Source organism: Nomascus leucogenys, chromosome 14 (assembly GCF_006542625.1).
Source record: "Nomascus leucogenys isolate Asia chromosome 14, Asia_NLE_v1, whole genome shotgun sequence".
Lineage (NCBI taxonomy): Eukaryota > Metazoa > Chordata > Mammalia > Primates > Hylobatidae > Nomascus > Nomascus leucogenys.
In genome coordinates this window covers 69,990,524-70,113,041 of record NC_044394.1, presented here as the reverse complement: position 1 = coordinate 70,113,041, position 122,518 = coordinate 69,990,524, and the positions used below count along the sequence as shown (strand labels likewise).

Below are 122,518 nucleotides of genomic sequence, written 5' to 3'. Positions count from 1 at the left end.
GCAAAAAGCAGCGGAGCCTCTTCTTGGATTCTCAGTGCTACTTCAAGGAGATGGAGTCCCAAGGGCCAGGGTTATCTGGGAGGTGGATATAGCCCTGAGCCATTAGGGCAGGTCGGCTTTACTTCACCCTTTCATTTAAACTGCAAGTGAAAAGTCACACGACTGCCATTTCCACAGCAAAAAATCATAAAAAGTCAAATCATCACTTCTATCTTGGTTTCATCCTCAATCTGTTTTAGTTTGAAATTACCTTATTGCCTCCCTCCTCACTGATGTAGGACAGTGTTCAACATCTTAAAACTCACGCATCCTGATTTAACATTTTCATGTTGTTTAATATTTCAAAATAATGTAACAAACTAAAACCTAATTTTAGACAGTCTTTAAGGCACACTACCTTCATATTCCTTTGTATTTAAATCCCCTGCTCTCTTAACAGGTTCTGGATAAAAGCAGTCTCCAAGTCCCAAATGAGTTGTGCTACCAGTTTTAAAAGTAACTTGCTTGGCTCAGTGCAGAACAGATCATTTGATTTAACACAGAAGGGAAATAAAAAGGCGTATTAAATGTCAGGCAGATTTGCTTCATCAGGTCCAGCGGTCACTACACCCCTATTGTACTATAGGTCTATGCTTCCCTGGTTTCCTTCCCATTGATGTATCCACGGGCCCTGAGGTTGGCAGGGAGCTTGAGGAAGCAAAGGATGGGGGCAGGGAGGAGGGTCACCTGCCCACTGCAGCTCTTACCCATGTGAGGAGTAGGTTTCACTAGTCTATTAGTTTTGTTGAAGGGCTTCTGCAGGGGTTGTGAGGCAAGAGCTTGTGAAGGGGCCATTGTTGTGGGAACAGACACCACGGGTACTTGTGGCAGAACTTAGATTTTCCTGGGAGTAAATTCTGTCATGACCTTTACTCCTCTTGGACACTCTTACTTTTTGAGCATCTTAAATCACAGAGCTCTGAAAAACGTTCTTGGGCTTGATCCCCAGCAGTCCTGAATTCTAAAAGTCCACAGCTGGACAGTTTTTTTGTTTTTTTTTTTTTTTTGAGATAGGTTCTCACTGTGTTGCTCAGGCTGGTCTTGAACTCAAGCAATCCTCCAGCCTCAGCCTCCCGAAGTCCTGGGCTTACAGGCGTGAGCCACTGTGCCTGGCCTGGACAGCATTTTTTTTTTTTTTTTTTTTTTTTTGAGACGGAGTCTCGCTCGCCCTATCGCCCGGGCTGGAGTGCAGTGGCGCAATCTCGGCTCACTGCAAGCTCCACCTCCCGGGTTCACGCCATTCTCCTGCCTCGGCCTCTCCGAGTAGCTGGGACTACAGGCGCCCGCCACCACGCCCGGCTGATTTTTTGTATTTTTTTTAGTAGAGACGGGGTTTCACCGTGGTCTCGATCTCCTGACCTTGTGATCCGCCCGCCTCGGCCTCCCAAAGTGCTGGGATTACAAGCGTGAGCCACTGCGCCCGGCCGACAGCATTTTTTAATAGGCTATTTCCTAGGCCAGGATTAAGACTTGTTCACTGCCTAGATTTTGTGTAATCTGATTATCCCATGTCCTAGCAAATTGCCTTACAGCACCCAAATCAAATACGCCCATTTTTTTGGTAAAATGCCACTCTACCATTAATGTTGAATCTAAATGGTTCTATAAAACCTGCCTTATACATCCATGCTCCTAGTGATTTAATTTCATAGCATATCTTACTTTTTGACCATGACCAGCAGTAAAAAATTTACATCACGATTTGCTACACCTAATGTATATATCTATGCACAGATCTATACTGCAATGCAAAAATGCACCATCACAAAACTGTATGTGATGTGCTTAGATGTTCTAATGCATTTCATTAAAAAATTCCAATCACCCACAAAAACTGATTTCAAACCCTGCAGTTTGAAAGACAAATGCTACCCTATCTTAGAGAATATGGGTACATAACCAGTGACAGTACAATCTGACATCTTTTCCTCTAAGCCTAGTGCTTGGTATAGTGTTTACATAGCAGCTAAATGGTTTTTTTTTTCTTTTTGCTTTGAGGTTGCTGAAAGGGGAGTCTGCTTTACTGTGGTTACGTTAGGACTTCTCGAAGTTCTGTTTCTTAGGCGGTCATATGCCCTACTTGTAGTAGCAACATGACTAAGGTCTCAAAATCAATGAATACTTTGCAGAGTTGGTGGCATTCGTTAAGCATTTACTAAGAAGCACCTACGTGCCAGATTTGAGTTTGATTCTAGACATGTAGAATCTTTTGAGTGCCATCCAACCTCTTGAATACTTTGATGGCTATAAAACAATCCTCAAATGTTGAACCAAACTAGAAGTCTAGTTTCTGACTGCTACACATTGGTAATGTAACTCTGTGGCAACACTGAGCAAGTTTATTCCACATAGAGTAAGATTCCCTTTCCCCTTCCCATTCCATGAGAGTCCTTAATCCCATTTGCTTTTTTTTTTTCTTGGAGACAAGGGTTGCTCTGTCAACCAGGCTGGAATGCAGTGGTGCAATCACGGCTACTGCAGCCTCAGCTTCCCAGGCTCAAGCAATCCCCCCATCTGTCTCCAGAGTAGCTGGGATTACAGGCATGCACCACTACACCCAAATAATTATTAAAATCTTTTGTAGGGAGGGGGGTCTCACTGTTACCCAGGCTCGTCTCAAAACTCCTGGGCTCAGGTAATCCATGTTGGCACCCAAAGTGCTGGGATTACAGACATAAGCCACCGCACTCAGCCCCATTTGCTCTTCCGAAATTCTGGTTTCTCCGAGACAGGGTCTTGCTCTGTTGCCCAGGCTGGAGTGCAGCGGTGCAATCATGGCTCACTGCAACCTCCCTCTCCTAGGCTCAAACAATCCTCCCATCTCACCCTCCCAATTAGCTGGGACACAGATGCATACCACTGGTCTGGCTTTTTATTTTTTTGTAGATCCGGTGTCTCACTATGTTGCCCAGGCTGGTCTCGAACTCCTGGACCTAAGTGATCCTCCCGCCTCTGCCTCCCAAAGTGCTGGGATTACAGGTGTGAGTCACCACACCCAGCCAAAAAGAACATTTTACTGAGAGTAGAGGCTAAAGACTATGATAAAATAAGCATTTACAGAGAATGCAGACTCATCCTATGAGGCCTTAATTTTTCTCTATGTTCAAGGCAGTTAATTGCTCAGAGTATGGGTTTGGAGGATCTGTACCACAAACTTAAAACTACTAAGCTAACAAATCACTCATTTTGAAAGTCTACTACAAATTCATGGACCATCTACCCAGATGGATTTTCTCCTATCAACTCTAGCTGCAGAGCAACACGGTGATTCAGAATTGGTGCCCGGATAGGAAGAGGAATACCATGAATCTAAGGACTGTATTGAATAGTAAGGCTAACAAGAGTCAGGCATCTGCAGGTGCTGATGAACTAGAGACAGGAAGGGACCGAGTTAACCTTTCAGGTGGCCAGGCTCTCCTTGGAAGCTGTAAACCAAGACTGAAGCCTAATTTACTCTCCCTGTCCTGCAAATCTGCTTTGATATGGAGCAATAACCATGGATGCTTAAGTAGCTAGCTACTATATCGTTTTTTTTTTTTTTTTTGTTTGTTTTTTTTTTGTCCCTCAATTAAATGCCTTAAGACCTGACATTCCAAGAGAAAACACAAACCATACTTTGGTTCCTAAGGATGTATGACTGGGTCCTGGCCTTCAGAGGATGGCAGACAGATGGGAACACAAGTATAAGTAGACTAGAGCATCCCATAATTGTCAACTCTGGCAAGGTAAAGATGAAGCTGCTCATGTGGACAACTCATGGGGTACCTAAGTAAATCTGGGAGCCAGGTATGTTCAAAGTGGTCAGTGGTAGAAGCCCTCATGAAGGCAGGAATGCTGCAAACCTCCACTTACTGCCTTCCAGGACCATTTAAGTCATAGTGGTAAGAGCTGCTAGAAGTAGTCATTACCAACTTGATTACCAGCAATACACAATGATGTCAAGAAGACATTCCACATCCTTCTGTCATCACTAGCTCTCATTTCAACCACTAAAATAGGTACCAGCTATAGACAAAAAAAAAAGGGAGACATGAAACGTTCATGGCTGTTCAAGTTAGAAAACTATGGCAGCGGCTATATTAACAAATGCAAATGTGTACACTAATTACAACATTTATTTACAGTCATTTTCACCAGTTGTGCAGCCTAAACTGCCATTATCTTGTTTAGTCATTCCTAAGATGCATTACTTCTGACATCAAAATATCCTGAAATTGGGAAACTACTGACCCAACCCCAACTGTGATAGAACTGCATGAACACCTTTCTAAGATGAAGGACCAGCATCACAGCAGCAATCAGGCCAACAAAGGCAGAAGTCCAGCAGCAGGAGAGGGCAATCGCACAATGACAGCATCGTGAGGTCAGCTCACCGACACTGTAGGTGTGCAGGCTTATCCTGATGACAAGAGCCATGGACCTCACCACGTGTCTGAAAACTGCAATGTTGCTACTTAAATGCTAAGCCTTTAATGGTGCATTAATAGATTGTTATTAAGTAGCAAATTAGCAGCTTAAATCTACATAAGTCAGCTGTGTACTGACTGTACCTCACAGTAACAAATTCACCAAATCTGTATCTTGTCTTCTTTGTAACAATGTTAAATATTCGCATATCTCAGTTCTCAGGTGTGATTCCAGTAGCTATGGTGAGGCAATTGCTGCTCCTGAATCTCCACCTTCATTTGCCTTCACTGGTGTCGCTGTCGCTGTCACTGCTGCTGTCAGTATCACTGTCACTGGTCAATGCAGTTAGGTTACCTAGGGCTTCCCTGTTAAGAAAAGAAAATGGAGGATTACACTGCAATTCAACTGGGTGCTGGGGTTCTCGGTGTCTCTGACACTCACCTATAGCCTGTCAGTTTTGAAATCAGAAAAAGGGACCCTGCAGCTGCATCAGACTATATTAGAAACAAAAATGTTCTAACAGTCAAATCTATAGGCTTTCCTGACTTGCATGACAAATGAAATAGTCATTAAATTACTACATTCTGACTTTTTGCAAGGAAATAGAAGGGATAGAAAGCTATGAACATTTTGAATGGGCAGATGGACGAAAGGTCTCCATTTTACAAACTTTGCTTCATGGTGCCCACTTACTTTTGTTCCTGGTTGATTGCAAAATCACTCATTACTCTCTGGGTGAGGCCCTCACAAATAGGTAAGCTGAAGGCACTTGCCAGCTTTACTACTTCAATGGCCTGGGAAGGGCTGTTAGACACTTTTGCACTGTCCATAAGCTCATTCAGCAACTCACTTCTGTAAAAGAAAGGCAAAGTGTGAACTTTCTCCAACCCCTTCAGTAAAATATTTATAGGCAAGATCCAGTGTAAGTTCAGTAATAGAATTCCCAACAGTATTTCTGGAGACAAAATTAGATGAAGTCTAACATTTATTTTTATTTGTTTCCAGTGAGGTTAGAAAGTCTACAGGGCCAAAGGGATTATCAACATTCATTCAATATGACTTCATGATGATCTATTCAATGTAGCCCCAATGTATGATGATCCATGAGCACAGATAAAAAACTGCTTGCCTCAGGATACCCTGGATAGTAGGGAGTTGACGGTATGCTTGCCTAACAGCAGAGTGCCCAAATGTAGTGGCTAAGGCTGGTGAAGAAATTCCAAATGTGGCTACTTCCAGGCTGTACCCAAAGAGAGCTGGTTGATTTCAACTTACCTAGGAATCTTATTATGCTTCCTGAAAAGCCCCAACATTTTCCTGCTCAAGAAAGGAAGAAGATTATGAATACTATTAGAAAAACAAGGCAATCAGATACTATAGCTGTCTTCCCTCTGAAATCAGAGACTAAATGCCCTTTTCTTAACTATACTGTAAGCTCCCAAAGACACACATCTGTGGGCTCTACTAGCTCCCAGCCCTGTGTGTACATGACAATCACCGCAGGTGCTTAAACTCCCCAAACGAATCTACACTGCAATTTTCACAGGTAAATCTGATATGCTGCCAATGTCGAGATTTGCTGGTATAGGTTGAATATTCCTAATCCAAAAATGCTCCAAAATCTAAAACCCCATACACTTTTGGTCTCAAGCATTTTGGAAAAGGGATCACCACTGTCCTTCTAAGGAGGGAATCCATCCTGTGCACAGCTGGAAAAGAGGCATAGAACAGAACCATGCTGTCTCCCTCTCTTAAAGTACGGCAGGGGTTCAGTCTGTCTTAGAATTCTGTTATGAAGTGCAGGCTCAGATTGAGGCAACAGTCTCATGTAAGTGCTCCCCATCAGCCTGCCACACGCAGGACAAAGGAGAAACACATACATTCAGCTCCCATGACTCAGCTGAGGTCCGTACCCCTGCGCCAATCATCACAGCCTGGTCGTATCAAGTGTGTGCCAAACTGCCTGCGCTAACAACCAAATGCAAATGTCATACGTCTCTGTCACTAGCAGTATAGTTGCTAGAGAGACGTGTGTGAGCCACACCTCAAAAACAAGCCTTCATCATCTTTTCCTGGAGATAGTTGACTAGCAATCAGATGTTCAAATAAAGTTACTTTCTTGTACAAGGAGCCATGCACAAGCACCCCCCACTTATGACTCTCAGAACACACATTTATATACAAAACAAAATACAGGAAAACCACCTGTCACTACCTCTACAAAAGATCCTTTTGCTCATTTTTGGAAACATGAATATGCATAAGGTTCCCATTCACAAACACTAAAAATTAGTATGTGAATGAAGTGCTGATAAAAACATAACCAGAACACAGTGGCACCAACCAAGGATGGGTTGTGGTCAAGGCCAAGTTTAGTTAATGTGCGTAAATGCCAGCTTCCAGAAGTCTAAGTACACAGCCCACATTTTAAGCTGGAGAGTGGGATGGGAGAAGCATCCAAAAATACTTCAATAACCCAAATGACCAAAACATTTTCAAAACTACGTTTCTTTGATCATATATTTCTTTGATCTTTAGTCAAGTGGAGTAATGAGGTTGAGCAACTGACTTGTCCATAGACACAGAAAGTAGAAAGATAATTCTCAGCCTATGGTTTCAGAGAACTATGCCTTATCTCAACTATATCATGCATATTGTCTTCTTCCAAAAGTTTGCTTTTTAGTTGGTATTTGCAAGTTCCCGAATCAAATACTTGTCATATGGCCAAATGAAAGAACCTCTACCAGCGTGGGTCAATGTTTTAGATCCAAATACAAAAGCTTCTAAGTGTATACTTGTGGTACTGTACTCACCAGGCTTCCTGAGTTCTCCCAGCCCTTAAAAAGAGGATAGCTATACAGTTGAGAGAGGTGGCTGGCCAATCCTGAGCAGTCTGTCTGATGGGTTGGCTTTCATACGCAGATTTGATATCAGCAGCACAGTCAGCAAATGCCACCTGAAGCTGAGAAGCTTTAGGAGTCAGCAGAACTGCCTAACTGATTTTATGAGAATTTCAGTTCAGGAGACTTAACACAGGATCCTTAAAATCTGAGCAATGCATTTTACCATTTGAATATATTATGTGTATAGCACACAAGTAATTTAATAAAAAAAGGACCCTGTCCTAAGTATTTTGATTAGCCACAACTTTCAAATTCAGCTATGCATTTCCTTTGTAGATGGAGATTTTTTAAAAAGCAAGCTGAAGACAGAAGCTAATTTCATGTTGCTTGTTTTGGAACTACAGGAAAAAGGGCAACTTTAAGAACAGATTTCTGCTAAGGGCAAGATATGTTTAGATGTATCATCACTCAAATATGGGTTTGGGTGGCAGAACTCTCCAAAATGGCAGGTGAAACCGGGGAAGCTAGCCTTAAGAAGACCTCAGTATGGGAGGATATACTGGCTGGTGAGTTACAGGCCTACCTCTGGTGGGTGCTTGTCCCTTGCCATGAGCATCAGGATCTCTTCTCTCAGCTCGCTGCGGAAAGCATGACCATATTCTTTACTATCTTGAAACAAGAAAGGAATAAGGAGTGATCATTGTTATGTAAAACCAACACTCTCTTGTTCACTGTCAACCTATTTTTTGGTGGGTAAAAATAAGTTGCTGTTATTTATTCTAGGCTTATCCCAGGATTCCAGAAACCCACCAGGATTCACAGTGGAACAAATGTAAAAGCCAATGCCTGGGCCTTGTTCCAGTGACGTGTTCATCACGGCATGTGCACTACATGGGAGCGGCCACCAGCTCCACGTGGTAAGACGTTGTTTTATAGCACTTGGGAATTTTTGATATACTTTTATTACTCATTAGAGCAGTCATGTGAAGCAGGAGGGCAGGACTAGAGCCTACTGACTTTATAGTACAGTAGTCACCTAGTGAAAGATACAGAGTATCTATTTCATTTTGCAGCCAAGTTATACACATAAGACACACACGCGCGTGATTCGTGATGCTCATGGCTATTACTTGGAAACATAATCATCACTGACTGTGGTTAGCAAAGTGAGGCAACACTGGCACAGAGGAATCACACAGGCTTTCGGGTCAAAAACCTTTATTCAGATTTAGGGTCTGCCACGTCATTAGCATTTATTTTCTTTGGGTCATATCTCACAACAGGTGCACAAAACTCAGCTCATTCCTATGTCACGAAGGGATTAAGTCATTTTCAACAAATTTTTCTCCTGATAGCCAACATGCAACATGAGCACATGACCTTGAAGTAGATCTCAACACATTCAGTTCAGTCAAAATGGAAGTTTTCATCCCTAACAGTAATGTTAGCACATTCCTTATCAAAATAGAGGATACTGAGGTGAGATGCACCTGGGCACATAAAAAGTAAAACTAACCTTTCCAAATTTTAGGAATCACTTCTAGCCGATTGGCCACATCCAATGCTTGGAGAAGATGTATCAATGTTTGGGAGTGGGGAAAGTAAACCTGATTAAGAGAAACACATTTTTAAAGCATTAATCTGCAGAAACCCAATTCATCTAGAATGATAAATAATAAGTAATAAATGAACTATCTTACTGAAGGTATCAGGTCCTCATACCACTTCAAGGTGACATCGATTTGTTCCATTAGACAAATCAAATCGAAGAACTTGGAACTGTGACGAAAGCAAAAAGTATGTTTAGTATAAAGTCCCTATGTCTAACAAAAGGGGAAATAAGGATTTAAATTACAGCATATTATATGTTACAAAGAATTTCAAAATACTTACAATTTGAAGTTAAATGAGCCAATTATTTGGTTTAAGAGCTGACAGTATGTGCTGACTTCTCAATTAAACACCCTACCCTCAACTGGTCATTTCTAACTGTTTCCTCTATACTCTTAGGTCATAGTGAATAGATACTGAATTTCAAATTCATTTTAAAAACATTCAACGTGAAACAAGGATTTGGATACACAGAAAACAATTCTCACACATCTGTTAACATGCTGCCTTCTTAAATTCATGTTCTTATCTGCCTAAAAGCAAACCCATTTAGGGAGTATCTCTGGGTTCCAGAATCTTGATCTTTGAATACAAAAGCAAGGGAGGTGAGAGGAAATCTTCAGGGCTCACCATGCTATAACAACTTGAAAATGTAAAATGAGAGTGGGTAGAGGAAAAAGATATGTGGATTTCACAGTGTTGCAGAAAAAAAAAAAGAAAACCCTTAAAGGACACAAACTAGTCTTTCAAATCTGGCAGTTTTACCACTGCTTTAATTCCTAAGTGCTCAATTAACATGTCCTATTTGATCATTGGCATGCTGCCTGAAACCAGAGGTGAGATATGAAGGGACGTCAACAGCCTCCCACTTGCAGAATCTGGTAACTCATGAAAAAGGATACGTTTCCAACACACTTACTAATAGAAATTACGATGATGTTCAAGTCCAATGAATTTCCAGTTGTCTCCGGTATTTAAAAGGCCATGTATTTGGTAGGCAAGTTCTAGATCTCTGAGAGATGAGCACTGAAAATTTGCAAGTAGTAAGTATCACTCTGATACCGTCAGCCAGTGGTTCACAAATAAATAAAAACAGTAGAGCACCTTGTGAAAATACTTAATGTTGACTCAACGTATTATTGGTTGACAGCAAATAAGTTACAAGAAATGGGGGAGAGACAAATCCCAAGTTCTGTGAAATTTATTACAGTATTATTTTAATTTAGCAATTATACCATTAGAAATTAATCCTATAACAACACCTGATCAAGTGCACAAAAGACACCTGTAGTGCAGAGTCTGGACTAGTAAAAATCTCCATGAAGTAACTCCAAAATCTACTCACAGGAAAGTTAAGTTATAGTTCTTACTATGAAATACTGATTGCTGTCAATAAATAAAACACCCTGAAAGTATGCCTGGATATACATACACTTGAGTACCCACGGTAAAAACCTTGCGAGGATCCACACTAAATACTAGGTTGGTGAAAAGTAATTGTGGTTTTTGCCATTGAAAGTAGCAGCTTTTGTAATTGCGGTTTTTGCCATGGAAAGTAATGGCAAAGGCCACAATTACTTTTGCACCAATCTAATAGTAAAGCAATTAAATTACCCTTAGGGAACAGGGTTCATCCTAAAACTGCTTGAAATTTTTCCTATGATAAGCATGATTAAATAAACTAAAATAAAAACCATTATCAATTTTAACTTACTAACAGGCAAATCTGAAATATTATGAAAATTCATAATATTCAGGGGCATGAAAAATGTCAATGTAAACAATAAACAAAGGGTAGGGATAGTATGAGATTGAAAAGTACAGATTTTAGGCCAGGCGTGTTGGCTCAGGCCTGTAATCCCAGCACTTTGGGAGGTGGTCAGGAGTTCAAGACCAGTCTGGTCAACATGGTGAAACTCCATCTCTACCAAAAAAAAATACAAAAATTAGCCAGGCATGATGGCGCACACCTGTAGTCCCAGCTATTCAGGAGGCTGAGGCAGGAGAATTGCTTGAACCCAGGAGGCAGAGGTTGCGGTGAGCCACTGTACTCCAGCGTGGGTGACACAGTGAACCTCCATTTCAAAGAAAAATTATAGATTTTAGAGAAAAAAGAAAAAACAGAAGCAAAGACATGAACACAAGAGTTAGAAAGTGAACAGAACCAGGGAGAACCCTCCAGTTACAGATTAATTTAGGAAATAGATAGCGAATTAATAAAGAAATGATACTTACTATGCTCATGGCTGACTGAAAAAACTTATCTGAAAATCAAAGTTCACAAGAGCTTTGGTTACAATGGATAAAATATATTTTCAAGTCAGTAACATTAACAAAAATCCTGCCAACAAAACTGGTAACATCAAGATAAAGCTAAGAACGTAAAAACTTAAGAAAGGCAGGAACGTGCCACAGACATTTTGGCTTTCTCAGAAAGATCATGGCAAATATTACTAAGCTATATATACCTACTATGTACTCAAATTTATTTAAAAATAAAATAAAAAAATACTTCTAAGCTATAGGGATCACAAGGCCTCTAACTGGCACTCAGGGAAACCGGCCCTCTGTCTTTAGAGGAGGAAAACGCAAGTGATTGCTATACATACCATCATCCGGGTCCTTTGGAGAAAATCTCTTTCCCATTAATTCATTCATTATATCATAAATGATGAAGGATGATTTCTTTGAAGGGTTTCCTGCAGAACAAGAAAGCAAATGTGTTTAATCCACTTCCTTTACCACCACCAAACTCACAGTACCTAATACAAAGGGACACATTTCTCCTTCCTCCACCTCCAGCCTGGGTCCTCGCATAGAGCTGGGTGGAGGCCAATGCTTGCTAAAGGAAACACTATACCCTGCAGAGAGCAATTCTCTGTAAAATCTGGAATAATCACAGGTCTCTGTTCATGTGCTCCACTGAGACTTTCCCCTTCCTTTAGTCTCTTCATATGAAGCCTGACTTACTGGAGTAGGCGGCAGACAGTAACACACACTCCCTCACCAAACCAGCATACTTGGAAAAACAAAAATTTTTTTGTTTTTGAGATGGAGTCTTGCACTATTGCCCTGGCTGGAGTGTGATGGCACAATCTTGGCTCACTGCAACCTCCGCCTCCCGGGTTCAAGTGATTCTTCTGCCTCAGCCTCCCGAGCAGCTGGGATTAAGGCCCCCGCCACCACGCCTGGCTAATTTTTTGTATTTTTAGTAGACACGGGGTTTCCCCATGTTGGTCAGGCTGGTCTTGAACTCCTGACCTCGTGATCTGCCCGCCTCGGCCTCCCAAAGTGCTGGGACTACAGGCATGAGTCACTGCACCCGGCCAAAAATGGTTTTTGCTAGTAATCATTTGTGTTCCCTTTAAATATAATCAGAATGAGGTCAAGAAAAAGTAAACTAGAATTAATGGACAAGGCAGTTCTTAAAAATAACATGAGCTGAGCACTAATACGTCAGAAAATCATCTGCAATATTCCCAGTCAAATATTTCTCTACGCTCCTTTCCCTACCTGTGCTGTATGTCGTGGTAGTAGAGCTGTAATGACAGTACAGATAGAGTTTCACAATTTACTCAAGCATGCTTCCCTTTGCTAACAGTCTTAATTTTATTAGTTACATAATATTCTCTTTTCAATGTATTGTTTCTAGGTTATTTTAGGCTCTCTCTTTTGGGTAAATCCCTAGAAACTATTATTACTATTGAGACAGCGTCTTGCTCTGTCACCTAGGCTGGAGTGCAGGGGGACAAACGCAGGTTACTGCAGCTTCAACCTCCTGGCCACAAGCAATCCTCTTGCCTCATACTCTTGAATAGCAGGGACTACAGGGATGCGCCACCATGCCCAGATACTTTTTTCATGTTTAGTAGACATGGAGGTCTATGTTGTCCAGGTTGGTTTCAAACTCCTGGGCTCAAGCAATCCTCCTGTCTCGGCTTCCTAAATTGCTGGGATTACAGGCGTAAGCCAAAATTACTGTTGCAGACAGGCAATTTATATACATAAGACAAACCAACACAGCTCCCCCAGATCCCCCATCCCCCAGTCCTGGCTGTTACTTATGAAATGTAAGTACATCTGACTTTGATTAGCAATTGAACCAGTGATGAGAGTTATAGAGGAAAGGAACATACTTTGGGGTCAGAAATACTAGCTCCATCACAATCTCACCAAGGTTGAACAAAATTTTAGGGGACACAATTATTGAAACTGTTTACCTGTTTCCAAGGTATAGTCAATTAACTGGTTCCTTTTCCTAAAGATAAAATTTGCCTATACAGGTGAGGATATGGATTTCACAAAGTTAGTCCTCCAAACCAGAGAGAATCAAGTTCCCTTCTGTAATTTTTATAGTCTATCCACAAGAAAGAATGACTAGAACTGTCAATTCTGAACTCAAGGGTTATTTCTTAGGCTGGGGATAATGGATAAGACCCAAAAGATTTTGAGTGCCTCATATGTGCCTTCCAAGCACAGTAGCAGACACGGTGTGGAACTCATTTAACTACCACACCCTGCTGCTATTCCTCAGGTAGGTATCCAGTCACTTTGACATAGCTGGTAATAAATGGTAGAGTGGACATCTCAGCTCAGGTGTGTCTCTCTTCAAAGTCCATCTACAGAGCAGAGCTCCCACTGGAACTGACCTAAAAGTGGACAACGAATGGAGCCTTGAGGTCCTCCCAAAACGCTTCACAATAAGTTTACCTTTCCTCTGGAGCAGCAACGTCCACAAACTTTTGGCAAAGATGGAAATGTTCTGAATCTGCATCACTGAACATGGTAGCCACTAGACACATGGCTACTGAGCAATAATGTGACAAAATAATTTATTATTTTACTTTAATTTTAATTAACTGGCCACATGTGGCTAGTGGCTACGGTATTAAATAGCATAGCTCCAGAGAACGAAAGGAACTTCAACCAAAATACATTCTACCCAATTCCTGTTTGTACGACATCACTGCCACTACAATCCATAACCCTCACCCCTCCAGCTCAAGTTTTAGACCACAAACAAGATTGCTACCCTCAAGAATAATTTTAGGTAGTAAGACCCTGTCCAATAAAAAAAAAAAATCAGCTGGGCATGCTGGTGGGCATCTGTAATCCTAACTACTCAGGAGGCTGAGGAGGGAGGACTGTTTGAGCCTAGGAGTTCAAGGCTGCAATGAGCAAGATCCTGTCTCTAAAAAAAAAGCCACAACTTTCTGCTCAGGCGGTACAGGTTAATTTACAAATTCTCTTTTCTTAATTCATATGCAGAGAAGATAACCTACAACAATTAATCACATACATTCAAGAAAGCTGGTCAATTTTCTACATAAATTAACACAATTTAAGGCTATACATACCACGTTGATCAAACAGCTGAATAATATGGTGATATGTTGCCAGCGAGGGTTCTCAAATTACCAGGTAGATAGAAAAAATAAACAATGAGGTAAAAACACAGCAATCCAAAATATAGTTTACTGAGACACACTGAATTAAAAACATATTGTTAATATTTAAGCAAAATATGCATTTCTATTCCTTTGAACAAAGATATTTTCCAACTCATTAATGTAAAGGTGAAAAACTATCATGAAGACTGTATCACTTTTTGAAAGTCCAAATACTTACTAGTCACATTCTTCACTGAGAACAGTAAAACACATTGAAGTGAATTGATTCCCAAAGCAACTTTCAATAAAGTAATTAATGAAAAATATACAATACACTAGCACACACTTAGGTTCAAATACCTAATTATGCTGGGAAAATGTCATGAATTTAAAACTAGCTAACTCAAAGCAATCACTTCTCCTCAGATTCAACAGATCCACAAACAAAGTACCTAAAATACTAATGAACATTAAGATGATGAAGGCACTCCCACTATAATAAGTACATGTAATTAAATGTGCCAAACGTGGAAAGAAAACTTCCAACATATTATGTAAGCAGAAGGATAATTTAAAGCTCTTTGCTTATGTAGCCCTGAAACCTCTGGCTGGCACAGTCTCTGTCCTCAGAGTACTCAAGGGCACATCCTCACCTATTCCAATGGCTTTCATTTCACGTAAAATCTGTAAGGCCGGCGATCTTGCAAGCACATGAAATCTTCGGAGACATTTCAGAATGGTATTAAAAGTCTGCAGATTTGGTTTCACCTTCTGTGCAACCATGTGTCTTAGCAGCTCCTAGTTGAATAAAAAACAACAAGTATCTTTCGTGCCTGGGTCATCTGTCCAATAATCTATGTTTCATACAAAATAAAGAATTTAGCTTTCTTACTTATGTTTAAAGCAGGTTAGTAACTATATCCCTATTTTAAGAACTGTTTATTGATTAGCAGGTTCCATGATTCTGCCTTTTAAAGGAGCCTGCTAATTCAAACACCCACCCCACTTGACAGAGGTGGTCAACTGTCTTCAGTCTTCTACCTAGGAGAGTTTTCCAAGAAAAGACGCAAAAATAATAGACTAGTATGATATAAAAAAGTGGTTTTTTTTTTTTTTTTTTTTGAGACAGAGTTTCGCTCTTCTTGCCCAGGCTGGAGTGCAGTGGCGTGATCTTGGCTCACTACAACCTCTGCCTCGTGGGATGAGGCGATTCTCCTGCCTCAGCCTCCTGAGTAGCTGCAACTACAGGCGTGCAACACTATGCCTGGCTAATTTTTGTATTTTTGTAGTAGAGCCGGGGTTTCACCATGTTAGTCAGGCTGGTCACAAACTCCTGACCTAAGGTAATCCACCCGCCTCAGCCTCAAAGTGCTGGGATTATAGGCATGAGCCACCATGCCCAGCCGTTTCTAAAGTTACTAGGCAAGAATCAACCCAGTGATTTCAACTTTTTGAACTTATACCTGATAGGATTTGACAACAAATATGCATTACTTTGTAACAGAAAAACTACTATGAAAAATAAACGAATAAAATGGTCCAGAATTCTAGCTGTATACTCTGGGTCAAGTAACTTTTTCTTCTTATATGCCAGACACAGCTGAGTTCCAGGGCTGCAGAAAGGGTAGTGAACAGGTAACTGCTACACAGTGACTGCCATACACATGCTCATCAATGCTGTCTCCAGCCCATGTACTTTTTTTTTTTTTTGAGACGGAGTCTTGCTCTGTTGCCCAGGCTGGAGTGCAATGGTGCAATCTCTGCTCACAGCAACCTCCACCTCCCGGGTTCAATCGATTCTCTTGCCTCAGCTTCCCAAGTAGCTGGGATTACAGGTGTGCACCACCACGCCCAGCTAATTGTTTGTATTTTTAGTAGAGACGGGTTTCACCATGTTGGCCAGGCTGGTCTCAAACTCCTGGTCTCAGGTGATCTGCCCACCTCAGCCTCCCAAAGTGCTGGTATTACAAGTTTGAGCCACCACACCTGGCCAGCCCATGTATTTCTGGTAGAGAGTATTTAAGCCCTATTAAAAAATAAACTGAGGATTCCTCCTTACCAGTATTTTACTCCATTTTTCCTCAAATTTCTCATTTATCACGAATACTGTTGCTTCAATCATTGCATTAAATGTGTATACATCAGCTGTAAAAGAATAAAATGATAAAATTTTGGGTTGAAGATTAATCCCTAAATGGCTGAGTTTAAGGCAAAGCAGTCATTCCTGTGTGTCCCTTGGTTAATCACATGTCCACAAAACTGCAAAACTACTCTCCTCTCTGGATCTCTACTCTTGCTTCAATCACCTATGCCTCAGGAAAAGGCAAAGTGTAGGCCAATGACTGAGGCAAAATCCAAAGCCTTCACACAGACAATTAAGAGAAAGAAGGAAACGGAGAAAGGGACGAAGGGGAGTTCTCAAACTCACCACGGAGTCTGTTGTTTAGTAACTCAGTGTACAAGTTTAATGCCTGCTCACAAGCTCGGTGCTGGAAAAGGAAAAATTAAGCATCATCAAATTCATTTACTTAAGAAGTCCTTGCACATTTCTGTCCCAGAGTTTGGTAATATAGCTCAGGCTCAATAGATCAGGCTCCTGTTCTCATGAAGCTCATACTCTAGTGCAGTGGGGTTTTCTATCCACTGGTAATGCCTGAACATATTTTTATTTGTCACAACTGAAAGTGGGGGAGGAGTGTACTACTCACATCCAGTGGGTAGAAGCCAGGGAGCTACTAACATCCTACAATGCACAGGACAGACCCCACAACAAATTACCTGACCCAAAATGTTAGTGGTTCTGAGGCTGAAACACCCTGATCGGTGGAAATGAAAGACAAAAATAAATAAAACAAATGTACCTTCACCATTCCTCGGATCATTGTGCAGTAGGAATGGGCATTTTTCTCTGGCATTAGAGAAAAGATTCTCTCAGCGTTGTTTTTTGCTCTAGACACAAGAGAGTAAATGTGAACCCGGGCAACAGGAAATACCAATGAGAGCTACCACCATTTACTGACGGTTTATTATGTTCTAGGCAATGTGACAAGTACTTTACATACATCATCTCAATTCTTACAGGGCGTTATGGTTATTATCATTTTGAAAATGGGGAAAATCAAGACTTAACGATCTTAATGTGTTGTCAGGGCTTTGCAGGTTAAGTGGCAGAATTAGAATTGAAAATGAAAAGTTTATAAACAAGTATATAAATATCTATGCTATTAAAAACAAGATGCAACTGTATGACAAAGTCCCTAGTAAAGTTTCCTCACCTTTCTTCAATCTTCAGATACTACTTCCCAGAGGCAAAATGGTTTCTTTTGGATCCTTCTGGTCATATTCTAGCATATGTACTTTTAACTCTTCTCTCACTCCATAACCTCCGCCTCCCAGGTTTAAGTGATTCTCCTGCCTCCACCTCCCGAGTAGCTGGAATTACAGGCACGTGCCACCACGCCTAGCTAATTGTTGTATTTTTAGTAGAGATGAGGTTTCACCATGTTGGTCAGGCTGGTCTCAAACCCCTGACCTCAAGTGATCCACCTGCCTTGGCCTCCCACGGCGCCAGGATTATAGGCATGAGGCACTGCGTCCAGCTTACCCCAAGGAATTTAATCTTTCATCCTATCAAATTCATCACTTCAATAACAATTTTAGATAATCATGGTAGCTTTCCCTCTCCAGACATTCACATGAAATATATTCCTTTTAGACACCCAGCAAATCTTCAATATAATTATTACCTTTCATTCGAACTGCTGTGTATGTCCACATGTTGGTCAGTGGTCTTAATTTAGCAGTACACTCTAGTGTCTATGATATTTTTAGTAAACAAAAGTATTAAATCTTTCAGAATTAGAGGTATATATTCCAAGGTAGCACTGTTAATGAAACTACCAAAGGAACCACACCATATGAAAGTTATGCTGAGTTAAACAGATGAGGGGGAAAAAAAAGGGTCAACCTCTCAACAGATTCTTGTGTTGTTGAATGGAGATAAAGACCTTATTGAAAAACGGTCTAAATGTGTATGAATACAAATAGTGAAATTTATATTGCACAATAAAAATCAATTATTTTAGAACATCACAAGAAAACATCTTCACGGGGTGATGGGGCATATTCCATGCACTGTAAGACACTGTAATTCAAGGTTCTAATTACGTGTGACATACTGCCATGTAACTCCAAACTGACGACCAGCTTTCCTCCTAGATGTCTCATCATTTTCCTCTTCCTGAAATGAATAATCATCAAGAGAAATAAAAGTTAAGGCAATGGAATGCATTTCTCAGTCAGACTACTCAAAATCAGAAAGGCAAAGGGAACTCAGAAAAATAAAGGAAACACAGATCCAGCAGAAGGCAAAGAGGAAGCCCAATAACGCTTACACCTAGACAGTTTATTTCTTAAGTGCAAATCAGATGAAAAGCCAAGTTGACTCTCAAAGCAACAAGTGACAGAGTGGAGACAAGATGAAGCCAGTTCCCTGTTTGTCCTGGTCCTCAGATAGAAAGAGGAAAACCAAACAACACAGCATATTTGCTCAGAGACTACATCTGGCTTGATCCATACAAACTGTCATAATTAGGGTGAAAGCAAGATAAACAACATATAGTTAATGCCTAACACTCACCCAAGCAAACTAAGACTTTTTTTTTTTTTTGAGACAAGAGTCTCGCTCTGTCACCCAGGTTGGAATGCAGTGGTGCGGTCTCGGCTCACTGCAACCTCCACCTCCTGGGTTCAAGCAATTCTCCTGCCTCAGCCTCCAGAGTAGCTGGGACTACAGGCGCGTGCCACCACGCCCAGCTAATTTTTTGTATTTTTTTTAGTAGGGACGGGGTTTCACCATGTTAGCCAGGATGGTCTCAATCTCCTGACCTCATGATCCACCCACCTCGGCCTCCCAAAGTGCTGGGATTACAAGTGTGAGCCACTGCACCCGGCAAGACTTCTTACAAGACTAAATCTTGTCTTTATTTATAAACCAAGGTCTGGGATGAGGCTGACGTAGAGCAATACAGGCTTGGTTGGCATTGCAGAGGTCAGTGCTGGCTCTGTAGCCTGCTGCCTCAAGAGCTGGGGCTAGAGAGGCAGAGGGCCAACCAGAGCAGGGCTTCACGAAGTGATGCTCCGGAAAGCAAGGTGTAACTGCAACCTACTGCCTATGCACTTTTAAAAATGTAAGGTTCTCTACATAAATAATCCACATTTGGCCAGGTGCAGTGGTCAGTAATCCCAAAACTTTAGGAGGCTGAAGGATCGCTTGAGCCCCAGAGTTGACACCATCCTGGGCAATACAGCAAGACCCTATGTCTACCCACCCTCCCCACCCAAAAAACACTAGCCAGGCATGGTGGCCCACACTTGTGGTCCCAGCTACTTGGGAGAATGAGGAAGGAGGAACACTTGAGCCCAGGAGTTAAAGGCTGCAGTAAGCTATGATAGCATCACTGCACTCCACCCTAGGTGATAGAGTGAGACCCTGTCTCTGAGGGGGAAACAAGAAATCCACATTTAGTTGGGCAAAGAGTATAAAAGATAGAAACAAAGAAAAACACCAATAATCCCATCACCGAGAAACACTTTTTAAATGATTTTTTTCTTATGCATTTGTAAAAACATTTTTACAAAAATGGAATATATACTGCTGATAGCCTGTTTCCCACTTATTGGATGAATGCTTCCATACCCAAACAAATCTACTCTAATGTGTTCAACGGCCACACAACTTTTATCATAATTTGATCATCTACTGTTGGACATCTAGATTGTTTTCAACATTTTTGCAAATATAAATACCTCCTTATGAAAAATGTCACATGAGCATCTCTATTTGATCCAAAGGATTTGAGACCTAGTTCTAGAAGTAAAATTCACGAGTCGAGAGAGAGGCTATGACTCAGCTTACAGGCGGCCCCCAGCACACTACTGTTCTGACTCCAGCCCAGTGTTCTCTCCTCTAAGTCCACGTATCAATTTTTGAGGGGGCCCAGGCCATGGAGTCTTTCCCTGGCCAGAATACATCATGTTATTACTCTAAGTGACACAGGCCAGCCCAAACATTTCTGATCAACGCTTTGCCTTAATATGAAGTAGGTGAGGACAGCATATTGTTAAAAAGTAAACTAGGACAGAAGTAACTGTTTAAAATCTCTCTTCCTCCTGTACCACTTTTTATCAAGGCTATAGTACCACACATCTCAGTACAAATCTCTACTACCCTGACACATGGCAAAACAACTCATCTTATTTTTAAAAGCAATTTCTTCAAAAACAAGCTTAAGGAAAAAAAAAAAATCAAGGCCAACAGTTATTACCAATGCTTCTGACTGTTCAGTTTGTTGAAAATGATAATCAGTTGAGGGCTCCTGGTCACCATAGTAACACAATAAATCCAAGAGACTATTTGTTGTTTCAAGAGACACAGTGGTTCCTGTGGGCAAGAGACAGAAAGAGAAAGAAACCTTGAAACAACGAAGAACTAAAGCCTGTTAGGTTAAAATGCGTCATTTTTTTATATTAGCGGTGGTCTTCATGGCTACATACTTAATGTTGTCCACTACTTTACGCACTCAACATCAACTTAACCACCTGGAGTGACGTAGACAGGGACATAACCCCTATTAACCACGTAATTTGACGTAGAAGACTGGAACACAAGATGAAGTTTGGACCTGTGCTCACTTATTTTATGTACTCATTATCCTCAAACTACTTCATGGTTTTAATTATCATCACCAAACTGAACACACTGCAAACTATCCCCACTTAGTTCCCCCAGCCCAGGTGCATTTGAACAAACGCAAGCAGAATTATTCCATTTGGATCCAGATACTCACTAAAAACTTACCTAGAAATACTAGCATAATTGTCTAACTATAGTAGTCTCTTAAAAATTGTTCAAAACATTATGTTCTCATCTTGACACTCATTAAAAAGGCTAAAAAGGGAGCAGGAGGAAGAGAAGTATGAGATATAATCTGCTGTCTTATAAGAAAAGTAAATGTATCTTTTTGTTTTGAGATAGGGTCTCATTCTGTCACCCAGGCTGGAGTGCAAGGACATCATAGCTTACTACAACCTTGAACTCCTGGGCTCAAGTGATCCTCTCACCTCAGCCTCCCGAGCAGCTGCGACTACAGGTATGTGCCACTGCACCTGGCTAATTTTTAAATTTTTTGTAGCAATGAGTTCTATGTTGCCGAGGCTGGTCTTGAACTCCTGGGCTCAAGCAATCCTCCTGTTTTGGCCTCCCAAAGTGCTGGGATTACAGGTGTAAGCCACCATGCCCAGCCAATAAATTATCTTCCTAAACAAAATACATTGATAAATTTAAAATGCCCATCAGGAAATGTAAAAGTCCAGAAGAGAAAGCAGGGCACTGGGTACAGGCTATGGAGAAGCAACTGGTTCACAACATCTCAAAGCTATGAGACTCTGGAAAAATTACCTAATAATTACCATCATAAGATTACTATGAAACACACCAATGAATAAGGTATTGTAGAATTAAGTATGTGAAATGGCTAGCACAGTGTTTTGCACTTATTAGGGGCCTGACAATGAAATGTTCTAGGATCCTTTCCCTGGTATGTTAGCTCACTTTGTTACTGAGCTATGGGTCTGACACCTGTCTTTACTGAAGGACTGCACAAACCTATCCAATAAAGGGGGTAAAACTAGAAAAAGACAAGCCTTAGCACTAAGAACTTGAATGCAGACTCACACCAGATGCCAATCATATTAACAAGCAGAGGGAAGTGCCTCACTAAATTATAATCTATTGCCATCACTCAGACATACATCTGATGCTGTACCAATCTACACACCAAAATTCTCAAACATAGCTTTCTGCAAATGTTTCTTGTGTTCAAGTGTATAATGATTCAGTCCAGTTTCCACCACTTCCATGTTTATTCTAAATCACCGAATAGCACTCTAGATTCTAAAAACTTAATGCCAGCTGCTTCTGATGTTGCTATATGTACATCTTCATGGTGACTTAGCAGCTGTGCTATTTACATGTGTAGCTCCGGAAGTTTACATCCAGCTCCAATTCAGAGAACCACACAATTTTAGAGCTAGAAGCTTTGAGAAATTAAGTAACTTTTTGAACGCTAAGAACAATTAGTGACACAGATGGCACCAGCATCAAAGCCCCTGATCCTAGTTGAGTGTGCTTTTCTTTTTACATATTTCTTTCTTGTGTGTTGTGGCCCAATCTTCCAAACATCCTTAAAGAGTCCAGGAAAGCTGAGCACGGTGGCTCACGCCTGTAATCCCAGTACTTACGGAGGCCGAGGTGGGTGGATCACGAGGTCAGGAGATCAAGACCATCCTGGCTAACATGGTGAAACCCCGCCTCTACCGAAAACACAAAAAAGTTAGCTGGGCGTGGTGGCGGGTGCATGTAGTCCCAGCTACTCAGGAGGCTGAGCAGGGAGAATGGCGTGAACCTGGGAGGCGTAGCTTGCAGTGAGCCGAGACTGCGCCACTGCACTCCAGCCTGGGCGACAGAGCAAGACTCCATCTCAAAAAAAAGAATAAGGGTACAGGAAATCTGGGAGCACTGTGCACCTACCTAACGTTAAAAACAGAAGCTAAGGTAGAAGGGTGATACAATTTCTCTACCAGTGCTACAATAAACCAACAAAGCTGCCATTCTACTTCGCCTGTAATTCTTAAATAACTCTTAAGCTAAAAATGAAATAAACTATTAAAAATATAAAGCACGCAGCCATCAAAGCAGAGTAAGTACAGCAGGACCTGTAACTTTTACTCAAAATATCTGAATCATATAACTGGGGCCCACTTCAAAGCCCATGTTATTAGAGGGGCTTTAATCGAACTCAGTCACCTGCTTGCAAAAGCTGATCAAACATGTCCACAGAGGCTTTGACTTTTCTGAGCTCGATTCGTTCCTTCAGGGCGGCTTCACTTACGTCTTTGATCTGAGGTTCAAAGTACTCAGGCATTAAACACTAGGAAAACAAGATGACTAAAGTTACTACAAACAGGTAAAGGTGAGGAAAGGATAACCGATTAGGACAAGATTTTTATCACCAACATACCAAAGTAAAACTTCACTGCTCCAATTCACGTTTCCTGCACCAGATACTATTGATCATTGTAACATGATAGTCTTCACAGGGAATGGAACTAAACCCTTCATCTCTAATGCTGTGTATCCTCTAAACATTTAATACTACCCAAGGTATGCGATTTTACCTCATTCACTAACTTATTCAAGTACTTTCTGAATGCCTACTACTTTACCCCCAGACATTAAGCTTGGCACTGGGGATACAGAGACGAAAGGCATTCTCTACCTTTGGGGTACTCACAATCTAATGGAAAAAGCAGATAACCAACAAATGATTATTCCACCACTGCCACTGTCTTAGTTCAGGATTTTAATATTTTGACTTACACAATCACACTGGCTTCCTCATCTATCTACAAGTTCTACTATGAAAACAAGAAGTGTGTGTTTCCCTCTGAGCTTTGGGAAGCAGAGAGATGTGGGGGTATGGGAGCAGTTTAGATATGATGAGTCTGAGATTAGTACTTCCACCAACAAACTCAGGAGGGCAGGGGCACATCTGTTTTGCTCACCACTATATGGACAAGCACTAAGCACAATACCCACTACACTGCATAAATCCTCACTCCAAAACTACAGAACAAAAAGGGAGCTGGAAATACAATGTGGAGTTCAAAGTAAAGGGATCTAGGCTAGATACACAAAAGAGTACCAAATGGATTATGAGGGTCACTGAAACAGAAGAGTATACACAATAAAAAGAGAAAATGAGCATAACAATCTAAGAAAGATACCCATGCTTTAGAAGCGGATTAAGGCCGGACACGGTGGCTCACACCTGTAATCCCAGGACTTTGGGAGGCCAAGGCAAGGTGGATCACGAGGTCAGGAGTTCAAGACCAGCCTGGCCAAGATGGTAAACCCCGTCTGTAATAAAACTACAAAAATTAGCCAGGTGCGGTGGCAGGCACCTCTAATCCCAGCTACTCAGGAGGCTGAGGCAGGAGAATTGCTTGAACTCGGGCGGCAGAGGTTGCAGTGAGTCAAGATCGCGCCACTGCACTCCAGCCTGGGCAACAGAGTGAGACTCCATCTCAAACAAAAACAAACAAAAAAGAGCGGATCAAGGGCAAGCAGCAGTGGCTTACACCTGCAATCCCAGAGATTTCAGAGGCCGAGGAGGGTGTTTGCTTGAGCCCAGAAATTTGAGACCAGCCTGGGCTGTGCAGTGAGACAAGACCCTGTTCTCTACAAAAACTAAAAATTAAAAAAAATTGGCCAGGCATGGTGGCACACCCCTGTAGTCCAAGCTACTTGTGAGGCTGAGGCAAGAAGATCACTTGAGCCCAGGGGTTCCAGGCTGCAGTGAGCTATGATTGCACCACTGCACTCCAGCCTGGGTGACAGCATGATGCCCTGTTTCAAGAAAAAAAAAAAAAAAAAAGGAAGAGAAAGATGTGTATAGAGAGGTAGTGAAGGAAATTTCAGTCATAGAATTAAAGATCTAAGAGCATGGTGTCACAAAAATCAAATGGGGAAAATATTAAGATGAGCAAATAAATACAGAAAGAATTTTAAAAAGTTAGTCTTGTGATCAAAGCTAACTCCACATTTTAAAAGGCTTATCATCCAAATATTGAGGGTATTCAAATGGCTACTGAAATATTAGCCATGAAAGCCTGGTTTAATTTACATTTAAAATAGTATTATGTAAATAATGTAACTACCTCTCCTTACCGGTATATGAGGTTCAGCTATGTCCTTCTGAAAATATTTGGGGTATGAATTAATAATAAACTTGGCCACATTCTCCCCAGATTTCTTTGCCAGTGAAAATGAACGCTATATAAAGAAAAAGATTTAAATACATGTAATTTAAACTCAAGCAAGATTATAGTTACACTCTCAGCAAGAATTTCTCCCCCCTCACAAAAAAAAATGCAACAACACACAGAATCCCAATTAGAAATTATAGACTATCCCATCTTTTCTACTGTGATATAATTTCAGTTAGCATCTTATACACAGCTTGAAATATACAAAAAGCAAGCCATTTAAACTGAGTGGCTCACTCCAGTGTGAAAAAGCCCTAAGCATTAGAAACCAAAACCAAAAATCCTCTCCCCATTGATGATATGTACATCTTTTTGAAAAAAGCAGTAAAGGGTTCACAAGGTCTATCCATTTCTCAGCATTTGTAAACCTTTCCCAGGTTATTACAACTAAATTATTTATGTACTGTTGTATACAAACCAGCGAGATAAAATACTGGAAAATTATACGAAAATACTCACAGATTCCAAAGAGGATGCTGGTATAAGGTAAGGATCATCTTGAAACACATAAGGCACAGCTGTGGTATCCTGTGGAAAAGACATAATACAATTTCTATATTTATTTTGAAGACAGCTCACTGTAACTTTTAGCTCCTGGGCTCAAGGGATTCTCCTGCCTCAGCCTCCCAAGTAGCCTGGGCTACAGGTGTGTGCTACCACAGCTGGCCATTTCACAAAATATTTGTAGAGAGGGTGTCGTGCTGTGTCACCCAAGCTGGTCTCAAACTCCTGGCCTCAAGCAGTTCTCTCACTTCTGTCTTACAAAGGGCTAGGATTATAGACGTGAGCCACTGCATCCAGCCCACAAGTCTTTGAGCTAAATTTTTAAGAGGACCTTGTGAGTTTTGATAAACAAAAATTCCGTAAGTTGTAATTATGTATGTAACCTAAATGCGCAAATGTGTGTGGGCATATATACATGAATACATAGAGAAGGAAGACAAAAGACAAACACCTGCACTGTACTCTCAGCTCTACAAGACTTGCCTTTAATTATGCAAAGCAAACAATGGCTTAAGCCTCCCTCCCCATGGCTGATTTTAATATTTAAGTTTGCTATCACTGGGGACTGTTTTAAACTCTAGGTAAGAATCATCTGAATTAACTAGTCCTAACAGCAGAATCCCAGAATAGGATTTCCTCCAAAGCAAGGTCACTATCCACCCACGCTCAACTTCACCAAGAGTCCCTCCTCCAAATGGAAGATATCACAGTGCCCTTTCAGGAGTGAACAACAGAAGCTTCTCCCACGTCCTGTTACCCATTAAAATTGCTCCCTAAACCCGAGCATAATCAACTCTCCAATACCACCAGGGGCCCCACTGAGAAATGTCCCAGAATTGCCTTCTCTATACTCTTCTGTGTCTGAGTGCCTTACTTGGGCCTTTATTCCAAAGCAAAAACTTATCCTATATCCTTAACGCTGTTTTACTGACCTGGACTCCTCAGGGAGGGGGCGCAGAAGCTTCCCTGCAGCTCTCAAGGGAAAGCTGCTCATACCTGGAACCTGGAGGCAGTATTTTATTTTGGACCTAGCTTTCTGCTACCCCTTTCAAAATCCCCTTTCCCTTGAGCCTCACCTTAGGAGCCCTGTTGTGAACTTCAGTTTTTATTTGAATTATACTAATGGAAAGCCAATGTTGAATTCTTAAGAGTTATATGATCCAGGGTCACTACAGCTGCTGAACTGAGAGCAGTGTGTAGGGAGGTGCAGTGGGAGATGACAGAGACTGCTGCAATTAATCCAGACTTGTAAGACGACAATAACCAAGGTGATTGGTAGTGGTATCAGGCATCTAAAATTTTGATATTGTGCAGAAAAGAGTTAACAGACCTGAAACCACTATCCTTAGGAACATCTGCTTCCAAGCCTGGCCCTTGGCTGCCATCTGGGAATCTGGATATCGGAAGGGTTCCCACCATTCCTAGAACTGCTAAGAATGGTTCACTGTGCCTAACCTGTTTGTACAACGTGTTTTGTGCCAAACACCTGCTTTCCTTCTGGGAGTGTGGAAACTTGGTATAATATATGCCAGCCAGTGGGTGGTCTACATGGCCAGCCTCCCCTAAAAACTCTGGGCACTGGGTCTCTAATGAGCTTTGGTAGACACTTTGCATGTGTTGTCACAAGTCACTGATGGAGGAATTAAGCATGTCCTGTGTTGAATCTTCTGGAGAGGTCTTTTGGAAGCTTGTGACTGATTTCTTCTGGTCTTTATCCAATGAGCCTTTTGTCTCTTTGCTGACTTTGCTTTGTATCTTCTTGCTGTCATATCTCTTAGCCTGGGAGTGGTCACGGAGACCTCACACATACATATCTTTTGAAGGGATAAACAAAGGCTTTGCTAACATGATTCCCAGGATTTTGGCCTGAGCAGCTGTAAGAATGGAGTTGCCATTAATGAGATGGCAAAGAAATATGTGAGGAATGTTTGGAGGGAAAGGGGTTTGGTTTTGGATATGTTAAGCTCTTTATCACACTCTCAAGTGGAAAGGTTTCCCATTCTCCACATAGCTGTCTTTTCTAAAATGTCTGCTTAAAATTCCTTTCCCCCCATCCTGGCTAACACAGTGAAACTCAGTCTCTACTAAAAATCCAAAAATTAGCTAGGCGTGGTTAGGGGGCGCCTGTAGTCCCAGCTACTCAGGAGGCTGAGGCAGGAGAATGGCGTGAACCCAGGAGGCGGAGCTTGCAGTGAGCTGAGATCGCGCCACTGCACTCCAGCCTGGGTGACAGAGGGAGACTCCGTCTCTATATAAAAAAAAAAAAAAAAAAAGAATTCCTTTCCCAGTCTCGGTGATATAACCCCTTCTCAGTGCTACCTCAGTCTTCCCCTCTAGAACTACACAGTAACTGTGTCTAATTCTATATCCAGCACAGTGCTTGATAAGCATCATAAGGGCACAAAATATTGTTGCTGAATGAATGGATAAACAAATAACTCTTGGATTTTAAGGGCCAGATAAGTCACAATTCTACACATAATTTCTATAACTTCTTTGATTTGAAGGTGGCCCTGGGCCATTCTCATTGAAATGCTGAGAATATCTCAGAGGTCCATTTCTATGTTTACATTTCAGGTGCCTATTTATGGATAAGTGAGCTACTGAAAATCTCAATGCTTTGCAAGTAGGGAGATGTAGTAAAGTCCTTTTTCAGAAACTGGTAGAGTACACCAGTGCACATTAGACCCAACACTATCTTTGGTAGCTCCATCTTTATTTTATTTTATATTTAATTTTATTTTTGTGGCGAGGGGGGAAAGGGTCTCACTCTGTGGAGTACAGTGGTGCGATCCTGGCTCACCGCAACCTCCACCTCCACCTCCCAGGATCAAGTGAGCCTCACCTCAGCCTCCCAAGTAGCTGGGATTACAGGTGCATACTACCATGCTCAGCTAATTTTTGTGTTTTTTGTAGAGACAGGGTTTCACCACGTTGCCCAGACTGATCTCAAAGTCTGGAGCTCACAGGATCCACCCGCCTTGACCTCCCAAACTGCTGGGATTACAGGCATGAGCCACTATGCCCGGCCTAGTAGTTCCATTTTTAGATGTAGTTTAATATCTACAATATAAGAACAATTCTGCATACTTGTAATAATCGACTTAAGGAGGATCAATATCCATACAGATACTGTGGCAGAAAGAAAGACTTAATTATTTTAGACTTTTCCCCACAGATGAAATTAAAAGTTTTCGGTTAATAAAAAATACAACCAAGCAGAAAGTTCCATTTCTGATGCATTTACCAAAGTTTCAGTGTATCTACCAGACTACAAACTCTATTCTTGAGTTGCCAACAAAGCAAATTTCATGTCAATGAAATCAACAATACAGTAGTAGCAGTAACAAAATACAACGTACCAAGCATTTCCTTTGTCCCAGACTCTGTCCTAAATCTTATGTATACTTAATTCATTTGTTAATAATTCCCACTGCAACCTTGAGGTTTGGTGCTATAATTAACCCCCAATTTATAAGTCAGGAAACAGAAGTATCAAGAGGTAAAGTAACTTGCCTAAGATCATAAAGCTAGTTGCTTGGCTATTAAACCAGTAGGCTCCAGGACCCAGATTATTAATCATTACATGATTGTCAGCATGACAGGTACATTATTTCTCCAAGTTGGTATACTACAGCCAAATCATCCCCTAAGAACATACATTTCAACAAGCCCTTCCAGGGATTAAAGATCACTGGTATGGTAGAAAAACACTGCATTTCGAGATAAAAGGTGTGGAATTAAGCCTTTAATTAAGGTTTTAACATCCTAACCAGCCACTGGCCACTTTCAAAACCTTAGCTTCCTCATTTGCCAAATGAAGGGATTTGATAATTTTATTTTAAAGTTTTTTTTTTTTTTTTTTGAGACAGAGTCTCACTAACTCACCCAGGCTGGAGTGCAGTGGCAGGACCTTGGGTCATTGCAACCTCTGCCTCCCGGGTTCAAGAGATTCTCTTGCCTCAGCCTCCTGAATAGGTAGCACTACAGGTACCACCATGCCTCATAATTTTTGTTTTTGTTGTTTTGGTAGAGACGAGGTTTCACCATGTTCACCAGGCTGGTCTCGAACTCCTGACCTCAAGCAATCCGCCTCCCTCGGTCTCCCAAAGTGATGGGATTAGTGATGGGATTACAGATGTGAGTCACTGCGCCCGGCCAATAATTTTATTCTTTAAAAAAAAAAAAAAAAAAAATGGCCAGGCACCATGGCTCACGCCTGTAATCTCAGCACTTTGGGAGGCCAAGACAGGCGGATCACGAGGTCAGGAGATCAAGACCATCCTGGCAAACACAGCGAAACCCCGTCTCTACTAAAAATACAAAAAAAATAGCCAGGTGTGGTGGCGGGCGCCTGTAGTCCCAGCTACTCTGGAGGCTGAGACAGGAGAATGGCGTGAACCTGGGAGGCAGAGCTTGCAGTGAGCCAAGATTGTGCCACTGCACTTCAGCCTGGGTGAAACAGCAAGACTCCATCTCAAAAAAAAAAAAAAAAAAAAATGTTTGGCGCAGTGGCTCACAACTGTAATCCCAGCACTTTGGGAGGCCAAGGCGGGCGGATCACCTGAGGTCAGGAGTTCGAGACCAGTCTGACCAACATGGAGAAACCCCTTCTCTACTAAAAATACAATATTAGTTGGGCGTGGTGGCACATGCCTGTAATCCCAGCTACTTGGGAGGCTGAGGCAGAACTGCTTGAATCCAGGAGGGGGAGGTTGCGGTGAGCCGAGATCGCACCATTGCACCGCAGCCTAGGCAACAAGAGCGAAACTCTGTCTCAAACAAAACAAAACAAAACAAACAAACAAAAAACAGATGGGGGTCTTGCTACGTTGCCCAAGCTGGTTTTGAACTCCTGACATCACGTCAAGTGATCTTCCTACTTTGGCCTCCAAAAGTGTTGGGATTACATTCATGAGCTGGATTAGACAATTTTAAAGAAACTTTCTAGATCCACAACAGTATAATTCTGAGTAATGACGAGGTATAAGTATTAAATGTGTTATTAGCCGAGTTAAAAAGTGTGTTATTAGCCAAGTTTTAGGTTTAAAAAAAAAAAAAAAAACCAAAATCCTACTTACCCTGTTTACTGTGGATGCAAGTGCCTGAAGAACGGCTACTTTATCCCTAAAAAAAAGAACCACAAGTTAATCCTCATCAGAGCTCTTCATAGCCACAAACTGAACAAGTGATTCTACTCTCAGTGTACTGGCCAATAACAAAGTGCAGATCTCATCTGAAGCTGGTTCTTATGTCACAAGGTCACTAGAATAAATTAGAAATTAAGAAAACTGCCGGTTCTTTCCCCTAGTTGGTACATGTTCCTCTCTTTGCCTGTCCTCTCTGGCCTGGTGCATAATGCCATAACCCAGGGCTAGTGATTTCCATCCCGCCCTCATAAAACTATCTGGCCTACTTCCTCTATCCACTTTCCTATGGATTCTTACTGCAGCTTTCGGGACTACTGTTGCCTTTACTATCGTAATTGGTAGCTCTTGATTCAGTTATAGGAGAATAAACCACAGGCTTCACTCTGGACCTATTGCATCAAAGCCTCCCAAGATCCATGGAGGACTGTCACACACACTCTTACTGAATTCCCAGATAATTCTGATGCAACCTCCTGGTTTAGAACCTCTCAACCATACATAACCTTATGGTAAGAATTGCAGGCCAGCTGTCCACTGCATCTGAGTAGAGACCTTCACTGAACTATTAGAAAAGGCTTCACCGGAATAAATGACAGACAAGATAATTTGATCTCAAATATATTTTTGCTCCTATGTTAGATTTAATGTGTTTCCTTTCCAAAAGGGAATTATACCAAGAGCATTTTTCTAAATAAAGTTTAACATAACATTCTTAAGACTATAAGTCATCTGAGGAAAACAAAAGTACAGGAAATTTTATATTTCGTCAAAACTAATTCCCTGATGTATATAATATCCACTAAATTTTCTATCCACGTTTAGAAGTCACATTTATGTAATTTCAGCAAGCGTGATAACGACACATTCTCACATCTCTCAGCATTCCTTCAGCAGATCTTTTATTGCCCTATTTAAGTCTTATCAAGTTACCATACTTTCCTAACATATTGAACAAATGGCAGTGAAAAAATGATGACATTCAGATTACTCACTAATTCTCTTTCTTAAAACAGTTACTTTATAAAGTTATCACACATTATCTTAAAAAAATAAACTAGAACATTACACGTTAACCTAAAGTGTCTAGTGTCATCTTGTGACCCCTCTCCACGATGAATTTGGTATTTGTATTTCCAGAACTTTTAAAGGTATTTTTACACATAAACATCTCCCTAAAAAACGTATACACACTGTCATTCTGCATGTGTCTGCATAAGTTTGACTGCACTATCCATTTTATTAAATATAGAGCTAATTAATTCCTTTCAATGTAAAAAGTTACTGTATGATAACCTTTTAAAATTATCCATTCACTTTTCAATGGGCATTCAGGCTGTTTCAACCTGTTACTATTCCCAAGTAATAAAGAACAGTCTTGTCCATGTATATATGCAAATGTTCCTCCAAAGTGGCTAACCAGTAAGGTACGCACATTTCCGATTCTGATTCTGCCAAATTTCCCTCCAAAGACTTGTTCCAATTTACTGTCCCATAAACAAACGTATTTCTTCAAATCTTCTCTCTGCCAATATGGTAAGTTTTAATTTGCACTTCTTTTATGATCCCAGTTACCTATGCATTGACATAACTGGGCTCCCTGGCCTCCCTAAAATAATCACACAATTCAGATTAATAAAGTTTTTTAAAAAGCCTTTTTAAATGAACCCGAGTCGTTTTTTTTTTTTTTTGAGATGGAGTCTTGCTCTGTCGCCCAGGCCAGGCTGGAGTGCAGTGACGCGATCTCGGCTCACTGCAAGCTCCGCCTCCTGGGTTCAGGCCATTCTCCTGCTTCAGCCTCCAGACTAGCTGGGACTACAGGCGCCCCCCCACCACACCCGGATGGTCTCGATCTCCTGACCTCATGATCTGCCCGTCTCGGCCTCCCAAAGTGCTGGGATTACAGGCGTAAGCCACCGTGCCCGGCGAACCTGAGTCTTTAGGTCACATAATTTTAAGACCTAGCTTTTTGAGGGGCCATTAAATGCATTCAATAGTACTACACTGTAACAAGCACTTTTGCGAAGTTTTAGTTCCTGCATATTCAACAAATGTTGAATAAATGAGATGAGGCAATTTGTTCAAGGATATATCCAGTGAAAACAAAAAGCTAAATTTTGCTGTCCACACCATTTACTTTATTTTACCCCATTAGAGATAATAAAGACAGTAACTGTCTGCTCTTCCAACCATATGAGAGAACTTCCTTAAAAAAAAATTATTCTAATGATGATGTTCATGTATAACCATGTATTATTAACCACGTAAATAGTAACCCACACTAATTCAAAATCTCTTTCAATTGTTCTTTTAAGTAAATCTCATTGCTCATTCACTCACTATTCTCCACCTTTCTATTTTTTGTCCTTTAAACTCCTAGCTTCTCCCCGCTCAGCTACTCTCTTCAAGAATGCTCTCCTATTGCTCTTCCTGTCACTGTCTCCTTACCTAACCCTTATACTTCTCTCATAGTAAGAACTCAACCATTTGCTGAATGAACATGATAGAATACTTACCAAGTTTTCTTTTTTGGAATTACTACTTCTTCAATCCCTAATGTAAAAAATAAAACATGAATCAGTTTCCTAGTACTATAATGGAATCCAACGTGTTGATATAAAAATAGAATTCAATATATTTTAAAATATACCTGTTATATCAGTTCCTTCAACCTTTGAGAGGGTTGCACTACCAGAATAAAATCTGCAAAAAAACCAAAGCCTTAAAGCTAATAGTCATTAATGAAGTACCCAGCTCACCTCCACCTATGTGTACTTTGAGCCCAAATTTTCCAATTATCACGGATTAAACTGGATAACTCATGTCAATGAATGCTGAGAAGACAGTCTGTACAGCATGTTCAATATCATTAACGAATGGATACAGGATATGGACAAGACTATCAAAACTTTTTTTTTTTTTTTTTTAGAGACCGGGTCTTGCTCCATTGCCCAGCCTTTAGTGCAGTGGTGCAATTATAGCTCACTGAACCCTTGAACTCCTGGGCTCAAGCGACCCTCCTGCTTCAGCCTCCTGAGTAACTAGGACTACAGGCATATGTCACCATGCCCGGCTAGTCAAAATTTTTGGAAGCAAGCAATCTCATTACATAAATGGCAGAGGGGGAGGAAAGTTTTTAATAGCACTTGAACAATCTGGTTTGAAATGCAAGAACTTTCAACTTCAGGAACCCAAAACACTATGACATTAAAAAGAACAATTCAGTGAGCTCTTGCTTCTATACAGATACTGCCCTGATCAGAAAGGACTACCTCACTTAAAGCTATTACAACATAGGGAAGATCACCCATGGCTTCTCATTCCACTTCTTTCAACAATCAAGAACGTACCGAATACATAAGTCCTGATTTAGACTTGGAATTGCTGATATTTTCTATCTTCAGAGGTTCAATATGAAATCCTTTTTAAACCAAAATATAGAATCATTGGCCCATGACTGAGTTTTTAAGTGTTCTGTTTAAGTGTTCTGATCACACTAAAAACACAGTCAACACACCACACAGATAACGTGCACGGTTAGTATTATCTTGTGTTTCCCCTTACTAAATGGCATCAGTAACATTCAGAAAATTGTCAAGATGTGATTGCATAGAAAGATACTTCCTCCAGCAGTATCTGGTTTCAGGTATCATTTTAAAACAAGAATACCCCTCTATGTTAAGGACATTTCAGAAAGAGATCAACTCTTTCAAGTCACACTATTTGTTTCTCATGACCTTAAAACAGAGATCACAGCTATTTTAAGAACGGATGCTGAGGGAGAGATTCTACTTCAGGCAAACAAAATGAGTAGAAAAATGCTAATGATGGCTACCAGGAAACGGAGGACTGGACTGGCATTGAATGGCAGCACAAAGGTTTCTGCAGTATCAGATGAAGTGGTTTCTGTTTCTTGAGGGGAACTAAGGGAGAATACATATAAAAAACATATTGTAAATTACATATCCCACTTCTACCTCACAAACTTTTCGGATGGTTATTACCAACTCCAGTCTGCAGATGGGGAAATCTGTCTACTATCATCCAATTAAGTGAATGGCAAACACTAAAAATAAAATTAGGCTTTTAGCAAGTTTCCACTACAAATTACTGCCTCTCATATTCCCACAATGCCATTGTTTCTACTGAGTGAAAAAAAAAAAATTACACAAATAGGTCATACATGTTCCAAGCTATAACTATCACAGATCAAAGGGCATGGTCACATCTTTCAGACTTTTCTGCTTTTATGAAAACCTGATAACTTCTTTAGCCAAAGTCCCCACGGTGGCGACCAGAGACTGCCTTTTATTTGGGAAGATCTTGTACGTTCTCCTCGCTCCTCCTGATTGGGTTAAAATGAGTAATGGCGGATAATTTTTAATTTGGTGTAGTGTTGCTAATAGCCACACTCACTGGAACGCAAGCTTCACGAGAGCAGGGTCCTAGCTTTGCGGATGGTGTTAACTACAGAATATTGCAAGCAACCAGTAAGTATTTCTCTAACGAACAAACGCGTCGCGAACCCTATTTCAAAGGGCCACCTCCGCGTACCTGGTCTTAAGGGCACGCGGCCGTAAGGGCGCGCATGAGCAAACCACTTCTTCGTGCCTACTTCCACAGCCAGCTGGGAAACACAGGACTAAGGTGACTCCGCGGTCTTCTTCGCGGATACCCTGAGCGTCTCTTACCTGCAGCTGCGTGCCTGTTCACACAGACGCGCCCGCCGACCCGTCAGCGGCTGGCCAAGCCTGCTGCGGAGCCGCAACCAGCGAACAGCAGCTACGGCCGCCATCTTTGACTTCTCTGCAGAGCATGTTGGGAAAGCGTTCCTCGACCTTCAGGAAGGTGGGGCGAAGTGGGCGGGGAGCAGGGAACAGCTCCGCTATTGGCTGAAGCGGAAGAAGACGGAAGCAATCATAAAATGGGAGGTTGCAAGCTCATGGTTTGAAGGACTTTGTCACGGAAGCTAAAAGCTCTATACACCCGATTTGCCTCGGAGGAATTTTCCTAAATGATTATTTTGATGTCTTATGTATCTTTGATTGTTTTCAAAACAAAAGAGCGAGCAGAGAGTCGTAAAACTATTTGTTCCCCCCCCATGCAGAAGTGATCTTATCCACGTAAAGTCGTTCCTGCGACCGCTTCCGCGCGCAAGCGCACTTTGAATCGCGTGGTGACTTCGGGCTTGAGGGTGAATTAAGAATAGTCAGGTGGTGAGTGAACGTCTCTCTGGGTGGCGGAATTCAAAACGGACCTAGAGGATGTTGATCTCCAAGAACATGCCCTGGCGGCGGCTGCAGGGCATTTCCTTCGGGATGTATTCGGCTGAAGAGCTCAAGTAAGGAGTTGGTCGGGTAGCGTGCCCAGCCTGGCTCTTGAGGTCGGCGCCCTAAACTACGATTCCCAGAAGCCCTTGCGCCCAGTCTATCGTTTGAGTCCATGCTTGTGTGGCGCTTGTCCTGCTGGGAGCCGTAGTTCTGGGAACGTTCCTGGGCCGGCGTGGACTGCCTAGATAAGAGTCCGGTGGGGCTGGGGGAAAGAGTTTGCGCTGGGGGTGGGGGAATATAAGGGTGGGGAGGGTCCTGGTCTGCAGCGTTATCATCTGCCAGTCTCCTTGTTAACTAACAAGCATTTGTGGAATTAATCATAATGTACCTGACATGGTTAATTAGGCACGTAGTAAGTTTCCTCTTGTTTGTAAAATGATTGTCCTTCAAGTGTCAGTTCAGGCTTTAACTTCTCTTTGCTAGGACCCCACTATATTCTGGGTCTGGTTGTTAAACCAAGGGAACTCTCTTTAGTCTTCATTTTGATCAAGGTAGCATTTGACATTCTCCAATGCACTCTCTTGAAACTTTCCTTTCTTCCAGAACCTTATTTGTCTTCAAGTTCTCCTATTTTTATGACAAATACTTCTACCTCCCTCTCTTCCTCCCCACAAACATTTATTGAGCATCCAGTTTTTTCCAGGCACCAAGCTAGGCGTTAATGACACATTGGTGAGCAAGGTCTGTCCCTCGTTTTACTCCTTAAATGTTGATGTTCTTCAAGATTCTATTCTGGTAATGTTTTCTTCATGGTAAATATTGCCCCTAGACGATCTCACCACTTTCATGATTTATAGTCTCAAATTTAAATCCCCAGCGCAAATTTATTTCCCTGATTTTCAGACCCATTTGTTCAGCTGTCTGTACATCTTTAATTGAATTTTACACAGAGATCGTAAATGCATATCAAAAACTCAACATGGCCAGGCACGGTGGCTCACGCCTGTAATCCCAGCACTTTGGGAGGCCGAGGCCGGCGGATCACGAGGTCGGGAGATCGAGACCATCCCTGGCCAACATGGTGAAACCTCGTTTCTACTAAAAATACAAAAATTAGCTGGGCGTGGTAGCGGGCACCTGTAGTCCCAGCGACTCGGGAGGCTGAGGCAGGAGAATGGCGTGAACCCAGGAGGCGGAGGTTGCAGTGAGCCGAGATTGCGCCACTGCACTGCAGCCTGGCGACAGAGCAATAGTCTATCTCAAAAAAAAAAAAAAAAAACTCAACATGGCATCCCTCTTCGAAGGGAGGGGTTACTTACCCCTCCAAAATGGTGTACCTAGTGCAAAATAGTCACTAGAAACTGGAAAATAATTCTAGATCTCTCCTGACGTCTAACTTATTTATTGGGCTCTTACTTTGTGTCACCTACATGTCTATTTGTTCTTAGTCTCGTTTTTCTCCCAATTGCTACTGTGTTGCCTCTGGCCCTTATCTCATATTTGAATTGTCTTTTCCTTCCACCCTCCCCTTACACCTCTCAAGTGCATACTCCACACTGCTGTCAAAATTATTCTTGCAAAGTGCAAATGTAGTCATGTTACTGTCACCCTTAAAACCCTCCAAATGTTCTCCATTTCCCTCAGATAAAGTATATTTTCTTAGCATAGCCTGCAAAGTCTCCTATGATCAGGCCAATGCTGATTTTAGCTATAACATCATCCCTTCTTCAGCCCTATTAAACCACCTGCATATTCCAGAAACCGCCATCATATTTCAACATCTGGGCCTTTCTTTAAGCTATTCCCTCCTCATGCAGTGTCCTTTCAGCCGAAAGGAGGTACTTCCTTCTGTCCCCTACCCAACACACACACCTGAAAGCTCAGTTCACCTCCCTCATTTTCTGAGGTCATTTTGCACATGGTACAGTTGTCTGTCATGGTGCTTTAGTGACTTTTTGTGCTTATGTATATTTGTTTTCCTCCACTATCCTTCAGCTTCTTATATATGTCACTCTTGTCTTTTATCCTCAAGTCTGAATAAATGGATGAACAAACTCCCGAGCCACAGCTCTGGTATCATTGGTAACAGTGTGCTAGCCCAGAAATTCCAATTATATCATCACCCCCGTAAGTGGATACGGTTTCATCCAAAAGCCGAAGTGTTTTAAGTTGCCTGAATTTTTAAAAAGATAATTGTGGAGTTTTCAAACAGCTTTAGGATTGAGACATTTCAATAATTCTGCCACCTTTTATTGTGCCAGGTTGTAATAGCTTCCCATCTCACTCAGTGTAAAAACCAAGTCTTTAAAAATGGCCTGGAGGGGTCATTTCAGTCTCCTGTTACCTCTCTGATCTCACCTCTATTCCGGCTACCCTGACCTCCTGGTTGCATCCAGAGCACCACGGGCACACATCCACCTCAGGACCTTTGCACTCCCTGCTTCTTCCTCCTGTAAAACCCTCTGCCCAGGTGACTGTATGGCCTGCTCCCTCAACTCCTTCAGCCTTTGCCCAAGTACCTCCTTAGTGGGCTTCTAGGACCACTTGCCTACTCCGCTCTTCCCTTTCCCTGCATTATTTTTCGTCATAGCCCTTTCTGCCATCGAACAGACTATACATTTATTTTGTGTCTGTTCCCCTTCCTCCAACAGAATGTAAGGCCTGTAAGCATAGCAGTTCTTGTCTGTTTCCTTAGCACTTAACACTGTCTGGCACACAGTGAGCACTCTGGGTATTTGTTGAGTGTGTGAATAGATGGATGGAGGAGCTAGCTGCTCAGTGCTTGGCACTTTCAGTCCTTAACGACACCCATTCTCAGTTCTTAACACTCATTTGTGGTGGCACCTCCAGTAAAAAATTCAGGCCTAGAGAACAAAATGTCTCTCTAGGAAGTGGCAAAGGTCATCTTCAAACCTAAGTCTATTGATCTCAAACTCTACTGTCTCTGGTGGAATCCTTGCTAGTTGCCCCTACTCTTCATCCCACTCCTGTAATGGTGAGAGGGACTTTCTTCTCTACAAACAGAGAGGAACTTTGTTCCAGACACTGTATTTTCTATATGTTATCTTCTAATCATCCTGATAGAGCTGCTGTGATGCCCAGACTTCAGGTGAGAAAAAAATTAGGTAGTTATCAAAGGACACAGTCAACAGAGTGAAAGGGCAACCCATGGAATGGGAGAAAATATTTGTAAATTATATATCTGATGAGAGATTGATATCTAGAACATAAAAAGAACTCCTACAACTCAACAACAACGCAAAATTCAATTTTAAAATGGACAAAGGACTTAAATAGACATTTTTCCAAAGAAGACATACGGGTGGCCAGTGAGTATGTGAAAAGATGTTGAACATCACCAATTATTAGGGAAATGCAAATAAAAAGCTCCTCAAATCCAGTAGGGTGCTACTATCAAAAAAACAGAAAGTAGTAAGTGTTGACAAGGGTGTGGAGAAAGTGGAACCTTTTTGTATACCATTAGTGGGAATGTAAAATGGTGCAACCACTATGGAAAACAGTAGGGTGGATTCTCAAAAAACTAAAGACAAAATTAATTACCATGTGATCCAGCAATTCTGCTTCTGGATATGTATCCAAGGAATTGAAAATAGGGTCTCAAAGAGATATTTGTATACCTATGTTCATAGCAGCATTATTCACAATAGTGAAAAAGTGGAAACTACCCGAGTGTCTATCAATGGATGGGTTGATAGATAAAATGTGGTATATACATGCAGTGGGATATTGTTCAGCCCTAAAAAAGGAAAAAAGTTCTGACACATCCTATAACATGGATGAACCTTGAGGGCACTGTGCTAAGTGAAATAAGCCAGTCACAAAAGGACAAGTACGGTGTGATTCCACCTAATATAAGGTACCTAGAGTAGTCAGATTAATCAAAACAGAAAGTAAAATGATGGTAGCGGAGGAGATGAAGAATTACTGTATAATGGGTACAGGGTTTCAGTTTTGCAAGATGAAAAAGGGTTCTGCAGATGGAGAGTGGTGATGGTAGCACAATGCAAATGTACTTAATACCACTGCACTGTACTAATTGAAACAGTTAAGATGATGAATTTATATATATTTTATTACTGTTTCAAAAATGAAGATTAAAGAACAAAAGGTAAGTAATTTCTTCAATGTTACCCAGTTCAGGGTTGCAGGTGGACTCTAGATTTGTGGGAAGAGACCATACGCACAACTTTTGAGTTAGACCAAGTTTCTTGTGAAATTAGCTTACTCTCAGCAAGGTGACCATATAGACAAGAGCCACAGCAGCAGATCTGCCTCGCTGTCGCCTTGGCCCTTAGAGTGACACTGGCCATGCAACATAGAATCTTCTAGAGCTGAGCAGCTTAGTTCCTGATAGACTAACACTGTTTTACACTCAGAACATGTCACCACTCATGAAAACTTGACACTATTCTTGTGCTTTATTAAAGGGAGTGCTTACATCATTAGGGGACTCTCATTTCAACCTTCAGATTTCCTCTAGGCTGTCAGATTGGGATGGTTTCTTTGTCTTTATTTTCTAAATCAGAAAGGAGAAAGTTGTAAAAGCAAAGTTAGCCTACTAAACATAGTTGTGTCCTATGGGAGCACCTTTCAAACCAAACATAAAATGTGATGAAACCTTTTTTAAGGTTTGACTAAATGTGTTTAATGTTGTCACATTTACTGTTTCTGCATACAGGGATTGTTGCATCACATTCCCTTCATTGAACTGGGTGGGCTTTGGAGTTAAGTCTATTCCATATCCTGCCTCCCCCACATTCTGTTTGTGTCACCTGGATTCAATCACCTAACTTCCCTGAGCCTTGGTTTTGTCCTCTGAAAAGTACATGTAGTGATGACCATTTCAGAGGATTAAGATCAGGACGAAATAATGCAGCCAGGCTTGGTGGCTCACTTCTGTAATCCCAGCATTTTGGGAGGCTGAGGCAGGCGGATCTCTAGAGCTCAGGAGTTCAAGACCAGCCTGGGGGCCGGGCGCGGTGGCTCACGCTTGTAATCCCAGCACTTTGGGAGGCCGAGGCGGGCGGATCACGAGGTCAGGAGATCAAGACCACGGTGAAACCCCGTCTCTACTAAAAATACAAAAAAAAATTAGCCGGGCGTGGTGTTGGGCACCTGTAGTCCCAGCTACTTGGAGAGGCTGAGGCAGGAGAATGGCATGAACCCAGGAGGCGGAGCTTGCAGTGAGCCGAGATCGTGCCACTGCACTCCAGCCTGGGTGACAGAGCGAGATTCTGTCTCCAAAAAAAAACAAAAAAAACCCAAAAAACCAGCCTGGGTAACACGGCAAAATCCTGTCTCTACAAAAAAATATTAATCGAAAAATTGGTTGGGCATAGTGGCACATGTCTGTGGTCCCAGCTGCTCGGGAGGCTGAGGTGGGAGGATCACTGGAGCCCAGGAGTTCGAGGCTGCAGTGAGTTGAGGTTGCACCACTGCACTCTAGCCTGGGCAACAGGAGTGAGACCTTGTTTAAAAAAAAAGGATAATGCTGCCTGTGAAGCAGTCAGTGTATAGTAGATGCTTAACTCCTTTTTATAAACAGTTTACCAATGTACTTAGTGCAAGTTTTGTTCTAAATCTGTTTTTAAGAAGTTACCACTCATTCATTTAGCACATATGTATTTTATGACTTATTCATTTAGCACATACGTATTTATTAACTATTGGGTACCAACACCGCACTTAGTGTTGGGGTGCGCTAGTGAGAAGGACAGACAGAGATTGTGCCCTCCAGAGCTATCAAACAGGCATTAAATAATCATTTAACTATAGTTTTGTGTTGGAAAGGAAACATCAGAGAGGTTGGTAACCTTAACTTTCCTCTTGGTCTTTTTTATCCCCTTAGGAAATTAAGTGTTAAATCCATTACGAACCCTCGGTACCTGGACAGCCTGGGGAACCCATCGGCAAACGGCCTGTACGATTTAGCTTTGGGCCCTGCAGATTCCAAAGAGGTGTGCTCCACCTGCGTGCAGGACTTCAGCAACTGTTCTGGGCACCTGGGCCACATTGAGCTCCCACTCACGGTGTATAATCCTCTCCTCTTCGATGTAAGCGCTGCCTTAGTTGTGTGGGTCTCAGGCTGCTGGTGGGATTTGTGAGTGCTGCCTCTCTCCCACAAGAGTGGTCTAAGGAGGTTAAGCCCCAGGCACTCCAATGAAAGCATTCTGTAGAATGAGATTTTGAAGCTTTGAGCCAAATACAATAACTTCAACTTACCCTGTGGCCCTAAATAAATGAATATCAGTTTGATTCCAGTTGAGTAGAGCCACAGCCTGATTCCGTTTGTGTGGAGGGTCGGGGAGAGTTCAGATTCATCCCCTACACCTTTTGTTTCAGGGTCTTTGTGCTCTTCAGAAATCTCAGTGGCACCTGCCTGGTAATAGAGAGAATTTCAGTATTCTCAGGGTCTCCCTGAGCCCTTCGGGTGTCTCTATAGGCACTTGTGTGGTGGCAGGAGAAGCAAAGCCCCAGAAAGCCCAGCAGTGAGGTCAGAATGAAGCTCCTGTCTAGAGTCATGCTGGTACATTTTCAGCTTTTTATTTCAGCTAACCTCACCTCCAGGATTTTTTTTTTAAGCTACACATATATTGGTATACATGGACATGATTTTTGTCTGTTAATCATGTTAAAGAGAAGTGTCTTTTTTTTTTTTTTTTTTTTTTTTAAGACAGTGTCTCATTCCGTCTCCCAGGCTGGAGTGCAGTGGCTCGATCTTGGCTCACTGTAACCTCTGCCTCCTGGATTCAAGTGATTCTTGTGCCTCAACCTCCCGAGTAGCTGGGATTACAGGCACGTGCCATCATGCCCAGCTAATTTTTGTATTTTTACAAAAATTACAAGAGACAGGTTCACCATGTTGACCAGGCTGGTCTCAAACTCCTGGTCTCAAGCGACTGGCCTCAAGTGATCCGCCCACCTTGGCCTCCCAAAATGCTAGGATTATGGGCGTGAGCCACTGCACCTGGCTGAGAAGTCTCTTAATTAAATCTTGGAATAAAATAAAGATATTTCTCTACCTCAGGTTGTACACCCACAGTAAATTTCAAGTCTAAATGGATTAAAATAAAACCTTAAAAGAAAATAGAGGGGAATATTTATCTGGTTCTTAAGATAACAAAGGCCTTTCTAAGCATGTAGGCTGAAGTAGAGTTTTTAAAGGAATAGACTGACTACATAAAGAAACTTGTGAGGATACTGAAAATCACCATGACTACTGTGTCTCTTTCTAATATCCTGTTTGTTTTTATTCCCTCTCTTCAGAAGCTGTACCTGCTGCTTCGGGGCTCTTGTTTAAACTGCCACATGCTGACTTGTCCCCGGGCCGTGATTCACCTCTTACTCTGCCAGCTGAGGGTTCTGGAAGTCGGGGCCCTACAAGCAGTCTACGAGCTTGAGAGAATTCTGAACAGGGTAGGTGGGTAGTGGTGGTCACAGAAATCAGGAAAGGCAAAGTGGTGGGGAACAAGAGATGCTTGTATGTTGTCGTAGTTACCATGCCCATAGTCACTAGAACGTTTGATCTTTGTATCTTATAAGTGGATACCAATAGCTGAGTGTGAAAACAGGAAGCTATAAGAATAATAAAAGGAATGTTCATAGAAACAATGGTGAAATACCATTTAATCAATTTATGAGCTTTTTCTGATTTTCTGGACCAAGGATTCAATCAAGGTTTATTCAATCAAAAGACATTGCTTTTGATTGTTACATCTCTTTGATCTGTCTTAAAGTAGAACATTGTAATGTAGAAAATTCTTTTTCATGATACTGATTTTTTTGGAGACTCAAGGCCAGTTGTCTTATAGGATTTCTTACATTTTCGATTGTCTGATTATTTCCTGTAATTAGATTCACATTTCGGCAAGAATACAACCTACATGATACAGGGTACTTTGTATTGCATCATTTTAGGAGGCATATGATGTCAGGTTGTTCACTTATTGGTAATGCTTACTTTGTTTACTTCTTGTATTTGGTTTTTTTGGTCTTTTTTTGTATTAACACATAATATTTACACATATTTTATGGGGTACATAGTGATGGTGTGATACAGACAGTGTATAGTGATCAGATCAGGATAATCAGCATATCTGTCCTCTCAAACATTTATCATTTCTTTGTGTTGCAAACATGCAATATTCTCCTTCTAGCTGTTTGAAACTATATTATTGTTAGCTATGGTCATCCTATAATGGTGTAGAACACTAGAATTTATTCCTCCTGTCTAATTGTAATTTTATCTCCTTTAACAAATCTCTTCCTGTTCCCCTCTTTTCCCCACCCTTCTCAGCCTCTAGTATTCTCTATTCTACTTTTACTTCTATGAGATCAACTTTTTTTTTGGCTTCCACATATGAGTAAGAATGTGCAGTGTTTAACTTTCTGTTCCCGGCTTATTTCACATAATGTCCTCCAGTTCTATCTATGTTGTTGCAAATGACAGGATTTCATGCTTTATTATAGCCAAATAGTATTCCATTGTGTATATATATACCACATTTGCTTTATCCCTTTATCTATTGTTGGACATCTAGGTTGGTTCCATATCTTGGCTATTGTGAATAGTGCTGCAGTAACCATGGGGGTGCAGGTATCTCTTTGATATACCAATTTCTTTTCCTTTGGATAAATGCCTAATAGTGGGATGCTGGATCATATGGTAGTTCTATTTGTAGTTATTTGAGGAACCTTCATATGTTTCCCATAGTGGCTATTCTAGTTTACATTCCCACCAACAGTGTATAAGAGTTCCCTTTTCTCCACATCCTCCCTAGCATTTGTTTTTTTTTTTTTTGTCTTTTGGGGATAGCCATCCTAATGGGATGAGATGAAACCTTATTGTGGTTTTGATTTGTGTTTTCTCAATGACTAGTGATGTTGAACATTTTCTCATATATTTGTTGGCCATTTGTATGTGTTTTGAGAAATGTTTGTTCAGATCATTTGCCCATTTTTTAATCAAATTGTTTGGGATTTTTGCTGTTGAGATGTTTGAGTTCCTTATATATTCTAAATATTAAGCCTCTGTCTCTAAGATGAATAGTTTGCAAATATTTTCTCCTATTCTGTAGGTTGTCTTTTCACTCTGTTGACTGACTACTTTGCTGTGCAGAAGCTTTTTAGTTTGATATAATCTCATTTGTTTATTTTGGCTTTTGTTGCCTGTGCTTTGAGGTCTGATTCATAAAATATTTTTCCAGACCCAATTTTGAGTTGATTTTTATAAAGGGGAGGGGTGGAGATCTAGTTTCATTCTTCTGCATATGGATATTTAGTTTTCCCAGCATCATTTATTAAAGGCACTGTCCTTTTCCCCAGTGTATGTTCTTGGCACCTTTTGCAAAAATCAGTTGGCTGTAGATATGTAGATTAATTTTTGGGTTCTCTGTTTTCATTGGCCTGTGTTTCTGTTTTCATGCCAGTACCCTACTGTTTTGGTTACTACAGCTTTGTAGTATATTTTGAATTCTGGTAGTGTGATGCCTCCAGCTTTGTTCTTTTTACTCAAGATTGCTTTGGCTGTTCAGGGTCTTTTGTGGTTCCATACAAATGTTACGATTTTTTTTTTTTCTGTTTCTGCAAAGAATGTCATTGGTATTTTGATAGGGATTGTACTGAATCTGTAAATTGCTTTGGGTAGTGTAGTAATTTTAACAATATTAATTACTCTGATCTATAAGTATGGGATGTTTTTCCATTTGTATCCTCTCCAGTTTCTTTTGTCAGTGTTTTGCAGTTTTCCAAGTCTTTCACATCCTTGGTTAAATTTATTCCTAGGTATTTTTTTGGTAGCTATTATAAATGGGATTGCTTTCTTGATTTCTTTTTCAGCTAATTCATTGTTTGTGTGTAGAAATGCTACTGATTTTTTTTATCCTGCAACTTTACTGAATTTGTTTATGAGTTCTAAGAGGTTTTTGGTAGAGTCTAGGTTTTTCTATTTATAAGATTATGTCGGCTGGGTGTGGTGGCTCATGCCTGTAATCCCAGCACTTTGGGAGGCCGAGGCGGGTGGTCAGGAGATCAAGACCATCCTGGCTAACACGATGAAACCCCATCTCTACTAAAAATACAAAAAAATTATCCGGGCATGGTGGCGGGTGCCTGTAGTCCCAGCTACGCGGGAGGCTGAGGCAGGAGAATGGCGTGAACCCAGGAGGCGGAGTTTGCAGTGAGCCAAGATCACGCCACTGCACTCCAGCCTGGGCGACAGAGTGAGACTCCATCTCAAAAAAAAAAAAAAAAAAAAGAATATGTAATCTGTAAACAGGGACATTTTTACATCCTTCTTTTCAGTTTGGATGCCTTTTCTTTTTCTTGCCTAATTTCTCTGGCTGGTTACTTTTGGATAAAGTGGGGATGATCAGATCTCTATTGTAAAGAGATTTTTTTTCATAGTTAATATTTACATGAGAATTTCTGGTGCTATTAAAAATACCTTATTTAAAATTTCATTTTGTTTGTTGATATGTAAAAATGTTTTCGATTATTTATGAAGTGACGTGGCAAAATTATCTCATCAATTCTGATAGTTTATCTGTAGATATTTTTAGATTTTCAATACAATCCTATCTGCAAATACTGGCCTTTTTGTTCTTTTCCAAGCCTTATATGTTTTCTTTTGATGGCTAGGATCTACATTACTGTGTTGAAGTGGTAGTGGGTATCTTTGTCTTATTTCTTGTCACATAGAAAAGTTGTTCCCCTTTCCTGTTCTCCTCCCTCTTCTTGGATACTTCAGTCCTGAAGACATTAGGTGAGCGGAGCAAGCTGGGATTCCACAAAGAGACATGGCCTAGTATGTGGTGTCTGAGCCCCAGCAGAGTGAGCAAAGCTTTGTGGGAAGGGTGTCCCTGCACAGGGACTCAGCCAGAGCAGAGTGAGAGGGGATCCCTGCACGTGTGGGCAGCCCTGTGCAGAATACCAGAGCTCAAATAGGGTAAGGAGGATGTTCATTTGCAGATAAAGGCACAGCTTAGAGTGTGAGAGTCCAAATCAGGTGAGAGGGTGTCTGTGCAGGGTGGCCCAGCATGGGGTGTATGAGCCCAAATATGATAAGGAGGGGTCCACAAGGAGGGTGGGCTCATGTGGAGCTTGAGCCCAATTTGGGTGAAGGCTCCACACAGCGGAGGGGATGACGGCGGCAGTGGTGGGAGAGTGGATACATATGGGGGGAGAGAGACATTGATGAATAAGTACTTAATTGATTGAATATGTACTTAAGGATAGTGGGGGCCAGGTTTTAACTATCAGAAAAGAGAGTTACAAATATATGAAAGAAAGAAGACAGAATTAATCCTGTATTGTTAAAATGAAATGAAAAGTTCTGGTATAAAGTGTGTGTGTACACATGTATTTTCCCCTGGCCCTGTCCCTGAAAGGGCTCAGAGGAGTGATAGTAATAGGCACACCTAGCACCCCTTTCTTGTTTTCTAAATACTATTCTCCACTGAAAAAGCTTCTTGGAGAAATGGCTGATCTAGACCTGGGACAGAGAAAGTACAAGACCAGCCTGGAATGTCACAGGCCAGAAAGGAAGTGTGTGCTCAAAGAACGATGGGACATGTCCACAGGGCACAAAAGCCTGTGTAAAGGGCCCACTCTGGCCAAATCTAGGACAGTTTGAGCATCATAATAAATGATGATACTAAGTGATTATAACCCATCGAATGAAGTAGGAATCCATGAACCTACTTTTATGTTGATATAAATGAAAGAATGAATTGAGTGACTGAAAGTTTAAGTAATAGGCTACTTACGCACTTTCAAAGTACCCTCCCTCCCATACACACACATAATTTTTTTTAATTACGAAGGTCAGAGGGAGAATAACTTTACCTACCATGGAGAAGAATTCTTGCCTGGCAGTCACCCCCTTACTCAAGTGATCAAAGTGAAACCTACCTGATGGGACTGACTGAAATCATGCACCCCCTTATAGGATGCAGTGAGAAGAACACAACAGTGCTTCTGGATATTCCTGCCAAAGATGTGTTAGCCGAATCTGATAATGAGGAAACATCAGACATGCCCACAATTGAGGGATATTCTATAAAACTTGCCTTTAATCTTCAAAACTGTTAATGACTAAAGACTAAGGAACTATTCTAAACAAAGGAGACTAAAAAGTGTTAACAGGTGGCTCTAAACTGGATACTTTTGCTATAAAGGACATTAGTAGTATTATTTTGAGACAGAGTCTGGCCCTGTCATCCAGGCTAGAGTACAGTGGCACTATCTCGGCTCTCTGCAACCTCTGCCTCCGGGGTTCAAGTGATCTCCCACCTGAGCCTCACGAGTAGCTGGAACTACACCCAGCTAATTTTTGTATTTTTTTAGTCAAGACGGGGTTTTGCCGTATTGGCCGGGCTGGTCTTGAACTCCTGACCTCAAGCGATCCACCTGGCTCAGCCTCCCAGAGTCCTGGGATTACAGGTATGAGCCATCACTCCCAGCCTGTAAAGGATATTACTAAAGGAGTTGGCAGAATTTGAATGGTGTTTGAGGATTAGAAGGTAATAATTTATCAATGCTAAGTTACCATTTTTTGATGATTGTATCATGGTCATATTTGTGAGTGTCCATGTTTATAGAAAATGTTCACCAAAGTATTTGGAGTTGATGGTATATCAGATCAGCAGTGTACTGTCAAATGGTTCAAGAAAGATAGATTTCTGGAAATACTTGGAGTTTTTCTATAAATTTGAGATGGTTTCAAAATATAAATAAATTGTACCCTTAAAATAGTGAACCCTTTCAACATTTCACTAGAAAGTATGGTGTTTACTGAGCTTTTAATCAGATTAAGGAAGCTCCTTTGTATTCCTATTTTGCTGTGGTCACTAAATATTAAATTTTATCAAATACCTTTTCAATATATACTGAAATTTTCAGATAATTTGGCTCCTTTTAAACCAGCTAACATGGTGAATGACTCCATTCCTTTCCTAATGTTAAACTAACCTGGGATTCCTGGGATAAACCCAAATTGTTTATGATATATTACCTTTTTAATATGTTGTAGGATTTGATTTCTTAATATTTTACTTGGGATTTTTGCCTCTGTAATCATGAGTGAGATTGATTTATATTTCCTTTCTCCTATTGTCTTTTTGGGTTTGGGTATCTAGATTGTGTCAGCCTCATAAAATAAGTAAGATAATTCTTTGTTTTCGAGAGAGAGTCTCACTGTGTTGCCCAAGCTGGAGTGCAGCGGCGCAATCTTGGCTCGCTGCAGCCTCCGCCTACCGGGTTCAAGTGATTCTGGTGCCTCGGCCTCCCAAGTAGCTGGGATTATAGGCGTATGCTACCACGTCCAGCTAATTTTTGTATTTTTAGTAGAGACACTGTTTCACCATGTTGGCCAGGCTGGTCTTGAACTCCTGGCCTCAAGTGATCCACCCACCTTGGCCTCCCAAAGTGCTGGGATTACAGGCATGAGCCACTGTGCCTAGCCAAGTTAGATAATTCTCTCTTTAAAACACCCTGGAGGAGATTGAAGACATAGTATGCCAGCAGGGCAGTGCCACACATTTCTCTTCAGCAGGTGTCCTCACAGGGACTAGTTGTCTTTGGCTCCCCACATGACAGACGACTGCTCAAACGCAAAGGAACGAGATCACATCAGCGGCTATGGGAGCCACCCTGGCCTAGAAGCCCCATCTCCCAGAAAGGAATCAATATCGTTTCTAACAGTTCCACGAGCTGTGCTTCCAGGGACCCTAGGATATGCCCAGCTAGGACCCAGGGAAGCTCAGAGCTGTAGTCTTTCCAGTCCAGATATAGCCTAACCAATTGGGGTCATTTTTACCATCAGTAGTGTTGCCTAATAACACAACTGACATTTCTACTTTTATTTATTTATTTGTATTTATTTATTTTTTGAGACAGAGTCTTGCTCTGTTGCCCAGGCTGGAGTGCAGTGGCGCAATCTTGGCTCACTGCAACCTCCGCCTCCCAGGCTCAAGCGATTCTCCTGCCTCAGCCTCCTTGAGTAGCTGGGACTACAGGCAAACGCCACCATGCCCGGCTAATTTTTTGTATTTTTAGTAGAGATGGGGTTTCACCATGTTGGCCAGGCTGGTCTTCAACTCCTGACCTCAGGTGATCCGCCTGCCTTGGCCTCCCAAAGTGCTGGGATTACAGGTGTGAGCCACCGTGCCTGGCCTATTTCTACTTTTATTACATTTCCGAGGGAACAGAGCTAAAAAGTTAACTCATGGTCAAATTTGTCCAAAAGAGAGATTGAGAGAGAGAAAGAATTTTCTTAAACCAGTGCTCACAGTAAGTTATATGTTTCTAGGAATTTCCCCATTTCATTTAAAGTTTCAGATTTATTGGCATAAAATTATTCATGGTGCCTCCTATTATACCTTAAACTTTTTTTTGTAAAATATACACAGAAATGCATTGATTATATGTACAGTCCAATACAAAGTAACTATCACCCTTAGAGTCCAGTTCAATGTCAGCATATTGTTTATGTCCCCAAAACCCTCCTTCCTTTCCCTGTCCCCTTGTGTATTTATTTTTGACAGTTTGTCTGCCATTCACCTTTAAAAATTCTTTGTTGGGGCTGGACACAGTGGCTAATGCCTGTAATCCTAGCACTTTGGGAGGCTGAGGTGGGAGGATTGCTTGGGCCCAGGAGTTAAAGAGCAGCCCGGGCAACTTAACAAGATGCTACCTCTAGTTTTCTAATAATTATAAAAATCAATGTAAAAATAAAAATTATTTATGGGAATAATTTGAGGGCTAGGATGATGCTGCCTTCTCCAGAGAAGATTCTCATTGCTTCTGCTGTGTGCATGGTACTGATGCCAACTTGGGTCTGTCATTATCCAGGTTCAACGCTTAAAGCTCCCTGGATGGCCTGAATGATTGTACAAGGGCTGGTAGTTCCTGATAGTATAGTCCTTTGTGTTCCAGCTTACTACGTTTATGTGTTGGGGGGCGAAGAATGATGGCTTCCTGTTAGATTTCTAACCTTATACTAAAAAAGCTTTAGGTTTTTAAATTTGTTCTTTTTAAAGGCAGGATCTCACTGTTTTGCTTAGGCAAGCACTGGGGTGCAGTGGCAATTCACAGGTACGATCATAGCGCATTGCAGCCTCAAACACCTGGGCTCAAGCGAGCCCCTGCCTCAGCATCTGGAGTAGCTAGGACTGCAGAGGCACCACTGTGCCCAGCTTAGGTTAAGACTTTCATTTCTGTTTCCTACATCATTTGAGAGTTTGTGAATAAAAAGTCAAAATTGCTGCACTGGAAAATGTACTCAAGGCCAGGGCTCCTGGGGAGCATCACAGGCATATTCCCTGGGGCACATGAGTGTACCAAGTGATGTCTTGCCTCAGCACGGCACCAAAGCTCTGCATCAACGCATGTGGCTGCATGCTTTTTCATCTTGCTAGATTCCTAGTTTCCCTTTAGTTTGCTCTGGTTATTTATTCCTCACTGTCCTGTCAGCTCTTCAGAACGTTAAGATTTTTAAAATATTTTAACCTATCTTGGTTCTTTGCAGTCTTAGGTTTGGTCTGGGGAATCCAGCCCACCATTATTGGAAGTAGGATGTTGTCATTTGATTGTTTTTTTTTTTTTTTTTTGAGATGGTGTCTGGCTCTGTCACCCAGGCTGGAGTGCAGTGGTGCGATCTTGGCTCACTGCAACATCCGCCTCCCAGCGATCTTCCCACATCATCCTACCAAGTAGCTGGGACCACAAGTGGATGCCACCACACCTGGCTAACTTTTTGTATTTTTGGTAGAGATAGGATTTCACCATGTTGCTCAGGCTAGTCTCAAACTCCTGAGCTCTAGTGTTCCGCCTGCCTCTGCCTCCCAAAGTGCTGGGATTACAGGTGTGAGCCACCATGCCTGACCTTGTTTGATTTTTTAACAGCAGTGCTGTCTCACTGTTTTGAAAGTGCAACACAGTAGCCATAGTTTCTTTTTCTCCCTTCAAATGAACCTTTTCCACCCTTGGAGAGGCTGGTCCCAGTTGTGCTGCTCATCGGAGGTGTACATTACTGTGATAATGGAGTTTTCCTCTTTGTTTTCCAGTTTCTGGAAGAAAATGCCGATCCCTCTGCCTGTGAAATTCAGGAGGAATTAGAACAATACACAACTGAAATTGTGCAGAACAATCTCCTGGGGTCCCAGGGCGCACATGTGAGTTAACATTGTCTTTCTCCCGTGCTGTTTTGGGCATCATTTTATCACTCTCCCTCTGTGCTGTCCTTTGCATATACTTCTGGCTTCCCAAAGTAGACCTGAGTTTGAATCTGAGCTCTGCCTCTCATGAGACCTGCAACCTCACAAATTACACAACTGTCCTTGAGTGTCCACTATCTAATCTCTAATGCCTACCTGCAGGACCAATGAGAGGATTATGTGACATATGATTTTGGTATAGCATCCAGCAAGCCTCTTCTTAAAAAATGGCATCAGGTCTTTTTTTCCTTCTCCAACACTTCTCTCTAACCCACCGCTACCTTATTCTCCCCTCCATACACTGCCTAAGTATTAATTTGTTCAACGAATGAATGAATGGGTAGATAATTCACCTGTGATACTAGTCTTGAAATCTGCTTCACTTCATGCCTGGGTTTCACACCAGAAATGCTGATTTAATTGGTCTGGGGTAGGGTCCAAGTGGAGTTACAAAAGCTCCCAGATGGTTCCCATCTGCTGCCAGGTGCAGAGCCACTTATGTGGCTGGACTGTGGATGTGCCTTCCTCAGAACCCTGAGGTCCTTCTGAGGCAGGCCAGCTGCATCCAGAGGGCTTCCTTTTACAAGTGAAGGTAACTAGCGCTTATTGAGTACTGACTGTATTTCAAGCCCCCACTGCATTCATGATTCTTTATCTTAGTAAGAGCTTACTGAGGTGGTTACTACTCTTATTCCCATATTATAATTGAGGAAACTGAAGGCTTAAAGAGGTCACTCAGTAATTATCAGAGATCAAATATGTTAGGGTTCTATGGAAGATTTTGTTTAAGAAAGTGGTGGTGGGGGTGTTTCCTCTGGTTAAAAATAAAAGGTGAAAACCATAAAGTAAATATATTGGATTCTCTTCAAAATGGCACTCCAAGGTTCTCTGACTTTTTTTTAAAAAAACAGGTAAAGAACGTGTGTGAGAGCAAGAGCAAGCTCATTGCTCTCTTCTGGAAGGCACATATGAATGCTAAGCGCTGTCCCCACTGCAAGTAAGTATCAGGGCCCTTGCCCCAGGTGAGACGCCTCTGGGCAGTCACTCGTTGCTGTTATTAAATATCTTACTGGGTTTTTTGTCTCCTCAATCACAACTGTCCTCCTGCGCAGGACCGGGCGATCCGTTGTCCGAAAGGAACACAACAGCAAGTTGACTATCACGTTTCCAGCCATGGTGCACAGGACAGCTGGCCAGAAGGACTCGGAACCCCTGGGTGAGCAGGCTGGGTCCGGAGAGGAGCTCCACGTGAGGCCAGCAGATGTGTCCTAAACCCTGGGAATACCTGGTTCTCCTCACCACGTGTTTCTCCGCTGCGTTTGGGAGGGGCCAGCAGAGGCACAGTGTGCAGGCCTCTCAGGCCTGAGGGGACCCTGGCGAGTGCCCAGCTCAGGCCTCTCACACGGGAGAGCTGATGGGAGGGGCTGCTTTATGAGGCAGTGCCCCACAGGCGCCTCTTGCCTTAAGTGGTCGTTTTTCTGAAAGATTTTTCAGGAAGAAATTAAGAAATTTACCTGGCAAATATTTTGAAACATTTTACTGTAAAACAAGTGTGGATCTATTTTGGAATAAAATGTAGGCGAATAATTTTTAAGCAAATGCAAGAATTCAGCAAAACATTAGCGCCTCCTGCAGGCTACTCCTGGCTGTCCGCTCAGATCCCCCCCAGGCAGAGTTCTTTCCTCAGCTCTGCCCCACCCAAGCTCTGCTTGGGAAAAATTTTGAGATAACTTAATACTCCCACTTTTTAATTTTTATAGTCAGAGGCTTATTTAAAAATGTTTTTTGGTTTTTATTCTGAAGTGGTCAGAAGATTAAATAGAGTATTCCAAGAGAAGCACTGAGAGCAGTACCTGCTGTGTAATATGTGCTATATAAATGTTAACTGTTCATTTCTTTTTATGTCATCAGTGTGCCAGGGTAGAAAATGCATAACCTGGCCGGGCACGGTAGCTCACACCTGTAATCCCAGTACTTTGGGAGGCTGAGGCAGGCAGATCACTTGAGGTCTGGAGTTCAAGACTGGCCTGGCCAACGTGGTGAAACCCCATCTCTACTAAAAATACAAAAATTAGCCAGGTGTGGTGGCGGGCACCTGTAATCTCAGCTACTCAGGAGGCTAGGGCAGGAGAATCGCTTGAACCCAGGAGGTGCAGTCTGCAGTGAGCTGAGATCGTGCCACCGCACTCCAGCCTGGGTGACAGAGCAAGACTCCATCTCAGAAAAAGAAAGAAAGAAAAAGCACAACCTGCAATTGTCACTTGGCTCTGCCACTTTTTCTGAGTGGCGGATAGAAGGCTGTTTTGAGGCGTTTCCATTTCCAACTCTATGTACTGGCATTCATAAAGCCTCTTGCCTAGAATTGAGGAAATTACATGCATGGCAGTCCATAGCAGATACTGTTACTAAACCTTTCACCAGGGCTTGAGAATATGGGATAAGCATGGAAATAACATCCCCTCCTGGAGATGCATGATGTATGTTTTACATTGAACACTCTGGCATGGCCTGGAGTAAATGAAAAACCGGTTTATTATTTTTTAAAAATGTTATAGTTTAGGATAATTTTTAGACTTAATAGAAGAGTAGTAAACATAGTACAGAGAATTCCTTAATACTGTTTACTTCATTTGCCCTACTGTATAACATAGTAGATTACCGTGGTGCATTTGTCAAAACTGAGTTTAACATTGGTGCAACACTATTACCTAAACTACAGACTTTTTAAATTTTGCTGGTTTTCCAGTAATTTCCTTTTTATGCTCCAGGATCCAACCCAGGATACCACACTGCATTTAGAAAGCCTTTTTAATTTTGTTTCATGGTTGGCAGTTAACACCCTAAGAGTGGATTTTCCTACACTTAACCATTAAATAGCCCTCAAAACAATTTTCTTGTAATACCAGTTGGGAATTGCTTCTGTAGCCCTTAGGATGCCTTATACAATGTTCATAGATTGAGAACAAAGATGGTTCGAATTCTAGAAGATAGTTTTCGTGGGGCAAATGTCCAGCAGGTAAGTAGCCTTTCAATGCCTTCACCAAACCCATTCTTCTAAAGTCATCTTTCATTGCAGCCACGCGAATATGATGGTGCAACCAAAAGTCTGTGCATTAGAAACAAGTAGACCATAGTCTTCCACAGCTCCAGGCTTGGGTATTCAGTATTTAGCACACATTTATTTGTTGGGCGCTCAGCATTATGCCAAGGACCGTGTTTGTGATGAGCACAATGCCAAGACACAGACCAGACCATGTGGTCTTGCTCTCTGAAGGGGCTGCAAGTGACACAGATCAGTAACCCTGGGAAGCAGTGATGTGGAGGAAAGTGAGCACCCTCAGCATGGGTCTGACCATGTTCCTGGTATCAGAGGGAATCAAAAAGTGAGGGCTAGGCTGGGAGTGGTGGCTCACGCCTGTAATCCCAGCACTTCAGGAGGCTGAGTCAGACGGATCATCTGAGGTCAGGAGGCAGGCAGATCATCTGAGGTCAGGAGTTCGAGACCAGCCTGACCAACATGGTGAAACCCTGTCACTACTAAAAAAAAAAAAAATTATCCGGCTGTGGTGGTGCACGCCTGTAATCCCAGCTACTCGGGAGGCTAAGACAGGAGAATCGCTTGAACCCAGGAGGCAGAGGTTGCAGTGAGCCGAGATTGTGCCATTGCACTCCAGCCTGGGCAACAAGAGCGAAACCCCGTCTCAAAAAAAAAGGAAGAAAAAAAGCGAGGGCTGTGCCTGAGTAGTCCCCATGGACTGGTGATCCCACAGGGAGCGCTGTCAGCTTGTGAAATGCCACACGTGCTGCTCCAGTGTGCTCCCTGTGCTCCATGTGCCCCCCCGAGCCCCACAAGGCACATTAACATTTAAAATGAGAATTCATATAGCCAAGACACTTCCAGCCATTGTGATCCCAGGTTATTTGACCTCTGAATCCCTTTTTCCTATGGCACCTCTTACAGCTGAAAGAAACACATTCAAGATGCTCTGAAATCCCAGCTAGGCAGAAGTCATTGTTGCAAGCTGCAGAAGTTCTTGTTAGGAGGGGATGCAGCTCATGTGAGGAGATGGGCTTCCACAGCTCTCTTCTGACTCTAAGATCCTGTGATTGAAGAACAGCCTCTGCTTTCACGGTGACCAAACTGCAGTGGGGGCATTGCTGGGACAGGAGCTGAGGAGATTCGACCCATCTTCTTCAGCATTTCCAACCTATTTAGTAGAAGAGAAAGTTCAGACATTCATTTTCAGAAATGCCCACACAATGCAGGTTAATGGGGTCTGTTTTCTCCCACTGAACATATGTGTCTTTCTAATTGCTGTGGTTATCCCTGAAGGTCAAGGCCATTCTTCATTGCATACCCATGCTTCCTTCAATTGCGTTAACTCATTGAAATATTATGCTTTTATTGACATCAAAACTTTAAACATGCAGACTCCTTGACTTAGCAATTCTGCTTTGATGACTTTATCCTAAGGAATTAGAATACTCACAGTGTTGTTTGAATAGTTTAAAACTGGACATGGGCCGGGCACGGTGGCTTACGCTTGTAATCCCAGTGCTTTGGGAGGCCGAGGTGGGCGGATCACGAGATCAGTAGATCGAGACCATCCTGGCTAACACGGTAAAACCCCGTCTCTACTAAAAATACAAAAAATTAGCTGGGCGTGGTGGTGGATGCCTATAATCCCAGCTACTCGGGAGGCTGAGGCAGGAGAATGGCATGAACCCAAGAGGCAGAGCTTGCAGTGAGCGAAGATTGTGCCACTGCACTCCAGCCTGGGTGACAGAGTGAGACTCCGTCTCAGAAAAAAAGAAAATACTGGACGTGACTTAAATACCTATTAACAAAGACTACTTAAATTATGGTGCATTTGTTAATTGTTCTCCAAGTTAGAGATTTCTCTAAAAACTTATGATGACATATCCTCTGCACATTTTAAAGAAACTAGCTGGAGAATTGGAGGTGGAATGAAGCTAGTTTTTAAAAATGGAGGAGGCCGGGCACGATGGCTCATGCCTGTAATCCCAGCACTTTGGGAAGCCAAGGTGGGTGGATCATGGGGTCGTTAGTTCGAGACCAGCCTGGCCAACATGGCAAAACCCTGTCTCTACTAAAAATACATAAATTAGCAGGGCGTGGTGGTGTGCGCCTGTAATCCCAGCTACTGGAGAGGCTGAGGTAGGAGAATCGCATGAACCTGGGAGGCGGAGGTTGCAGTGAGCCGAGATTGCACCACTGCACTCCAGCCTGGGCGACAAGAGCAAGACTCCGTCTCGGGGGGAAGAAAAAAAAAGAGGAAAAGGCAAGAGTGGTGTTTTTAAGTGTAGACTATCTTAGGCTATTTTAAACATCTATATTTGAGCCGTATACTCTTAATTTAGAATTTGCTGTGAGCTAGACACCCTGTCAAGTGTTAGGAACACAGACAAGGCATAGTTCCTGTCCTGATACGTGAATAAAAAGGGAAAATTGAGCAATGTTTAGTTTCAGTGGATGTATCCAGAAAAGGTTTTTTGGGGTTTTTTTTGTTTTGTTTTGGGCTTTTTTTTTTGAGACAGGGTCTCACTCTGTTATCCAGGCTGGAGTGCAGTGATATGATCTCGGCTCCCTACAGCCTCTGCCTCTCAGATTCAAGCGATTCTCCTGTCTCAGCCTCCCTAGTAGTTGGGATTACAGTCATGTCCAGTATTTTCTTTTTTTCTGAGACAGAGTCTTCCTCTGTTGCCCAGGCTGGAGTGCAGTTTCACGATCTCCACTCACTGCAAGCCCTGCCTCCTGGGTTCACGCCATTCTCCTGCCTCAGCCTCCAGAGTAGCTGGGACTGCAGGCGTCCACCACCACGCCCAGTTAGTTTTTGTATTTTTCATAGAGACACGGTTTGGTTTCCCTGTGTTGGCCAGGCTGGTCTCAAACTCCTCAGGTGATCCGCCTGCCTTGGCCTCCCAAAGTGCCCAGAAAGTTTTGAACCTGAAAGACACACTACTTACTTGTCTTAGTTAATCATCTAAATGCCTGGACCCTACCTCCTGAATGACAGCCCCAAGCCTGGTCTTCTAATGTAACCTGGGTATTGCTGGTAGATGGCATCCCAGAGTGATCTTGCTTAGTGTGAGAAACCAAGCGCAATCTATTCCTCACACACCAGTATGATATTTGTAAAAAGAACTCAGTATATATTTACCCATAAAAATACTTATTTATCCATAATTCAACTTATGTGAACTTTTCTGGTAAAAACCAGGTAGATAAAGATATTTATTATAATGTTACTTATAACAGCAAAATTTGGAAATCAATCCAGATGTCCAATTATGAGAATATGGTTAAGTGAATTAGGAATCATCCTTAATGGAATATCACATAGCCATGAAAAATGGTGATCAGGCAAAAGCTACATAGCAATGTGCAGAAATGCTGATGAGATGATACTAAAAGGGCAAAGTAGCACACAAAATAAATCCACACTGAAGATTACAGTTGTGTAAAATACTTGTATAGACAAAAAGGCCTGGGAAACAATATATAAAAGCGATAGGAGTTGTTAATGTGATAGGATTATGGGTAATGTTTTCTTTTACTTTGCTTTTTTTTTTTTTTAAGGTTTTATACAATAGCCCTATGGTTTTTGTTACCATAGAAATGAGATTAAGGACCAGAGGGAATCCAGGCCTGATAATATGCTACCGTAGAGATTGATTTTTGTGGTCAAATTGCAGGCTTGGGGATAAAGAATTGATAAATCCCATTGCAGAAAGAGTACCTGTTACTGATTTATTGCACTTTGATTCTCCTCCTTGGCTCCAGGAATTGAGGAAGCTCAGACGGGAAAACGAGGATACTTAACACCCACCAGTGCCCGCGAACACCTTTCTGCCCTGTGGAAGAATGAAGGTGCTGTATCAGTCTAAAGAAATAGCCTTGATCTTCTCTAGGCTGTTATTTCCTGGACTCATTAACCCTGCCTTATTACTTCTTTTAAGTTGTAATGACTGTAGCTCCCTCCTGGAACTGATCCAGAGGTTTGGGGCAGTCTTCAGGGCACACTGACATTGAGATATCATAGAGCAGGGGAGGTCATACCCAGCACGAAAAACTTGACAATTATTACAGCTGAGCCTGGTTATCAAATGACAACTCCTGGTGGGCCTCGCTTAATATAGGTTGGCATATTTTTAGAAGGTTCAGTGTAACTTATTTTAAATGCCCGTAAGTAAAATGCTGTGTCCTTCTGTGAATCAAAGAATGAACTGTGTCTTATTTAAATTGGAATTTTACTATAAGGGAAATCCTTCTTTCCTTTTGAGTGTATAACAAAACCTACGCAGTATATTCAAGCCCTTGTGAGAGTATGTGTAATAAGCACTTACAAATGAACACGTTGTTAAAGAGGTATCAAAAAAAAAAAAAAAAAAAAAAAACACTGAGTTAGTATGATTGCTTCTGTGGCAGGCCCTAGCACATTTTAATCTTTTTCTCTAGGCATTTTTTAAAGTAACCAGAAACCTGAAATAAAGCTTTGATCCAGAGAAGATCCTTTCTTGGCAGTAACTGTTAGGGGTGGGAGGAGGCTAACTTAAAAAAAATTTTTTTTATTCAACATATTTTTTAGGAAGATCAAAGTAATAATGATGTGTGTGATGTCTATGTGTTTTAATAGTCCAGGAGGGTGATTAAAAACAACTGAAGTTTCTTCCCCATCCTTGCCCATCTCAGTCCCTGGGTTAAGAGCTATTGTCCCTGTAGTACCCATTTTTATGCTGTCATATCCCCTGCATACAAACCGTCATGTACACAGAGGCTATTTTTTGTTTTTATAAAGAAAAATGAGGCCAGGCACATTGGCTCATGCCTCCAATCACAGCAATACGGGAGGCTGAGGCAGGTGGATCAGTTGAGCCCAGGAGTTCGAGACCAGCCTGGGCAACCAAGCAAAACCTCATCTCTTAAAAAAAAAAAATACAAAACTTAGCTGGACATGATAGCACGCACCTGTAGTCCCAACTACTTGGAAGGCTGAGGTGGCAGGATTGCCTAAGCCTGGGAGGTCAAGGCTGCAGTGAGTCATGATCTCACCACTGCACAGCAGCCTGGGCGACAGGAGTGAGACCTTTTCTCAAAAAAGAAAACTGTGACCTTAACTCTACATATTATCTTGTATTCTGTTTTTTCCTCACTCAGTAATATTTTTATGGTTGTCCTCCCATGCCCTTAGTGATAGATTTAAATGGTCTCCTTGGTTTCTTTCTTTCCAATGCAGGATTCTTTCTGAATTACCTTTTTTCGGGAATGGATGATGATGATATGGAGTCCAGATTCAATCCCAGTGTGTTCTTTCTAGATTTCTTGGTGGTGCCGCCCTCAAGGTAATACCCTTTAATTAACTTATTTCACCTGAAAAAAAACGTACTAAGGAACTGAAACGTGACCTCTAAGAGAGGTGAAAGGGCCAAGGGCACTGAGAGACAAAGCTGCAGTTCCGCTCCAGGTGCAGGTGGTGGGAGGGCTTGCTTTCCTTCCTGTTTGTTGTGAACGCGATAGGAATGTTGGTTGTTTTTGTTTAGTTGTTTTGAAACGGAGTCTTGCACTGTCTCCCAGGCTGGAGTGCAGTGGCATGACCTTGGCTTACTGCAACCTCTGCCTCCTGGGTTCAAGTGATTCTCCTACCTCAGCCTCCCGAGTAGCTGGGATTACAGGCACGTACCACCACACCCAAATAATTTTTGTATTTTACATAGAGATGGGGTTTCACCATGTTGGCCAGGCTGGTCTCGAACTCCTGACCTCCAGTGATCTGCCTGCCATGGCTTCCCAAAGTGCTGGGATTATAGGCTTGAGCCACCACACCCAGCTGGAATGTTGGTTGGGAAGGTTGGTTGTTTTGAGCGTGGTGGGGTGTGCTCCCTACAGTAGATATGGGTGAGAGGCTGAAGAACATGACCCTTTCCTCACACTAAACATTCGTTTATTCTGTATGTCGCCCTGCAGGTATCGCCCAGTCAGTCGCCTAGGAGACCAGATGTTTACCAATGGCCAGACGGTGAACTTGCAGGCTGTCATGAAGGATGTAGTTCTGATTCAAAAACTTCTGGCATTGATGGCCCAAGAACAGAAGCTGCCAGAGGAAGTGGCCGCACCCACTACAGATGAGGTCAGGGCTGCTCTGGTGCTGATGTGATGAGCACACACGCTTAGTGCTAACTCTGTGCGATGTGAATGTAGACACTGGGTACCGGGAGATGCTTCCTGGAATGTTCTGTGCAGCTGGCGGCAGCCTTAGTGTGAGCTCTGGGTTTAGGGGGCACCTAGGAACATTAGGGGGACACACATGGGTCTGAGAATGGAAAGGTCTGGGTTCCGGTCTAGGTTCTGCACCAAACAACCATGCCAGGTGACCCTAGTTGAGTCACTTCCTTATACTAGTGTCTGCTATAAAATGCATGTGATTTGTGGTGAGATTTCATACCTAGGCTGTTCCGGGCTACCAGCTCTCAGCAGCTCTAGAAAGAATAGCCTGCTTCCCTTAAGCTCTAAGAGTGTCCCTTTTGGGTCACAGTACTAGAGCTCATGTCGCCAGCTCTATTTTGGACATGTTAATGTCTCCAGCATTGGGGTCAGGAAGGCAGTATTGCAGAGTGGAAATTCCTCTCAGAATAGGACAGTTTCAACTAACATTTCCTGAGCCCCTTCTGTGTCCCGGGTTAAGTAGTAGATCTTCAGTGGGTACAAAGGTGAATTGGGCACCCAGGAAGCTTGCTGAGGTCATCAAGATCCTTCCCAGCTTTAAAGTACTCTCTGGATGCAAATAGGCAGCCTTGGGTAGACAGTCCGGGTTCTCAGACTCCAGCCACTGCGACAGTCCCGCTGTGTGCCGGGCCCATCACAAGGTGGCGCCACTGTCTCCTGGACACTTATGCTGCAGGTTACACTTGGGGCTTTCTGTGGTTTTGCTTGTTTCCTGATCGGCCAGCATTGGTGTGCTTTTAAAAACTCCTTAGTGTAAGATATCGACCATCTGCATGCCTTAGTGCAGTTTCCAAGGAAAGACCATGGGATAACTGTACCCAGTGACCAGGGTTGAGAATCTTAGTTTGATGTCCCTTAAAAATCGGGCAGCCTGGCCAGGCATGATAGCTCACGCCTGTAATCCCAGCACTTTGGGAGGCCAAGGCAGGAGGTTCACTTGAGCCCAGGAGTTTTAGACCAGGTGGACAACATGGTGAAATCCCGTCTCTACCAAAAATACAAAAAATAGCTGGGCGTGGTGGTTCACGCCTATGGTGCCAGCTGCTCAGGTGGCTGAGGTGGGAGAATCGCTGGAGCCAGGGAAGTTGAGGCTGCAGTGAGCCATGATCGCACCACTGCACTCTAGCCTGGGTGACAGAGTTAGACCCCATCTCAATAATTAAAAAAATAAATAAATAAATAAAAAATTGGTCATCTCATTTGTCAAATAAATGCTTGGCCTCTGAGGGGCAAATAGCATCCTCTGATTCCTATGTCCCAGTGCCCTCTTTCCTTGTGATTGACAGGACATGTTTTTTCTTTCCCCTTACTCTCTGTGTTCCATCCTCATGGCAGCCCTTGCCAGGCACTGTGTAGGCACTGGGGCTACGCCAGTGAGACAAGTTCTCACTCATTTCACAATCACTGATCCTGAACCAGGTAATGCCATGAGCAGTGAGTTGGGCTAACGGGGCAGGGTCATCATGCAGGCGACTGTATCTCCCTCCGGGACTCTAGCCAGAAGGGGACCCTGAGTGTTTTATGTAGAATACATCTATTTTCCCTAGAACTAAAGAAGATTCCTGTGTTCCTCAGGTTTGAGGACAAGCCCACTTCATCACTACTGGGTTTTCATGACATTCTCGTTTCCTGAATCTTCATCCACCCTCACCCTCCCACCTCAAGACACTGACAGGTTTCTTCTCTTATCTGCCCACGCTGGAAGACATGGGACCATCTGTCTCCTTGTGTCATACCCAGCTGATGGGGCCAGTAGGTGGCTAGACAGTATCAATAGGTGGTGCCCTAAGCCAGCTGAAGGCTTCTGTGTATTTCTGTCCCCTGGGTAGGGAGTGGGAGAGGAGGAGACGGGGCTAGGGGCAAAAACATTAAAAAAGGATTGGTTAAATATTCCAGTGAGACTTGGCAATCAGCCAGTAACTTGATATAGCTCAGTTGGAGACCCACATCTTAATTGAAGACATAGAATATCGTATGGCAAACCTAGTTCCTTTTTAAAAATTGTTCCACCTGCATGTTTGTAATTGGTTTGGATCAAGTTTTTCAAAGCCATAAATAAAACTGAAACTGCATATGAGAACTGGTTATCTGGCAAGATGACAGAACTTCATAAGAAATGTACTGATGTGGGAAGGACTTCCTAGTTTTCTTTAGGAATTGCGTATTAAGGGATTTCAGCAAAAATGCCTTAAGGAAGGAGCGTGCTTATAAATTTTGAGTTCATCTTACTACTAGAAAGAGACAGGCTGGTAAATATGTAATAGTACTGATATGTCTTATCGACATGTACTTACAAGATTGATTTATTAGCATGTTTGTCTCTGATCTGTCAGGTTCAGAGGAGATAAACTCCAGAGTGCATAGTTATCAGAGCCAGGGTAAGAAAGAAAAATTAAATCAAGCCAGGCCTTTTGGAGCTTTTTTCCATCATCCCTGTTTTCTTGGTTTTTTATCTTCCAGGAAAAAGACTCTTTGATTGCTATTGATCGATCCTTTTTGAGTATACTTCCAGGCCAGTCCCTCATAGACAAACTTTACAACATTTGGATTCGCCTTCAGAGCCACGTCAATATTGTGTTTGATAGCGAGATGGACAAACTAATGATGGACAAGTACCCAGGCATTAGGCAGGTGAGCAAAAAACTGGATTCCCATTGCTAGCTACAGAAGATAAATAATAAACATTGTGTATTGAAACAAGAAACTAATAAGCCTACTGGAATTCTTGTTGAATGTTTTTTATGGCCTTTTTTCTCCCATAAAGATCCTGGAGAAGAAAGAAGGCCTGTTCCGAAAACACATGATGGGAAAGCGAGTGGACTACGCTGCGCGCTCAGTCATCTGCCCAGACATGTACATCAACACCAACGAAATTGGAATTCCCATGGTGTGTGTGTGTGTGTGTGTGTGTGTGTGTGTAGGGCTCATTTGCTCCCCGTGGGTGGCAGACAAGAATGCCGCAGAGGGCTGGGGACAGGATGTGCAGCAGATTATACTGGCTTGGGCGGAACTAGCTTCTGCCTCTTCCTGGACAGCCCACAAGGAGGTGACTGGAAGCTGCATGATAGCATTGCTCTCACTCCTTGCCAGGCTTACAGACACCTTCTACCCACAAGTCAGCACCAGGGAGCTGAATGCGGGGTGTTCCACATCCCCGCCCACAAAGCTTCCTCCTGCCCACCTCAGCCTCGTCTTTTGACCTTCCTTACCAAATTGAATACATGACAGGGGAGAGGAAGAGGGCATGGGGCATATCAGTTATCAGTCCTGTGTACTTTCCAGGCATCAGAAATGTGTACCCATGGAGAGGCTGAGGCAGGAGAATGGCGTGAACCCGGGAGGCGGAGCTTTCAGTGAGCCAAGATTGCGCCATTGCACTCCAGCCTGGGCGACAGAGCGAGACTCCGTCTCAAAAAAAAAAAAAAAAAAAAAGGTGTACCCCATGTTACTGGGAAGAGGAAAGGGAGTGAGTCCCAGAGAGAGACGTGTGCATGTTGCCCAGGCCCTGTTTCACTTCTCAGGGTCAGCAGCTTGCTGTTCACCTGTTAGTGCTCTCCTCCCGACCCCCTCCGGGAGCCAGCTTCATCTTCTCACATCCTTAGCACTTCACACCATGGTGCTCAGCAGCAGCAGCCTTTAATCAGCTTCCTCCTTAATGGGCCAGCCTCTAGGTCAGTAATGTGAGGGTGGTTTAATTTCCCTCCATGGAGAGCCTCATTTCCTTGCACGCCACCCCCTCCACCCCTCTCTGGGGACTGGTGATGAGCAGCGCTGAAGTGTTCTTTCCGATCATCCTGTGTCCCCATGGCCTCATCTCTTTGTGGCACACTTGGGTTTCCTGGACAAAGGCATGATGTGTCAGGAGACAGCAGTCTGAGAAGGCCCAGTCCTGTGCCCACTGCCTCCTGGGAACCATAGTCCTTGCATCCAAAAGCTGGATCATGTGGTGAGGACCAGCTTTGCGAAGTCCAGTGGTGACATTCCCAAATCTGAGGCCCCGAGGAGACATGTAGCGACTTTTGGTTTCCCTCTCTGGACAGCGGGCAGGGGCCACCCTTGTTGGCCTTGACTTCATAGTGCCTACAGTATCCCCAGCTCCGTGAGAGACCTTTTGTGCTGCCTCTTCTGTCCTCTAGGGTGCTGGGTTCTCTTTCTTAGATCTGGGTTTGTTTGGTAGTGGCTTGTCCCTGGAGGAGAGACCCCGAAGTCATTTCTCTGCCCACCTGCAGACTGCCGCAAGTCTCAGGGCCATGGTGGCCTGGGGCATAGGTATTCCTCACAGGATAGCTGGGAAGATGAGAGTGGATAGAACTGCCTCTGGCCCCTTGGATCACATGCTTCCCATAGAGCACTGTTGACAGGTGCCACAGGAGCAAGGAGCTAGAGACCAGCAGTGAAGCACAGACTAGTGTGCTCCCATATAAAGCAGTGTCCAGGGGTGGAGACAGACAGTAAATAGATGAACAAGTATATATATGCTCTATTGAACGGTGATGGGTGGTAAGTGCATCAGCAACAGTAGAACAGGCTCAGGCTGAGGAACGCAGGGGCCGGGGTAGCCCCAGGAGCCTTCTGAGAAAGTGCTGCTGCGCGGGACCTGTACAAAGCTAGACAAGTTCCTTTACGTAGGACATCTCAGAGCCTCTGGTGTATTTGTGTACATTTGGAAGCATTAGAGGTTTATAATATTCAGTAGCTCAAAAACTCATTTAACAGGGAACTTGTTTTACTTGGAGCGTATCCCAGGCCCAGCTTTAAACACAGCACACTGCATTTTCTTAGGTATCAGAGGAATGCGTCAGTTTCATCTCAAGTACCACCTTGATTGTAATGGCTGCCAGAACTGTGGAGTTGAGATATTCCGATGCCATGTCTGGGCTCAGGGACAGCGCCATGATCCATTAGTGATGTCTGCTAGGGTGGATGAGGGATATCATGGCATTTGCCACCTGTCTCAAGCAAGTGCCCCATGCCACCTTTGGGAACTTTGAATTTATTGGCAGATAAGAAAATGAAGTTTTAGAGTGGGTTAAAAATATTGGCCAGGCGCGGTGGCTCACGCCCGTAATCCCAGCACTTTGGGCAGCCGAGGCGGGCAGATCAGCTGAGGTTGGGAATTCTCTACCAGCCTGACCAGCATGGAGAAACCCCGTCTCTACTAAAAATACAGAATTAGCCAGGTGTGGTAGTGCGTGCCTGTAATCCCAGCTACACGGGAGGCTGAGGCAGGAGAATTGCTTGAACCCAGGAGGCGGAGATTGTGGTGAGCCGAGATTGCGCCATTGCACTCCAGCCTGGGCAACAAGAGCGAAACTCCATCTCAAAAAAAAAAAAAATTATATAAACTGCCGCGCTTCAATTATTCTCCTCAGACTAACGGATAGAAAAGGAGGCCTAGCCTCTATACTATTAAGGGAGTAGCAGAAGACAGGCAGGATGTTACTTTGCTCACTGGAAGACCTTCTTGGCCAAGTCAGACAGCTCCTCTACATCTTGGGTGGAAAAGACAGCGTATTGAGACAGATTTGGGGTCCATGAGACCTTTTTTTTCTCTCTGCCCTGAATTTCCACCTCCATTCCTCATTTCCAGGTGTTTGCCACAAAACTGACCTACCCACAGCCAGTTACCCCGTGGAATGTTCAGGAACTTAGGCAAGCAGTCATCAACGGCCCCAATGTGCACCCAGGAGCCTCCGTGGTCATCAATGAGGACGGCAGCCGCACAGCCCTGAGCGCTGTGGACATGACCCAGCGAGAGGCCGTGGCCAAGCAGCTCCTGACCCCAGCCACGGGGGCACCTAAGCCCCAGGGGACAAAAATTGTGAGTAAGGGCAGCTTTGGTCAGGGACCCATCCAGCTCCTGTTTGGATCCTGGTGATTGGTGGCCATCAGGCATGGCTCCAGTGAGCACTGACACAGGAGCCTATCCCCAAGAGGAAGCTCCCCGACACGTGGGTGGCTTTTTAGATTCACCTGTAGTCCCCGGCCAGAAGAATGGCTGCCCTTAAACAGGACTACTCAAAGGGCAGTCCCCAGACCAGCATCAGCAGCATCCCTGGAGCTTGTGAGCAATGCACATCCCCCGACCTCTACTGAATTTGAATCTCTGAGAATAGAGTTCGGAATCTTTTTTTACCATGCTTTCCAGAGGGTTCTTCTGCATGCTGATGTTTGAGAGCCACTCTTAGGAAGGGAGTGCTCTGTGCCAGTGATAACCAACAAATGACAGGTTATAACTAATGTTTCCATTTTGGGCAATTGCTAATGCCAGCCCATAGTGCTGTGGTAGGGAATCCTGAGGCTCTATCGAGTTCCACTGGAAGGAGCACATGATCGATTAACAATGTTGCTGAGTGCATGAAATCAGCAGGTGACAGCTCTGTGGCTCTGTCACATGATAGCCATTCCTGCTGGGAGGGGAGTAGCAGATGACCCCTAACTAGGCAACAGTGGCAGCAGTTGTTGGAGGGAAATGGATTCAACTTGGATGTAACCCACACGTGACTACCGGAGTCAACATGTGACTTCCTGGATTTTCCTCACCCACCTGCACAGCAGGCAGGCCTCTCCTTGCCCTCTGCCCACCCATACCCATGGCTGACCTGCCCTTCTTTAACACTGAGTTCAGCTCTGCAAAGTTGCATCAGCCTTGAAGGAAGTTTGGGGGAACCGAGAGGAAAAGGAAATGCTCCTGGCCTTGTGGTGGTGCCCATCACTGCTCATCACAGGCCGTCTTGCTTCCTCTCGTTCTCACCGCCGTCCTGAGGGACAGCAGTAATACACCGCCTGTGTTACTGTATTCTCCTTTGGTGACAGGGCACATGCAAACATAGATCAAGTCACCTCTTTTGTTCTTCTCTAGTGCACAAAGTAAGGTTTGTATTGAGGTTCATAGAATCGATCTGCCTTTCCTAAGTGCCTGGTGTTTTGCTAGGCACTGTGTGAGCAATGCAAAAGAAGCAAGGTGTGTTTCACTTCACTTACATTGAACTCAGGTCAAACATGTGAAACAGACTCACAGTAGGAAAGGAGAGAGAGAGACTAGGAGAAGGGGTGAGGGATGAGGCAGTACTGACGCCCCCTGCATGCTAGCACTTTGCAGTCCCTGCGGACGGATCCTCGCCACCCTGGAGTTGACAGCATGGTGGGGGAACCACTAGGAAGTGAGCATATAAATGTATTGCTGTTGCGGAGGCGTGTGGTAGACACCATAGGGAACAGCAGTGACGGACGGTGACTTTAAGCACATAATGCCCAAGAAGAAACAAGTTTGAGGGGAATGTGCAGGGCAAGTGGGCAGGGAGAGTTTGGGGTCATCAGGAAGCAACTGTGAGCCAGGTGCTGGGGCCAGCCTCAGGGCTAAAGAGGGGACTAAAGGCAGCGAACTCTTGCTGCTCTGTCAGGCCTTAGCAAGCCCTCATTCCTCTGGGGTCAGATAGTAAATATTTCTGTGGTCCTGGGCCATGCAGGCTCTGCTGTAGCTGCTCGGCTCTGCCGCCTAATACCAAAGCAGCCACAGGTAGTACACAAACAAATAGGCATGGCTGTGTTCCAATAAAACTTTATTTATAGAACCAGGTGGCCAGCCTGAGGACTGTAGTCTGCTACCCTCAAAACCTGTGATTTTTTTTTTCTTTTTTTTTTTTTTTTTTTTTTTTTGAGACAAGGTCTCACTCTGTCTCCCAGGCTAAAGTGCAGTGCTACAATCACAGCTTACTTCAGCCGCCACCTCCTGGGCTCAGGTGATCCTCTGACTCAGCCTCCTGAGTAGCTGGGACCACAAGTGTGGCTAGTTTGTGTATTTTCTGTAGACATGGGGTTTCACCATGTTGCCAAGGCTGGTTTCCAACTCCTAGGCTCAAGAGATCTGCCCTCCTCAGCCTCCCGAAGTTCTGGGATTACAGGCATGAGCCACTGCTCCTGGCCTGTAATTTCTGAAGACTTTGGTTAATGTGTTGCATATGGGTCAGGGCAAGGCTGAAGGGGCTGTGTGAGGTTGATTGGGAAGGAAACACTGAGGTCTCGTCCGAGGAGGAACCACAGGCTAGGTGAGGAGAGGAAAGGCCAAAAGGACTCATTTCCCCTGTGAAGTATGAAAGCTCTGCCCCATCCCCTGGGCCTTGTAAATAAAAGAGGGAATGGCCCAGAGAGCCAAGGCTCATTGCCCTGCTCAGCATCCTGCCAGAAGCAGGCCTTTGGCTCCAAGCCTGCCTCTGAAAATTCTGACCCTGGGGCACTGGGGCACGCTAATTTTCACTGCAGTATTTATTTAGAGACAAGAGGAAGGAAGGGCCTCGGGTTTGGGTTGGCAAGGGGAATACCCTATGCTCCAGGGCTTCTGTTTGGATTGGCCAGTGCCTACCAGACTGGCCTGTGTACCTTCCCAGCTGTGGCGAGTTTGCTTACGCTGGAGGATGTCTCAAATTTTCAAGACTCAAATCCTAGGCCCAGCCTGGCTTTTTGGGCTTGGGCCACAGGTCTAGGCAGTTTCTCCCTTGAGAGGCTAAAGAAAGAAGACCTCAGCTTATATGACGCAGTCAGACAGCGGCCAGCGCCCTGGGCAGATGCTCATGGGAACCCTCAGAGTTTAGGTCTCCTTGGAAACATGGGACTTGGCAATGGGGAGGGGAAGGTTTGAATTCCTTCAGGAGCAAAAAGACGGACTCCATGCTAGGTACTTTTAGGATTGCTTTGTAGCACTTGAGGGTTTTGCTCCCTGCTTCTCTGAGCTAGAGAGAGAGAACTTTTAACCTCACTGAACAGGAATCAGGGAGAGAGTTTTGGGGAGTATCTCTTAATTACTTCTAGCCTCTCTCTTTAATGAACTTTCTAACGCAGTTTCATAAATGTGGGCAACATAAGAAGAAACTAGACTTCCAATAATTTATTGTTTTCTCCTACCTGCTATCTGTTGTGATTTAGAGGAGATTTGGGGTGGCAGAGATTTCACCAAGTCTTCATAATTCCTTTGTACTAGAGGAGCCCTTCAGAATGCATGGGGTGGCAGTTACCTTCATGCATTTGTCTTTTAAGGTGTCACTTGATGTTCCGTGTTTAGGAGGCCCAGTAGTTAATATAATTAAAGATAAGGATGGTAAGGGTCTTAATAGGTGGTACGGGAGAGTCAGCTTTGTGAGAGAGATGTCTGTCAGAAGGACATGACCAGCCAGATATTTATAAGGGGGGAAAAGTATGAGCAGTGGTCATCTTAGAGGGGTACAATTACTTGTGATTTTTAAATTCTTATCTTTAAAATTGTCTGTATTTTCTGTTTTCCCTCTCACAGTGAGCATAGCACTTGTTCAATATTACTTTCTTTAAAAATAAGTGAAGATCTTTTTTAAAATTTACAGAAGCATCACATATTCATTATAGGAAGAACAATGCTAAGATGTAGGAAAGTAGTTGAGTGTGGTGACTCATGCCTGTAATTCCAGCACTTTGGGAGGCCAAGGCGGGAAGATCGTTTGAGGCTAGGAGGTTGAAGCTGCAGTGAGCCATGATTGTACCACTATACTCCAGCCTGGCAACAGAGAGAGACACTGTCTCAGAAAAATGTACAGCCTAGTGAGGATCCAACCACCCCTTTCCCATAGACACACACACACACACACACACACACACACACACACACAGACACGCAGAAGCTGGGTTGGTTTTTAAATTTTTTTTTTCATCATGTCACATGCCACCTGGGTTTTTTTTTCTTTGCTGTAATAGATTATTGCCATCACTTCAGGCCTTCTATACATTTACCTTATCCTTGTTCATCACTGCATAATATTCCATAGTGTGGATATACTATTGCCCCTTCTATGGGGCAGTCAGGTTATTTCTAGTTCTTGCCTCTAAATGCTGCTGCACAAACATACATACTCATCTAACCTTGTGTGGGTGCTTTTTTTTTTTTCTTGAAGAGCCAACAGGAAATGTGTTTTAAGTGTTCTAATAGCTACTTTGAAACTCTGTTCCCAAAAGACTATGACAATTTACAGCTCTTAATTTTTGAAGTGCAATAAAGTGTTCTCTGAGGGCATTGAACTAACTAAGAACCCTCTTCTGGCTCTGCTATATGAAGCTGGGCAAAATTTTTGTGAAATGTAGAATTTCTGTTTAGAATAATGTACTCACATGTGATCATTTGGTGGGGGGGTTTCGAGAGTCTGCCAATGCCTTTCAAACCCAGTGGTTTTATGGTTATGTCTTCATTTTGTTATGGTTATGTCTTCAGGAGTTGTATCCATTTCTTTCTTTGGATTAGTTTTCAGAGGAATCCAGGAACCCGGGAGGGCTATGCATTTCTGAAGAAGACAAAGACCTGTGGTCTTATTTGTTCCTTATACTTCTGAGCCTAGAGCCAGGATCAGGGTTGTGAAGGGCCAGGACCAGAAGGGCCTAGGACGTATTTCTCAGAGATTTCCAGGGTTTTGCTCTAGATGAAAAATTCCCCTTGCATTTAGTTGACTAGAACGTGAGACAGAAGCCACACCTTGGTCAAGTTGAGGTGAGCACTTGGAAAGAGCCGTGGCGATACTGACGTTTGCACTGATCACCCACCTGTCCACTCTGTTCCCAGGTGTGCCGGCATGTGAAGAATGGGGACATTCTGCTACTGAACCGACAGCCCACCCTGCACAGACCCTCCATCCAGGCCCACCGTGCCCGCATCCTGCCTGAAGAGAAGGTGCTGCGGCTCCACTATGCCAACTGCAAGGCCTATAATGCCGACTTTGATGGAGACGAGATGAATGCCCATTTCCCCCAGAGTGAGCTGGGCCGGGCCGAGGCCTACGTCCTGGCCTGCACCGATCAGCAGTACCTTGTTCCCAAGGTAGGTCTGGCCTTGAGGCCGTTCCGTGGTCATCGTCAGCATGACTTAGCACTTTTAAGTTGGGTCCTGCCAGCCCCTGGGGTCATTGGGCAGCTCCAGGACAGGGGCACCTGGAATGGAGGGTCCTGGTTTCTCCCAGGTGGGGTTTTTAGCCCATCTAGTTGCTTAGAGGCTGGGAAATGTTTCTGTCTTGCTGCGTTGTAAAATGTAAATCAGGACAGAAATTGTGATAGCCATCCCAGAAAGCCAACCTTAATAACTGTGTAATAGGTCTTGTGTTCAGCACGGAAGTTTGGATTCTGCAACTTAGTAGCCCCCAGCCAGCATTAGCATCCCAACACTGTAATGGTTCTCATGGTCCACTGATGACTTTGATCCTTTGTTCTGACAAACATGAGTTTTAAGAAGCAGCCTAACCCCAAGAGCCCAGAAGAGATCCCCCAGCAGCCCGTGAAGGCATCTTCTTTCCTCTTTGAATCCTTTCCTTCTTTCTCCAAGTTCACTTCTCAAGGGCAACCCCACGTAGTCACAACTATCCGGAGGGACACGAGGAAAGGACAGAACTTCCTCCCCCGTCTCCTGAGCAGCTGACTCGTGGCCAAGAGTGGCAGGGGCCTGAGTTACCATGTGCTCATGAGAGGGACAGAGTGGGGAAAGAGGCAGGCTGCACGGAAGAAGACAGAGTGTGTTCCAGTGCCTCCTTCACCCTCACCACCCACCCGAAGGTCTGAGTCCTCCTAAATTATAAGCCATTTGTGCCACAGTGATTCACAGTTATACATCATTCATTTGGATTGTGGTGGAGTATGAAGAATAATCGTAACGTCAAACCAAGGCTCCCATTTCCCAAGTACTTTTTCCGTGCCATACACTGTGCAGAGAGCACTTTAGAGGCTCCTCATCTCACCCTCCCCACAGTCCTTGGAGGTAGGTGCTATTCATGTCCACATTTTACACTTGAAGGATTCGTGTAACTTGTCCAGGACACTCAGCTGAGAAGCAGGAGGAAGGACAAGGAGCTGCTGGATCTTCCTAGGGTTTGTGCTGGCCGCAGGGTTGGAGAGCTCTGTGCACAGGGAGTGCCAGGGGCTGCTCAGAGATGCCTAGCGTCAGTCAGCATCCTCTGCTCCTTGGAGCTTCTCTATTCCCATCAGCCATCTGCCACTAGGGAATCAGGCAGGTGGCCAGGAGCCCGGCATCCCGGACCCTTTTCCCACCAGATGCACCACTGTGGCTTCACAGGGGTCCTGGTTGTTTGAGTTGGCCTTTCCCTTCTCTGCCCACCTTTGTTGGCTGTGGATTAGCAAAGGGACTTAATGTAGGAAGAAGTGGTGAAGGGCCTACCCAGATTACTTGGAAATTAAAAAAAAAAACAGTTGCTAATTTGAAAAGTGGCTTTTTATGTTTTCATTTAAATAATAATGTGGCTCTGTGGTGGTGGCAGTAAAAGCTGCCGTTTATTAAATGAGCCACGGGCCTTAGGCACTGCTGTAAGCAGTTTGCAGGCATTCCCTTCCTTATGAGGTTGGTGTGATTTTCAGACAAGGAAACACCAAGTGAGTAATATGTCAGCCAGCAATGAGGCCAAGACTCGAACCCAGCAGCTTTGGATGACACCCCACCCCCCCACCCCGCCCCCCCCACCTATGCGCTTGGCTGTGCATGTTCTTAGCGTGTTCTTAGCCCCACTCGACAGGGAAGGCTGGTACTAAGGGAAGGCAGGTGACCCGAAGTGGCTCCCAGAACTGTGTGGGTCTCTGACTCTATAGCAGCCAAGTCATATTTCACCAGAGGGGACACAACTGGGGAGCAGCAGATGGTTTTTTGCTGGCAGAGTGACCTGAGGCATTAGCTATGTGGGGAGTTGAGGTGCTCGAAGCCCTCAGACCAACGACCTTGAATGTGCTGTGCTTGATTTTGATTGAATAAGGTGCAAAGCCGTAGGAGACTTGATGCTTACATTGTGTCGTGCAGTGGGCTGACTTATATAAATCCAAGTGGACCTCATCACATGCTCATATGCCTATGAGTTTTAGGTTGGGTGTACACTTAAGGGAGGCAGGAGAACACAGGTAAATAAGCTTAATGTCAATAATTTATTGAAAAAAGCTTATGGGAGATGGCTTGAAGATTCTCTGTACTTTCATTCACTTTCTTTTGTCAGAGGTAAAGAGCTTTTGATTCTTGATAAATTTTATTTAGTCCTTGGTGTAAATGCCAAGAAGTGGAATCCTTATGTTTGCTAATGGTTATAAAAATGCAACATGTCTTTATTGGCAGAGTCCTAAAAGGACAAGAGCTGATTTGGTTAAACTAGGAAAACCAGTATTTTGGGGTCATTTTTCTTAGTGTATCTTTATTTCCCTTAGTTTCCATATTTCTTTATAATTCAATTTCTTCTCTATCACCAGATTATCTTCCTTAAATAACCATAACACTAAATTAAAGTAAATTTTGTCATTGGTTTTATGTACTTAGTAGAGTTTTGTGGCGTCTTTTTACTTAAAATAGGAGTTGAATGGAACTCTATTTCTTTTCCATGAAAACAGTTAAACTTTTCATTTATGTGTTACTTTTTGGACTAATTTTTTTTCCTTCTGTTTATTTATTGAGGGCCCATGCTTTGTGGAAAGTTTTTAAGCAAGGCTTGAGATATGTTTCCTGACTTCTACTTAGTCAGCTAGAAAACTCAAGTTACAGGATACCCTATTCCCAAAGCATCCTGACCAGAGACATTAATTGTAATGTCATTTTGCTGTGCTATTAAGGAGAATAGTAAAGCTGACAATTTTCTGGGGTTTTGACTCGGAGATGTTCTTTCTGATCCTAAGCAGGAGTTAGGAAATTTATAAGTAGACCTTTAGTAATTGCTTTAATCAGCATTCTGCCATAGAATTTGTGATGATTGCATTGAAAGCGATTTAGCCATCAAAGTAATTGTCTAGTCATGGAAAAATCTGGGCAGAGAGAGGAAAAGGCACTGAATAGATCACAGAACCTGTAATTATGTTCTTTAAGGAAGAAAACAAAAGGAAAAATCAGTATCTGCCCCCCAAAGACTGTGAGATGAGTCCAATGCATAATACTAGCTTGGCTTTTTCCCCCAAGCAAAATAAGACCATCTAGGCAACAAGAGGTAGAGTGTAATTTTTTTATGTACGTTATTAAATCAAAGCCTTCATAAGAGGGGCTGTGTGCTCCATCTCATCTTGCCTTCGGTCTGTGCCACCTTTCCAGCCCATCTGTAACCGTTATCTTTGAGTTTACATAGAGCCCATCACTGTAGTGTTTAGACCATTTGACAAGGAGCTTTTTTTAGCCTTTGAGTTAGTACATGTGGTTAAATTTCTGGTGCTTCTCCCAGCCTGCATTTGTGAGTTCCCTTAGCCTTAGTTATAAAACATGACCATACTGTTGGCTAGTATTTAACAAATAATCAAATTATTAACAATCTTTATATCAAAGGCACAGGTTTTTCTCAAATTCCTATAAACATTGAAAAGTGTACAAAAGCTATATCTTAAAGAACGTCAGTGAGCATAGCTATTTTTACTTTAGCGTGCGTTATGTTGCTGTGAACACAGACCCGACAGATAAGGTTCAGGAGACTGGGGATCAGAATGGCTGTGAAAGTGTCAAATGAAATTAATGCACTCACCAAATCTCAGGCTTTTCATAAAAGCCTTTCTTTTTGGTATCTGGTAGATAACAGCCTTTATTAAGGGCCCACCATGAACCCTGTGCCGTATTGTGAAGAGATAACTAATAATGGCTATTCTGCCTTCTGCAGTCATGCACATCAGGCCCACTCGCAGCTCTCTTGAGGAACCTGTGCCGGAACCCCTTCCTCCCTACACTGGCCAGCTCAGCCCTCAGGCCTCAGCTGTGAAACTGCCCTTCGGAGAGGCTATTTCTGACCATCCCCCCCACCTCAAGTCTATATTATGACCCACCCTGTTATTTTCCTCTTTGGCATTTAAAACACTTTGTGATTTTGTATTTATCCGATCATGTGTTTACTGTCTAGTTCTCCTTCATCATAAAGGACCATGTCTGTTTGGTCCCCTGGAGTAGGGAAAAGCCTACCCAGTGCCTAGGCATTCAGGAGGCTCCTGATAAATATTTGTTGAGTGCATGACTGATTTACAGAAGAGCCAGGCCAGAAACGTGTGAAAAACACTAAAGCATAAAACCAAAGTATAAAAACAACACAGCTGACAGCAGCCAGACCAAATTTAGGCATAAATGCCAAAAATATGCTGGAGTAACTAGAACCAGATGGGATTAAACAGAGAAGGCTTGGGGAACTGGATGAGTTTGAAGCAGTTTTGATATAGGATAGTGGGCAAATGGCAAACGTAGAAGCCAGTGCTAAACCCTGGTCATGTGCTTTGGGAAGCAGTTGGCTCCCAAGCAAGAACATAGTGAGGACGTGGGCAAGACAAGACACGGATATAAGAAGGGCTCTTGCTAGAAAGTGGCTTCCGGGCAGGTGATTAGGGATTAGAGTTTGACTTAAGATTTATTTTCATTCTTCTTGTGTTGTCTGTTTTCGCTTATAGGATGGCCAACCATTGGCGGGACTGATCCAGGATCACATGGTTTCAGGGGCAAGCATGACTACTCGGGGTTGCTTTTTCACCCGGGAGCAGTATATGGAGCTGGTGTACCGAGGACTCACGGACAAAGTGGGGCGCGTGAAGCTCCTTTCTCCTTCCATCCTGAAGCCCTTTCCGCTGTGGACAGGAAAACAGGTAATTGGGAGAGAACAGCCAGTGTATGTAACAAAAGGAAATAGGCCACTCATGTAAAAAGTTTCATTCTCAGAAGAGCCCAGACCAGAGACAGAGAAATGGCTAAGCTAGCAATAGTCTGACTTTCTTTCCCCTTTGTTTGGGGTTCCTGAGTCTGGGTGGCTTCAAGGGAGTGTCTAGCAAGAGTAGACTGCATAGTAGCCTGGTGCGGTGGCTCACGCCTGTAATCCCAACACTATAGGAGGCTGAAGTGGGCGGATCACCTGAGGTTGGGAGTTTGAGACCAGCCTGGCTAACACGGTGAAACCCTGTCTCTACTAAAAATACAAAATTAGCTCGGTGTAGAGGTGTGTGCCTATAATCTCAGCTACTGGGAGGCTGAGGCAAGAGAATCGCTTGAACCCAGGAGGTGGAGGTTGTAGTGAGTCAAGATCAGCCACTGCACTCCTGCCTGGGCAATAGAGTGAGACTCCATCTCCACAAAAAAAAAAAAAAAAAGTAGACTGCATTGTTTCTGTCCTTTGCTTCTAACTTAAATTTAGTGTCCTCATAATACAAATATGGTGGTAATAGGCAGTGGTGCTGGTGGAGTAACAGTAATATTTGTTGGAAAGTTCCATGTGTTTGCTGAGTGCTTTAGACACATTATCTGATTTAATCCTCACAACTAATCTGCAATGCAGAAACCATTATTATCTCCATTTAGGAGATGATAAATTACATGCCCAAGACTGCAGGAGACAGATCAAACCCAGGACTTTTCAACCCCGGAAGCATCATACCATACTTCCTCTCAAAGTAACCAAATTACATGATATGTGGTGACCAAATAATGAAAAACAGTAAAATATGTTCTTCTACTGTTGCCTGAGTCTCCAAGTTCAGCCTTAAGGATCAACTTCTAGTTGGCTATGTGATCTTAATCCTGCGGGTCTCAGTTCCTCGTCATTTCCTGGGACAGTAGAAATTAACTTTCTAAGCTAAGTTCTGATTCTAAACATGGTTTTTCTCTTTGAAACCAGACTGACCCACAAACAAATTCTTGTGTAATATAGTCACTCTTGCCCTTTTCACCTATTTGCAAAAAAAAAGCCTGTACCAATCTTTAGAGACATACTAAAAAATCTCACCCGTGACAGAAGCAAAACCTGGACCTATTTCCTAATTTTATTTGGTACAGAGGATTTTAAAAGGATTCGAGGTGTGGCCTCTGGGCATAATGGAATTACTTTGGAAATCAGCAACCAAGATATTTGGAAGAGCCCTCAATATTTGTACTTCTAAATAACGTACTTCTTAAATAGCTCATGGGTCAAAAGAATCTAAAGGGGAATTAGAAAGCATTCTGAAGTAGATGAAATGAAAACACAACATAAAATTTGTGGGATGCCACTGAAGCAGAACTTAAGGGGGAAATTTATACATAAAATGCCTAGGTTAAAAAGAAGAAAAAGGGTCCCAAATCAATGACTTCAGCTTCAAGTTCATAATCTCTAAGGTCTCTTCCTGCTCTCCAGTTCATAGTCTGTGGACCTGGAACTTGATTTTCCTTTTTAAGTCAACCTTGCATTTCCTGGATAAACCTTCCTTGGTCATGAGGTATTATCCTTTTTGTATATTATTGAATTCAATTTGCTAATATTTTTGTCTAGAATTTTTTTACTTCTGTGTTTGTGATAGATATTGGTCTATAGTTTCATTTTCTTATAATATGTTTTTTGGTTTTGGTATCGGTAATGCTGGCCTCATAGAATGAGGTGTTAGGAGGTATTTCCTCTGGTTTTCTGTAAGAGTTTGTATAGTACAGTATTCATATTATTTATTCCTTAAATGTGTTGTAGAATTCACCAGTGAAGGCATCTGGGCCTAGAGTGTCTTTGTGGGAAGGTTTTCTTTCTTTTTTTTTTTTTGAGACAGAGTTTTGCTCTTGTTGCCCAGGCTGGAGTGCAATGGTGTGATCCCGGCTCACCGCAACCTCCGCCTCCCAGATTCAAGCAATTCTCCTGCCTCAGCCTCCCGAGTAGCTGGGATTACAGGCATGCGCCACCATGCCCAGCTAATTTTGTATTTTTAGTAGAGATGGGGTTTCTCCATGTTGGTCAGGCTGGGCTCGAACTCCCAACCTCAGGTGATCCACCAACCTTGGCCTCCCAAAGTGCTGGGACTACAGGCCTGAGCCACCACACCCAACCTGTGGGAAGATTTTCAATTAAAATTTCTATTTCTTTAGTAGACATAGAGCTGTTTTTGGTTATCTGCTTCTTGAATGAGCTTTAATTGTTTGTGTTTTTCAGGGAATTTGTCCATTTCGTCGAAGTTACTGAATTTATAGGCACAAAATTGTTCATAATGTTCCTTTGTTGACCTTTTCTATCTGTATTGCCTATAGTGGTGTCACTTCTCTCATTCCTGACATTGATAATTTGTGTCTTCTCTTTTTTCCTGATCAGTTTGCCTAGAGGTTTATCAGTTTTATTCTCAAAAAAAAAAAAAAAAAAAGTTTTTGGTTTTATTGACTTTTTCTGTTTTCTATTTCGTTGATTTGAACTTTATCACTCTTTCTTCTGTTTACTTTGGTTTAATCTGCTCTTTTTTTCCCTAGTTCTTTAAGTTCTTTAAGTCAGTTTGAGACCCCTTTTCTTTTTTTCAATGTAGGCATTTTATGTATAAATGTCCCCCTTAAGTTCTGCTTAAGTAGCATCCCACAAATTAGTATGTTGTGTTTTCATTTCGTCTCCTTCAGAATGCTTTCTCATTTCCCTTTTGATTTTTTTTTTTGATCCACAAGTTATTTAGAAGTGTGTTGTTTAGTTATTTAGAAGTACAGATATTGAGGGCTTTTCCAAATATCTTCGTTGTTGATTTCCGGTTTAATTTCATTGTGCCTAGATACTACACCTTGGATCCTTTTAAAATCCTTTGTACCAAATAAAATTAGGAAATAGGCCCAGGTTTTGCTTCTGTCATGGGTGAAGTTTTTCATTGTATCTCTAAAGGTTGGTACAGGCTTTTTTATTTTGCAAATAGGTGAAAAGGGCAAGAGTGACTACACTACACAAGAATTTGTTCATGGTTCAGCCTGGTGCTACAGAGAAAAACCATGTTTAGAATCAGAAGATAAGGAACTTGGCTTAGGAAGTTTATTTCTACTGCCCTGGGAAATGAAGTCTTAAGAGTGTTTCTCCAGGACATTTCATACAGCCTCTTGATTGATTTTCTATTTACAAACTGAAGGTCTCTCATTATTTGTTCAAAGAGCATGCAAAGAAAGAGATTTGCCTGTCGTTGCAAATCTCAAGTTTATAACTCAGTGCACATTCACAAAGTGAATACATCTTTGCAAACTGTCACCCAGATCAGAAAGTAGCATATCACCAGCACCCCCAGAAGACCCCTCCACGGCCCCTCCCAGTTTCTACCCCTCGTCAAAGGTAATTACTAACTTGACTTCCAACACTATAAACAAGTTTTGTCTTAACTTGAAGTTTATTTAAATGAAATCTATGTTTGTGTGGTTACCCATGTTATTGTGTATAGTAGCAGTTTATTTTTCATTGCTTTATAATATTCTATTATGTGAATATGCCATCATATATTTATCCATTTTTCTATTGATACACATTTGAGTTGTCTTCACTTACCTTCATTTGGCTATTACAAATGGGGCTACTGTGAACACTGTCGTGTGTATCTTTTGTTGAACACATATATATATTTCAGTGGGTAACTATTGAGGCATGGAATTACTAGGTCATAAGATATGTGTTTAACTTTAATAGATAGTTTCCTAAAGTTTTCCAAAATGCTTGTAATAATACACACTTCTACCAGGATGGAGTGCAGTTGTGCCATCTCAGCTCACTGCAACCTCTGCCTCCCAGGTTCAAGTCATTCTCTTGCCTCAGCCTCTCGAGTAGCTGGGATTACAGATGTGCTCCACCACACCTAGCAAATTTTTGTATTTTTAGTAGAGACAGTGTTTTTCCATGTTAGCCAGGCTGGTCTCGAACTCCTGACCTCAGGTGATCTACCCGCCTCAGTCTCCCAAAGTGCTGGGATTACAAGCCTGAGCCACCTCGCCCAGCTGTTGTTGTCGTTTTCTTTCTGGTTTATTTGTTTAATTTTAGCCGTTCAGGTGAGTATGTAGTGGTATCTTACTGTTTTAATTGTCATTTCCTTAATGACAAGAGAGGTTGAGCACCTGTTCATATGCTTATTGACCATTTGGATATCATATTTTGTGATGTGCCTTTTCAAATCTTTTGCCTATTTTCTATGTCATTTTCTTATTGACAAATGAGAGGTTTTTAAAAATATAATTTGGTGTAAGTCCATTAGCAGATATATACATTGCAAATACCTTCTACTTGGTGGCTAGCCTTTTCACCTAATGCTGTTTTCTAATGATCAGAAGTTTCTAATTTATAGCTAATCTGGGCTTTTCGTGACTAGTCCTGTAGGAGCTCTTTGCCTGCCCTGAGGTCTTGTAGGTATTCCCCTCTGTTATTATCTAGTAGCTGTATTGTTTTACCTTTCACACTTAGGTCTGCTATCTGCCTAGGGATGATTTTTGTGGATGTGCCTGAAGCGAGGTAGGGGTCAAGAGTCATATTTTCCCATATGGATTTCCTATCCAGTGAATGCAACATCATTTGTTGAAAAGTCCACTTCTCTACTGCTAGTACTTCTATGTCACAAACCAAATAGTAATATATGAGTGAGTCTGTTTCTGGACCCTGTTTGTTTCCATTGCACCAACAGCACACTTAATTACTGTGGGTTTATACTAAATCTTGACTTCTGATAGTAAAAGTCTCCAGCTTTGTTCTTCAAGACTGCCTTGATAGGCTTTAATTACATCTCAGTATACCTTTAAAACAAAAAAGACTCTAATATTTTGGGGTGTTTGTATTTCCATATAAATTTTAAAGTCAGCTTGTAAACTTTCACACTGTGCACACAAATACCTGCTAGAATTTTTCATTGGGATTGCATTGCCTCTGTAGGTCACTTTAGGGAGAATCAAGGTATTTACACTATTGAGTCATCTAAATGATGAACATAGTATGTCCTTCAATTATGTAAAAGCCTTATACATCTTTTCATTAGATTCACTCCTGGATACTGCTATGGTAGATGATATTGTTTATTAAATTTTCTAAGTGTTTATGGTTGGTATCTAGAAATACAATTAATTTTGTATATTGTCCTTATATTTGGCAAGCTTTATGAATTCAGTTATTAGATCTCTGTCCTTCAAGTTCTTTAAAACTATAAAAGTAAACAAGTTTGTTGATAAAGATAAACATAAAAGGAAAAACTCCCTCCCTCCCCAACCCCACTCTCCATATACACACATACTCTCCTAGAAAATAAATAAGAATGAGGCTGGGCATGGTGGCTTATGCCTGTAATCCCAGCACTTTGGGAGGCCACGGTGGGTGGATCACATGAGGCTAGAAGTTTGACACCAGCCTGGCCAATATGGCAAAACTCCATCTCTACTAAAAATATAAAAATTAGCCAGGGGTGGTGGTGCACATTTGTAATCCCAGCTACTCAGAAGGCTGAGGCACGAAAATCACTTGAACCTGGGAGGCAGAGGTTGCATTGAGGTGAGATTGTGCCACCGTACTCCAGCCTGGGCAACAGAACGAGACTCTGTTTCAAAAAAAATAAAAGAAATAATAAGATCATATCATACCATCCTTGGGACTGTTCAGGAGAACCATGAACCACAATTAAATCTGACATTCAATTTTGAGCTTATATTTCCAACCACCTGTTTACCCATGACATCCTGGTACCTGAAGCATGCATTTTCCTGATCGCCAGGCACATGGACCTCAGACTGGGCTGGTCTTTAAGATGGCTTACTCTGAACGAGCCACCAAGTCCTCCAAAGGGAACTCCATTATATCAGACAGTCTGCTTTTTCATTGGGACCACACTAACACACTCTAAATACGGCAAGAAGTTCATTTAAGTGTTTTCATAGGCTATTCTGACAAATGTTTTTGTAATTGTCTTGTGACTGATTTCATTCACTGGATGTACTGGGTGCTCATTCTGTGTCTGTACATGTAGATCTGCCTCATTCTTTTTAACCCCTCCTGTGTTGTATTCAGTGATATGGATATACCACAGATGACTTAACTGTCCCTCTGTTAGTGGATGTTTAGATTATTACCTGGGTTTTACTATTCTAAACAGTGCTGCGGTGAACACCCATTTCTGTATATGTTAGTGTACTTTCATTGACATATCTTTTTGTTATTATTATTATTATTATTATTATTATTGTAGAGCTGGGGTTTCACTGTGTTGCCCCAGCTGGTCTCGAACCCCTGGCCTCAAGTGATCCTCCTGCCTTAGCCTCCCAAAGTGCTGAGATTACAGGCATGATCCACCATGCCTGGCCAAGTATATGTTTTAGATAAATTCTTAAAGTACAATTGCTGGGTCAAAGGATATAGACATTTCAATACATTTTTTTTAAATCCATTTTATTTTTAAGACTTTTTTTAAGGTTAATACAGGCTTAGTATAAATAATAATTCCCATAGATATTGCTGCCCTTCTTGGTTTAAGAAAACATTGCAGATTTTTTCTCCCTAGCATAGTTTATGAGCAGAAAGTAAATTATACATTTCTAGAATGTTAGTGCAAGAGGAGACTTCAGTTCCTCTTGTCTGGGTCCCTTATGTTTTTTTTTCATTGAGATATAATTCATATTCAACATAAAATTTACCATTTTATGAGGTAGGAGGATTGCTTGTGGCAACACAGCGAGACCCCCATCTCTATTAAAAAAAAAAAAATAGGCTGGGCGAGGTGGCTCACGCCTGTAATCCCAGCACTTTGGGAGGCCGAGGTGGCTGGATCACGAGATCAGGAGTTTGAGACCAGCCTGACCAACCTGGTGAAACCCTGTCTCTACTAAAAATACAAAAATTATCCAGGCATGGTGGCACGTGCCTGTAATCCCAGCTACTCAGGAGGTTGAGGCAAAAGAATCGCTTGAACCCAGGAGGTGGAGCTTGCAGTGAGCCAAGATCGCGCCATCGCACTGCAGCCTGGGCAACAAAGCGAGATTCCGTCTCAATAAATGAGTGGAATGGAATGGAATGGAATGGAATGGAATGGAATGGAATGGAATGGAATGAGATGGAGATGGAGGTGGACATGGAGGTGGAGGTGGAGGTGGAGTTGGAGGTGGACATGGAGATAGATGGAGATGAAATGGAGATGGAGATAGATGGAGATGAGATGGAGATGGAGATAGATGGAGATGAGATGGAGATGGAGATAGATGGAGATGAGAAGGATATGGAGATGGAGATAGATGGAGATGAGAAGGAGATGAAGATGGAGATGTAGATGTTGATGCTAATGTAAATGGAACTCTTTTTTTTTTTTTTTTGGCGGGGGTGGGGGGGAACAGAGCTTCACTCTTTGCTTCCCAGGCTGGAGTGCAGTGGCGTGATCTCGGCTCAGTGCAACCTCCGCCTCCCCAGTTCAAGCAATTCTCCTGTCTTAGCCTCCTGAGTAGCTGGGATTACAGGCACCTGCCACAATGCCCAGCTAATTTTTGTATTTTTAGTGGAGACGGGATTTCACCATGTTGGCCAGGTTGTTCTCAAACTCCTGACCTTAGGTGATCCGCCTGCCTTGGCCTCGCAAAGTGCTGGGATCACAGGCGTGAGCCACCACATCTGGCCGGAACTTTTTCTTAATTTCATTGTCAGATTGTTCATTGCTAATATATAGAAAGAGAATTAATTTTTATATGTTGATCTTGTATCCTTCAGCTTTGAAGAAGTCATTTACAAGCTCTAGTAATTTGTTTTGTTGGCACTTAAGGATTTTCTCTCTATAATATCATGCCATCTGCAAATGTAGTTGTACTTCTTTCTCTCTAATCTGGATGTCTTTTATTTCTTTTCTTGCCTAATTGCCCTGGCTAGAACCTCTAGTACATTGTTGAATAGAAATGGCAAGCGTAGACATCCTTGTCTTGGTCCTGACTTTAGGCAGAAGGCACCCAGTCTTCCATCATTGAGCATGTTAGTGGTAGGTTTTTCATAGGTGCCTCCCTTTATTAGGTTGGTGACGTCTCCTTCTGTTCCTAGTCTGTTGAGTATTTTTATCCTGAAAGGGTGTTGGAGTTTATCAAATGCTCTTCTGCCCCCTTGGTTTTATAGATGAAGTGGCAGGTCATATTTCCCTGCCCTTGTATGGGTGTGTTTCTGTTACCTTTCACACCAAGTTCCAGTCTTGACTATGCCTAGCCTAGGGGGTCCCCACTGTGCATGTGGCACCTTGGTTGAGGTGCAGCTTGAAGTAGGCACCCCAGGGAAGCGTCACTCTCCTGCCTTTGCTCCTTCACCCCACTCACCGCACAGTGCTGGCCTTCCATGGAGCTGAGGCATGGAGAGTGTGGGTCATAACCTTTCTGGTCATCTTCTGCTGAGAAAACGGAATATTTTCTGCTCTCCTGCTCTCTTTAATGATGCTGTTGTCCATTGTCCCCTGCTGCTGGTGCACGTGGGTGAAAAGGCAGCTGCTCTTATAACTGCCCTGTCCCGTTGCCCACTCTTTTATTTTTTTTTGAGGCAGAGTCCCACTCTCTCACCCAGGCTGGAGTGCAGTGATGTGATCTTGGCTAACTACAATCTCTGCCTTCTGGATTCAAGCAATTATCGTGCCTCAGCCTCCTGAGTAGCTGGAAGTATAGATGCATGCCACCATGCCCGGCTAAATTTTGTATTTTTAGTAGAGACAGGGTTTCACCATGTTGGCCAGGATGGTCTTGATCTCTTGACCTCGTGATCCGCCAGTCTCAGTGCTGGGATTACACGCGTGAGCCACCGCGCCCTCGTTGCACACATCTAAAGACACTACTTTGTGGGGCCTGCTGCAGGCACATTAAGCACTGTTGATGGCGGTTAGTCTCCCAGCCCTGGAGCCTGTCACACCTGCCCGTCTGCCCCTGCCCTGCTTCATCTCTGGGAATGTGTGCACCTGCATTCAGCCCTTCTGTAGCCAACTTTGGTTATCTCCAGATAAAGCTCTGTCCCTTTGAGCTCTCTGTAGAGCAGCTGCTTGAGAAAGTGCTTCTCTTGGCTTCCTGTTAGCAATTGCTTGTTGGGTGGATGTCCCCTCTGAGGGATCCAACTGGGGCCGGGGAAAGATTCCTTGGCCTTTCAGTAGCTATAATTAATTCCAGTCATAGTAAAGAAATATCTGAGTATGTGGCATAAAATGAAAACACTTTACTTTTTCCTCTCCTTCCTTTGGTCTATTTAGGAATTTAATTCAAGTCTAGGGGATTATTCACTATAAGAACTATTTTAGAGAGTAAAAATCCCAGTGAAGTTCTTTCTCGTGTATTTTTGTTTTCATTCCTCATTGGTTTAAATAAAAACTGAGATCACCTTGTCCTATGGAGGTGGACCTGTCTGTTTTTCTTGCCATACCTGAGATCATCAGAAATGGCATTGCGAGGGCAGGAGGTCCTGAAAGGGAAGTTCTCAACTCTTCTTTTTGCCATCAGTTTGTCCTCTTTTTGCCATCACTTTTCTTTTTGCCATCAGTTTGTCCTCTTTTTCTTTGCAGGTTGTGTCAACGCTGCTCATAAATATAATCCCAGAGGACCACGTCCCACTGAATTTATCTGGAAAGGCAAAAATCACCGGGAAAGCCTGGGTGAAGGAAACTCCTCGATCCATTCCTGGCTTTAACCCTGACTCAATGTGCGAGTCCCAGGTATGGCTGTCCAGCTGTGTGGAGTGGAGACTTGTAGTCCTGGGGTTAGACAGATTGGTTTAAAACGGAGACAGAAATGGAGGCACATTCACAGAAGCAGGCACTGTGCCTCAGAAGAGAAGGCGTTGTGCCTGAGTTGGTGTCAGCTTTTGTTTTGGAAAGGTTTAGGGTTGATCTCCAGCATTCGACCCTCAGTATAAAACTCACAAGCAGTTTAGGAAGGCTTCTCCTGCAAAAAGGCTGAAATTGATTATGCAAAGGTTGGCAACGCAGAGTCCTGTTTTCCCGCAAGACTGCTGAGTGGCTTGAGATAAACTGGTGTAAGACTCCACACCCCAAACTCTGAGCCTTAGGAACCAGGCCGCAAAAGGGCAGGTCCAGGGCAGAGAGAGCAGTCCACACCGAATATTTCCAAGGCCTCTGCGTGTTCCCTGTGGAGAAGTCTTTCCGGGTCCCCAGTGCACAACGTGTTATCGCAGAGTCTTAATGGACAGTCCATTCACCCCTGAAACTGCCAGGTTTCTTTTCCTTTATAGACCATATGCTTCATGGATGCTACATTATGCAGCTAGAAATGCTTTTCTTTTCATTAGCTTCTAATGCTTTAACCCAGCTTTGAGGGTAACCTGAAGGCCTGAATAACCCACATTCAGGCCTTAGAGGATGTTAGGAAGATTTTGTTGTTACTCCCAGGGTTCAAGGGAGGAAGTACCTAGGCCAGAGGCACAGTTATGAGGTTGAAGCTCACCACTTCAGGAAGACCTTGTGGCTAGAAGCTCCCACGTCCAGAGTCACAGGTCTTTGTCAAGGGTACTTGACCTCAAGTCAGCATGGGTGGGTGTGGGGAGTAGGGGATATAAAACACATGGAGAGAAAGAGTGTGAGTGTGTGTATGTCTATGTGGTATAGTCCCTGAAGGGAACTGTATATGCTGGTCTGTATATGCTTGCCTCCATTATATTAAAAAATAATAATATATAGAGGGAGAAAATACTAGTTTCACATATGCCCTACTTTTTTTCCATGAAGGATTCTAGGCGGGTCACAGTAGAGGGACTTGTACAACGAGTAGCGGGTGGGTGGCTCCCACAGGAGGCATCACCCGCAACCTGGCATTGGTGGCCTTGCCCTCCGCAGGTGATCATCAGGGAAGGGGAGCTGCTCTGCGGAGTGCTGGACAAGGCGCACTACGGGAGCTCTGCCTACGGCCTGGTCCACTGCTGCTATGAGATCTATGGAGGCGAGACCAGCGGCAAGGTTCTAACCTGCTTGGCCCGCCTGTTCACTGCCTACCTGCAGCTCTACAGAGGCTTCACATTGGGTAAGTGCCAGGCTCGCTGCCCTGGGGCAGTGACCAGTCAGCGCAGCCGCCTGGCCATCTCCCGGGCCCAGGGCAGAGAGAGCCGTCCACACTGAAGATTTCCAAGGCCTCTGCGTGTTCCCATTGCAGAAGTCTTTCCAGGTCCCCAGTGCAGCACGCTTTATCACAGGGTCTTAACAGATAGTTCATTCACCCCCAAAACTGCCAGGTTTCTTTTCCTTTATAGACCATATGCTTCCTGTGTGGTACATTACGCAGCTAGAAATGCTTTTCTGTGTCCTCTCAGGGGAAGAAGCTGGGAAGCAACTAGGCTCCTCCTACAAAGGCGCCCTCACTTGGCCGCCCCTCTCCTCCACAGCCAGTGTTTATTCCCCTTCACAGTGCGGAACGGCACCCTTGTGCCCATTTCCATTCTGTTCCTTTCCTAACCCCTCCCTTTACAGGTTTCTGTCCTCGGACTGATTTCTCATACTCGTACAACCCCATTCCCTGCTACACAAGTGCCCTTTCAGAATTCTCGGGGCCCATCCCACTCCACAGAGAGGCTTCCCTGTTGTCAGAACTGCCCACTGCCGGCCAGGCACGGTGGCTCACACCTGTAATCCCAGCACTTTGGGAGGCCGAGGTGGGCAGATCACTTGAGCCCAGGAGTTCGAGACCAGCGTGGCCAACATGGAGAAACCCCGTCTCTACTAAAAATACAAAAATTAGCCAGGTGTCATGGCATGCACCTGTAATCCCAGCTACTCAGGAGGCTGAGGCGGGAGAATTGCTTGAACCCAGAAGGCAGAGGTTGCAGTGAACCAAGACTGTGCCATTGCACTCCAGCCTGGGTGATAGAGCAAAAGAACTGCCCACACCTTCCCACTGCAGCGGGGCCATCAGCACTCTTGGAAACACTATGCTGGGCAGAGCTGTCGGGGTGATCCTAAGACAGGAAGAGGAACTACCTTGTTTGCACCCCAGAAATGAGAGCACGCTGTTTTAGGAAAATGGCTTTGATAAAGAGGCTTCACCTTGGGTGAGTGCTGGGCTCACTGCCCTGGGGCTCCCCTGAAGCAGTCACCTGGCCCCTTCTAGTGTGGGCTTGAGATCAGATCTGTCCAAAGGCTCAGCCTCTGGCCAGGCTTGTGGAGGATGCTGCACCTCCATGTACACAGAGCAGGGTCCAGCCCTTCCACAGTCTCGTTAGGGGGATGCGAGATGCTGCATGTCAGGCATGCACTGCAGTGTGCATAGGCGTTGTCTGGTTCGTGGTGGAAGTAAGGCTCCTCTGCTTCACAGACCCACTCGTGTGCAGACAGAGTAGGAGTCTCAGCGTAGGGCCTGTGGACCTGCACCTGCTGCAGCTAGAGTTTGTTCATTGGCCCACACTGGGGCCTGCATTATACATTTTATTCTCTTTTAATTGTATCATATATTTAATTATGGAAAGGTTAAAAAAAAAAGCATACGTGAAGATAATTTAAAATCACCCAGCGTGCATTTGTCAGAGATAACCACTAATAGTAATTTGATGTTTGTTTTTCTAGACTTTTCTAGTACAAATACATTTGGAAAAAGTGGGATCCTACGCTACATACTCTACTTCCCTTACCCACCCACCCACCAAATGTCCAAATGTATTTATAAATGTCCTTTGGGATCAGCTAATACAAATCTACATCCTCATGTCTGGTAACTACAGATTATTCCATTCTTATGGATATATCATAGTTTATTTAACCAGTTCCTATAATTAAACATTTAGGCTGCGTCTAGATTTTCACATTATTGCTGGGATGAGCATCCTTGAACAAACATCTTGGCTTATGTGTCCCATTATTTTACCAGGATAAGGATTATAAGTTAAGTCTGTTTGGCAGCTGAAACTCACCTTCCCCCATCTTAATTCCACCAAGAGACCTGAGCCACTTCTGGGGACATCTGTGTCCAAGATCACCCACTTCCAGTTGGGAACCAGACTAGAGTCCCTTCCAGGATAACCAAAGAAAGTGAAGCATGATGACTACACCTCATGAAATGTATATTTCAATTTCAAATGGTGACCTAGAATAAGCACAAGGGTTTCTGCTAACTAGAAAAAATCAGAGCGCTTTTGAAACAAAAATAGAGGAAGATCCCACACCCAGCTCATCATGAGGAACAAACTTAACAAAGGTGCCAGGCTTTAGCTCTGCCCAGTGCATGGTACAAAGAGCGGTTGGTCCCTTGAGTGTGAAGATGATCCAGAGGCTCAGGGCTGCAAGAGGAAGCAGGGCCAAGCTGGGACTGGGGCTACGAGGGGGAACAGGCGAGAGATTGACTTCACTCCAGCCCATCTCAGCTAGCGGGGTCCATAAAGGGCACAGCTAGATGACCTGGAGCTGACCCCATGGGAATGCCCACTTTCATTTTGTGGCCTGCTTAGAGAGGAACTGTTTCTTTCCCCTTCTGTTCACACATGTTCTTAGAAGCCCTCCAGGACCTTGCATTAGGAATTCCAAATATTTCAGCCCCATCTTTTGAACAGTACACCTGCTGTTTTCCTTCCCACTCAGATCTTGGCTGAGGGACTTTTGAGTCCAGTAGCACTTACAGTTACAGAAAAGAACTAGTTTTGGCCAGGCGCAGTGGCTCACTCCTGTAATCCCAGCACTTTGGGAGGCTGAGGCAGGTGGATGATGAGGTCAAGAGATCGAGACCATCCTGGCCAACATTGTGAAACCCTGTCTCTACTAAAAATACAAAAATTAGCTAGGCATGGTGGCGTGCACCTGTAGTCCCAGCTACTGGAGAGGCTGAGGCAGGAGAATCACTTGAACCTGGGAGGCGGAGGTTGCAGTGAGCCGAGATCACGCCACTGCACTCCAGTCTGGGCAACAGAGCAAGACTCTGTCTCAAAAAACAAACAAACAAAAAACACTAGTTTGATCAAGAGTTGATGTGGAAAGACCTACTGCTGCCCAGGATGAGGAATTCCTCAACCCTTTGAGCCAGAAGGGCAGGCTTCACTGAAGTGACCCAGGCTGTCATCCTCCTGAAGCAATGCTGAGGGACCTGCGGTGGTGGTCCTTGTCACCCAGGCTTGGGTGTGTCTGTGTGTGTGCCTACACAGGTATACTCAGCTACATAGGGTGGCCCCTGTGACATGTGACTTCTGGGACCCCAGACTGAGATGTTCTGTCTCTCTCTCTCTTTTCCCTGAGCTTATCTTTTCATCCAAAACCTCTTCTTCACCTTCAGCCTATTCATCCAACACATCTGTGGAATGGAGATAGTATAGCTGGTGGCTAAGAACATGAATTTGGGACCCAGGCCTGAGTTTACTTTCTACCCATATGACCACGAGAAAGTAGCCCAATTTTGAACCTGAGTTTTGTCATTTGTAAAATGGGGATTATAAGGTTTGGGCTCTGGTAAGCACCTAAGAGATGCTGGCAATCTGTTAATAATAATGTTAATATCATCTTCATTACTCAGGTATTTCCTGCATCTGTGGCACTGGGCTCTGTGCTCTGGCCTTACTGAGTTTAGTCTGGTGGGAGAAATCAGGCCTGAGGTCCCCTACAAGCTTGTCTGTTTCACTTCACAGGCGTGGAAGACATTTTGGTGAAGCCAAAGGCAGATGTCAAGAGGCAACGTATCATTGAAGAATCCACCCACTGCGGGCCCCGGGTAAGGAGGGACTTCGAGGCCATGGCCTGCCCTAGAGGGGTGAAGTGTGTGCCGAGTCAAAACCCACACCCTCCTGGTTTGGCCTCAGCCTCCGATGTGTTTCTGATCTCATTCTAGGCTGTCAGGGCTGCATTAAACCTGCCAGAAGCCGCATCATATGATGAGGTCCGAGGAAAATGGCAGGATGCCCATCTGGGCAAGGACCAGAGGGATTTTAACATGATTGATCTGAAGTTCAAGGAGGAAGTGAACCATTACAGCAATGAGATTAACAAGGTTAGCCCAGCATTGCATGCATTTATCCCCACCACTATGAATGCTGATTTTTTTAGAAATTACATTTTGATTCTCGCCCAGGCCCTACGGAGCACTTTGGCTGTTTTAACAGCTGACTAGGTGAGACGCGAGGTGGGATGGGTAGAACTCGTTGTTTTGAAGGGCCCAGGGCATTGTTCCCTGCCCCAGTTAGGGTCTGTACAGGCCTGGGAATAGTGCCGAGAGAGAATGCTTTGTGCTGTTTTTCTTTTTAAATGTTTTTATTTTGGGGTGACTGCATTAAAGGGGCTGAATGGGGCCACCAGGGGTGAATAAGCAGGGTGAGGGACCCAGATCGCCCCTGCTGCTCGTGCAGCGGAGCCAGGAGTGAAGGCTCAGGTTCCAGTCCTGGCTCTGCCTTGAACTTGCTGTGTGACCTTGGGCAAGTGAGATCACCGGTCCCTGCCTTGGTTTCCTCACCTGGAAGTGGGGCTGTGAGGGGCACCACCTCACAGGGCTGCAGAGAGGCTTCAGGAGCTACTAGTACACAATGCCAAGCCAGTTCCTGGGCAGTTGGGAAAGGAGAGGGAAATCTCTGCATGAGCTGAAACCACAGCCTGCTTTTCTCTGCCTTTCTGTCCCAGAGCCAGGGTTCTCCATCCTGCTGCTTGGAGGAGCTGGCCTGGCCCTCACCCTGCCTCCTGGGCTCTGGGGCCCAGCCTGAGGAGTGGGGAGGAGGAGGCAATGCCAACGCTCATCGAAAGTCAAAGTTCGTCTGTAGTGCTCTCTTGCCTGGCTTTTAGCATCCCTTAGGCTGCTGAGAAGACCGACCTCACATGGGGACAGGTTCCATCCTTGAGGGGTTTTGTTGACAGGAGCTTTCCTAGCACCTCCCTGAGAACCAGGAAGCTCAGCTTCTAGGGCTGACTGGGAATGCTAGGAGTAGGGAAGTTGTCTTCAGATGCATCTCAGAATGGTTCCTTGTCCCTCCAGTTACCCTCTTCCCACCACCTCCGCCCACCCAGGCTCTGCCTGTCCTGTGTTGGGCTGAGTCTGTGGAATTCCAGGCACAGGCTAGAAGCCCCAGACTCAGAGCCCCTTTCTCAGCATCTCCCCAAGATCCCCCTGAAGGGGCATGCTTGGTTCTGCTGGCTCTTGAGCTAAGACGGAGCTTCCTACATGGGGCTTGGGTGGCATGTTCATAAATGTGACATGATGCGGATGTTGGTATTCACACTGGGAGAGGACCCAGGCCAGGCTCTGCTGGGCGAATCAAGGGCATCACCTTAAATTTTATTCTTCTCCAGCTTCTTTTTAGAATCACGAACTGGATCTGCCAGCCCCTCTGCTTCTCCTTTTCCTTCTCCCTTTTTGCTGCTCTTTGGCCAATGAATGAAACCTCGGGGATCCTGGCAGAGGAAGTCCAGCGAGTGCAGGGCAGGGAGCACCTGTTTGACCTCTCAGGGGTTCCAGGGAAGGATTAATGCCGAATGAGGCTTTCTCTAACCTCGAGTGGGATTTGGTACTTAGGTCTGAATAAATATTCTGGTTGTATTGCTTCTGCCTCCTGGATTTACATCCTGATTCTGGGATTTTTAAAGGAGGTGAAGTCACTGACCACTGTGCTGATTTAATCTGCAGGCATGCATGCCTTTTGGCCTACACAGACAGTTCCCAGAGAACAGCCTGCAGATGATGGTGCAGTCAGGAGCCAAAGGTTCAACTGTGAACACGATGCAGGTATGTGCAGAGGCGGGTTGGCAGCTTTACAGGTGTCAGCAAAGGCGGGGGATAGCAGGAGGTGGTTTCGGTTTGTTCCCTATGAAACATGGCAAGTACTGAAAAAGAGAAAAGCGTGTAGAAATCACTACAGGAGCTAACCACTGTTAACATGCCAATGTTAAAGGCAGATGTAGTTATGAATATGCAGATGGGATATGTATAACGTAGATACATATTATAAATTTACAAACTGTACTATTGCATATATTCACGTTGTATAGATACATTATGTATACTCATACAATTTTCACGTAATTTTGCATGATCTTTTCATCTTTTCTTTTCTTTTTCTTTTTTTTTTTTTTTTTTTTTTTTGAGATAGAGTCTTGCTCCGTCACCGGGCTGGAGTGCAGTGGCGCAATCTCGGCTCACTGCAACCTCCGCCTTCCAGGTTCCAGAGATTCTCCTGCCTCAGCCTCCCGAGTAGCTGGGACTACAGGCACGTGCCACCACGCCCAGCTAATTTTTGTATTTTTAGTAGAGACGGGGTTTCACCATGTTGGCCAGGATGGTCTCAATCTCTTGACCTCGTGATCTTCTCGCCTCGACCTCCCAAAGTGCTGGGATTACAGGCATGAGCCACCGTGCCTGGCCGATCTTTTCTTAATATTAAATTATAAACATTGTCCTAGAGGTTTCTTAACCTTAAACCTTGATGACCTTGAGAGGGTCTAAAGGCCCACCCCGTTGTCTGTTGAGTGTGACAACAGAAAGGCCGAAAGCCGTTAGGAAATCCCGACTACATCGAAACCTAGGTACACCGCTCTCTCCAACACACCGAGAATATTAACAGGCAGCTTTTTAAGCAAACAGCTCAGTAGCTTGAGTTCCCATTTTGTTGTTGTTGTGTTTTGTTTTGTTTTTAATTGAAAATAAGACAGAGTCTCCCTGTATTGCCCAGGGTGGTCTCAAACTTCTGGGCTCAAGGGATCCTCCTGCCTCAGCTCCGCAAAGTGCTAAGATTATAGATGTGAGCCACCACACCCGGCCCTGAGTTCCCTTTTGACTCTAGAATGTGAGGATCGCAGTAAATGGCTGTTTCCTGCAGGCCTCTCTTTCCCCCATCAGGACCCTCCAGTCCCTTACAGGTATAACATGAGATGCTTCTGAGACATGGCTCCTTTTATAGATAGCACCCATTTTCAACTGACCCCAAATGTGAAAATCCAGATCAGTCAACCAAAGGAAGGTATTTTTTTTTTTTTTTTCTTAAAATGAAAGCTTCCTGGTTTGTTTAGAAATGTAGGTTAGCCTTCAAGAACTCAGTTTCCATGCAGCTTTTCTTCAAGGTCAGATTATACTTTCCCTGCTGGGACAAAGCACTGTTAAACACACGTGGATCTTCAGTTTCCTGTGGGTTTCCTGTCCTCCAGATCTCGTGCCTGCTGGGCCAGATTGAATTGGAAGGTCGGAGACCCCCGCTGATGGCGTCTGGCAAGTCACTGCCCTGCTTTGAGCCTTATGAGTTCACCCCCAGGGCTGGTGGCTTTGTCACTGGCAGATTCCTCACCGGCATCAAACCTCCTGTATGTATTTTGGTTTTTCCATTTAGCTTTTTCCCTCATTTCTAGGCTTAATTGTAGGTGAACTATGACTGCCCTACAGGGTAGGGCAGAAGACACTGGGGGCTATTGTAGCTGTCGAGGTCAAAAAGTCCTAGGAGATCAGGGAAGGGAGTGGCCTGTCTGGTCAAGAAAGGCTGCTGGAGGTGTTGGCCTGAGCCCTTCAGGAAGCACGCTGTCCTCACTGTCACCTTTGGGACTTGGGTCCATTCTCTGCAGGAGTTCTTCTTCCACTGCATGGCAGGACGAGAGGGCCTGGTCGACACTGCTGTGAAAACCAGCCGCTCAGGCTATCTCCAAAGGTAAAATGTATCTGCCGTGCCCCTTGAGGTAGGGTGCCAGGGCCCTTCATCCCGTCGTCTTTCACATTATATCAACAGCTCGTTTAAGATTCCTTGGATGAAAAAACTTTTGGAAAGTTTCCATGAATGGTCTGAGACAGGAAGCAGCAGACACTCTTCCCCTTCGCATGAGCTCAGAGGCTTATACAAAGGGCTCTGTGTTCTGAGGGTCTGCCATTCCCTGGGGGAAGCTATGGCTGTGGGAGAAGGTCTTCGGCAGTGGCAAGCTTGTCTTGCTTCCTGGAAGGCTCAGCTGCCAAGACAGTAGTGACTAACGTTGAGCTCTGTCCCCACAGCTTGGGGTGGGGGGACAGTGACTCCTGGGAAGCCCCGTTAGGGTGGCAAGAGGGGAAACCTAGGCAGAGTGTCCGGAGAGGTAAGCAAAGGGGCTAGGACCAGGGCAGAGAGCAGGAGAAGTTGAGATAAAACTGAGGAGAAAGGCCGCCAGCGGAGGGATTCACATCAGCATGTGGTTCCCAATACGCCTTAATGTCCTTGGCAATCCCTGGGCTGACCAAGTTTAAGAATGCTTGACAGCTCCCCTGCTTCGCCCGCCTTGTGTTTCTAAGGACACTGGTCTCTGGGGAGCTCTGCATTGTGGGAAGAGTGTAGGGTCAGGCAGTCATTTCAGCAGCTGGGGCTAGATGGAAGCCCAGGTCTAGGGGTGGCAGCCAAGCCTCTCTGTAACATGGCTGCAGCCTCCTCCTCTTAGAAAACCATCAGGAAATGCAGCCCCTGGCTGGGGACACTGGAGAAAGCCCAGATCCTGGGGCATTGGATCCAGCCTGTTCTGAAGTCTTGTTTGCCTGCAGAACAGCAGCCCCCCTTTCCCTCCCCTCCACTGCCCCCAACCCTCATCAGAGGCTGCCCTGGGAAGGTGATGGGCCAGCAGGGACTGAGCCAATGGTGTCCTTACAGGTGCATCATCAAGCACCTGGAGGGACTGGTCGTGCAGTATGATCTCACGGTCCGTGACAGTGACGGCAGTGTGGTGCAGTTCCTGTATGGGGAGGATGGCCTGGACATCCCCAAGACACAATTCCTGCAGCCCAAGCAGTTCCCCTTCCTGGCCAGCAACTACGAGGTAGTGTGCTAGACCCCGGAGCCTGGGGGCTGAGCAGTGGGCCTCCCCCACTGAGGTTAGAGAACTGGAATGCACTGAGCTTTGCAACCCAGTCCAAGTGGCCATTGGAAAGTAGAGTGGGAAGGGTTTATAAGACACCGGTCAATGCCCTGAAACACTTGACAATTTCAAAGCCTGTGAACTTTCATCACCTGAGGTGGCTGGAGGGCACGAGCACCCCTGGAATAATACCGACTCTTTGGGGCCATTTGCCACGTGCGGGGCCCTCAGCTAAAGCACACTATCAATACTATCCGTTTTCCTCCTCACTGCAACCCAGGGAAGTAGGCATTACTCTGCCCATTTTGCAGCTGAGGCAACTGAGTATCAAAGCATAAGTAAACAATCGGTTAGTGGCAGAGCCAGCATTTGAACATGGGCCCATCAGACACAAACTCATGATTTTCATCGTATACCTTCATGCCTTTGTAGTGACCATCACTGTTGACTGGGCAGTTACCTCATTTGGCAGATAGGGAAACTGAAACCGATGTGACCTGTCCAAGGTCATCAAGCTGATGGTAGAATTGAGGGTTGTGCTCTGGTGCTGAGTCCTTTCCATCCTGGTTCCTATCCCCGAGGTTGGCCATCACTCTTCCCCTCTTCCTTTCTTCCCAGAAACTCCCTTGTGCTCCTGGAGGGGCTCTGAGTGTGCTGCTTTCTTTCCTGTGTCTCCCTCTGCTCCCAAGACCATTGGTTCCCAAATCTGGTTTGCACAAAGTGAGGGCCCTGATTAACAATGGATGCTCAGCCTCTCTGAGAGTGGGTGCTCGGCCCCATCATGAGGGCTCCACACCAGCCACCTGGGTCCCCTGAATTTGTGCTCCATGGCCATCTGTCACGCCCTCATCTCTTTGATCTCATGTGTGTGATTTGTTTGTTTGTTTGTTTGTTTAGGTGATAATGAAATCACAGCATCTCCATGAAGTTTTATCCAGAGCAGATCCCAAAAAAGCTCTCCGCCACTTCAGAGCTATCAAAAAATGGCAAAGCAAGCACCCCAACACCCTGCTGAGAAGAGGTGCCTTCTTGAGTTATTCCCAGAAAATTCAGGAAGCTGTGAAAGCCCTGAATCTTGAGAGTGAAAACCGCAATGGCCGCAGCCCCGGGACTCAGGAGGTGATGCAGGGAGGTGGTGTCCTTAATGTCCAGCACGTCCAGGCTTAGTCAGTGGGTGAGGGATGAGGGGCTGTTTTCCTAAGAGAAGGTAGAATCATGAACTCCAGCTTCGTTCACCGTCAGTCAGAACAGAATGGTTCTCAAATGGGAATGTAAGGTGGGGACTCTTAACAAGGGTGTAGGCAGGGTTTGGGGGAACTAACTGGGGCCTGTGACTTTGGGTTCCCCACGATCCCAGGTATGAAGGAATGGGGAGCAGTCATGAGAAACGGAGAGGACAGCTATGTGCTAGGGCCACTGGACAGAGCCCTGGGTAGAGACCCACTAGAGGGGGGTTGGGGATAAGTACCAGGATCCCCTTCCTCCTGCCTTTCCCTCCGCTGCTGGTGCCTCCCATCAGCCAAGCACACCTGGGAGCTGGAAGCAGGGGATCTCTTTGAAGCAGTCACTTTGGGACAGCCTTGAGGGCACAGAGCGTGTGAAAGAGCCTGGATCCAGAAATAACCGTGGATCCAGCACAGTGACTGCATCCTAGCTGGCCTGAGACAGTCGTGGCTTTGCCTCTTATCCTAGCCTAATCATAACAATCTCCTGTTTTCACTCTAAAAGAAGCCCAGTTTGCTCAGTAAATTACATGCTCGTCCTCCCTGGGCTTGAGTGGGCCAGGATGAAGAGCTGCTAGGCTTGTAGTCAAGCAGGGTACCCTAGGACAGGTTGAAGTCTCTCCCCGTTTTAAATGAGGAGATGGTTTCTCACTGCAGTCAGGTTTCTTTCTGTCTGCCTTTATTCTCATTGGAAGCCAATGCTTTTGATCCCTCTTATGCTACTGGGTATCCCTCCCACATAGCTGAGACCCATCCTTCTGTTCAGATGCTGAGGATGTGGTATGAGTTGGATGAGGAGAGCCGAAGGAAATACCAGAAGAAGGCAGCCGCTTGTCCTGACCCCAGTCTGTCTGTCTGGCGTCCTGACATCTACTTTGCATCAGTGTCAGAAACATTTGAAACAAAGGTTGATGACTACAGTCAAGAGTGGGCAGCTCAAACAGAGAAGAGTTATGAGAAATCAGAGCTTTCTCTCGACAGGTATTGATGATTTGTTGCACAACATGTGCAGGAGAATCTGCCTCCTAGCCCCTGCCCTACCCACTCCGGAAGAGGGCTGCCTCCTGGGTTTGAGACTCCAGCTAGAGGGAGGGCAGTAAGACAGCCAGGGGCACCGCACAAGCCCCGAGGGCCCAGGAGTGAACAAGTGCAGGGAGGCAGGAGTGGACACCCCCATCTGGGCCAAGATAGGGATAGTGGTCTGCTAGGACAGAGGCTTGCACAGACAGTGTCTGCTCTCTTGGATTTGGTGTGGTGGGTGGGGCTGCCTGAGAGTCAGGGAATCTGGTTGCTGTTCACCTGCTGCCAACCGTGTGACCCAGGGCAGGTCATTCATGCCCAGGCACACCAGGTCTTAACTTTTATGAGGCCTTGGATCTGATTACTCCAGTGATCCTTTGAGCTTTGGGTTCCCATTTGAAGGCCTTAGCTTGGACTAGTACAGACAGACAACACACACACACACACACACACACACACACACACACTATACACACACACACACACACACACACACACACAGTGTAGCTCAGTGCTCCTGGTGGCTGTTCTTACAGGGTCAGGCTTCATAGGAAAAATGGTTAGTAAATTACAGAATTGTGCAGCATGGATACTTCTGATGTGGTCTGCAGCCATTTGCACTAACTAAAAATATAAACGCTCTCATCACCCCCATCCCCATAATGGCCTAGTGAACCTCTTTCTAATTTTTATAGCAGGAGGTTTAAGCTGTCACCAAATTGTTGTAATTGAGAAGAACGAATGGATAAAGGAAAAAGTGAATAATGAACCCAGAAATTCTCCTGCTTAGGGGGCTTGTGTTAACAGGCCCAGAGTGGACATGTGACATTCTAGGGGCAAATATGAAGAGTCCAAGCATGAATGTCTAAAGCTTCAGCCACCCAGCTGGGATCTGTGCTGTGTAATTTCAGGACATCTCAGGGTCACTGGTGGGAATTTGAAGATTAGAGGGATCTTTTGCCTAGGAAAAACGAGTCCAGAAAGAGGTAGAGGTTTCAGGTTTCTGGTTTCGGGCAGCATTGACAGTCTGTGGTGTCTGTTCCTGACCCCTGCCACTACCCCCCTCCCGACCCCCCACCGCCGTCTCTAGGTTGAGGACCTTGCTGCAGCTGAAGTGGCAGCGCTCACTGTGCGAGCCGGGCGAGGCCGTGGGCCTGCTGGCCGCCCAGAGCATCGGAGAGCCCTCCACCCAGATGACCCTCAACACCTTCCACTTTGCAGGCAGAGGCGAGATGAACGTCACCCTGGGCATTCCAAGGTGTGGGGCACAAGGGAGCATGGGGTGGGGTCTGTCCTAGCCTCTCTTGGAGAAGGAGCCATTTAATGAGAGGGAGTGAGCGAGTGTGTGTGTGTGTGTGTGTGTGTGTGTGTGTGTGTGTGTGTGAGAGAGAGAGAGAGAGGGACAGGGTCTCATTAAAGTGGGGATCAGGGTTAGAATTTCCAGAGCCCAGCTGGATTCTTTGGTGCCCAGGCCTGGTAGGATCTACATTTATCCCTCTGCCAACTCCTGCATCCAAGTTCCTGGGGATGCCCGTGAGACTGCACACTGCTGGGGGAAGGACTCAGGAACGTACATTGTTAACAAGCCCCACACAAGGTGCCTGGTTGCCCAGCGCCAGGGGAACCATTCACATAGAACGTGCCCCCATGTGGCCCTGGGCCCTGGCCCTTCAGGTAAATATATGCGCTGGACAAGGGGAATGAGTGTGGGGTCAGACCCATCTGCATTCAGTCCCTGGTCCTGCGTTTTTCTAGCAGAAAGACTCTGGACAGGTACCTCACTTTCCAAACCTCAGGGGGTCCTTCTGTGGAAGGCCAGAGGCTGGGACCCCCTATACATCTGGGCAGTGAGGGCTGGCTGAGCTCAGCAGGAGCACGGTGGGTGCTAGTTGCCTTCCCTGCATCGCTTGTTCATTCAGTAAGCGTCAGCAGGCACCTGCTGTTTGCAAGGCACAGGTGATAGGAAACAAGAATCAGACAAAGCCCTGAGCACAAGGAGTGGGCACTCCAGGGAGGAAACTGACAGGGGAGTCCCTTACTGTTGCACATGGGACCAGAGCTGGGATTCTGTGATCTAGCATATTATCCCTGTGAGATCCCCAGGCCTCTCTCAGATCCCAGAACTCTGACATCATTAGGAGAAGCTGCACCCAAACAGAAGGTCTGGTTGCCACTCATGATTGGATATGCCCTTATTCTGTGACAGGTTGCGGGAGATTCTCATGGTGGCCAGTGCCAACATCAAGACGCCCATGATGAGCGTGCCTGTGCTCAACACCAAGAAAGCCCTGAAGAGAGTGAAAAGCCTCAAGAAGCAGCTCACCAGGGTGTGCTTAGGGGAGGTAACGTCTCTCCTTCCCGGGTTGCAGACGTGCTGAAGGCATGTTCCTATATCCTCCCCATGTGTGAAGAACAGGCTTTGCTTACTGCTCTGACCCTAGGCTCAGATTCCCACCAATGAGAGATAAGCTGTCTCTGCCAGGTGGTGAGCAGAGATGGATCAGGAAGCTTTTAAGAGAGTCATTAGTTCCACAGCGTCCTCCTGTGCCTGAAAAATAAACCATTTCCTGAGTTTGCCTACCACCTCTTCTGAGGGCCACTCCTAGGAGGTTCAGGCCACTCTCTGGAGGTGACTGCAGGCTGTGGGCCCCCCAGCAGATCCACACCAGTATAGCTCACCAGAGTTTCTTTGGGGTTTGGCCTGTGATCTCAGCTGCTGTCTCTGTAAACCTTTGGGCCTCGTAACCAACTCACATTGCACAGTCACCTAGGACCTGAACAAGTCAAGTTCTCTCTGTCCGTCTGGTTCCAGGTGTTGCAGAAAATTGACGTCCAGGAGTCCTTCTGTATGGAAGAAAAACAGAACAAATTCCGGGTGTACCAGCTGCGGTTTCAGTTCCTGCCACATGCATATTACCAGCAGGAGAAGTGCCTGAGACCCGAGGACATCCTGCGCTTCATGGAAACAAGGTCAGGGCTCAGGCTGTGATTGTCATTGACCTTGACCCAGAGAATGCGCTTGAACTGGGGCAGGAAGCACCTAGCCACAAGGCTCCTAGAGATTGAGTGCCTTTGCCCAAATGAGCCCTTCAAGGGAAGTGTTTAGGAAACAGAGGGCCTTGCAGCCTGATCTGGAAACCTGACCCCCAGTCTGCCTTGTGGGTGTGACTTTCTTAGCCACATGTCACTCCCTGAGCCCATTTCTTCTCTTGGGTTGACGTCAGGATTCTTATCTTCCGGGGCTTGCAGGCATTAAGACATGGAAATGTGGGTGTGGTAAAGAGAAGGGAGCACCATCAAAGCAGTGCCTGTGTGGTGTCAGAGCAGCACATGCTGTTAATGTTTGCTAGGGTGTTACTCCAGGCAGTATAATGTGGTTCCTGATGCATTTAGATTCTGTGAATAATGAACAATGTGCGGGTGGCTTGCTGCTGTTAGATCTCCATTCCATAACCAGGATTGCCTCCAGAGAAATTCGAGTTCCTGTCCCGAGTTCCTGTCCAGTAGGGAAAAGGAACTTTTCTCTCAAGTTCAAGTTACTGTTAGATATTTGAAAAGCAGAGGTCACAATGCTGAGTTCCAGGGAGCAGGAGGATGGGCTTTTTGGGGACTGGGGCAAGCCTGGAGGGGCCCACGAAGCACTTTTGACTCACCCTAGACGGTGAAATGTGAACACAAACAGGCTGCATAGTCCAGCAGGTGACAGGCCCAGTGAAGCAGGCTTGGAGGCCCCCAGCAGACCGAAGAGTGTGGAACCTGTGTCAAGGGGCACCTGTTACCATGCAGGAATGGAGGCCAGGCGAGGCCACATCTTGATTTAAAAAGGAAGAAAACAAGCTTCCCACCCCCTACTTTTTTTTTCTTTCTTGGGTCACTTGTTTACTTGCCTTTGCTTTTATATAATTGAGGTCTCCTGACTTTTAAACATCAGCAACTAATTCATGTGTTTTTAAAAGCCCAGTAAGGCCCAGATGGATCTCATCTGTTGCAGGATCTGGCCACAGGCCACTGACCACTGCCTCTAATCTAGACCAGTTCTTGGGTCTTCTGGGAGCTGCTCAGATAGAGAAGCAATGACAGAGCAGAAGCAGAAAGCTCCCTGCACTCAGTCATCCCACAAACACATACTGAGCCATGCCCATTCGTCGCTGAGTCACAGGGGCTGGCGTGGGCAACACAGTACGACTTTTCTGCCCTCAGCCCTCTACCCTCTCACCTTATGGGGCCTGACCTCGAGCCAACCCTCTGTGCAGGTGGCATTTGGGATGGTGGGTCTTGGGGTGGAGGAGCTTGGATGTGAACTCAGTCCTTTGGATGGGGGTCACTGGCCAGGTGCTTCCTGCCCCAGTTCATGAGCCCTAGGTGAAGTTGTTGGCTGGGCCTCAGGAGCACCTGCGTTGGTGCCGGCCTGGGCTGAGAACATTCCTTCTGTCGAGTGGTCCTCCATGCTATCTGGTCACTGGGCAGAGTGGCAGGGGAGTGCTGTGTGCACCCGCCTGCTGGCTCCTTAATTAACAGCGAGGAACATAACTACCAAGGGCAGGGGGCGTTTGTGCTGGCCTGGCAGCGGTTTTCTGGGAAATGGGAATTCGGATTTCATGGCCTCTTGAGAATAACTAAGGGTGGGCGGAGTTAGATGTTCTGCCCCAGTTCTGTTCACAGGAGGCCCAGGCCTGCCCAGCAGATAGGTCGGCTCGAGGCCGTCGCCAGCCCATGCTGGGGTTCTTTTTACTTATATTACCTCATGGAATTGAAAATAGGAAATCACTTTTTAAGACTTCTTCCTGATGAGGGACAGCCCTGGCTTGTTCCCAGCTGTGAAGTACTTTTTCAACTCATCCCTGTGTTTTGCTTGTGCACTTGAAAAGCCATGATAAATAAAGCCATGCGCAGTAGCTTTTGGTGGAGGTGGCCTCAAGGACTCAGCAGAATGGGGCTGAGGGGTTAAGCAGAGCTAAAAGATGAGGCAGTAGATGAGCAGGGTGCGGTCCGGACTCCCTTTGTCAGGCCCCAGGCAGCAGAGCAGCTGCGTTCAGGCCTCTGGCCGCCCACAGGAAATGGGAGGAAGTGTGAGTGCACTTTAAAAAGAGCAGCCAACCCCCAAGAAGCTTTTTCTCCTTCCTTTCTCCCTTCCCTCCCCCTTCCTTCCTCTCTGCCACCCTCCTTTTCGTTTTCTTTGCTCCCACCCTCCCTTCTCCCAGCTGTGGGGTCACGAGACCCTTGACAGGGCCTGGAGAAAAAAAGCACGAGACAGATGGTTCCCTAGTAGAGCTATACAAGCGTAGAAGGCCCCCCAGATCTCTGCACTGGCACCCGTCACATTTGCTGTTTGTGTAAATTGTCTGGCAGGTGGCCAGGGAGGTGAAGTAAAAAGAGCACTGAGCTAGGAGTTAGGGGCTGTAAGTTTTGGTCCCCAGCCATGAAAAGACCCAGCTGACAGTCTATAATTGTAGCTTCTGTGAATCTGACTTTCCAAAACAGCAGGTGGTGGAGCTGTTGCCAGATGCATTCAGAAACCACCAGGGGTCATGTGCTCTGTTCGTAATTACTTACGTGGGATGGGAGGCTTCTCTGCCCCTGCCCCTCATGTTCCCTTTCGGTTGCTACATTCTGATGAACTGCACAACCTTGAGAAGGCAGTCACTGTGGGCCATTAATTCCCCTGCTCTTGGCAAAACCACAGAAGGGCAAATTGCACCTCCAGGAAAACTGGCACACTGGTCGCATGCCTACCACTTACTCACCAGGTGTTCATTCTGCCTCCTCACCTGCTTCCCTCCTACGTTCTCCACAAGTCCTGGTCACCAAAAGAGGCAGGGAAGGCAGAAAGCATCCCCAACTGGGGGAACCAGGGAGGGCTTCTTGGAGGAGTTACAGCTGCTGAGGCCCGGCCTTGAAGGATGAGTACAGCCTCAGTAGGTAGATATTGGCCAGGGAAGTTACTGGCAGAGTGAGCCGCTCAAGCAAAGGCCCAGAGGGTGCACGGGGTGGAGGGAGCAGATGGGCAGTTAGAGTTGAGGCCGGATGTGAAATGCTGGGGGCAAAAGCATCAGAGCCGTGACATTGCCACAAGTTGAGACAGGCTGGGGCGCCCAGCTGAGGGAAGCAGCCCTGTGTGTGGCAGCAGCTGAGCCCCGCACCCCCACTCCGCCTCATTCCATCTCCTCTGCTCTGCACAGTGGCCTCGGGCGCGGAGTGAGAGTGATCGCATGTTGCAGATGAGATCAAGGCCCTCCTCTCCAGTCTATGGCAGGATCAGGACTTTAACCTGAACCTGTCCTTACAGAAACATCTCTCCTGCCCCCTCTTTCCAGTGGGATTGTATCTTTCTAAAGTCAAGCCCGGCCTCCTCTCATCTGGCCATCCTGTTCCTGTCCCCAGTGCCTGGTAAACAAGCTCTTCTCTGGATTAATGGATGAGGGGGCTTTTTTTCTGTCAAGGGCAAACCACGTATACCTTTAAAAAGTTAAAAAATAATATTGGGGTCCGGGTACAGTGGCTTATGCTTGTAATTCCAGCACTTTGGGAGGCCAAGGCAGGTGGATCACTTGAGGTCAGGAGTTCACAATCAGCCCGGCCAACGTGGTGAAACCCCGTCTCTACTAAAAATAGAAAAATTAGTCGGGCATGGTGGTGCGTGCCTGTAATCCCAGCTACTCAGAAGGCTGAGGCATGAGAATCATTTGAATCCGGGAGGCGGAGGTTGCAGTGAGCCGAGGTCGCACCACTGCACTCCAGCCCGGGGGATTAGAGAGAGACTCCATCTCGGGTGGGGCGGGGGGGGGAAGAAAAACATAATAATATTAGGGAAGATGAGGGGCATTCTTTTGTTTTTAATGAGCAAAACAGTATACATTTGACCTGCCTACTTTTTCAAATGAAGCCTCTAAGCTCCTTGAGGGCCTGGAGTCTGTCTTTTCGTCCTTGCTTTGCCACCAGGGCTGGCACATGCTGGGCGCAGTATAGGCGCTCAGAGAAAATGGGATGGCTGGCTGGATGTGTGAGGGACCCGATTGTCACAGTCACAAGCAGCCCTTTTTGGTATGCTATTCTGGCCTGTTGGAAAAGACAGGCAAGGGGTTACATGAGGAAAGAAGTGGTATGGAGGGGACAGGGTGGATCCTAAGAGGACCTAAAAATAGATGGCTCTGGAGGAAGTGGCAGGGGGCCAGGTTCTGGGCTTCAGCTTGGTTCTTTTAAATTGGTGTGGTTCTGACTTGTTGACACGATTCATTGCCACAAGCTAAGTTATCCCTGCCCTTGGAAATTTTGATGAGCCCTTCCGAAGTCCTTGTTCTTTCATCACATTGCTGGGGCTCCCACACCAAGGAGATGGGAGTTCTCTGGCCAGAGCAACACCACCTTCTGGAGATGCTGCAGGTGGTGGGCAGGGGAAGGTCCTAGTCCTGGGTGGGGTTCCCCTCTCCTACAGTAGACTCTGCCTTCCTTGTTAGAGGGCGACCACAGCGGCACCTACAACTATCCTTCACCAAGCACCCACTCTGCCAGATGCTGTGAGAGGAATCAGACATAGGGTTGTTTCTCATCGTTAGCAAACAAGATTGCAGAATACATAGTAATTCCCATATTTTCTAGACAATGGGGCTTAAAGCTGAGGAAGCTGCCTGTCCTACTCATACCCCGGGAGTGGCAGTGCACCTATTGAGACCAGGCCTGTTGGGCTGTGGAACCGGTGTTCCTGACACTCCAGAGACGGTTCCAAAACGGCGGGTAGGGAAAAGTGAGCGGCTAGGAGAGGCTGGGCCTCCATCTCATGCACTAATCCCCTGTGGGAATCCCTCGGCGTCCTATCCCCGAAATGAGGGCAGGGCTGGACATGCTGGTACTGCACAGGGCTTTGTGGCTTTCTTCTTGTTTTAGATTCTTTAAACTTCTGATGGAATCCATCAAAAAGAAGAATAATAAAGCATCAGCCTTCAGGAGCGTAAATACTCGAAGAGCTACTCAGCGGGATCTGGACAACGCTGGGGAGTCGAGGAGGAGTCGGGTGAGTGAGTCCCCGAGGGTCTCTAGGGTCGCACAGGGAGAGCCCCCAGACTGGGCAGGCTCTGTGCCTATTCTCTGTGCTCCTCCAGCCCCGTCCTGGTGCTGGCCCATCTCCTGCCTATCTCAGCTTTTACCTGCTGTTCTGAGAGCCCAGAAGCAGCATTCACTTCTTGGCCTGATGGGCCAGGCAGGCGAGGCTGCCAGGCAGCATGGTGTAGCCAGCCCCGGGGCAGGCCTCCGCATCATAGCTCTGCTCTCCAAGACCCCGCCGTAAGTGGTCTTCATCCTGAGGAGGGGCTCGAGGTCATGGCGTGTGCTGAGGCTGTGAAAGTTCTTTTTCCGGTTTCCTTTGGCTCTGCCTTCTACTTGCCCAGGCAAGATGAACTGTGGCCCACCAGTGCACTGGCAGGGACCAGAGAGGTATCTGGAAGCAGAGAAGTTGGGCTGCAGTGACAAAAAGGGGAAGAAGAGGGAAAAACCAATAGGAGCAAAATAGTCCAGGAATGGATAATCAGACATCTGCCAGGAGACCCAGGAGCAGGCCAGACCTGAGGGTGGTGTGGAAGCAGGTCCCTGGGTGCCATCTGAGCCAGCAGTGAGTCTGCTCGGGTTGGGGGTGATGTGGACTGGGACTGCCCCCAACCAGCTCTGTGGTCTCAGTTGTGTCACCCTTCTCTGGGTCTGTCTCCTCACCCCTAAAATGAGGGGCTGGCCTACACCAGGGAAAATGCTAGGTTTCTCCTGCTCCGTGAGATCACCTGCTAGCTCACTCAAGCACAAGCGGGCATGGACTATCTTTAGAATGCTGCCTGGTCTTGATTCTTAATTCACCCACAAGGAGAGTATAAAAAACTAGGAGCCAAGTTCAGGACGAGAAAGGAAGAGATACTCAGAATTCCACAAGATAACCCTTCCTCCTCATCCCCACCTGCAACTGGGTTTGATCAAAAATATTTGGAACAATATTCGACACCATATTCTTCTAAGAAAGCAAGTCCTGGCACTTTTTTTTTAATTTTTAGGAATAAAACTTTGCAAGTAAGTGGTGCATGTAAAGATGAAGACTGAAGGGAAGGAGGCCTGGGATCCGGGGCTGGACAGAGTTAGATGCCAGTGGACGGGTTGGGTTGGGTGGCAGTGGATGGAGAGTGGTGGCTGGATGGGGGAAGGGGTTAGAAGGGTGGGGCATGGATGGATGGATGGGTTGGTGGGTGGATGGATGGATTCACTGAGCACTAGATATTGGAGTTAATCGTTTTCCTCCTTGCCCACAAACCACAGGGAGAGCAGGAGGGTGATGAGGAAGAGGAGGGGCACATTGTGGATGCTGAAGCTGAGGAGGGGGACGCCGATGCCTCTGATGCCAAACGCAAGGAGAAGCAGGAGGAGGAGGTGAGAGACCGTGTGTGGGGTGAAGGGGCTGTGGTCCCAGCCCCCTTCCCTGTTAACCTGGAGGGATTATCTCCCGGCACCCAGGCCACACCTCTGTGTCATGAACCCACAAGGAACCCTGAAGCAGCACCTGCCTGCCCAGCATACCTCTGTCTTGAGAAGATGGGGTTCATAGGGCGGGAATTTGGCACGGGTCCACTCTTGGGCTGCCTTTTAGATCTGGCCATCCCTGGACTTGAATCAGACTCAAGGACCTAGACAGGCTTCTGGCAAGAAAAAGTCAGGCTGCCTCTGGTTTTTACAATGAAAATATACCTCTCTCTCCTCCCGCAAACCAGTCCCCTGCTGTCATAGTGGCCGAGGGAACTTACTGGTGAGTGGGTGCACCAGCGAGGGCCGAGTGAGGGTGAGCTCCACCTCTGTGGGGGGCTCAGTGGGACAGACAGGTGGCATTCTCAAGGCAAAAGGAAGAAGAAAGACTAACCAGGCCGGAGCAGAGGAGTTGGGAGTGTGGAGCAGGTGGGGCCTAGGTAGCCCAGGCCAGCCAAGGCTTTGCGGGGGTCTTTGTTCCACAAGCAGAGTCCAGGTAGATGGTGGGGCCCCAAGTGACACAGCCTGTGCTCCCTTTTCTGCCAGGTTGATTATGAGAGTGAGGAAGAGGAGGAGAGGGAGGGCGAGGAGAACGACGATGAAGACATGCAGGAGGAACGAAATCCCCACAGGGAAGGTGCTCGAAAGACCCAAGAGCAAGATGAAGAGGTGGGCTCAGGCGCTGAGGAGGACCCGTCCCTTCCCGCCCTCCTGACGCAGCCCCGGAAACCCACCCACAGCCAGGAGCCCCAGGGGCCCGAGGCCATGGAGCGCCGGGTCCAGGCTGTGCGTGAGATCCACTCGTTCATAGATGACTACCAGTATGACACGGAGGAGAGCCTGTGGTGCCAGGTCAGTGTGGCCGTGCAGGCCAGGGCTTGGGTGGTCGGTCCAGCTGGCCAAGTGCCTCTGTGGAAGGGGGCTGCTGAGCTCCCCTGCACAGCTGGGCAGGGGGCAGCCAACACTCCCCATGGTCTCCCGCTCGGAGCACACCCAGGCCTCCTGTTTGGGGCCTGTGAGAGTCATTTGTTCTTTTTAATCCCAGATCCCTTTAGGAATCTGGTGATAGCTATAAACCCTCTGCCCCAAAAAAGGGCCCACACATGTCATTTTCAAACCCCTAGTAAGCCAGTTCTCCCTGATCTTTCAAGACACATAGGACTGATTTACCAGGCCCTTTAGGTACTTTCAAATACACCACCTCCTTTAATCTTCAGTACAACAGATATGTTAACATGGACCACATGTGTTGTAGAGACACTGTTCGTGCCCTCAGGGACACTTCAGTTCCCCACACACACAGCCCATGTCACCATCTTTTTAGGGATTTCATGGTTCCCTTAAAACCTGGATGGTCTGGATGCCTAGACACGTGCACACGCTTACGCTTTGTCTTTCCTTTCATCCAGTTCAGTGGTTCCCAAGTGATGGGGTAATAACAAGAACCACTGATGGGATTTGCACACGTGAAACAACGTGTACTGTGCTTTGTGGTCTTTAAGGACATTAAGGGCAGTGCAGAGTGGATGTGAATCTCAGCGTTGCCACCGACAGCTGTGAAAACAACCCCACTGTTTCCCCCTGAATCTGGGGGACTGGAGATGGCTGACCTGTACACAGTTCAGCCATCTCCAGTGTTCAGACTACCTGCCGGCTTGCCCAGCAGGACCACCTTCCCCCAGCCAGGGAGTTCCTGAAAAGGTTTTGAAGGAGTCTCGCCTCAGTCCTCTTTGTGGGGACTGGGGTGGCTGTCACCCTACCCAGCTCTCCCTCCTTTTGCAGGTGACAGTGAAGCTCCCTCTGATGAAGATCAACTTTGACATGAGCTCCCTGGTAGTATCTTTGGCCCATGGCGCCGTCATCTATGCGACCAAGGGCATCACTCGGTGCCTCCTGAATGAAACAACCAACAATAAGAACGAGAAGGAGCTTGTGCTAAACACAGAAGGAATCAACCTCCCAGAGCTGTTCAAGTATGCAGAGGTAAGACAGGCTGTCTGCTGGCCTAGGACAAAGCATTAGCCCTCACCCCACGTTGTCTCAGGACCCGGCCACCGGGAGGCTCGCTCCAGCCGATTTACTCTGGCCCTTCCTGAGCCGTTCGTGCTTCCAGGCCACATTCCCCAAACCAAGTGTGTGTGCCCTCGTCCACCTCCCGGGGATTCTGGGGCATGTTAGCCTCATTCAGGTCCCCAGTAAAGCACCGTGCTGAACTTATCCAACCCAGAGTTGCCCGGGCTAATTTGAGTAGAGTTTTTTCCTTGAAATTAAGACCCTCGGGCCGGGCGTGGTGGTTCACGCCTGTAATCCCAGCACTTTGGGAGGCCGAGGCGGGCAGATCATGAGGTCAGGAGATCAAGACCATCCTGGCTAACATGGTGTAACCCCGTCTCTACTAAAAAATACAAAAAAAAATAGCTGGGCATGGTGACGGCGCCTGTAGTCCCAGCTACTCGGGAGGCTGAGGCAGGAGAATGGCGAGAACCTGGGAGGTGGAGTTTGCAGTAAGCCGAGATCGCGCCACTGCACTCCAGACTGGGGGACAGAGCAAGACTGTCTCAAAAAAAAAGAAGAAAAAAGAAATTAAGACCCTCCCGAAGTAGAGTTGTAGGAAATCATTGCTGCATCACCTGCCTAGATGCTGTTCACTTTATCTGGTAAAGGGGGTCCCAGGGGTAGAGGTGCCCTGGCATTCCTGTCCCACCTGCTCACCAGCTCATCTGTCCTTTCCTCTGAGCTGTGTCTCCAAGTTCTCCCACTTCACCAACTCTCCCAGAACTTTCTGGGTTTCCCCCACAGAACACTGAGGAACTGGGGCCCTCTAGCCTAACCCCCCCAACAAGTCTACACTAGGCTAGCAAAGCTCCCCCTGCCATGTACGCTTCTGCCCCCACCAATGACCACCCTGCAAAGTCTCCTGCTCCCCTGAACCCTTTTACCAAACACTTCCCAGAGGATGAGCAGGGAGGATTGGCACCTGCCGAGAGTGCAGGGTGAGAGGGTCCTCCAAGACAGCTCAGCCGTAACCTTGGCCCCTTGGTGAGGCCCAGCAGATGCCTGTGCAGCTGACCGGCCCCCACTCCATGCACCCTGGAGGGGTGTGTAATGTGTCACTGCTGGGGGAGCTTTCCTTGCCTCCCAAAGGAAGCCTTAATCCTAGTAAACAGGTGTCTCAGTTTAAAAATAAGAAGAAAAAATCCTTTTCTTCCTATTGAATCTAAAGCATGTCCAAAGTTATCCCTGGATTCTTGTAATGACAATACAGACCTTGGGCCCCGGCCAGCGAGCCGTCAGCAGCTCTGCCTAGCCATTTCCTTCTGCTAATCCTGGGCCACCTCTTGACCACTTTGTCATCAGCTGTACCGAGCTGCCAGACACAAGGTGAGAGAGAGCGGCCAGGGGGAGATATGCAGGCAGAAGGGAGCAGAAGGCCAGGCCCTCTAAATAAATCCCTTCCTTCCTCTCTCCAGGTCCTGGATCTGCGCCGCCTCTACTCCAACGACATCCACGCCATGGCCAACACGTACGGCATCGAGGCCGCGCTGCGGGTGATCGAGAAGGAGATCAAGGATGTGTTTGCCGTGTATGGTAAGAGGAGCTTGCAGATAACACCCCAAGGTCTGGGTGCCAGCCAGGATACCAGAAGGCTCAGGGCAGGAGGGTCAGGACCATGTCGGTCCAGCACCGAGTCAGTCCAGCACCAAGGCAGGCACTGCAGCACGGGTGCAGTGAGTGCACCTGTAGGAGACTGCAGATCTGTGAAGAGGTGACATCTCCCATCACTGAGGCTGCTTCAATGGTGTCTCATCTGCTGGTCCCTTAGAGGAAGCTCCTGATTGATGATTTGGCCCCATCCTGCCTTTGGGGTTTTAGTTCCCAAGTGAAAACAGTGTGGTTAGATCCTCATTTCCTGTGCTGCTGGAAGGAAGCGGGAAGCAGGATGCAGGGGTCAGGGAAGGATGCCCCAGACCACAGGGAAGGGTTAAGTAGCGTGAGCAGGTGGCGGAGCTGCAGGGGAGCCCCAGAGTCTAACTCCCAAGCCATGTGCTGATGTGGCGGCAACCTGGCTTGTGTCTGCTGACTGTTCCCGTGGTCACTGCTTAATCCCTCCTAATTTTACCTCCCGTTTGACAGGCATCGCGGTCGACCCTCGCCATCTCTCCCTGGTTGCTGATTATATGTGCTTTGAGGGTGTCTACAAGCCACTGAATCGCTTTGGGATCCGGTCAAACTCTTCCCCGCTACAGCAGATGACGTTTGAAACCAGCTTCCAGTTTCTGAAGCAAGCCACCCTGCTGGGTTAGTGTGTGGGCAGGAGCCCTGGCCTCCCCTCTCCTGACCACCCATGGGCATCTTTCCATGGTTCCTTGCACACCAGTGGGATCTTGGGATCTGAGGGGAGCTGGGGCAGCTGGAGGGGGCTGAACAGCAGACACGACAGCTGCCTCTACCCTTTGAAGGAACAGGAAGAGGGCCTTCCCCTCTCAAGTGCTAAAGCGGGGTTGCCTCGTGATCCCACCAGCTTCAGAGACTCAGGACCCACCTGAGTCCTGAGGCTTCAGTGCTCAGCCCCGCAATCCCCTCATGGCATTCCCAACTTCCACCTCAACACCCTGATACGTGTTCTTGTGTCTCTGCCAGGATCCCACGATGAGCTGAGGTCTCCTTCTGCCTGTCTTGTGGTTGGGAAGGTTGTCAAGGGTGGGACAGGCCTGTTCGAGCTCAAGCAGCCCCTGAGATAGCGGCTACCCCGGCACCATCTGCCCAGCTCCAAGGACCTTCGGTGAAGGCGTGGCCCAGCCTGCCTTCTGCATGAGAGGACCAGGAGACTGGAATCCAGGGCAGTTCCAAGTGACAGTACAGTGCACAGCAGCGACCTTGGGCCTGAAAGCAGTGGGCCTCTGAGCTGGGCCAGCTTCACCTGGAAAGTGACAGAGTTGCTCATCCTTGCCCCTCCCTGTCTCTGGATTTTTATCAAGGTTTGCCAAGTCTTCTGAGTCCCCCTGAGAAGGCTGGGGCCTCACCTGTGCTGCAGGAGGCCTCTGTGGCATAACCCTTAAGGAGAAGTCCTGATTCACTGAGAAGACCAAGGGGAAGCCATGCTTTGCTACTGGGGACCCCAGGCACCTCCAGAGTAGGGAAGCAGGGTTCTTTTGCTGTGAGTGGCCAGGGACAACAGACAAGATTCCTGGGGGCTCCCGATGAGCAGGAACATGGAGCCTGCTGCCCAAGGCCTGCTTCTTCCGGCTGCTCCAGCCCCTGGGGGCAGAGTCCACAAAGAGTCCCCATCAAGACTTCTTCCCTAAGTCAAGTACAGGGTAGCACAGTCCTCCACCCACCCAACCTCTCTGCCTGGCCAGGGTCCTAGCCCTGCCACTGTGTGGCGAGGTGTCCTTCTAGATCACATCAGCCCCAAGGCTGGGGGCAGTCGCTCTAGGGCCGCAGCAGTTCACTCCCACACATAGAACCCAGGTCACTGCTGGGGCGATTGAACAGGTTGCCTGGCTTTTCTCTGCTGTCAGTTTGGTGCGGAGGCCCGTGTTCCGCCCCATACGCCCCATAGGCCCTGCTTATGGGAAGGAACACAGGCCTCCAGCCCAGAGGATTGTGCCGCCCTGTTCTTGGTCGTCCACATTTCCTCTCCCTCTAGCACCAGCAACACATTTCCCTGGCATGGACAGAAAAGACAGAGAGGACTTGTACAAAGGCTTTTGTATAACCAGAGGCCGCTTCTATCTTTGTCTACTGTTATTTCAGCTCAGGGTGGGTAATAAACATCACTGGAACTAGCTGTTAGGAAAGAAAAAAAACTTGGGTTTTTTAAAACAATTTTTTCCCTTGGTTTGCAGTTTCTGCATTTGGATTTGAGAACCCAGGGCAGGGATTTTCTTGGCACAGTCAGGTCTTGGGTCCCTCTTCCTGTTCTTTCTTGTCTGAGGCCTTAGGGGGAAGAGCTCAGCCTCCGCAGCCTCCTCCACCTCTGCCCCTGGCCTACCTCTGCAGGGACCCCCTTCCAGAGCTAGCTGCTGGCCCTGTGGCCGGGAGAAGCACAGGGGAGAAACCTTTTTGCAGAAGCTGTGCTAGCCTTGGTCTGGGGTGGGGAGGCTGCTGCTGTGACCTTAGGGGTAGGGTTGGGGATCAAGGGAGGCTTTGTCAAGGGAGAGTGACCATGTTGCTCCCTACAGACATGCAATAGGACCCAGCCTGCACTTCCTAGGCCTACACTGGGGAAAGCCTGACGGAAATCAGTACCTCCTAACGGGGTCTGCCAGGTTCACCAAGGCATGGGCATAGAGGAATATGACAGTTTTGAGGCAGGCAGGAAGGGCCCAGCCTGCAGGGTAAGACATTCATTCTTTGAGTTAAAGGGCATATTCACTTGATGATTTCTACACACACTGGAATTGTGAGAGTGTCCTTAAAGGAGATCACAGAGTAACCTGTTGACTGACACATGGTGAATGGATGACTGTTGATTCCATGGGTTCCATCTCTCCCAGGCACTGAGGGCGCAGAGGCAAAGGAGCAAGCCCTGCATATTGGCAGGGCTGTGACCATCACACTTAGATCAGACCCCCGACCTGTTTTGGGATGTGAGGGATGCCCTTCTGCCCCACCCATCCACATGGTTCCTGGGCAGCTCTGTTTCTTTCCTGATGGATGAGTATTAAGACAGCATGTCTGGTTTTTAAACACATTTGGGAGCCTGCACATCCTGATGATCAAGGACTCTCACTGTGGTGGCCTTAGGGAATTGCACTCTCACTTTGGTGGTTCTCTATGCTCGGAAGCCTCTGAGAGTGGCCTTGGCAGTTTAACATGGCACAGGCTTTGGAGTCTTCTTAGGACTGTAAGTGCCCATTGAGGATGCATTTGAGTTTTGGAAAGTAGGCCCAAGTCAAATCTGATGGATGGATTCAAGAACATGGACTAATCTGCATTGTCATTTTTAATCAAAATGTAATGGAGAGGCCGGGCACGGTGGCTCACGCTTGTAATCCCAGCACTTTGGGAGGCCGAGGCGGGCGGATCACGAGGTCAGGAGATCGAGACCACGGTGAAACCCCGTCTCTACTAAAAATACAAAAAATTAGCCGGGCGTGGTGGCGGGCGCCTGTAGTCCCAGCTACTCGGAGAGGCTGAGGCAGGAGAATGGCGTGAACCTGGGAGGCGGAGCTTGCAGTGAACTGAGATTGCGCCACTGCACTCCAGCCTGGGCGACAGAGCGAGACTCCCGTCTCAAAAAAAAAAAAAAAAAAAAAAAAGTGTAATGGAGATTGATCATTTGGTGGGGTTCACAAACTTTTCATGAGAGCTGTGAGTTCTTTTTTTGAGATGGACTATTGCTCTTGTTACCCAGGCTGAGTGCAATGGCGCAATCTCAGCTCCACTGCAACCTCCACCTCCCGGGTTCAAGCGATTCTCCTGCCTCAGCCTCCCAAGTAGCTAAGATTACAGGCATTCGCCACCACGCCTGACTAATTTTTGTATTTTTAGTAGATGGGGTTTCACCATGTTGGCCAGGCTAGTCTCGAACTCCTAATCTCAGGTGATCCTCCTGCCTCCACCTCCCAAATTGCTGGGATTACAGGCGTGAGCCACCATGCCCGGCCTCAACGTAAGCATTTCATAGAAATCCTGAGATGCCATTAGCTAGCCACTGTTTGGACATCCTTCTCACCTTGCCCTTTGGGGTGATATCCATACCTACTTGCTTGCTTCTAACAGTTTTTTTATTTGTTTTGTAGAGACAGGGGTTTTGGTTTATTGCTCAGGCTGGTTTCAAACTCCTGGGCTCAAGCGGTCCTCCACTGTGGCCTCCCAAAGTGCTGGGTGGTGTGAGCCACTGTGCCTGGCCAGTTAATTTTTTTTAGTGTCTCTTTTCTGGGTTCTCACCAGAAACACTATCAGCATTCCCACAGATATTCCTGTGAGTCTTTGAAACATTTTCTATCCTGCATTGAGTAAGAATAAAACCGAGGAAGGGATGAAGCACCTTGTCTCATCCCCAGTCTGGAATTTGAACCTTCTTTTCTCTTCACTTTGCCCTGCCCCCAAATAATATGTACAAATGTCTGTACCCATTGAGCACTAACTTCCCATTCCTTCCACCTCCCCAGCCCCTGGCAACCACGGTTCTACATTGTGTCTCTGTGAATTTGACTTCTCTAGGTCCCTCATAAAAGTGGAAAAGTACAGCATGTCTTTTTGTGACCGGCTTATTTCACTTAGCATAATGTCCTCAAGGTTTACCCATGCTGTAGCATGTGTCAGAATTGCCTTCTTGCTTGAGGCTGCTGATGCCTCATCATGTGTATATACCGTATTTTGTTTAATCACTCATCTGTTGGTGGACACTTGAGTTGCCTCCACCTCTTGGCTGTTGCAAATAACCCTGTGAACATGGATATACAGATATCTGAGGCCAGGCCGGGCGTTCACACCTGTAATCCCAGTATGTTGGGAGGCCGAGGCGGGCAGATCACCTGAGGTCAGGATTCGAGACCACCCTGGCCAACATGGCGAAACCCCGTCTCTACTAAAAATAGAAAAATTAGCTGGGTGTGGTGGTGCGCGCCTATAATCCCAGCTACTCAGGAGGCTGAGGCAGGAGAATCGCTTGAACTCAGGAGGTGGAGGTTGCAGTGAGCCGAGATTGCGCCACTGCACTCCAGCCTGGGTGACAGAGTGAGACTCTGTCTCAGAAAAAAGAAAAGTGTCTGAGACCCTGCTTTCCTTTGAATATATACCTAGTAGTGCAATTGCCGGATCATATGGTAATTCTTTAATTTTTCTGTGGGAACTGCTGTCCCATTTTCCACTGCAGCTACACCATTTTATGTTCCCACCGATGGTGTACAACAATTTCAATTTCTCCACATCCTTGTCCTTGTTATAGTAGCCACCCTAATGTGTGTGAGGTGCCATCTTGTGGTTTGGTGTGAGTTGTGTTTCAATCAGATGTTGGGACCCTTAAGTGTTCTGCACCTGTGGAGAGTTAGGAGCCACTTAAGGAGTGTCTGTTGCCTGCCAATCTTAAAATTTTTAGTTTGCACCTGAATCAGGGGCTGTAGGCGTCCAGACTGCTCTTGAAATAGAAAAGACTGGTCGTTAAAGGCTGGTTCGTTGAGTCTTTCATCGTTGAGTGATAGCACCTCTGCAGATGGCTCAGTGGGGCAGCTCCATACCACAGCCTGCCCTTGAGGTTGTGTAGTTTAGATAGGTCACAGAGTTGCTGGGCCTACCGCAGGTCTCCTGACCCTGGTGCAGTTTTACTTCAATCACAACCACCAAAATAGCTACAATCAAAAATTCCAAAGTTCCTACACCATCAACCTCTACCCCACTTCCATCTAAAGTCCACTTAGAGGCTCTCAGTTTTGCACCTTGGAAACACTTAGGGAGCTTTTTAAAAAGATTGATTCTGTATTTTTAGTAGAGATGGGTTTTCACCCAGCTACTCAGGAGGCTGAGGCAGAAGAATCACTTGAACCGGGGAGTTGGAGGTTGCAGTGAGCCGAGATCGCGCCACTCCAGCCTGGGCAACAGAGTGAGACACCGTCTTAGAAAAAAAAAAAAAAAAAGATTGATTCTGGCCAGGCACAGTGGCTCACACTTGCAATCCCAGCACTTTAAGAGACCCAGGCAGGAGGATCACTTGAGCTTAGGAGTTTGAGACTAGCCTGGGCAACACAGTGAGACCCTGTATCTACAAAAATTAGCCAGGTGTTGTGACATGTGCCTGTGGTCCCAGCTACTCAGAGGCTGAGGTAAGAGGAGCAAGTGAGCCCAGGAGTTCAAGGCCGCAATGAGCTATGATCGCACCACTGCACTGCAGCCCGGTGACAAGAGTGAGACCCTGTCTGAAAAAAAGATTGATCCCAAGGCCTTGCCCAGATTCTGATTTTATTGGCCTGGAGTGTGGCCTAGGCATTAGAAGATCTTCAAGAGAGTCTAAGGTGCAGCGGAATTGAGATCCACGGACGGAAAAAGTCCTAAATTGTGGAAATGCACCGCCACCGTCACCACCTATCGGTACGATGACATCTCAAGGAGTGAGTCACTGGCCCTAGGTTTCTGCAGTAAGATCTTAAGATCTGATCTCTGCCCTCAAGTGAGTGCATGTGCAGTAAAGCTGTCATCGTGCCATGGCAGATGTCTGCAAGGACTTTACAGTGGGGTCCAAAGGATGCCACCATCAGCTCCACCTGGGGCTCAACAAAGCCTGAAAGAAGAAAGGGATGATGCTTCCAGCAGAAATCTGGAGGCCTGCAGCCCTGCCAGCCCAACACAGCGAGGCCATTTGTCCAACTTAAAAGTCCCTGTCAGCAGGGGCAGAAGGAGGGAACTCAGCCAGCCAGCGTTTCCTACAAGCAGCTCCATGAGAGGTTTCCACTTAAAATGCTAAATCATAATTATTTAATCAGATTCGTTCCTTAAGTTCTTTAAGCAGCATCGCTGTCCTACCACAAGTGGTCATCAAGGAGCAGGGTTTAACTCTGAGTTACCCAGCAGGGTACCTGGGTAACTGCCTGGGTTGAGGTACCCAGCAGGCTTCATGTGCACGTGCACACTGCCCCCTGATAGGACCTGGTTTATTCACAGGCTCAGGTGTCACTGCAGCTCCTCAGTGACTATCTTCACGCAAGTTGGACTCAATGGCCTGGGAGGTTTGTTCCAACCGACAGATACCTGACCATGTCCATCCTCACCATTCCCTCCCTCATGCTGCATCCATCCAACCTTGATCTCCACTGTGTCCCAAGCACCCTAAGATGCACAAGCTATGTGGGCCCTGCCCTCACAGAACTTGTAGTCTTCTGCCCCAAACAAGCCAGTTCACCCTCTTCATGATCAGGCCAAAGGTTGAGGTACTCAGCAGGCTTCATATGCACACGCACACTGCCCCCTGATAGGACCATGCCTTGCCCAGCTGGCTGCACTCTAGAGGGTGCTTTGTAGGAAGGACAGAGTGGAGAGGACAGTGGGGAGGTACTTGGGTGTTCAGCGGCCAGAAGGGAGGGAAACTGAAAAAGAAGCAGGAGTCCAGCCATCCCCTCCCCACCTCCTACCCCCACTTCCACCCTGGCTGCTGGCCCTTTGCCCTTGAATATAGGTGATATAGGTGTGGCTATGCAGTTCCAGTCACAGTGCTGCCTCTATGTCTTTTGCAAGCTGGGGTCTTCCTTACTCAGAAGGCCTGGAGGCCCTGCCAGATGCTGCCTTCCGGACCGGCTGCCTGCTGCAGTGTTTTCACAGGAGCCAAGCCAGCCCCGGGCCTGTAGCCTCCCATGTGACAGAGTTTCAGACACCACAGTTCTCAGCTGGACCACAGTAAACACTTGCCTTCCCCAACCCATGATTCTTGCTTGGAAACACGAACCTGTGCATTCAGCCAATCAAACCTCAAGAATGTGATTGAGCAGTGAGGCTGCATTTTGGGCAAGACAGTGAGCTCTGAAATAAGACTTTTCTTGGAATCTCAGGCCCTCAACTTACAGTGGGACCCTAAGAAATGCACTTCAGTTTCCTTTTATGTAAAATGGTGATAAAATTAATTGTGTTCATTAAATTGCACACAACTGTACATGTTTACCTATATACTAAGTGGTTCTCAACTTGGGGCAATTTGCCCCCCAGGGGACATTCGTCAGTGTCTGCAGACATTTTTGGTTGCTACTGGAGGGAGGTGCTACTGGCATCTAGGGAGTGGAGGCTAGAGATGCTGCTAAACTACAGTCCACAGGACAGTCTCCACAACAACGAATTGTCCAGCCCCAAATATCAATAATGCTGAGTTTGAGGAAACCCTGCCACATACACATAGATGTGGGTTAACATTGTTTATTTTACAAAGTGGAATCATTTACATTTTAGCCATTCTGATAGATGAAACAGTGGCATCTTTTTTTTTTTTTTGAGACGGGGTCTCACTCTGTTGCCCAGGCTGGAGTGCAGGGTCGCAATCATGGCTCACAGCAGCCTCGAAGTCCCAGGACCAAGCAACCCTCCCACCTCAACCTTCCAAGTAGCTGGGACTACAGGCACACAACATCATGCCCAGCTAATTTTTTGATTTTTTTGTAGAGACGGGGTTTCACCATGTTGCCCAGGCTCAAACTCCTGAGCTCACATGATCTGCTGCCTTCACCTCCCAAAGTGCTGGGATTACAGGTGTAAGCCACTATGCCCAGGCTCATTTGTACTTCAGTTTGCAATTCTCTATTAATACATCTAAGCATCTTTTCACATGTTTATTGGTTATTCTGATTTGCACTTCTGAGAACTGCCTATTTGTATCCTTTGCCCATTTTTCTATTGGGTTATTGGTATTGCTTTTGCCAATTTTAAAGAATTGTACTTACTATAGATATAGATAACCTTTTGTCACTGTGCTAAACATTTTTCCCCCAAGCCAGGTAAAGAATTCAGCGCAGTCCCTGCATTGTGTAAAACCTTGAGTAAAGATGTTAGCTCTTGGCCACCCAGGCCAGTGGCCACCTTTAGACTTTGGCTAGGGCTTCTGGAGCAGTTTTTGTTTTGTTTTGTTTTGTTTTGTTTTTTGAGATGGAGTCTTTCTCTGTCGCCCAGGCTGGAGTGCAGTGACACAGTCTCGGCTCACTGCAACATTTTGGAGCATTTTCTAAGGTACATAGATTGATTGAAAAAGCACAGCTGGGCATGGTGGCTCATGCCTATAATCTCAGCACTTTGGGAGGCTGAGGCAGGAGAATCACTTGAGGCCAGGAGTTTGAGACCAGCGTGGCCAATATGGCGAAACCCCGTCTCTACTAAAAATACAAAAAATTAGCCAGGCATGGTGACACACACCTGTGGTCCCAGCTACTTGGGAAGCTGAGGCACGAGAATCACTTGAACCTGGGAGGTGGAGGTTGCAGTGAGCCAAAATTGTGCCATTGCACTCCAGCCTGGGCAACAGAGCCAGACTCTGTCTCAAAAATAAAATTTTTTAAAAAGGCAAATTACCTATTGTGACGGATAAGAAGACTACACTTACAGCAGCACGTCCAGTTGTGCTGGAGGGGACTGTGGTAAGAGCAGAAAATTACCAGAAGTCAGGAGCAATATGAAGCAGCCCTGCCATCATTCGTGGCTTCTGCTTAGCTCGCTTACAAATGCAGGGGCTCACCTTGACCTGGAGCTCACCAGGTGCAGGCTGGCCCCAGTCTTTTACACCTGTTCATCCATCCACTCCTCACAACCACCCAGTGAGGGAGTACAGTGACTCTCCTCATCTTACAGTAACTCACCCAAAGACATAGTCATCAAGTTGTGGAACAGGGATTTGAAGCCAAGCAGATGTCTCCAGAGTCTGGGTCCTTAATCTCCTCCCTGTGTCCACCTCCTTTGCTTGGACAGACCTTGAGGATGGGACTTTGTTAGAGGCTGCCCTGCATGCGTTATGGCAGGTAGATGTGAGGGCACCAAATGCCTCCCCAGGCCCCGGAACACCTCTTCTAAGGTATGTCTCTAGGAGGTACAGACGAGACTACTAGGAGGTGGGGTCTGCAGTTTGTCTAGTTGGGGAGCTGGCAGCTCACAACTTAGACAACTTAGATGAAATTAGAGCAAATGAATAACAAGCAGACACCTTAAGGAACTGAGACTCCCAAGTGATGGCCCAAATCAAAGCACAAGTCAATATTGAAGAGTTTGAGGAAATAGTGGTGGGTTAACCCAAAGGGATCTTCCACCCTTGGGGCTTTCCTGCGGAGAGGACCTGGCTATGGACTCTACCAGTTACAAAGAACCTCTTCATGATGTCATCTCATCAAATCCCCACAGCCCGGCGAC

The 122,518-nt window shown here is 45.3% G+C and overlaps 2 protein-coding genes, 1 long non-coding RNA gene and 1 other non-coding gene across 14 annotated transcripts; 1 reads left to right on the top strand and 3 right to left on the bottom strand.

Annotated features, from left to right (window-relative positions):
* Positions 1-4,077: 4,077 nt before the first annotated feature.
* PTCD3 (pentatricopeptide repeat domain 3) lies at positions 4,078-35,689 on the bottom strand. 5 transcript variants are annotated; one of them, XM_030827542.1, is made up of 24 exons: positions 35,520-35,689; positions 33,479-33,531; positions 33,345-33,381; positions 30,763-30,808; positions 25,637-25,705; positions 25,080-25,184; positions 23,157-23,280; positions 20,617-20,732; positions 18,469-18,530; positions 17,152-17,239; positions 16,719-16,779; positions 16,350-16,435; positions 14,944-15,088; positions 14,258-14,308; positions 11,510-11,599; positions 11,136-11,164; positions 9,820-9,926; positions 8,990-9,068; positions 8,806-8,896; positions 7,873-7,958; positions 7,260-7,408; positions 5,722-5,763; positions 5,140-5,298; positions 4,082-4,811 (listed from the first exon to the last, which is right to left on the bottom strand). In XM_030827542.1, exons 1-24 carry the CDS (start codon positions 35,621-35,623, stop codon positions 4,721-4,723), a joined length of 2,070 nt encoding a protein of 689 aa, XP_030683402.1. In that variant the 5' UTR covers positions 35,624-35,689; the 3' UTR covers positions 4,082-4,720. The 5 variants fall into 5 exon arrangements, with proteins under 5 accessions (XP_030683405.1, XP_030683402.1, XP_030683403.1 ...); XM_030827545.1 differs by lacking the exon at positions 5,140-5,298 and having other exon boundaries at positions 4,078-4,811; XM_030827543.1 differs by lacking the exon at positions 14,258-14,308.
* On the bottom strand, positions 6,247-6,383 carry LOC115838471. The gene has a single exon (XR_004033496.1). It is a non-coding gene; the product is annotated as a small nucleolar RNA SNORD94 (small nucleolar RNA).
* Positions 35,690-35,971: 282 nt separating the features above from the next.
* On the top strand, positions 35,972-115,629 carry POLR1A (RNA polymerase I subunit A). 6 transcript variants are annotated; one of them, XM_030827529.1, is made up of 34 exons: positions 35,972-36,169; positions 41,968-42,172; positions 43,386-43,535; positions 52,184-52,291; positions 53,245-53,330; positions 53,446-53,549; positions 59,139-59,225; positions 60,592-60,697; positions 61,320-61,482; positions 64,038-64,208; positions 64,342-64,464; positions 67,168-67,398; positions 72,154-72,408; positions 76,971-77,162; positions 86,781-86,930; positions 88,068-88,251; positions 91,826-91,908; positions 92,026-92,184; positions 93,805-93,903; positions 95,319-95,471; positions 95,727-95,809; positions 96,767-96,932; positions 97,869-98,090; positions 98,961-99,175; positions 100,305-100,472; positions 101,421-101,556; positions 102,027-102,184; positions 107,096-107,222; positions 108,503-108,613; positions 109,250-109,555; positions 110,486-110,686; positions 112,174-112,291; positions 112,838-113,002; positions 113,345-115,629. In XM_030827529.1, the coding sequence occupies exons 1-34, from the start codon at positions 36,093-36,095 to the stop codon at positions 113,443-113,445; spliced, it is 5,163 nt and encodes a 1,720-aa protein (XP_030683389.1). In that variant the 5' UTR covers positions 35,972-36,092; the 3' UTR covers positions 113,446-115,629. The 6 variants fall into 6 exon arrangements, with proteins under 6 accessions (XP_030683389.1, XP_030683391.1, XP_030683390.1 ...); XM_030827531.1 differs by lacking the exon at positions 76,971-77,162; XM_030827530.1 differs by lacking the exon at positions 100,305-100,472.
* On the bottom strand, positions 93,915-105,734 carry LOC115838304. Of its 2 annotated transcripts, XR_004033308.1 has the most exons (5): positions 103,431-105,734; positions 102,868-102,970; positions 101,894-102,058; positions 101,538-101,762; positions 93,915-94,001 (listed from the first exon to the last, which is right to left on the bottom strand). It is a non-coding gene; the product is annotated as an uncharacterized LOC115838304 (long non-coding RNA). The 2 variants fall into 2 exon arrangements; XR_004033307.1 differs by having other exon boundaries at positions 102,868-105,734.
* Positions 115,630-122,518: the final 6,889 nt, after the last annotated feature.

Bases quoted from the DNA above. Each gene is read 5' to 3' on its own strand.
- POLR1A (XM_030827529.1), top strand. From the start codon at position 36,093: ATGTTGATCTCCAAGAACATGCCCTGGCGGCGGCTGCAGGGCATTTCC. The intron at 42,173-43,385 runs GTAAGCGCTGCC...CCCTCTCTTCAG, and splicing joins ATAATCCTCTCCTCTTCGAT to AAGCTGTACCTGCTGCTTCG. The intron at 100,473-101,420 runs GTGTGGGGCACA...ATTCTGTGACAG, and splicing joins GTCACCCTGGGCATTCCAAG to GTTGCGGGAGATTCTCATGG.
- PTCD3 (XM_030827542.1), bottom strand. From the start codon at position 35,623: ATGGCGGCCGTAGCTGCTGTTCGCTGGTTGCGGCTCCGCAGCAGGCTT. The intron at 25,185-25,636 runs GTGAGTATTTTC...TTCTTTATATAG, and splicing joins CAGCATCCTCTTTGGAATCT to CGTTCATTTTCACTGGCAAA. The intron at 16,780-17,151 runs GTACATTTGTTT...TTCCTTTTCCAG, and splicing joins TGATCCGAGGAATGGTGAAG to CACCGAGCTTGTGAGCAGGC.